Source organism: Dendrobates tinctorius, unplaced genomic scaffold (assembly GCF_039654945.1).
Source record: "Dendrobates tinctorius isolate UK_male_01 unplaced genomic scaffold, ASM3965494v1 ptg000065l, whole genome shotgun sequence".
Classification (NCBI taxonomy): Eukaryota; Metazoa; Chordata; class Amphibia; order Anura; family Dendrobatidae; genus Dendrobates; species Dendrobates tinctorius.
In genome coordinates, this window is record NW_027361733.1 from 13,430,917 (window position 1) to 13,575,095 (window position 144,179).

General features: G+C 43.6%; 1 protein-coding gene across 4 annotated transcripts; it reads right to left on the reverse strand.

The window, feature by feature from the left end:
- Positions 1-482: 482 nt before the first annotated feature.
- Positions 483-119,043, reverse strand: ZNF217 (zinc finger protein 217). 4 transcript variants are annotated; one of them, XM_073580626.1, is made up of 6 exons: positions 118,983-119,043; positions 7,218-8,801; positions 6,407-6,535; positions 3,698-5,134; positions 2,984-3,062; positions 483-2,355 (listed from the first exon to the last, which is right to left on the reverse strand). In XM_073580626.1, the coding sequence occupies exons 2-5, from the start codon at positions 8,563-8,565 to the stop codon at positions 2,998-3,000; spliced, it is 2,979 nt and encodes a 992-aa protein (XP_073436727.1). In that variant the 5' UTR covers positions 8,566-8,801; positions 118,983-119,043; the 3' UTR covers positions 483-2,355; positions 2,984-2,997. The 4 variants fall into 4 exon arrangements, with proteins under 4 accessions (XP_073436727.1, XP_073436724.1, XP_073436725.1 ...); XM_073580623.1 differs by lacking the exon at positions 118,983-119,043 and adding an exon at positions 11,092-11,230; XM_073580624.1 differs by lacking the exon at positions 118,983-119,043 and adding an exon at positions 10,698-10,849.
- Positions 119,044-144,179: the final 25,136 nt, after the last annotated feature.

Here is a 144,179-nt window from a genome sequence, read left to right on the forward strand (position 1 = left end):
TGCTATTGCTTTCCGATCAGTTGAGATCTGACTGCGGAACCTACAGTAAAATGAACCTTGAATTGACACAGACAGAAGAACAGTATATACGCACCATTCAACAGCTCATTATAACGCACAATTCCACCTGTTTTGGAGGTGGTAGTGGCCCCCTTACCTCTTGGGCTCCTGTGCAGCTGCCCAAGTTACAGCAATGGTATATCCGCCACTGCATTCAGTAAAGGGGATAGACCCCAGTAGTGCTCCCAGCTACCGGTTGTGAAGGGAACAGTTGCAGTGCTTGTGGCCAAGCCAAAGCTCTACGGATATGGATGAAAGTGATACTGTGAAGGTAAATGCTGGGAGTATTGCGCAGCCCTGCAACCCCTTTTGCATAAATAGCAGTGGGTGTCCTAACAAAGCAAAAAGTGATGAAAAATACCTCTGAAAACCCCTCTGCTCTGCAAATTTCTGATCGATCAATAACACCACAAACACTAAAATAAATGCAAATCACCGCAAACTATATTTACAAACCACAAAAAAATTCACATGGCAGAAAACATAACTTAAAAAATAAAATAATGGAAAATAAATAGAACGATCTGGAACAGAGTCATGAAATAAATACAATGTCAATATGAATAACAGGCATGTGAGGAACACAGTGGAGGGAGGGGGTCCCAAATATTAATACTGAGTGATCACGACTGATAAATACGGAAGGGGCAGAAGCCATGTAAACCTGCCCCCCTCTCCTCAGTGAATCGGCACGTGTCGCTATAGGGATGGAGAGAGATTCGACCTGTAGAAATGTACTTAAATATATCTCATTTTAAAAAGTCAAGGAAGAGCAATGGAGAGGTTACAGGAGGAATTATTTTTTTCTACCACGACGTTGATGTTAGTTCTGATCTTGGCTCAATTCGATGATATATAACAGTCTGTCCGAAATGAAGAAAGCGACATTGGGTATGTCCACACTTATCAGAAATGCTGCAATTTTCAGTGAAGAATGGGTACATTTTCTGCAACTTACAGGAGGATTCACAACGGGGTGTGTACCGACCCTTAAAAGTCCTGTATATTTAGCGACCAATTAAAGATGGGTAGGTAGCAAATGGCATCCATACGGCATTTGGAGTAGTGCAAGAAAGAAAAGTCACATAACCTTTCACAGTGTGTTCGTACATAGTGGGGAGAAGGAGTTCATTCCAGATCTTCAGCTTGCATTGATGTATAAAAAGGACATCTCAGTTCAGAGCATTGCAGTGTACCCCAACATACACCAGCCGTACATAACGGCGCAAACATCCAAGAATAGTCATTTCCACAGTATACCTGAGGCTTTAACAATTTGTGGGGAAGATCTTCCAGATACACATCCAGTGCAGACACATTTCCATTGCTAAATCATTAGCAGGTGTATAAAATCCATAGTTTTTTTTTTGTTTTTTGTTTTTTATAATAGTTGAAATAAAATTAAAAAAGAAAATACAAAGATATAAAAAAGTGACCATGTGAAACAAAACTGATGGGAATTCCATGGAAAACAAGTCTAGAACAAAGTCGGATTAAGGCAAGAATGTGCGTTGAGGAAGGGGCGATGCAGCACTTAGGGTATGTGCACACGTTGCAGATTTGGCTGCGGATTTTGCTGAATTCGCAGGTAAAATGACCTGCATTTTACCTGCGGATTTATTGCAGATTTCCTGCGGATTTTGCCTGCGTTTTTACACCTGCGGATTCCTATAATGGAAGAGGTGTAAAAACGCTGCGGATTCTGCACAAAGAATTGACATGCTGTGGGAAAATAAACCACAGCAAATCTGCGCAGAATTTTCTGCATCATGTGCACAGCGGATTTGGTACTGTACACCGCATGGAAAACTGCTGCAAATCCGCAGCTAATTCCGCAACGTGTGAACATACCCTTAGAGGTAACCTATGTACACAGGGGCTCAAGAGAAACAAAACCATCCGTCTGAGGTCTTCGCCATTAATTATGTGGCAAAAAAAACAGTACAGAGATGTGAAAAAAAAAAAAATTATAATAATCCCGGCCATTCACACACGGGAAAATAAAGAAGCCCTAATAATAAAAAAAATTAATTCCAAGGGCTTCTTAAGTAAATATCAGACTCTCGCTGTATTTGGTCCTTGAGGATAAATCAGTCAATGCCAAAAATATAAATCTGTATACAAAAGAACATTCCTGAAGTTTCAGCTACAGTATATTAAAAGGAGAGGAAAAAAAAAAAAAGTTATAGCGTCACTCGAAAATACATTCACAGTTTCTGTAGAGTTCACGGACACTTTTCAGACGATATGTAGCAGCTTGTGAGCATTTGGTGGATGCTTCAGGAACCTCCAGGGCTGAAACAAGAACAATTTTACACTTAGACAAAAACATAGGGTGGATATTTCATCAAAGTTAGACAAGGGCTACACCATGACATAAAAATGGCAATTTCACATGTTGTGACCCCACTGCTACAGTTAAAAACAAAAAAAAAGTCCACTAAATCTGTAGGCTATTTTGGTCAAAGGTCGCACACAGCAATACAAGTAGTAAAAGACTAACATGGCTGTTTCTTTACAGCCAATGGCAGCTCTAAGACATTCATGTGCCAAAAAGTCACAAACAAGTCAGATTAATGTATTTTGCGGTCAAATATTTACCCCATTATAAAATTGTAATTTTTTAATTACAGAAGAGTTATTAGGCCGGGGTCAGACTTGTGAGAAACTCGGACGAGTCTCACACATCAATATCCGGCTCTGCCGCCAGCACTCGGATCGGAACGTTCAGCTGCATGTATTTTTATGTAGCTTAACACTCCTCCGATCCAAGTGCCGGCAGCAGTTCTGGGTATTGACTTGCAAGACTCGTCCAAGTTTCTCACAAGTCTGATCCCGGCCTTACGCAAAGCCCCAATCTACTTCTATATCTCCCTTTACAACTCAGGGACCTTGTTCCTATTAAAGAGAAGTTTGCACTTACGAGTTGAAACTCTGTTAAGGTCTTTTCTCATTTGGTCCAACACCTCGCTTGGCTATCCGCCGATTTGCATTCGGTTTTCCTGCAGGTAAGGACATAGATATTACACAAAAATCCATTTGGTTTCAAGTATAAATCATTATCAATAATATAAACTGTCTATAGGATGGGTGATAACTTTCTGATTGTAGAACCCTTTGGACCCTGACTAAACCTAAAAAAGTAGCACAGAGATGTACTCTTTAATATCTGGCAGCCCTACAAAGAAAGGAGCGGCAATGAGATTCCTTTAGGCCACATTCACATGTTCAGTATTTTACATCAGTATTTGTAAGCCAAAAATCAGGATTAGGTGAAATATGCAGAAGTGGTGAAGTGTTTCTATTATACTTTTCTTTTGATTGTTCCTCTCCTGATTTTGGTTTACAAATACTAAATGGAACAATCTGTTTCTGGTTTTAGTGGCGGTCCCAATAGTAGGACCCCCAATGATCAGCAAGTTATCACCTATCCACAAAGATGGGAATACAACATTCATTTTAATAATATACACTAATTAATTTCATTATTATGTCTTCATTAAGTGAAATAATGGAGATATACCACAGTGAATACCTACATAATACTAGAACATTCTAAGACACTACAGGGCAGCAGAAGAATCTACGGCTGTGCCCATGAGTCCAAATGTAGGATTAATATGGGGTATAATATTACCTTCAGAAGACGAATCAGATCCCTGGTTGACTGGAGGACCCTGGTTGACTGGAGGATTGCTGACAGCGAGTGGTGCTCCAGCTGGTGTTGGTGGCTGCTCGTAAGGCTTAAAGAGGTTCCAAAGAGGATTTATCCCACATGGATACAGCACATTATTGGTCAGTTCTGATGGACCTGACTTGATAGAAGGCCTCTCCAGGTTTTGCATGTTGACATGACTAGGGTGAAGTCTCCTGAGTATGTCAGCATTGGTGTAATTGCTGCTAGAGGCAGGCAGTGACAAACCTTGTGCAATTCTCTTTGCGACGAGGCTGATTTCCCCCGGAGATCTGGTAAATGGGTTTCCACCAAACAATGATGGCATCATTTGAGAAGGGTGCTGGGAGCCATTCACGTTTCCACTGCTGGTCTGGGGGTTTGGTGGCCAGGGAAAACTCTTTTGTTCAGGTTGCGGCATCCTTTCTAATAAGTTGGAGATGCTCTGAAGATCGGCCTGCAGGTACCTATAGCTGCCAACCTGCTGGCCACTTTGAAATTTATTCTCTTGCCCAACGCTTTTACAGTCAGTTTCTGATTTAGTTACCTTGTTCGACTGTGCAGGCACCCGTTTGGGTTTCTCGTGGTTGGGGGTCTTTGTACTGGCCGATGCAGATGTTTTTATCCTAGCACCGTCCAGCGGCATAGGAGACACATCCTTCCCTTTTAAAGCTGAGGGACAACCGGTGCGCCTCATTTTTAGGACATGTCCTGGGTTTTTACTCCTGCTACCATTTATGTGAAGGAGATCAAGGTTTTGTTTGTGGGACAGTTTCTGGTGTAAGATCAACACCTCAGGGTATAAGGTCTTGTAAGTACAGTCCAGGCAGGTATGCACCGGGAATAAGGCACGGTTATAAAAAGTGGCAGGTGTGTTCTGTATTTTCACAGACAAGTCCAAAGGAACAGGTTCAAGATCCTCTCGTGTGTGAGGTGCAGAGACTGGACTTTCCTCAGAGATCTTCTTTTCATTTGAACACATTTCCGGGTCTAAGGTTTCCTCACAAGCTAGTGAAATCTCCCCCATATTACTGGGTGACCTTGGCTGCACTTCCTCTGGTTCTTTCTTGACGGTGTCAAACTGCTCCCATTTGGTTTGCTCCCAGAGTTGGTTTGCATTCACCAGTTTATTGCGCAAGGCCGACATCCTTCTGGGAGGTTTGGCAGACAGAATGTCCTCTTTGGTACCAGTGATGAGTTTCTTGGGCATCTTGCTTACTTGGACATTGGTCTGAGGAGGATCTGGGGACTTCTTATTTAATTGTAAACTCTTACTGATGCTTCTCACACGGGCATTAGATTCTCCAGGCTTAAATTTGTGATGTCTCTCCAAGTGATACCTCAGGGAAGTTTTCTGTGCAGCAGCATAATCACAAAAGTCACATTTGTACGGCTTTTCACCTGTCAAAGAATAAAATTGTTAGAAGGCAAACACTTGGCAAGTACAAATGACAAACATAAATCTTCAGCCAGCAAAAGACAAGCATTTATGAAGTGCTAGCATCTTACTTAGGGCAATCCTAAATTAACTGGTACTTTTGTGGCAAAAATTGGTTCTGAATTATTGGATTGCATACTGCAAACTATGCTACCATCAAACTGGAGAAAAACACATTATGCATGGTTTTTAATAGAAGAAATTTCTACTACTAAAAGTCAGCAACTGAAGCCGCTTTGTAGAAATAATAAGTGCTGATTGATAGCAGTCTGATGACTGGGACACCATTGATCACAAAAAGGGGGTCCCCTAATGTAGTGATGATGTGCTACTCCTCAGAGCCATCAATTCTTACACTTTGGCTGGTCCGAACTACAAAAGCAATTGTTACCATCCACCTTTCGTGTCTCCCCTTTTCCTCATAGATTGTAAGCTTGCAAGCAGGGCCCTCATTCCTCTTGGTATCTGTTATGATCTATGTGATTATTGGTATGCTGTAATGTCTATCATCTGTACAAGTCCCCTCTGAAATGTAAAGTGCTGCGGAATATGTCGGCAATATAGAAATAAAATTATTATTCATGCACTCATTGACCTAATTTCTTGTGATCAGTGGTTGTCTCCATTTTTGCACTCCAATAATCAGACACTAAGCACACGTCAACAGTAAACTTAAGGGTCTGATCACAAGAGCAAAGAGGAGTGGTAGAGCTCATGGTTGTCCACCAATCCTTTCACAATTTATGGGAGTGCCAAAGAGCTGAATAGCACACAGCTATTATTGACAAAACAGTGAGGCCGGGTGCACACTATCTGGAAGAGCGCTTTGAACGCCGTGCATTTTCAATGCTGCCGTCAATTGATTCTATTGGTGAAATTAACACGCTGTGGTCTGGAAAGACGCGCCGCATGTTAGATTCTGCAGGTGATCCACAGGTGTGTGTGTACGCATAGTGAACAAAGGATTTCTTGAAATCCACTACGCTGTAACAGCTGGCCGCTGCAGGTTTGACACTGCACAAGTATGCAGCGTCCAACCCACAGCAATTCCGGATGGTGTGCACATACGCTGAAGTGTGGTGGACTCATATGTTCACTAACACTCCACTCATGCAGTGGATTCTGGAACACCTATTTTCATGATCAATGCGCCTACAAGTTATCAGACACTCATCTTTCCTGTGGATAGGCGATAAGTTTTGAATATGGGGAAGCCACTTTACAAAGCCATTTACCTGTATGGGTCCTGAGATGAATGTTGAGGTAATAGTTTGAACGAAAGCTCTTTCCACAGAAACTGCATTCCCTAGAAGTCTGAAGGCCTTTGGTTTTCAGTATGGTTTGTCCATCGTCCATTTTCTCTTCTAATTTAGAAAAAAAAAACAAAAAAAAAAAAACAAAGACATAAGCGTATTAAAAGGGATTCCTAATTTTCACATGCCTCAAAAATAATAACAGAATAATAAAATAAAAATTATTGCCAGCCAATCCTAGAACAGAAGTACAGGAGCCAACAGAAAGATATAAAGTTAATACTAACAGGGGTGCAATGCTATTATTTGGCGATTCTGGTAAATATATATATATATATATATATATATAGCCTATGGATGAAGTATACCCACTCACACACTCTTTTTATTTAGTGGGCCACATATTAAGAAAAGAAAAAAAAAAAAAACCACCACTACTATAGTATATGAAGAATCCCATGAACTATAATGGCCATAGATAGCACTTGTACAAGAATCACAGGTGACTGAATGAGGCCTGATAATGCATTTTTGTTAAGTGCTTCAACAGGTATTACGTTTACCCACATGCACCACTAGGGGACGATCTAAGCATCTAAATGATTAACATGGAAAAGGTGACAAAGCAGAACGTGGATGCTTCATTGTTACGGAAATATCTGGGATTTCCTTCTTTAGTTTATAAAATCTAAATAAGACCTACACAGCTCACGTCCAGAGTGCATTAAGTATTTTGAGTGAGGAGTCATGTGAGAGACAGATGCCACAGTACTAGCATTGCATAGTTTCTTACCACTCATTAGGTCATCTCCTCCCACACCATTTGATTCAGACACTTCCTCCATCTTGGCAATCTCCCGGTCCTCCACACTGGCTGGAGTATCTGGAGAGCTTGTAGACAGCAATCCTTCAATGTGACCAATGGATGATGATTCAGAATCGCTCCTATCCTTTCTGTGGATACGAGAATGCACCACCGTCTGTTGGTAGGTCCTAAACACCTTCCCGCAGTCAGCGCAGTCCAGCCTTTTATCCTTCTCGCTTTTGACCTTCACTTCCTCTTGTCTTTTTGAGGTTTCAGGCTCTACCAGATCTTGTGAAGAAGATGCTTTAGCACAGTCCTCACTTTTGGCAGTGTCCAGATTACTGGGGGGAACAGACTGACTCATCTTTCCTTTATTGCAGTTATCAGTGATCTCATCCTTCTCAGAATCAGTTTCCATGTTGGCTTCAGCGGATGTCTCCTTCACACAACCAAAACTTATAGCCACTTTGCCTTTTGTTGCCAGCTGCCAAGCTTGGTAGGTGATGAAGGGGTCCAGTTCTTTGATCGATTTGTTGGATGACTCAGGCTTTTTGGCATTTGGCTTTAGATTTAGGAAATCCGCAAATTCTGCCTTCTGGACATTTTCTTGTTCTTTCTTGGTGGCAAACTCTGTACGACTCTCCATGTTCACTCCTTTACAGTGCATCTTATTATGCTCCAACAGGGATTTTTTATCATGGAAGTGGAAACCACACACCATGCAGATCTTATAGGATGAGGTGACATTTTTGACCACCTGATCTTGGACAACCTCGTTTATTGTAGTGGGAGTCTCCAGAACCGCTAGTTTATTTTTCCCTCCTGTTCGGGTGGAATGAGTGCGCTTATGATTTTTTAGAAACCATGGCTCTTTGAATCTCCTACTGCAAATATTGCATGAGAATAAGTAGGATTCTTTGTGCTTCTTCATGTGGGCTTTCAAGTCGGCTAAGTCAGTAAATGTCTCATCACACACCTTGCAGTTAAACACTTCACTGTCATCCTTTTTATCCTGCATTGTAGAACCCGTCACAATCTTTCTGCGCTTATCCTTGGGGCCAAGATACTCCTCGTCAACACAAAGGACAGTGGGTTCAATCAATGTTATTTTATGACAGGTCAGAATATGTGTTCCAAGTTCCTTGTGAGTCTTATAGGTCTCATTGCAAAACATACAATCAAAAGCCTCTTCTCCTTCGACTCGTATCAGAAAGCCCTCCTGGGAGAGGTGCCGCTTTTTAAATCGAATTGTACGGGCACTTTCCATATTGGAGCAGACAGCACTGGTGATGACTTCAGGACTGTCCGTAAATTCAGTCATAGACTGATTGGGCATTGTTGGTGCCAGTTTTAAAATGAAATATGGCAATTTTGCCCTTTTAGATCAATACAAAAGATATGGGCAACACATGGATCGAGAGGGACACAAGTGTCACTACTAAGGCACAAGTCAGAGATAGGTCATTCCTGGGCCACAAATGGATAAGAGAGAATGGTCCATAGTCAATAGAGACATTTCCAGCAAAGGCCAGGTGAAAAATCAATGAAAAAATAATCCATTAACAGCCAGACCTGTAAAGATAGAAATCAAAGAGGTTAGTACAGGAACCTCAGTTTGTCCAAAAACAAAAACAAATATTAAATATAAATATTTTTTTTGTGTGTTTTAACGCTGCTACCTTTTATTGGTATTTGTTGGGACACATATACAGATTTGTTAATGTAAAATCTACACACATGTATACCTACCTGTATATAACTTCTGAAACAGAAGTGTTCATATATGTATAGATCCATACATGAACACACTATAGATATATACAAACTTCTATTTCAGAAATGATCTGTCTGTATAAAATTTCTATTTTTTGTAATATATATATACATACACACATATCAGAAATTGTATATAGATAAATAATTTCTAAAACACAAGTGTGCGTGTTTTACAGAAAAAAAAATTATAAAATAAACATTTAAAAAAAAAATATTTTCGATAAATTTTCTGATATATGTGTGTAATCATACATATATATATATAATGGCCCACCCAGGTCTAACCTTATAAATGGCCCACCCTGTGTGTGAACAAGCTTGAGAAAGGTCCACATCTTGAGATATATATATAAATATATATCTCAAAAAGCAGTGCCAAAACAATAGGTGCAAAAATCCTTCCAGGTATGTACCGAACCTCATGCTATAGTCCAAAAAAATTGAAGTCAGCACTCCAATAGCAAAAATAAGTGTGATTTATTGGCCCATGTGTAACATTTCGGTCCAAAATGTGGACCTTTCTCAAGCTTGATCACACACAGGGTGGGCCATTTATAAGGTTAGACCCGGATATATATATATATATATATATATATATATATATTTTAGACATACACACTTTGTACCAGAAATTTTATAGACAGATAATTCCTAATACAGAAGTGTGTGTATATATATATATATACACACACACACACACACATACATGAACACTTCTGTTTCAAAAATTATTTATATATAAATAAAATATATAGTTTTTATAGATACATTAACAAAATCTGTATACTTGTCCCCACAGATATGCAAATACTCAATAAAAGGTAGCACAAGCACAAGGCAAGGGCTGGTGCACAAGAAGTAGCCACCATAACAACAATGTCCTTTTTCTGAAGATACTGTGTGAAGAGAATTTTCTTTGAAATGTCATGTTTGTTGCCACAGCTTCCATGGACCCCCTCTCCCCCTGCCAGAATTAACATATGCTTGGAGGCCTCTCCACTCCCCTCATAGGTTGCTGAATGAGACAATCTTTCCACCATTTCTATAGATACTATCAGTAGTAGCAGGCTGGAAGTATGTACGAACATAAATATTATATGTGCCATGCATTAGCTAGCTAAATATATTCTCAGACTATACCATAATGTCACATTATTGAGTTCTATCACATGTAAAAGCCAGAAGTGCGCACTTTCCCCAATTTCCTAATAAACACCAGGGCTACAATTGGGAAACACCAAAGAGAAACCACCCCACACACAGCTCACAGGAAAATGGCTTCCACCTCCAAGCTGCCACTAGCCAAGGCTCTACTCCAGCAAACTTTTCTTCCAGCTCAGGAGATAATGGAGTCCGATGTCAATGAAGGAGGTGTGAGGTGGTTTCCCTTTGTGAGTCACTAGATGGAAGGTAGAAGAACAGCAGAAAAAGGGAAGAAACAGAAACTAGTGCAAGCCACGTAGTAATGAGAGCCGAAATTACCAAAATGTATCAACCCCCGCTCCTTTCCCTTCCTCTCTCCGCACACTGCTGAGGGCAGAAGTGGCTCCAGGATTGGCAGACATATTGCAGAATAGTATGTGAAGGGACCGGGCTAATCAGTCACACTGACCCCAGTGGGGGCAGATCACTATTCTGCATGTGTGAAAGAAGAGCTGGAACAGCCAAATCCCCCCCCCACCAATTACTCACTTATTACTGGTCTCCTGGGTCAGCACCAACCCAGCTAAGAACTGCAACTCCCAGCAGCTCAGTGAGCGCAGAACTCCCCAATCCAAACCTGCCCAAATCAAGTGCTAATTACAGACGCCACTGAGGAGGAGGCTGCGCCGCTCGGGCTTCCTGTTGATCTCTTTCTTCCAGAGGACACTAGAAGAAGCCTTCACTTCCCAATGCCACCAACCTCCTCCATTGTGCTCTATACATACTGGGGAGGCAAAACTTTATCTGTTGGTCGCCTAATTACCGCCCCCACTGCGCCCTGATGGGGAGAAGCGCTATACACAGCGGTATAGCGAGCAGGCGGTATATGGCCGCCGCATACAAGTGGTGGGAGAAGTGCAGCCAGTGTGGATGCTGGGATTACCTGCTCGGTGCCGGCTACCTGCGGCAGCTGCGTCCTCCTCCTCCTCCTCCTGCTGTTCTTCTTCTCACATTGGGAGGCTGCTCGGTGTCTTCCTGGCTGTAGAGCTCTACTTGTACTTCTATGTCTCCACCCCCTCCTCATCATCATCTTCCTATTCTGTACCCCTTCCCTGCCAATCATGAAGGACCAGGTGTGTTGTGCATACTGTGTGTGCACCATGGGGGGCTACCTGCTGAAACTGGTAGAGAATTGCCACTATTTACATATGCATACTGTATATGTACAGATCGATCGATCATCTCTATATCGATCAATCGATCATCTTCTATTGGTGGGTAAAGCAAAAATAGCCCAATATGTGGAGTTGTTTTCTTTAAAAAAAACTTTTTTTTTTATAAAGATTTCTCTCTCCCAATATATTACACACAGCAATGTTTTATTATGGAGGGTTTTTTATTTTATTTTTATTTATTTTTTTTTGCTCAATCGTACATTTTTTCTATTTTTTTTTTCACTTTTTTTTTCTTTTAAATACAGGAAAAAAGTAATGGAAGCAGAACAGCTCCCAAGAACGCGAGGAAAATATTCGTGAAATTCATGTGGTTTTTTTTTTTTCCAAGAGCAAAAAAAAAAAAAAATGATGAAAGAAGAAGGTTCAGGCCAGAAATGTTGTAATTTTTTTTTTTTTTTTTTTAATGGCGGACGTGATTTCATCATGAACACTCGTTCCCACCAAAGCTTTTAAAGGCGTTGCAGAACTGCAGTTTTGGCGTTTTTTTCCCCCCTCCGTAAACTGATAATGGGAGCAATGCAGGAGGCTGGAGGGATATTAATAAGGGAGGAATGCTACATTGGAAAAATGCAATCATTCTTATTATTCAGATGACTGTTGGAGAGGAAATCTTCATACTGATCGGTTACACAATGCTTTACATGTGCTACATCCTGTACCTCGTTTTTGATCAATTATCTGATATCTAAAATGCTAATCTATCCCCAAGTGTGACTAACCCCTCTCTGACCCACAGCTAATAATCCTATTCCCAATTGTAGTGACATTCCTTTCATTCAGCATTGGATAAACCAACACTAGAAATGGTATTTTGCAAAACCAGAAGTGAGAAACCTCAGTCCCAGGTTTAAGAATTTATCTACATGTGTGAAATGACCTAAAGGAGCTTAAGCCATAAATAAATAATATCACTTCTAAGGAGGAGACATTGTCTGTCTTCTATAATCAACTCTGTGTAGACCACGTGCCACTAGCTGCAGACCCCCAAGAGACCTTGCGCTGTTAATAATAATAATAATAATCTTTATTTATATAGCGCCAACATATTCCGCAGCGCTTTACAGTTGAACAGTTTCAAACACAGCAGTCATAGGTAATAACGTTAACAATACAATAATTAAAGCGAAATAAGACAACCCTGCTCGTGGGAGCTTACAATCTACAATGAGGTGGGGGCGATACAAAGCACAGGTTTGTATTTACAATGATGTATTTACAATGATGGTCCAGCCGTCTTCAGGGGGTGGGGGATAGATGGAGATAGTGAATGGGCTACACACACACAAGCATAAAATGACTTTGAATACTGAATGAATCATAGAATCATAGAATTGTAGAGTTGGAAGGGACCTCCTGGGCCATCTGGTCCAACCCCTGCTCAAAGCAGGATTCGCTAAATCATCCCAGTCAGATGTCTTTCCAGCCTCTGTTTGAAGACTTCCATTGAAGGAGAACTCACCACTTCTCGTGGCAGCCTTTTCCACTCATTGATCACTCTAACTGTCAAAAAGTTTTTTCTAATATCTAATCTGTGTCTCCTCCCATTCAGTTTCATCCCATTGCTTCTAGTCTTTCCTTGTGCAAATGAGAATAAAGTTGATCCTTCTACAATGTGACAGCCCTTTAGATATTTGTAGACAGCTATTAAGTCTCCTCTCAGTCTTCTCTTTTGCAAACTAAACATTCCCGAATCCTGCAACCTTTCCTCATAAGACAGGGTTTGCAGACCAGTCACCATTCTGGTCGCTCTTTTCTGAACTTGCTCCAGTTTGTTGATGTCTTTTTTAAAATGTGGTGCCCAAAACTGGACACAATATTCCAGATGAGGTCTGACCAAAGAGGAGTAGAGGGAAATAATGACTTCATGTGATCTAGACTGTATGCTTCTGTTAATACATCCTAGAATGTGATAGGCCGCTCTGAACAAATGTGTTTTGAGCGAGCGCCTAAAACTATGCAAATTGTGGATGGTCCTAATATCTTGGGGTAGAGCATTCCAGAGGATTGGCACAGCACGGGAGAAGTCTTGGAGTCGGGAGTGGGAGGTACGGATTAGGGCAGAGGTTAGTCGAAAGTCATTTGCAGAGCGCAGTGGTCGGTTAGGCCGATAGACAGAAATGAGGGAGGAGATGTAAGGGGGTGCCGCACTGTGGATAGCTTTGTGGGTGAGAACAAGTTCTTTGAATTGTATCCTGTAATGAATGGACAGCCAGTGTAACGACTGGCGAAGAGCGGACACGTCCGAGAAACGATTAGCCAGATGGACAACCCTGGCTGCTGCATTAAGGATGGGCTGGAGAGGGGAGAGTCAAGTGAGGGGGAGGCCAATTAATAGAGCGTTACAGTAGTCCAGGCGGGAGTGGATCAGGGTGACAGTGAGGGTTTTTGTTGTTTCCATGGTGAGAAAAGGGCGGATTCTAGAGATGTTCTTTAGGTGTATGTGGCACGAGCGGGCAAGAGATTGTATATGGGAGGTGAAGGAGAGATCGGAGTCAAACATAACACCCAGACAGCGCGCCTGCTGTCGGGGTGTTATTATGGTGCCACCCACGGAGAGGGAAATGTCAGATTTAGGGAGGTTAGTAGATGGCGGGAGCAGAAGAAGTTCAGTTTTGGAGAGGTTGAGTTTCAGATAGAGAGCAGACATGATGTTGGAGACTGCAGACAGACAGTCAGTGGCGTTCTGTAATACAGCGGGGGTAAGGTCAGGGGATGATGTGTATAGTTGTGTGTCATCAGCAAAAAGATGGTACTGAAAGCCAAATCTGCGTAGAGAGCGAAGAGAAGGGGGCCAAGGACTGAGCCCTGAGGTACCCCGACAGTGAGAGGAAGAGGAGATGAAGTAAAGCCAGAGATCAGAACAATGAAGGAGCGGTCAGAAAGATAGGAGGAGAACCAGGAGAGAGCAGTGTCCTTAATGCCTAGTGACTGGAGCCTAGAGAGTAGGAGAGGGTGGTCAACAGTGTCAAAAGCTGCAGAAAGGTAGAGAAGAATGAGCAGAGAGTGGTCACCGTTACGTTTTGCTGTCAGAAGGTCATTGGTCACTTTGATGAGTGCAGTTTCTGTTGAATGTAGGGGGCGGTAACCGGACTGTGAAGGGTCTAGGAGGGAGTGAGTGGAGAGCTAATGGGTAAGGCGGGAGTATATCAGGCGCTCCAAGAGTTTAGAGATGATGGGGAGATTGGAGACTGGTCTGTAGTTGTTTGTGCAGGATGGGTCGTGGGTGGGTTTCTTTAGTAATGGAGTAATGATAGTGTTTGAAGGAGGAGGGGAAAATGCCAGAGGAGAGGGAGAGATTAAAGATTGTAGTTAGGTGAGTTGTGACGACTAGAGAGAGAGAATGGAGGAGATGTGAGGGAATGGGGTCGGTTGTGCATGTAGTCGGACGAGAAGAGGAGAGGAGCCTGGAGACTTCTTCTGTGATGGGATCGAATGTGGAGAGTGAGCCAGGGGAAATGCAGGGAGGGATGGGAGTCACTGAACTTGGTGATTTGGAGCGGATTTCCTGGTGGATATTGTCTATTTTCTCTATAAAGTGGGAGGCCAGGTCATCAGCACAAATGTCTGTGATAGGGGCTTGAGCTTTTGGCCTGAGGAGGGAGTGAAAGGTGTCAAAAAGTTTCTTGGGGTTGTTGGATAGTGAGGAGATCAGGGTGGTGAAGTAGGTCTGTTTGGCGAGGTGAAGGGCAGAGATATTTGTCCTTAACATAAATTTAAAGTGTATGAAGTCTTCTGGTGTGCGTGTTTTCCTCCATAAGCATTCAGCACACCTAGAGCATCGCTGGAGAAATCGGGTTTGTGATGTGAGCCAGGGCTGTTTCTCTCTGTGTTTGGAGGTTCTGAGGGTGAGGGGAGCTATTTTGTCAAGGGTGCTTCTAAGAGTGTCATTGAAGTGATGTACAGCCAGATCAGGACAGGACAAAGAAGAGATTGGGTACAATAATGAGTGTAGGGAGTCTGAAAGTGTATGAGGGTTAATGGCTTGTAGATTTCTGACAGAATGGTAGGTAGGAGGGTGCTGGGGTGAGAAAGGACTTGTGAGTGTAAAGGAGAGAATGTTGTGGTCAGAGAGGGGAAGCGGTGAGATATCTAGGTAGGAGATTGAGCAGAGCCGGGCGAAAACCAGGTCCAGGTTGTTACCGTCTTTGTGTGTTTCAGAGGTTGAGAGCTGTGAGAGGCCTAGAGATGCGGTTAGTGATAGAAGCTGGGATGCAGATGTGGAAGTGGGGCTGTTAATGGGGATGTTGAAGTCTCCCACCCAGGATAAGGGTTGGTAGTTCTGAGGACATGAAGTGCGGCAGCCAGGTAGAGAAATGGTCCAGGAAGTGGATGGGTGAGCTTGGGGGCCGGTATATGACCGCTACTCTTGCTCAGACAGCCCCCATTGTCTCCTTGTGAAGCTGATTATATTAGTCTGGTATCAGTCTGGATCATTGTTGTACATCACACACTGCCCACTGTCTGCTTAATTTTATCATCATTATTGCTGCCTGCCACTAATGGAGCAGTGGACTATCTAATTATGTGTATTAGGTGTTCAGCTGGGTCCAGGGGGGGTATATTTGACTGACTGGGGGGGTCTTAAAATTTATATATGCCTACAAGATAGTTTGGGTTAGGAGACCAGTAGTAAGTCGTGCCATTGAGGTGCACAATATGGACCATGAAATACGGCCACCTGAACGTGGCTTTTCCGTGGACATTCTAGCAGCAGAGAGAGAGAGAATGGATGGGATATGTTGAATTTGTTCTATCTTTTGTTCTCAGGGGAGATAAGCCAAAGCCACAAGATGTCTGCCTTCTTGCCATTCAAAATACATGTACCCTCGGATGAACTGAGCTTGCAGTGGTTACGGGGTCTTAAAATAAGAAGAATTTAGGCCACAGACACATATTATAATGATAAAACAACCTAGGATTTCAACTTGGCCCATAGTTTGTTTCTTGGACATGAGTGTAGCTACAGGGGGTGCAGAAGTAGCAGTCACACCCAAGCCTTGGTGCCTGAGGGGGGGTCTGGAATTCTCTCTGCTACATAACAAAACACCAGTACTATAAATGGTACACAGCAGGTGAGGACCCTGTGCTAGATTTTACATTACATTGGGGCCTAGGGGTTTCAAGTTTAACCCCTGAATATAAGCAGTACCAGAGGTGTCTGACGGCAACTTGGCCCTCTCTCCATGGCATTAAGCATGTTGCTGGTCATAGGGTATCATGTATAGAAGTAATACCACTCCTCTATGAAATATGTAACACATGTGATAAAAACATACCATGACATATACAGTACATGGTTTGTGCAGTGCTAGTATATTTATACACATGCACATACTAATAATAATATGCATTTATGGTGGAGTGCTGTATGCTAAATTTATGTACACTTAATAAAGATATATATATATATATTAATTATACATCAATTTAGCACACAGCACTCCACTGTAAATGCATAAATAAATAAATATATATACATATAGATATATCCATCTATGAATAGATAGATAGATAGATAGATAGATAGATAGATAGATAGATAGATAGATAGATAGATAGATAGATAGATAGATAAGTGTGCTACTGTGCTCTGTGCACTAAATCCACCAAATTCTGGTGGAAGCATCTTGATCTACTTGCTCCTAGAGACACTGCTCCTCCTTGTGATACAAAGAAGAACAAAGGATTTACTCCATACCCAGAACAAACAACCATTCAGCTCCAATAATGAGCCGAACGAGTCCAACAACTTTTCAGCTTGAAGAAGGCTCATTGGAGCCGAAACGTCATTTACCATATTTGTTAATTATTCTAATTTACTGGGATAATGACTTTTGGGTATTCATTGGTTGTAAGCCATAATCATTAACATTAACAGAAATAAACACGTGAAATAGATCACTCTGTTTGTAATGACTCTATATAATATATGAGTTTCACTTTTTATATCGAAGAACTGAAATAACTTCACTTTTTGATGATGTTCTAATTTTGTGAGAAGCACCTGTGTGTGTGTGTGTGTATATATACACACACACACACACACACACACACACGGTGGGCCATTTATATGGATACACCTGAGTGGGCCATTTATAAAGCGCGATCCAAAATGGCCAACTTCAAAATGGCCACCATGGTCACCACCCATCTTGAAAAGTTTTCCCCCTCCCATATACTAATGTGCCACAAACAGGAAGTTGATATCACCAACCATTCCCATTTTATTTAGGTGTATCCATATACATGGCCCACCCAGGTGTATCCATATAAATGGCCCACCCTGTATATATACACTCATATATTTGCGCACATATATGTATACATATATATACAAATATCCCCATGATGTGTATGTCTGTGATATATATATATATATATATATATATATATATATATATATGTGTGTGTGTGTGTCTTGCCAACATCTAGATTCGGTATGTCAAATTTTCGATGACAGATTTATTTTTTTCTCAACAAGATAAGGAGTTACCTGGAAGAGGTTCTCTCATAGAGAACACAGGAGCATTCGGGAGGGCAAGCACCTTTGTATAAGGAGGAGTCAGGAAAGATTGCTGCCAGCCAAACCATTAGTTGCAGGAAGATTGGAGGGCACTTGGTCAAAGTGTCGAGGTGCAGGTGGAATGGGGCCTTAGACCCCACGAAGAAAGCTAGAGAGATTCACAGCTCACTCTGTTTTTTGGTGATGTAAGTTTCTTTATTTTGTGCAAACAAACAAAATTAATTGTGACTTTGAAGTATGCAACAAAGTAAGGACGTTTCGACCCCACTGGGGACTTTATCACAATGTCGTTCGGTACTTGAAATGGAAGGGATGTATTTGAACGGGAAAAGTTGCAGTTGTTGCTGTGTTGTCTTAGTTTCCTTGGTGCTCCTGCGCCTATGCTTGCTGGTGTGGTCCAAATCGTTAAGTCATCAGTAGGGAATCGGGATGAGCGGACCCATGGAAGTTTGGATTTTTGTACCAGACCAGAACTTTAGTCCAAAGTTTGGTTTGGGTACCATTACTGTATCCTCCCCAGAACTCAAAACATTTTCCGGAACTCAAAACATTACCTGAGACTCCAAACATTGCCTGAGACTCCGAACACTGCAATTGAGCAGAGACCCTTTTTACGAGTCAAGAAGAACAATCTCTCCCGATCATGGGCCTGTTTAAACATGGTGCTGGAAGGAGCAAAATGGTAATATCTTGAGTGATTGGTTTATGCTGGCCAAAAAATTGTTGTCAGCAGCACAATGACGGAAACATCTGCTGTATGGGGGGACAGAAAGATCACCTTAATAATTTTGTGACGGCAAGCAATAATCAACTTGTTTAAAATAGGTGTTAATAACAGGAGAAACAAAAGAGCATGCAAGTCAATTTTATATATAAAAAATACAAAAGTTTTTTTATTAGGTTACAACAATCCAAGACAAATAATAAAGAAGTGCTCAATAAGTGTGGACAATATGTCCCATGGAACAACCCCTCACATTCCCCTAGATGGAAAACCCAATAAGCAACACACATGGGAAAAATATCTAAATCAAGATGCCATATCAGCATCTAAGGGGTAAATCGCTGCAACAGCGGTCACAGAATAGGAAACAAGAACTGCCTACTAGCAATAGTGGTAAAAATGTGCCCAATGCTAGTTAAATACTGAAGCTGGAGACAGATACCCATAGAGCGACTTACCCGGGAGGGGAAGGAGAGGAAGTTCAGCAGTGAGGCCTCTGACGCGCGTTTCGTGACGTCCCCTGCCGCTTTATCAAGGAGGAAAGTAGTTATAAGAGTCCCAGTAGGGCCTTCAAATAGCCCTTGACCCCGGTCACATGACCAGCGTCCACCAATAATAATGGCACTTGCGGCGCATGCGCCATGGTGTCTGCAGGTCCAACACTGTAGCACGGTGTCACACACACTGCGCATGCGCCGGGGGACCCAGAGCAGAGCGCAGCATGCTGAAAGACGCCGGCCAGAGCATGGAGCCACACAATGTGGCGATGCGCACAGCCATAAATAAACAGTGGATCATGGGAACAGATGTATATAACCTAAAATCAGAAATCTATGAGGGGCCAAAATGGTATATAGATTAACCCAGTGTCACAGTGCTATACTGCATACAACATAGGTAAAGGCCACCGCACTCTTACACATAGAATGACTTTGATTAGGGAACGTGATAGGCTGCTCTGAACAAATGTGCACCTGAAACCATGCAAATTGTGGATAGTCCTAATTTCTTGGGGTAGAGCATTCCAGAGGATTGGCGCAGCATGGGAGAAGTCGGGAGTGGGAGGTACGGATTACTGTACTGTCACACTTAGCGATGTACCAGCGATCCCGACCACCGATATGACACGGTCAGGATCGCTGGTACATCGCTAAGTGGTCGTTAGTGAGCTGCCACACAGGCAGATCTCACCAGCGACATCGCTGGGGACAGGGGTCGCTACTTACCTGTCACACTAGGCGATCCTGCGTCCTCCCGCCCGGCTCCACGCTCGTCTCTCCACAGGAAGCGCCGCAGGAAGCTGATGACGAGAAACAGTCCTGGACGTTCTCGCGCGATCAGCGATAACCAGCGGGGGAGCGGTCGGTGGTAAGTAACACACACAGCGATATCGCTAGCAATATCGCTATAACGTCACAAGTTATAGCGATATCGCTTAGTGTGACAGGCCCTTTAGTGCAGAGGGTAGTTGAAAGTCGTTTGCATAGCGCAGCGGTCGGTTAGGCCGATAGACAGAGATGAGGGAGGAGATGTAGGGGGGTGCTGCACTGTGGAGAGCTTTGTGGGTGAGATCAAGTACTTTGAATTGGATCCTATAATGAATGGGCAGCCAATGTAAGGGACTGGCGAAGAGTGGACATGTCCGAGTACCGATTAGCCAGATAGATGACCCTGGCTGCTGCATTAAGTATGGACTGGAGAGGGGCTAGTCGAGTAACGGGGAGGCCAATTAATAGAGTGTTGCAGTAATCCAGGCGGGAGTGGATCAATGCTACAGTGAGGGTTTTTGTTGTTTTCATGGTGAGAAAAGGGCAGATTTTAGAGATGTTCTTTAGGTGTAAGCGGCAAGAGTGGGTAAGAGATTGTATATGGGATGTGAAGGAGAGATTGGTGTCAAACACAACACTCAGACAGCGTGCCTGCTGCCGGGGTGTTATTGTGGTGCCACCCACGGAGAGGGAAATGGCAGATTTAAGGAGGTTAGTAGACGGTGGGAGCAGAAGAAGTTCACCTTTAGAGTGTGTGCACACATTGTGGATTCTGCTGCGGATCCACAGTGGATTTGGTCCTGCGGGGTGTACAGTACCATTAAAACAATGGAAAATGAAAACCACAGAGCACACGGTGCAGATTTTTCCACGCGGATTTGCTGCGGTTTCAACACCTCAGCATGTCAATTCTTTGTGCGGATTCCGCAGCGGTTTAGCACCTGCTCCATGACAGGTGTCAAACCACAGGGGAAAACTGCAGGCTAAACCGCAGAAAATCTGCAGATAAACCGCAGGTCTTTTGACCTGCGGATTTAACTGCGGATTTAGACAAATCCGCGCGAAAAATTCCGCAGCAGAATCCGCAACGTGTGCACACACCCTAAGGGTATGTTTATTATTGGAGGGGATTTTATGAAATCCCATCTCCACTATGCATGCAAACGCAGGCGACAGACCTGCGTAAGGCCTCTTTCACTCTTCAGTTTTTTGTGTCAGTTAAAATCCGCCAAAAAGGCGGAGAAGCAGATCCGTTCCTAACTGATGTGAACGGATGCCACAGGATCCGTTTTTTGATGGATCCGCAAAACGAGGAAATTTAAAGGAACCGTTGGCCGGGAAAGAGAGAGAGAGAGAATGAGAGAGAGAGAGAGAATTTTTATTTTGGTCCGGCACCCAGACAGAATTTTGGGTTAAATCAGTGTCTGGAGGATCCGCCGCCCAAAAAAACGTTGCAAGCTCCGTTTGGAAATCTTTGAGGATGTTGACGGACACCAACATTGTGGTGGATCCTCACAAAAACGGATGCAACGGATGGCAATCCGTCAAGATCCGCCAATAATGAAAGTCAATGGGGAAAAAAACGGATCCGCAAAGAAAAATGGCGGATCCGTTTTTTTTCAAAATTGGCGGATCTTGACTGATTGTCAAAAACGGAAGTGTGAGGCCTAACCGGACATGCGGCGTGTCTTTATAGACTGCTGCATGTCTATTTATCTTGCGGAGACGCTCTGTCTCTGCAAGATAAATAACAGTCTATGAATAGGATCCGGTGATTCCGCATGTGTTCAATGAACACATGCGGTATCACCGCACGTACAACGGGGCGGCGCTTTGGTCGGAGCGGGGTATCCGCTGCGTCCAAAGCGCAGGGATTCCGGATCGTGGACACATACCCTTACATGCATATTCTTATATTTCCCTTTATGAACCCATTACAGAATTGTGTGATCCGTCATCAGCATCTGTGAATTTTCCCTCAGCTATACGGCAGTCACATGGCATAATTTCTGCTCTCTCTATGCTGCTATATGCGTCCATCTTTAGTCTCACACCTATAGTAAATTACATAATGGCTGATACTTATCAGTAATAGCACCTCAAGCTGTGTATCTAATAGGAAAATCCCTTTAATTTGATCTAATAATACAGCACCAGTTTCCAGAAAAAAAATAAGTGCATGATGGCAGCATAATCTGTGGTAGCTGTTTTTTTTATTTGTGTGTCTTTCTATCCTTATTATCTTTATATTAATTTCTATGGTAGTCCATAATTTAGCGCACGATGATGGACTATAGGAAATTTACTCTAATGTCTATCTCTGTACTAATAGGTCACCTTGACAAGGGGCGATAATGGAGTAAATAAGGCATGATAATAGCGCGAGTTGCAAGACACATTGTTCACTTTCTGTATTTATTTAGCTATGACAGGAGCAGAACTATACACAGTCCAATACCCAAAAGGGAACAAAATGGCTGCCGCTCTCCATGGTCAAACTGAGGATAACTAGATAAAGCCAGTCATAGAAGTCGTCTAATTTTTTGTTTTTATTTAGATGATACTCGGGTTATAAAATAACCATATATTATAATATTCCAGCTAAAAATAAAAGCCAAAATGGGCTTGCAAACAGAATAAAGATATTCTGACAGAAAAACAAAATAAATACATATATTGGCACTTTTGTGAGGAGAAATTATCTCATTTTATGGCCGGAGTCACACTAGACAGAAATACAGACGAGTGCTATGCGAGAAAAAAAATCGCATAGCACTCGGACCAATGTAACTCTATGGGGCAGCTCCCATCATTCGTTTTTTTCTCACCCGTATTATACGTGCGAGAGAAATCGCAGCATGCCGCGATTTCCACCGTATCTCGGCCGAGACTCGCCAAAGCAAGTCTCTGGGGGCAAGAAAAATACGGATTACACACGGATCATGCGTGTGACTTGCGAGAAATAGAGAAATACGCACCAGGGCCATTCCATGGTAACTTACGTTACATTCACAAGCCAAAAACTGAGTTAATAATGGCTACAGACTGTTCTTTGAAGGCAGGCACAAAAATGAGTGAATGTATATTGTACATTACACTATTCTCAATAGATTTCAACAATACAAATTAAATGCAAAATACAGTGTTATTACTTGGCAACTTACGTTACACAAAAAGGAAAGGCAATTGTAAATATCATGAGACTGACAAATTTTCTGTTCTGGTGAACACGGGAGAAGCACTATTTTTATTGTATTAAAACACTATAGTCCAAGCAACCTTAACAAATTTATTTTAACCTCTCAAGTTAAATGCAACAGTTTTTATTACAAGAAATGTAGCTAACTAACGTTACAACACAATATAGTAACTTGCGTGAGAAAACAAAGAATGTGTTCAACTTTGTCAGTGTTCATATTTGAGAAGGCAATTCAATGGTGTGAACTACATATGTAGACTAAAATTTTTTATTATTATTATTTATTTATATAGCTCCATTAATTCCATGGTGCTGTACATGAGAAGGGGTTACATACAAAGTTATAGATATCGTTAACAGTAAACAAGTTTCCACAACAAATGATAGACTGGTACAGAGGGGAGAGGACCCTGTCCTTGCAGACTTACATTCTATTATAAAAATGAAATCAATGAATGGTAGAGTTGGAAGGGACCTCCTGGGCCATCTGGTCCAACCCCCTGCTCAAAGCAGGACTGACTAAATCATCCCAGACAGATGCCTGTCCAGCCTCTGTTTGAAGACTTCTATTGAAGGAGAACTCACCACCTTTCGTGGCAGCCTGTTCCACTCATTGATCACTCTAACTGTCAAAAAGTTTTTTCTAATATCTAATCTGTGTCTCCTCCCATTCAGTTTCATCCCATTGCTTCTAGTCTTTCCTTGTGCAAATGAGAATAAAGATGATCCTTCTACAATGTGACAGCCCTTGAGATATTTGTAGACAGCTATTAAGTCTCCTCTCAGTCTTCTCTTCTGCAAGCTAAACATTCCCAAATCCTGCAACCTTTCCACGTAAGACAGGGTTTGCAGACTGGTCACCATTCTGGTCGCTCTTTTCTGAACTTGCTCCAGTTTGTTGTTGTCTTTTTTAAAATGTGGCGCCCAAAACTGGACACAATATTCCAGATGAGGTCTGACCAAAGAGGAGTAGAGGACAATAATGACTTCACGTGATCTAGACTGTATGCTTCTGTTAATACATCCTAGAATGGCATTTGCCTTTTTTGCTGCTGCATCACACTGTTGACTCATATTCAGTCTGTGATCTATTAGTATATCCAAGTTTTTTTCACATGTGCTGTTGCTTAGCCCTATTCCTCCCATTCTGTATATGCTTTTTTCATTTTTATTGCCCAGATCTAGTACTTTGCATTTTTCCCTGTCAAAAACCATTCTGTTAGTTGCTGCCAACTGCTCCAGTTTATTTATATCTTTTTGAATCCTCTCTCTCTCTTTAGTATTAGCTATCCCTCCAAGATTTGTGTCATCAGCAAATTTAATCAGTTTACCCTCAATTCATTCATCTAAATCATTAATAAAGATGTTGAACAATACAGGGCACAGGACAGAGCAATATTCATTCTTCATACTTCAGTTGTCAACATTTTTGCAGAGAGGAAATTTTGATTACAAAATATGAACGTTGATCAATTACATAATGTAGACTAAATTTTAATCTAGGCCTACATATGTGGTCCAGTCCAATGAATTCAGACACAGTCTGATCACTGGTCACTACTGAACATGTACATAAAGTGCAGCACAGATTCATCTCAACTACAACTCCACAGCACGTCACCACTGAGCATGTGCATAAAGTGCAGCATAGATTCATCTAATCTCAGACTCCACAGCACTGGTCACTACTGAGCATGTACATAAAGTGCAGCACAGATTCATCTCATCTATGACCCCACAGCACTGGTCACTACTGAGCATGTGAATAAAGTGCAGCACAGATTCATCTCATCTACGACCCCACAGCACTGGTCATTACTGAGCATGTACATAAAGTGCAGCACAGATTCATCTCAACTGACCCCACAGCGCTGGTCACTACTGAGCATGTACATAAAGTGCAGCACAGATTCATTTCAAAACTGACCCCACAGCACTGGTCACTACTGAGCATGTGAATAAAGTGCAGCACAGATTCATCTCATCTACGACCCCACAGCACTGGTCACTACTGAGCATGTACATAAAGTGCAGCACAGATTTATCTCCACTATGACTCCTCAGCACTGGTCACTACTGAGCATGTACATAAAGTGCAGCACAGATTCATCTCATCTCTAACTACACAGCACTGGTTGCTACTGAGCATGTACATAAAGTGCAGCACAGATTTATCTCACCTCTGACCCCACAGCACTGGTCACTACTGAGCATGTACATAAAGTGCAGCACAAATTAATCTCAACTATGACACCACAGCACTGGTCACTACTGAGCATGTACATAAAGTGCAGTACAGATTCATCTCAACTACAACCCCGCAGCACTGGTCACTATTGAGCATGTACATAAAATGCAGCACAGATTCAGCTCACCTCTGACCCCACAGCACTGGTCACCAATGAGCATGTTCATAAAGTGCAGCACAGATTCATCTTATCTACGACTCCCAAGCACTGGTCAATACTGTGCATGTACATAAAGTGCAGCACAAATTCATCTCAACTAGGACCTCACAGCCCTGGTCACTACTGAGCATGTTCATAAAGTGCAGCACAAATTCATCTAATCTACAACTCCCCAGCACTAGTTACTACTGTGCATGTACATAAAGTGCAGGACAGATTCATCTAATCTACAACTCCACAGCACTGGTCACTACTGAGCATGTACATAAAGTGAAGGACAGATTAATCTCAGATCAACTCCACAGCACTGGTCACTACTGAGCATGTGCATAAAATGAAGCACAGATTCATCTCCACTAAAAACCAAGATCCTGAGATTAGGAACAGAACAGACATTTATAGGACATTTCATAACTTTCCCAAATTCTTATGAAAATATTTACAGCACATTCTGCATTGTATACTGTTGTCTCTTCATCTTTTCAGCTGGTGTTAATATCATTGTGACTCTAAAAATACAAAGAATGGCCTTATAATATAAAGTAAAATGAACATCAAAATTATGATAGTATTTAATTATTTCAAAAGATGACTGTAAGTGTTGTCCAAAAATTGAAATTCAGGTAACTTACATTGAAAAGCTGAAGTAACTTACTTTACAAAGCTGATGGTAACTATGTTACAATAAGTTTAATTCATACAGAAACTGTGAAACTTTTAGCAGCAACATGAAACTTAGTGAATAGTTAATACATTATGCAATATAAGACTCTCCAAGTTACAACTTAATTTATGCTTAGTTCTCAATTCTACAAAAACTTTTTATCTTTTTGGTAACTTACGTTACTGAGAAAATATGTGCAAAATTTCTGGTAGACAATAATCTTACAGAACCAAAGATATTATAGTATTTTTGTTTCCTAACAGTACATCTTTTATATTTACTGAACTTATGCATGCTGCTAGTTAATAGTAATCCACTTACCAATATAGCCTGTTACTGTATGATTCCAGTAAGAACAGTAGGTGTTCACATGCAACCCTCTGCCATCTTGGAAATATATGGAATTTGAAAGAAACAGTGTTGCCACCTTATGCCATGTGAAATGAAGTACCAACTTTCAAAAAATTAACTATTTCCAAAATATTTGAAAATTTTGAAAATATTCCTTCTCAGCATGGAACTGCCCACCAGTGTCCTTTAGAAAAGCTGGCAATTCAGTGCGCTATACTGTAAAATCACACTGACAGGTTAAAATAGAAAAGAAAGAATACATGTATACACATAGTATAGATATATGTCAGTGATATATATATATATATTTCATAGAAATACAGACAGCAGAATAGGTTAAAATTCAATTGTCAGCATCTGTAAAATCATTACAGAACCCGACAGGATATGAAACATGGTTTACATATAGTAAACCATTGCATATCCGTTATTTTCTTATACAGTCATGGCCAAAAGTATTGACACCCCTGCAATTCTGTCAGATAATATTCAGTTTCTTCCTGAAAATGATTGCAAACACAAATTCTTTGTTATTATTATCTTCATTTAATTTGACTTAAATGAAAAAACACAAAAGAGAATGAAGCAAAAAGCAAAACATTGATCATTTCACACAAAACTCCAAAAATGGGCCGGACAAAAGTATTGGCACCCTCAGCCTAATACTTGATTGCACAACCTTTAGCCAAAATAACTGCGACCAACCGCTTCCGGTAACCATCAATGAGTTTCTTACAATGCTCTGCTGGAATTTTAGACCATTCTTCTTTGGCAAACTACTCCAGGTCCCTGATATTTGAAGGGTGCCTTCTCCAAACTGCCATTTTTAGATCTCTCCACAGGTGTTCTATAGGATTCAGGTCTGGACTCATTGCTGGCCACCTTAGAAGTCTCCAGTGCTTTCTCTCAAACCATCTTCTAGTGCTTTTTGAAGTGTGTTTTGGGTTATTGTCCTGCTGGAAGACCCATGACCTCTGAGGGAGACCCAGCTTTCTCACACTGGGCTCTAAATTATGCCGCAAAATTTGTTGGTAGTCTTCTGACTTCATAATGCCATGCACACGGTCAAGCAGTCCAGTGCCAGAGGCAGCAAAGCAACCCCAAAACATCAGGGAACCTCCGCCATGTTTGACTGTAGGGACCGTGTACTTTTCTTTGAATGCCTCTTTTTTCTCCTGTAAACTCTGTGTTGATGCTTTTGCCCTAAAAGCTCTACTTTTGTCTCATCTGACCAGAGAACATTCTTCCAAAATGTTTTAGGCTTTTTCAGGTAAGTTTTGGCAAACTCCAGCCTGGCTTTTTTATGTCTCGGGGTAAGAAGTGGAGTCTTCCTGGGTCTCCTACCATACAGTCCCTTTTCATTCAGATGCTGACGGATAGTACGGGTTGACACCGTTGTACCCTCGGACTGCAGGGCAGCTTGAACTTGTTTGGATGTTAGTGGAGGTTCTTTATCCAACATCCGCACAATCTTGCGTTGAAATCTCTTGTCAATTTTTCTTTTCCGGCCACATCTAGGGAGGTTAGCCACAGTGCCATGGGCTTTAAACTTCTTGATGACACTGCGCACGGTAGACACAGGAACATTCAGGTCTTTGGAGATGGACTTGTAGCCTTGAGATTGCTCATGCGTCCTCACAATTTGGTTTCTCAAGTCCTCAGACAGTTCTTTGGTCTTCTTTCTTTTCTCCATGCTCAATGTGGTACACACAAGGACACAGCACAGAGGTTGAGTCAACTTTAATCCATGTTAACTGGCTGCAAGTGTGATTTAGTTATTGCCAACACCTGTTAGGTGCCACAGGTAAGTTACAGGTGCTGTTAATTACACAAATTAGAGAAGCATCACATGATTTTTCGAACGGTGCCAATACTTTTGTCCACCCTCTTTGTTATGTTTGGTGTGGAATTATATCCAATTTGGCTTTAGGACAATTCTTTTTGTGTTTTTTCATTTAAGACAAATTAAATGAAGATAATAATACCAAAGAATTTGTGTTTGCAATCATTTTCAGGAAGAAACCGAGTATTATCTGACAGAATTGCAGGGGTGTCAATACTTTTGGCCATGACTGTATGTCCCCCACTAATAATGTTAGTAGTGTATGTGTGTTAAAATTTGGAGCTGTAGGTGTTAAATTAAAGGATTAATTAACGGAAAAAATCTGGCGTGGGCTCACGCGCAATTTTCTCCGCCAGAGAGGGCAAGGCAGTGACTGAGGGCAGAAATTATTAGCCTATAGAGGGACCATTGTTTTTGGCCCCACGGGCTAAAAAAATTTGCTCCCAGCCACCCCAGAAAAGGCGCTTACCCGCTCTCTTCCCATTGTCCTGTAGTGGTGGCATGTGGGGTAATAAGGAGTTAATGTCACCTTGCTATTGTAAGGTGACATTAAGCCTGGTTAATAATGGAGAAGTGTCAATAAGACACCTATCCATTATTAATCCACTAGCCTGAAAGGGTTAAAAAAAACACACACACATTAAGAAAAAAGACTTTTAATGAAACAAAATAAACACATTTTTTTCAATCTTTATTTCACTCCTAATCCATTTGAAGCCATCGCTCTGTAAAAAATCCAAAATAATAAAGCAACAATATCCCATACCTGTCCGGCGTACAGTCAAGTCCCACGCCGCAATCCATCTGAAGGGGTTTAATAGTTTACACCGGGAGAGGTGCTAATATGACCGGCCCAGCTAAAAACCACGGAGGAATGAAGGAAAAGCTACCTGCGCAGCCTCCCCGCCTGACTGGAGATGATCTCATTAGCGTGGGAAAGTTTCTGAATACTTTCCCACACTATCAGTTCACCTTGGGTCAGGAGGGTGTCTGTGCAGCCTAAGTGACGTCAGCGGTAGTTACCGATTGGATTAATTATTGTCATATTTTGATAGATTGGGCGTTTTGAACTTTCATTTTTTTATTTTGTTAATATTTTTAAAAACTTTTTTTTACTTTTTACATGCTTCAATAGTCATCATAGGAAATTTGAAGCTGCGATCTTCTGATTGCTTGTGTTACACAGATCAGGGCTTCACTCCTGCTATGTATAGCAGAAATGATCATCTGCTGTCAACGCCTGCCATGGGCCAGCGCTCATAGCAGATCGGCAATGATAAGCACAGGGGTATCCTGCAGACCCCCGGTTGTCGTGCTAACCATTATTTGACAGGGGTGCAGATAGGCAGGATTAGTGCCGCCCACAGAGACTGATTTCATATTAAACAATTGATACCTACATTTTGCTAAAATAAAATGTGTGAATTATTTTGCCTTCATCTCTTAGATGTATGGCCAGTACATTCATGGGTGGATTTTATGCTTGAGTGAAACATTTTGACTCATTTCTCATAACCATAACATCAATTTCTATGCTGGAAAAGTCAGCAAGTGGTTGAGATGTCTAAAAGTTTATCCATTTGTCTTATACAATGTGTATTTTACCTGCACTAAGGCTGGCTTTACTTGTCCTGATATTTCCGGTACTGGAAAAAACGATACCGAAGATATCAGTGTCTGTGTGTGTACTACGTGCGGCACACGTATGGCAACCGTGTGCCACCCATGTGCCGCATCAGGATCACACGGACGGCCGCAGGGGAGGAAGCGCTACTGTAAGCCGCCGCTGTCCCCTGGTGGCTGGTGCTGAAGCCAGCTGTCATTCTCCCCATCTCTGCCGCAATCAGTGCGAGCATAGGAGAATGAATGAATGAATGAATGAAAAACTGATCTGCTGTGACCTCAGGACTGTTGGAGAATGCAAGTGATGAGGTCACTGTGTCAGAGCTTGAACTGCCATGACCTCATCACTTGCATTCTTCCACGGTCCTGAGGTCACAGCAGGTCAGTTTTTCATTTATTCATTCTCCTCTGCTTGCCGGCAGAGTAGGGAGAATGGATGAAAGCCGCGTTCAGCATCTGTCGCCGGGGAAAAGCTTCTTACAGTAGCGCTACTTCCCTGGCGGCAGTCCGTGTACACGGAGGACTTTGTGCACGTGTGTGGGACGTTTTGTGGCCCTTGCGTTCGGGAGGAAATGGACATGTCAGCGTGTTTTGCACACAGACACACGGTCCGTGAAAACACGCTAACATCTGCATAAACCCACTCATTTGAATGGGTCTACATGTGTCAGTGTCTCTGGTACGTGAGAAAACTGTCACCACACGTACCGGAGACACTGACATGTGAAGCTGGCCTAAAACGGGAAAAGTTTGCCACAGCTTCATACTGTGTGGGCTTGCACTAGAATGTGTTTAAACCCAGGATTTTTAAGCGGATCATACCTTAAGAGCTCATACCCATTTGCGAGGAAAATTCGGTCCGATTTCCAGACCCAAAAAAACGGACGATTGCTATGCGAGTGTCATGTGATTTCTGTGTGATTTTTAAACGCATGAACCATATGACATCCGCATGACATGCGTATGCAATCCGTATGCAATGCGATTTTAACATGAGCTTTTACACACAGCAGTTCTCTATGTCATTTACACATCGTCTTCAAAGGAAATATTCCTCAAAACTATATAACTATATATATATATATATATATGTATATATATATAGTTTTGACCGGATAGGATCGTCCATCTATAGTTGAACTAGTTTCTATGATAAGGGCATAAGCTATTGCTGGATGCCGGTTTTTGGTGCAATGTGTCAGGATGGGGTGAGTCATGATGTATGACTATGCACAGCTGGTCTTAATGATCAATTACTTTATATACATGTTTTGTATGTTATATTATATATTTTTGCACGATATTTTGCACTGTGTCACTTTATATCACTGAGCTATATTGCACTTTTGTATAAATTATGTGAAATTATCACAATGTTACACATTGTATAAATTGCTACTAAGTACTTGTTATTTGGGTTGCCTTAAATACTGAGCATATGCACTATTGTAACTGCTTGAGAAAGGTCTGCACTTGAGACCGAAACGTCGCCACATGGGCAATTAAAAAGCACTTTTTTTTATATCATATGGTGTGCTGCCTCTTTCTTTTCTGATTGTCTATTTACAAGGACTGGTATGTACCTGAGAGGCTTTGCACCCTACTTTTTCCTGTGCTGTTGTTTCTATTATATACACTCACTGGCCACTTTATTAGGTACACCATGCTAGTAAGGGGTTGGACCCCCTTTTGCCTTCAGAACTGCCTCAATTCTTCGTGGCAGAGATTCAACAAGGTGCTGGAAGCATTCCTCAGAGATTTTGGACCATATTGACATGATGGCATCACACAGTTGGCGCAGATTTGTCGGCTGCACATCCCTGATGCGAATCTCCCGTTCCACCACATCCCAAAGATGCTCTATTGGATTGAGATCTGGTGACTGAGGAGGCCATTTGAGTACAGTAAACTCATTGTCATGTTCAAGAAACCAATCTGAGATGATTCGAGCTTTATGACATGGCGCATTATCCTGCTGAAAGTAGCCATCAGATGTTGGGTACATTGTGGTCATAAAGGGATGGACATGGTCAGCAACAATACTCAGGTAGGCTGTGGCGTTGCAACGATGCTCAATTGGTACCAAGGGGCCCAAAGAGTGCCCAGAAAAAATTCCCCACACCATGACACCACCACCACCAGCCTGAACCGTTGATACAAGGCAGGATGGATCCATGCTTTCATGTTGTTTACGCCAAATTCTGACCCTACCATCCGAATGTCGCAGCAGAAATCGAGACTCATCAGACCAGGCAACGTTTTTCCAATCTTCTACTGTCCAATTTCGATGAGCTTGTGCAAATTGTAGCCTCAGTTTCCTGTTCTTAGCTGAGAGGAGTGGTACCCAGTGTGGTCTTCTGCTGCTGTAGCCCATCTGCCTCAAAGTTCGACGCACTGTGCGTTCAGAGATGCTCTTCTGCCTACCTTGGTTGTAACGGGTGGCAATTTGAGTCACTGTTGCCTTTCTATCAGCTCGAACCAGTCTGCCCATTCTCCTCTGACCTCTGGCATCAACATGGCATTTCCGGCCACAGAACTGCCGCTCACTGGATTTTTTTTCTTTTTCGGACCATTCTCTGTAAACCCTAGAGATGGTTGTGCGTGAAAATCCCAGTAGATCAGCAGTTTCTGAAATTCTCAGACCAGCCCTTCTGGCACCAACAATCATGCCACGTTCAAAGGCACTCAAATCACCTTTCTTCCCCATACTGATGCTCGGTTTGAACTGCAGGAGATTGTCTTGACCATGTCTACATGCCTAAATGCACTGAGTTGCCGCCATGTGATTGGCTGATTAGAAATTAAGTCTTAACACACAGTTGGACAGGTGTACCTAATAAAGTGGCCAGTGAGTGTATATATATCTACAGTATATAAAATTGAAAGCCGGCAAATAATCTGCCGCATACAGTAAAATCACACTGACAGGTTGGAATAGAATAGATAGGATAGATATATACAGATAGAATGGATGTATATATATATATATATATATATATTTGCCTTAAATTGTCCATCATCCACTTCCGTCTGGATGTCCCAGAATCCCACAATCCACTGCGCAGACCGGAAGTACGCCGACCGCCATATTGAAATACCCCAGTGATGGGTGTTCCAATATGGCGCCTGCTGGTGGTACCAGGACCACCAGCGGGACACTGACGGGACCCCCCGCTGATGCCGGAACCCCCCGCCGCCGATGGACCCTCCCGCCACTGCCTGCCCACCCACCTCCGTCACAGCCGCCAGGAAAGTCTTTCCTGTCAGCTGGCTGCCGCCAGGACCCCCCCACCGGGCCCGCCGATGCCCTCCCACCCACCTCCGTCATAGCCAGCAGGAAAGACCGCGGCTTTCCTGCCGGCTGGCCGCTGCCAGCACCCCCCCACCGCTGGACCTGCCGCCGCTGAACCCCCCCACCGCCGCCTGTACTCACATACATATACACACGTATTCACATACATACACACACGTATTCACATACACACACATGTACTCACATATACACACACACATACTCACACACATATTCACATACACACACGTACTCACATACACACACACGTATTCACATGCACACACACATATTCACATGCACACACACATATTCACATACACACACTTCCATCCCAATGCGATAGCATCGGCACACCTCTAGTATATATAATATATATATACTGCTCAAAAATATAAAGGGAACACTTGAACAACAGAATATAACTCCAAGTAAATCAAACTTCTGTGAAATCAAACTGTCCACTTAGGAAGCAACACTGATTAACAATCAATTTCACATGCTGTTGTGCAAATGGAATAGACAACAGATGGAAATTATTGTCAATTATCAAGACACCCTCAATAAAGGAGTGGTTCTGCAGGTGGGGACCACAGACCACATCTCTGTACCAATGGTTTCTGGCTGATGTTTTGGTCACTTTTGAATGTTGGTTGTGCTTTCACACTTGTGGTAGCATGAGACAGACTCTACAACCCACACAAGTGGCTCAGGTAGTGCAGCTCATCCAGGATGGGACATCAATGCGAGCTGTGACAAGAAAGTTTGCTGTGTCTGTCAGCATAGTGTCCAGTGGCTGGAGGCGCTATCAGGACAGGCCAGTACACCAGGAGACGTGGAGGGGGCCGTAGTAGAGCAACAACCCAGCAAAAGGACAGCTACTTCCACCTTTGTGCAAGGAGGAACAGGTGGAGCACTGCCAGAGCCCTGCAAAATGACCTCCAGCAGGCCAAAAATGTGCATGTGTCTGCACAAACGGTTAGAAACCGACTCGATGAGGATGGTCTGAGGGCCCAACATCCACAGATGGGGGTTGTGCTCACAGCCCAACACCGTGCAGGACGCTTGGCATTTGTCACAGAACACCAGGATTGGCAAATTCACCACTGGCACCCTGTGCTCTTCACAGATAAAAGAAGGTTCACACTGCGCACATGTATCAGACGTGACAGAGTCTGGAGACGCCGTGGAGAGCGATCTGCTGCCTGCAACATCCTTCAGCATGACCGGTTTAGCAGTAAGTCAGTAATGGTGTGGGGTGACATTTCTTTAGAGGGCCACACAGCCCTCCATGTGCTCTCCAGAGGTAGCCTGACTGCCATTACGTACTGAGATGAGATCCTCAGACCCCTTGTGAGACCATATGCTGGTGTGGTTGGCCCTGGGTTCCTCCTAATGCAGGACAATGCTGGACCTCATTTGGCTGGAGTGTGTCAGCAGTTCCTGCAAGATGAAGGCACTGAAGCTATGGACTGGCCCGCCCGTTCCCCAGAACTGAATCCGATTGAGCACATCTGGGACATCATGTCTCGCTCCATCCACCAATGTCACGTTGCACCACAGACTGTCCAGGAATTGGCAGATGCTTTAGTCCAGATCTGGGAGGAGATCCCTCAGGAGACCATCCGCCACCTCATCAGGAGCATGCCCAGGCATTGTACAGTAGGGAGGCCATATAGGCACGTGGAGGCCACACACAATACTGAGCCTCATTTTGACTTGTTTTAAGGACATTACATTCCACTTTAATTTTGTGTGTTACTCAAAATCCAGGCCTCCATTGGTTTATTAATTTGATTTCCATTGATGATTTTTGTGTGATTTTGTTGTCAGGACATTCAACTTTGTACAGAACAAAGTATTCAATGAGAATATTTAATTCATTCAGATCTAGAATGTGTTATTTGAGTGTTCCCTTTATTTTTTGAGCAGTGTATATATCTTTATATTTCATAGAGAGATAGATAGAAGAATAGCCAGTAATTCATTTGTTGGCTTCTGTAAAAGGAGCCAATAGGATAGAAGACATGGTTTACATACAATAAATAGATGCAGAATAGGTAGATATATAGAAATTAGTGACCAATACAATTAGTAGTGTGTGTGCAAATTAGGGGACATTTATGTAATTAATAAAACAAAATGGCGTGGGCTCCTGCGCAATTTTCAGAATCAGCAGAGGGAAAGCTAGCGCCTAGGGGCTGATAATAATAGCCTAGGAAGGGACCATGGCTATTGCCCTCCCCCCTGCTCTCAGCTGCCCCAGAAAAGGAGCATCTTTGTAGTGGTGGCAAGTGGGGTAATAGTTGTGGGGTTGATGTCACCTTTGTTTTGTAAGGTGACATCAAGCCCATGGCTTAGTAATGGTGAGGTGTCAATAAGACACTTAAGGGGGTTTTACACTAAGCAATATCGCTAGCAATATCGCTAAAACGTCACTGGTTTTGTGACGTTATAGCGATATTGCTAGCGATATCGCTATGTGTGATACTTACCAACGACCGGCTCCCCCGCTGCTCATCGCTGATCGCGCGAGAATTTCCGGCTCCATTTCTCGTCGGGCGCTTCCTGCTGAGACTTCCTGCTGTGACGTCCAGCGATGCGTGGAGGCGGGCGGGAGGACGCAGGATCGCTGTGTGTGAAAGGTAAGTATCGTGCGCTGCGTCGCTGCTGCATCGCTGTGAGATCTTTCTGTATGAAAGCTCACTAGCGATCATTTAGCGATGCACCAGCGATCCTGACCGGGTCGGATCGCTGGTTGGATCGCTGGTGCATCGCTAAATGTAAAAGGGCCTTTATTCATTACTAATCTTATAGTTGTTACATGTTAAATAAAGACACAGCTAGAATAAAGTCTTTTAATGAAATAAACCTGTTGGAGTCTGCAAAAGACCTAAGACTGGGACGGAGATTTGTCTTCCAACAAGAAAATAATCCCAAACATAAAGCAAAATCTACAATGGAATGGTTCACAAATAAACGTATCCAGGTGTTAGAATGGCCAAGTCAAAGTCCAGACCTGAATCTAATCGAGAATCTGTGGAAAGAGCTAAAAACTGCTGTTCACAAACGATCTCCATCAAACCTCACTGAGCTCGAGCTGTTTGCCAAGGAAGAATGGGCAAGAATTTCAGTCTCTCGATGTACAAAACTGATAGAGACATACCCCAAGCTACTTGCAGCTGTAATCGCAGAAAAAGGTGGCGCAACAAAGTATTAAGTTAAAGGGGCCAAATAATATTGCACGCCCCACTTTTCGACTTTCCACCAAAATTTTAAATAACCAATAAATTTCGTTCAACTTCACAATTGTGTCCCACTTGCTGATTCTTCATCAAAAACTTACATTTGGTATCTTTATGTCTGAAGCATGATATGTGGGAAAACGTTGAAAAGTTCCAGGGAGCCAAATACTTTCGCAATGCACTAATATATATACACACACACACAGACACTCTATATATATATATATATATATATATATATATATATATATATATATACACACACACACACATACACACAGTACAGACCAAAAGTTTGGACACACCTCATTCAAAGAGTTTTCTTTATTTTCATGACTATGAAAATTGTAGATTCACTCTGAAGGCATTAAAACTATGAATTAACACATGTAGAATTATGTAATTAACAAAAAAGTGTGAAACTACTGAAAATATGTCTTATATTCTAGGTTCTTCAAAGTAGCCACCTTTTGCTTTGATTACTGCTTTGCACACTCTTGGCATTCTCTTGATGCGCTTCAAGAGGTGTTCACCGGAAATCGTTTTCACTTCACAGATGTGCCCTGTCAGGTTTAATAAGTGGGATTTCTTGCCTTCTAAATGGGGTTGGGACCATCAGTTGTGTTGTGCAGAGGTCTGGTGGATACACAGCTGATAGTCCTACTGAATAGACTGGCAAGAAAAAAGCAGCTAAGTAAAGAAAAACGAGCAGCCATCATTACTTTAAGAAATGTTTCACACAAAGTAGTTTCACACTTTTTTGTTAATTATATAATTCCACATGTGTTAATTCATAGTTTTGATGCCTTCAGAGTGAATCTACAATTTTCATAGTCATGAAAATAAAGAAAACTCTTTGAATGAGAAGGTGTATCCAAACTTTTGGTCTGTACTGTGTGTGTATTTATATATATATATATATATATATATACACACACACACACACACACACACACACACACACACACACACACACACACACACACTACCGTTCCAAAGTTTAGGGTCACTTAGAAATGTCCTTATTTTTGAAAGAAAAGCACAGTTTTTTCCAATAGAGCTGACATTGAATGATTGAGAAATACATTCTATACTTTGCTAATGTGGTAAATGACTATTCTAGCTGCAAATGTCTGGTTTGTAATGCAATATCTTAATAGGTGAATAGAGGCCCATTTCCAACAACCTTCTCTCCAGTGTTCTTATGGTACTTTGTGTTTGCTAACTGTGTAAGAAGGCTAATGGTTGGTTAGGATACCCTTGACTTGAAAACCCTTGTGCAAATATGTTAGCACAGCTGAAAACAGTTTGGCTGATTAGAAAAGCTGTAAACTCAGGGCAGAGTGGCAAAGAAAAAGCCTTATCTGAGACTGGCTAATAAAAGGAAAAGATTAATATGGGCAAAAGAATACAGACATTGGACAGAAGAAGATTGGAAAAAAGTGTTATGGACAGACGAATCCAAGTTTGTGGTGTTTGGATCACACAGAAGAACATTTGTGAGAAACAGAACAACTGAAAAGATGCTGGAAGAGTGCCTGACGCCATTTGTCAAACATGGTGGAGGTAATGTGATGGTTTGGGGTTGCTTTGGTGCTGGTAAAGTGGGAGATTTGTACAAGGGAAATGGGATTTTGAATAAGGAAGGCTATCACTCCATTTTGCAATGCCATGCCATATTCTGTGGACAGCGCTTGATTGTAGGATGAAATTGGCTCCAACAGGATAATGACCCAAAGCACACCTCCTAATTATGCAAGAACTATTTAGGGAAGAAGCAGGCAGCTGGTATTCTATCTGTAATGGAGTGGCCAGCGCAGTCACCTGATCTCAACCCCATTGAGCTTTCACAGAAGCAGCTTGCCCATCAAGCCAAACCAACTTGTGGGAGGGGCTTCTGGAAGCATGGGGTGAAATTTCTCCAGATTATCTCAGCAAATTAACTGCTAGAATGCCAAAGGTCTGCAATGCTGTAATTGCTGCAAAGGAAGCATTCTTTGATGAAAGCAAAGTTTGAGGGAGAAAATTATTATATCAAATAAAAATCTTTTTTTATTTCAAACCCTGACAATGTCTGGACTAGATTTTAACCCCTTACCTACAAATGACGTAATATTCCGTCCATGTGACCATGGACCTAATTACCATGGACGGAATATTACGTCATCGCGATCAGCGGCGCCCACGTGGTGAGCGCCGCTGATCGCGGCCGAGTGTCAGCTAATTATCATAGCTGACACCCGGCACAATGTGTCAGGGGCAGTCACGGACCGCCCCGACACGTTAACCCCTTGTACACCGCGATCAAACACGATCGCGGTGTACCGGGGGTTAAAGGGAAGCATCGGCAGGGAGGGGGCTCCCTCCGTGCTTCCCTGAGCCCCCCACAGCAGCGCAATGTGCAGCGCTGCTGCGGGGGGCTCCTTTCCTGCAGGTCCCCGGATCCAAGATGGCGACGGGGACCTCCGGGGGCCTGCAGGAAGCTGGCTTCCTCAGTGCCTGCAAAGCGCAGGCATGAGGAAGCCTGTGCAGTGCCTGTGACAGATTGCTGATCTGTCACAGTGATCTGTGATGTGACAGATCAGCGATCTGTCACAGGACAGTGATGTCCCCCCTGGGACATTGTAATAAAGTAAAAAAAAAATAAAAAAAAGTGTAAAAATGATTAAAAAAAATCGCCAAATAAATTAAAAAAAAAATAAATATTCCCCAATAAATTCATTTTTTGGAAATAAAAAACAAACAAACAATAAAAGTACACATATTTGGTATCGCTGCGTCCGTAACGACCGGCCCTATAAAACTGTCCCAATAGTTAACCCCTTAAGCGAACCCCTTAAAAAATAAAAATAAAAAACGAAGCAAAAAATAATGATTTATTATCATACCTCCGAACAAAAAGTGCAATAACACGCGATCAAAAAGACGCATATAAATATACATGGTACCGCTGAAAACGTCATCTTGTCCCGCAAAAAACGAGCCACCATACAGCATCATCAGTGAAAAAATAAAAAAGTTATAGCTCGCAGAATAACGTGATGCAAAAATAATTATTTTTTATATAAAATTGTTTTCATTGCATAAAAGCGCAAAACATAAAAAAACGACCTAAATGAGGTATCGCTGTAACCATACTGACCCGAAGAATAAAATCGCATTATAAATTTTACCGCACCCCGAACGGCGTAAACGCACCACCCAAAAGAAATTCATGAAACACTGTTTTTTGTAAATTCTGCGTCCCAAAAAACGAAATAAAAAGCGATCAAAAAATGTCACATGCCCGAACATGATACCAATAAAAGCGTCAACTCGTCCCGCAAAAAATAAGGCCTCACATGACTCGGTGGGTCAAAATATGGAAAAATTATAGCTCTCAATATGTGGTGATGCAAAAACTATTTTTACAATAAAAAGCGTCTTTTAGCATGCGACAGCTGCCAAACATAAAAACCGCCATAAATAGTAAATCAAACCCCCCGTTATCACCCCCTTAGTTAGGGAAAAATAATAAAATTAAAAAAATGTATTTATTTCCATTTTCCCATTAGGGTTAGGGCTAGGGTTAGGGCTAGGGTTAGGGCTAGGGTTAGGGCTAGGGCTAGGGTTAGGGTTAGGGTTAGGGCTAGGGTTAGGGTTAGAATTGGGGGTTTCCACTATTTGCGCACATCAGGTGCTCTCCAAACGCAACATGGCATCTGATCTCAATTCCAGCCAATTCTGCGTTGAAAAAGTCAAATGGTGCTCCTTCCCTTCCAAGCTCTGCCATGCACCCAAACAGTGTTTTACCCCCTCATATGGGGTATCAGCCTACTCAGGACAATTTGCAAAACAACTTTTGGGGTCCTATTTCTCCTGTTGCCCTTAGGAAAATAAAAATTTTGGGGCAAAAATATCATTTTCGCGGAAAAAAAAATGTTTGTTATTTTCACGCCTGGGCGTTATAAACTTCTGTGAAGCACTTGGGGGTTCAAAGTTCTCGCCACACATCTAGATAAGTTCCTTGAGGGGTCTAGTTTCCAAAATGGGGTCATTTGTGGGGGGTTTCCACTGTTTTGGTACATCAGGGGCTTTCCAAACGCGACATGGTGTCTGATCTCAATTCCAGCCAAAAAAGTCAAATGGCGCTGCTTGCCTTCCGAGCTCTGCCATGTGCCCAAATAGTCATTTACACCCACATATGGGGTATCAGCGTACTCAGGACAAATTGCACAATAACTTTTAGGGTCCTGTTACCCTTGGGAAAATAAAAATTGGGGGTGAAAAGATCATTTTGTGGAAAAAATATGATTTTTTAATTGTACCACTGTACATTATAAACTTCTGTGAAGCCCTTGTGGGTTCAAAGTTCTCACCACATATCTAGATAAGTTCCTTAGGGGGTCTAGTTTCAAAAATGGGGTCACTTGTGGGGGGTTTCCACTGTTTAGGTACATCAGGGGCTCTCCAAACGCGACATGGCGTCCGATCAGAATTCCAGCCAATTTTGCATTGAAAAAGTCAAACGGCGCTCCTTCCCTTCTGAGCTCTGCCATGCGCAGAAACAGTGGTTCCCCCCCACATATCAGGTATCAGCGTGCTCAGGACAAATTGCACAATAATTTTTGCAGTCCAATTTCTCCTGTTACACTTGGTAAAATAAAAAAAATTGAACCTGAAGTAATTTTTTTTGTGAAAAAAAGTTAAATGTTAATTTTTTTTAAATATTCAAAAAATTCCTGTGACGCACCTGAAGGGTTAATAAACTCCTTGAATGTGGTTTTAAGCACCTTAAGGGGTGCAGTTTTTAGAATGGTGTCACTTTTGGGTATTTTCTATCATATAGACCCCTCAAAGTGGCTTCAAATGTGATGTGGTCCGTAAAAATAAAATGGTGTTGCAAAAATGAGAGATCGCTGGTCAACTTTTAACCCTTATATCTTACTAACAAATAAAAATTTTGGTTCCAAAATTGTGCTGATGTAAAGTAAACATGTGACAAATGTTACTTATTAACATTTTTTTGTGCCATATCTCTGTGATTTAAGGGCATAAAAATTCAAAGTTGGAAAATTGCGGAATTTTCAAAATTTTCGCCAAATTTCCATTTTTCTCATAAATAAACGCAAGTTATATGAATGAAATTTTACCACTAACATGAAGTAGAATATGTCACGAGAAAACAATGTCAGAATCTCTGGGATCCACGGAAGCGTTTCAGAGTTATGACCTCATAAAGGGACAGTGGTCAGAATTGTAAAAATTGGCCCGGTAGTTAACGTGCAAACCACCCTTGGTAGTGAAGGGGTTAAATTAATTTGGCAACTCATTTGATTAATAAAGGAATAAGTTTTCATGGAAAGCACAAAATTGTCTGGGTGACCCCAAACTTTTGAACAGCAGTATATATATATTATATTTTAATTTTATGTGTATATATCTATTTTTTTTAAGCTGTCAGTGTGATTTTACTGTACACCACACTGAATTGCCGGCTTTTCAAAGCACACCGATGCATAAAAATCAGACAGCACTAACATTTCAGCTGAAAAAAAAAAAATCACAAATGAGATGTCACCCATTGAATAACATTGGTCCGAGTGCAATCCGATTTTTTATCGTATTGCACTTGTCCATTTTTCTCGCAAGTGAGTATGAGTCCTAAGGCTGTGTGCCCACAATGAGTTCTTTGCGACTTTTTGATGTTGCAGATTTTCCGAAGCATTTCTGCACCAATTAGGTTATTTGCGAGTTTTTTTACACAAGTTTTTATCACGATTTTCGGTCTTCGGTACAACATGTATTAAATAAAGATTTTTTTTATCCTTCCTGGTATTTACATTTGACAACATTCTATGTGCGGATTGCATGTGTTTTTTGTGAATTTTTTACCTACAGATTTTTGTCATCTAATGAAGGACTATAGGGAAAACTCAGCACATCCGCAAGAGAAATTGCAGACTTGAAGCATGCACCGCAGGTCAGTTTACACTGCGTAAAGAAAGAAGTGGGCAAGAAATTTCTATAAATTTCACAGTCGGCAGGGATTTTCTATAAATCCTGTATGCTTTGCTAGAACTGTAAGGATGTGTTCGCACGTTGCGTTTTTTTCATGCAAATTTTCAGCTGTAGCATGTCATATGTTCAGTCTTTTGATCGCTTTTCTTCTGCCATAGGTTTTGTAAGATAGAACAACACAACCCCAGGATACAATGTCTCAGGACAGGAAGACAAATATGCTAGGAATATATTAAAATATATGATTTTTATTATAAACCTGCATCATTAAAATAAATTGAAAACAAAGTCATTTCTCAAGTGTAGCAACCAGTATCAAACTGAACTTCATATTATAATATGCATACTAGAAATGACAAAAATATTGCAAGAATTTAAATAAGGAATGGGAAAAATATAAGGGTGTGTGCACACGCTGCGGAATGCTCTGCGGATTTGTCCGCGCAGATTTAGTAAAATCCGCAGGTCAGAAGACCTGCGGTTTACCTGCGGATTACCCTGCAGTTTTGCCCTGCGATTTATCATCTCTTCAATGGAGCAGATGGCAAACAGCAGCGGAATCCGCAGAAAGAATTGACATGTCATTTCTTTCCGCGGATTCAAAACCTCAGCAAAACCGCGCGGAAAAATCTGCACTGTCCACACTGCGGTTTTTGTTTTCCATAGGTTATAATGCTACTGTACACCGCAGCAGAAACTGCTGTGGTTCCGCAGGGCCAAAACCACTGCGGGTCCGCAGCAGAATCCGCAGCGTGTGCACACAGCCTAAATGTCAATACCGATGAGAGAATAAGATGCACAGGTGCATGACTAAGTAAATAGGCAAGCCCGGACGCCTGCCCCAAAGGGGCTACAGGGAGGGCACACATGACTAAGGAGGGATGCTAGGCCTGAGGGTTAGTGAAGGGTAAGGTGTAGTGCTTTTGTGTTTGTGGGGAAGGTGTGGGTTGGAGCTATGGGGCTTATGGTGCAATGTGAGTTGGCAGGGAGTGGTCAGTAGTAGAGTTGAGCAAAACGGGTCGAAAAAATTCAAAAGTCGCCGACTTTTGGCAAAGTCGGGTTTCATGAAACGAAACCCGACCCTAGGATGAGGTCGGCCACGAGGTCGGCGACTTACGCGCCAAAGTCGCGTTTCAAAAGTTTGTTTTGCGCTCTTTATCAGCCAATCAGGATCCACGGACACTGTGGGCAACGTGATGACATAGGCACGGGTCACCACCATCTTTCAGAAGGGCATGCAAGTGATTGGCTTGCTTTGGTGGGCGTCACAGGGGGTATAAAAGGGCGTGCACGCCGACCGCCATCTTACTTCTGCCGATCTTAGTATAGGGAGAGGTTGCTGCTGATTCTGTAGGGAGAGCGTTAGGCAGGGAAGAAGACAAAAAAACTGCTTCTGCTGCTAGCGATTTGGCCTGCACAACACACCAGTCACTGTGTGTGCAGTGCAAGGGGAGGCTATATAGTGGTGTATCAGTGGTGTTGGTTGTTGGGCTGCCTTTTAAGGCTTCCTGACAGGCTGGCATTGCTGTTTACCCACTGCTCCGCAAACTGCTTTTTTAAAAGCAATCCCAATTTTTTTTTTTTGTCCTGCTGAGAAGAAAAAAAAACTGCTTCTGCTGCTAGCAATTTGGCCTGCACAACACACCAGTCACTGTGTGTGCAGTGCAAGGGGAGGCTATATAGTGGTGTATCAGTGGTGTTGGTTGTTGGGCTGCCTTCTAAGGCTTCCTGACAGGCTGGCATTGCTGTTTACCCACTGCTCCGCAAACTGCTTTTTTAAAAGCAATCCAATCTCCCTTATCCTCTAGTCACTTTTGTCACAGCTGTGCCATCGAGACTGTCACATAGCGCTCAGATATTCATTGGGCCTCACACAATCCAAAAGTGTCCAGTGTCCAAAAGTGTGTGCAGAGATTCAAAATCTCCCTTATCCTCTAGTCACTTTTGTCACAGCTGTGCCATCGAGCCTGTCACATAGCGCTCAGATATCAGTGGGCCTCACACAATCCAAGAGTGTCCACTGTCCACAAGTGTGTGCAGAAATTCAAAATCTCCCTTATCCTCTAGTCACTTTTGTCACAGCAGTGCCATCGAGCCTGTCACATAGCGCTCAGATATCAGTGGGCCTCACACAATCCAAAAGTGTCCAGTGTCCAAAAGTGTGTGCAGATATTCAAATCTCCCTTATCTTCTAGTCACTTTTGTCACAGCAGTGCCATCGAGCCTGTCACATAGCGCTCAGATATCAGTGGGCCTCACACAATCCAAAAGTGTCCACTGTCCACAAGTGTGTGCAGAAATTCAAAATCTCCCTTATTCTCTAGTCACTTTTGTCACAGCAGTGCCATCGAGCCAGTCACATAGCGCTCAGATATCAGTGGGCCTCACACAATCCAAAAGTATCCAGTGTCCAAAAGTGTGTGCAGATATTCAAAATCTCCCTTATCCTCTAGTCACTTTTGTCACAGCAGTGCCATCGAGCCTGTCACATAGCGCTCAGATATCAGTGGGCCTCACACAATCCAAAAGTGTCCAGTGTCCAAAAGTGTGTGCAGATATTCAAAATCTCCCTTATCCTCTAGTCACTTTTGTCACAGCAGTGCCATCGAGCCTGTCACATAGCGCTCAGATATCAGTGGGCCTCACACAATCCAAAAGTGTCCACTGTCCACAAGTGTGTGCAGAAATTCAAAATCTCCCTTATCCTCTAGTCACTTTTGCCACAGCAGTGCCATCGAGCCTGTCACATAGCGCTCAGATATCAGTGGGCCTCACACAATCCAAAAGTGTCCAGTGTCCAAAAGTGTGTGCAGATATTCAAAATCTCCCTTATCCTCTAGTCACTTTTGTCACAGCAGTGCCATCGAGCCTGTCACATAGCGCTCAGATATCAGTGGGCCTCACACAATCCAAAAGTGTCCAGTGTCCAAAAGTGTGTGCAGATATTCAAAATCTCCCTTATCCTCTAGTCACTTTTGTCACAGCAGTGCCATCGAGCCTGTCACATAGCGCTCAGATATCAGTGGGCCTCACACAATCCAAAAGTGTCCAGTGTCCAAAAGTGTGTGCAGATATTCAAAATCTCCCTTATCCTCTAGTCACTTTTGTCACAGCAGTGCCATCGAGCCTGTCACATAGCGCTCAGATATCAGTGGGCCTCACACAATCCAAAAGTGTCCAGTGTCCAAAAGTGTGTGCAGATATTCAAAATCTCCCTTATCCTCTAGTCACTTTTGTCACAGCAGTGCCATCGAGCCTGTCACATAGCGCTCAGATATCAGTGGGCCTCACACAATCCAAAAGTGTCCACTGTCCACAAGTGTGTGCAGAAATTCAAAATCTCCCTTATCCTCTAGTCACTTTTGTCACAGCAGTGCCATCGAGCCTGTCACATAGCGCTCAGATATCAGTGGGCCTCACACAATCCAAAAGTGTCCAGTGTCCAAAAGAGTGTGCAGATATTCAAAATCTCCCTTATCCTCTAGTCACTTTTGTCACAGCAGTGCCATCGAGCCTGTCACATAGCGCTCAGATATCAGTTGGCCTCACACAATCCAAAAGTGTCCAGTGTCCAAAAGTGTGTGCAGATATTCAAAATCTCCCTTATCCTCTAGTCACTTTTGTCACAGCAGTGCCATCGAGCCTGTCACATAGCGCTCAGATATCAGTGGGCCTCACACAATCCAAAAGTGTCCACTGTCCACAAGTGTGTGCAGAAATTCAAAATCTCCCTTATCCTCTAGTCACTTTTGTCACAGCAGTGCCATCGAGCCTGTCACATAGCGCTCAGATATCAGTGGGCCTCACACAATCCAAAAGTGTCCAGTGTCCAAAAGTGTGTGCAGATATTCAAAATCTCCCTTATCCTCTAGTCACTTTTGTCACAGCAGTGCCATCGAGCCTGTCACATAGCGCTCAGATATCAGTGGGCCTCACACAATCCAAAAGTGTCCAGTGTCCAAAAGTGTGTGCAGATATTCAAAATCTCCCTTATCCTCTAGTCACTTTTGTCACAGCAGTGCCATCGAGCCGGTCACATAGCGCTCAGATATCAGTGGGCCTCACACAATCCAAAAGTGTCCACTGTCCACAAGTGTGTGCAGAAATTCAAAATCTCCCTTATCCTCTAGTCACTTTTGTCACAGCAGTGCCATCGAGCCTGTCACATAGCGCTCAGATATCAGTGGGCCTCACACAATCCAAAAGTGTCCAGTGTCCAAAAGTGTGTGCAGATATTCAAAATCTCCCTTATCCTCTAGTCACTTTTGTCACAGCAGTGCCATCGAGCCTGTCACATAGCGCTCAGATATCAGTGGGCCTCACACAATCCAAAAGTGTCCAGTGTCCAAAAGTGTGTGCAGATATTCAAAATCTCCCTTATCCTCTAGTCACTTTTGTCACAGCAGTGCCATCGAGCCTGTCACATAGCGCTCAGATATCAGTGGGCCTCACACAATCCAAAAGTGTCCAGTGTCCAAAAGTGTGTGCAGAGATTCAAAATCTCCCTTATCCTCTAGTCACTTTTGTCACAGCAGTGCCATCGAGCCTGTCACATAGCGCTCAGATATCAGTGGGCCTCACACAATCCAAAAGTGTCCACTGTCCACAAGTGTGTGCAGAAATTCAAAATCTCCCTTATCCTCTAGTCACTTTTGTCACAGCTGTGCCATCGAGCCTGTCACATAGCGCTCAGATATCAGTGGGCCTCACACAATCCAAAAGTGTCCACTGTCCACAAGTGTGTGCAGATATTCAAAATCTCCCTTATCCTCTAGTCACTTTTGTCACAGCAGTGCCATCGAGCCTGTCACATAGCGCTCAGATATCAGTGGGCCTCACACAATCCAAAAGTGTCCAGTGTCCAAAAGTGTGTGCAGATATTCAAAATCTCCCTTATCCTCTAGTCACTTTTGTCACAGCAGTGCCATCGAGCCTGTCACATAGCGCTCAGATATCAGTGGGCCTCACACAATCCAAAAGTGTCCACTGTCCACAAGTGTGTGCAGAAATTCAAAATCTCCCCTGTCCTATAGACACCTTGTACCTTGTTTTACATTACTATATAGTTTGTTGGATTTTGTCTACATTTCTACCAAAAATGAGGAAGGCTGGTGGAAGAGGCCGTGGAATTGGGCGGTGGTTGGCAGCTGGTAATGATGGTGTTGGTGGTGGATCTGATGGTAGTGGCAAGAGCAAAATAGGACCGAATGCAGGAGGTGCTGACCCTGCGTCATCGTCTGGCTACATAAGGCCTCGAACGCTTAGTTTTCTAGGAGTTGGCAAACCGCTTTTAAAGCCAGAGCATCAGGAAAAAGTTTTGTCTTACATTGCTGACTCAGCCTCCAGCTCTATCGCCTCCTCTTCTTCAGTGGTAAAAAGTAAAAGCACTGAGTCGTCATTGGAGGCTCATGTTCACGAACCACACCTTTCCTTGTGTCCTTCACCCCAACCAAGATTGAAGGATGACGCAGGCCATACTACTGATTACTCCATGGAGCTGTTTTCACATACCATGCCTGGATTATCAAGTGAAATGGTGAATTACCCAGGCCAAGATGAATCTGACATGGAGTGCACTGATGCACAGCCGCTGATGGATGATTCTGCTGGTACATTCACTCAGAGCACTACATTGTCCTCGCAGTGTACAGAGCCAGATTCTGACCCTGATGAGACTCAGGTGCCCCTTCCCGCACACTATACCACCATACACGGTGACACAGAGGAAGATGCACATGACATAGAAGAGGAGGTGATGGATGACCCAGTTGTTGACCCAGATTGGCATCCATTGGGGGAAGAGGGTGCTGCTTCCAATAGCTCAGATGAGGAGCATCCACAGCAGACATCGACATCACAACAGCTGTTATCTGGCAGGCCCGGAGCACTCCAAAGACAGGTTCCAAACATCAAAAGAGTTGCTGGACAGCTTGTCCAGAGGGTCAAAAGATCACAGCGTGCTAGGCCGCAAAATGTCTGCCAAAGTAGGAAGAGTGCAGTGTGGCACTTTTTTGAACAAAATCCTCATGATCAGGCCAAGGTTATCTGTAAGAAGTGCGCAAAGACCTTTAGCCGAGGGAAAAATCTGAAAAATTTGAATACTAGTTGCATGCTTAGACATTTAACCAGCATGCACTTGCAAGCGTGGACACAACACCAAACCTCAAGTGCCACATGTGCAACTGATCACAACGAAGGTAGTCAGCAACGCTACATTGTTTCCCCCACTGTAAGCCCACCGGTTAGCACAGCAGCAAATGTTGAGGTGTCGTTGCAAGACCACAGCAGTCAGGGAATCCCACTGTTATATCAACGAAAGACTGATTCTAGGCCATCAGAAAGAACACCAACTCCATCACCATCATCAACCCTCTCTCAGTCCGCCCTGTCCACCGCTACTTCCACCATATGCAGCTCTCAAGTCCAGCTCACCCTCCCAGACACTATGAGTAGGTCAAGAAAGTACTCAGTCTCTCATCCGCGTACACTGGGTTTGAACGCCCACATTGCCAAACTAATCTCGTTTGAGATGATGCCCTTTCGGTTGGTGGAAAGCACAGCTTTCCGCGAACTCATGGCCTATGCAGTACCACGCTATGACCTACCCAGTCGCCACTTCTTCTCTCGCAAAGCCATCCCAGCCCTCCACCATCATGTGAAAGACCGCATTGTCCATGCACTCAAGCAGTCAGTGAGCGGAAAGGTGCACCTCACAACTGATGCATGGTCCAGTCGGCATGGCCAGGGCCGTTACGTGTCCATCACTGCGCACTGGGTTAATGTGGTGGATGCAGGGTCCACAGGGGACAGCGGTGGTGGGACAGTGCTGCCTAGCCCACGGTATAGGAAACAGTTGGCTGTAGGCGTTCGACCCTCCTCCTCCTCCACCTCCTCCAGAAGCGAAAGCTCGTCCACAGAGCGCAGTCGTACGAGCACTCCATCTGCAGCTGCCACTGTTGCACACGATGTGTCCCCCTATCGAGCAGCTAGTGGAAAGCGTCAGCAGGCTGTGTTGCAGATGATGTGTTTGGGCGACAGACACACCGCTGAGGTGCTGGCCGAGTACTTGAAGCGACAAACTGAGTCATGGCTGGGCAGTGTACATCTTGAGGCAGGCAAGGTAGTTAGTGATAACGGCCGTAATTTTGTGGCAGCCATAGCCCTTTCAAAACTCAGCCACATACCTTGCTTGGCTCACACCTTGAACCTGGTGGTGCAGTGCTTCCTCAAAAATTATCCGGAGTTAACAGCCCTGCTCCAGAAGGTGCGAAGACTGTGCGCGCACATCCGCCGGTCGCCTGTACACTCCGTTCGTATGCAGAAGCTGCAGCGATTGCTCCACCTTCCCAACCACCGCCTCATTATCGACATTGCAACAAGGTGGAACTCCACCCTGCACATGGTGGAGCGGCTGTGCGAGCAGAGGCAGGCCATAATGCATTTGTGGGAGGATACACGGCCAGGCGCTTTGAGAGCAGACATGGAGTTGACAGGTGTGCAGTGGTCGAAGCTGAAAGACCTTTGTAAAGTCCTTCAGTGTTTTGAGGAATGCACACGGCTGGTAAGCGCAGACGACGCCATCCTAAGCATGAGCATCCCACTTATGCGTCTGCTCATGCAAACTTAGACGCACCTTAAGGAGCAGGCGTCTGCAGCCAATGTTGATGAGGAGGAAGAGGAGGAGGGAATCCTTGATGACATTCAGCCATTGTCTGCTCAGGGACCTCTCCTGGACGAGGTGGAGGAAGAAGAGGAGGAGGAGGAGGATGATGGGGATGATTACTTAGGGGAGGAGGATGCATCTCGTGGGGCAAGTGAAAATGTTGGCGTGGCAAGGTCTGGTACAGGGTTTGTGCGTGACTGGAGGGATGTGGATTTGCCAGAAAGTGCTCCTCCACCCAGCACTCGCAGTGCATCATTGACACCGGGAACATTGGCCCACATGTCAGATTATGCCTTGCGGATCCTAAAAAGGGACCCCCGCATTGCCAAAATGATGAACGATGACGACTACTGGTTGGCCAGCATCCTGGATCCACGCTATAAAGGCAAATTACGAAACATCATGCCACAGGAGAACCTTGACCTAATATTGGCTAATAAACAAGCAACTCTGGTAAATCGGTTGTTTGAGGCATTCCCAGCACACAGCAGCGGTGATGGTTCTCACACGAGCCGTACGGGCCGGGGGCAGCTTGGCAGAGGTGTTCGTGGTGCACACAGCAGAAGTGGCGTTGGAGACAGGGGTTTCATGACAATGTTGTGGACTGATTTTTCAAATACCGCTCACACAACTGGTAATACTGCATCGATGGAAAGTGACAGGAGACAGCAGTTGTCAACTATGGTAACAAACTACTTTTCCTCCCATATCGATGTTCTCCCACACAGGTCATTCCCCTTTGACTATTGGGCCGCTAAACTGGACACCTGGCCTGAATTGGCCCAATATGCCTTACAGGAGCTCACTTGCCCAGCTGCAAGTGTGCTATCGGAAAGAGTCTTCAGTGCAGCTGGATCAATCCTGAAAGAAAAAAGGACCCGTCTGTCAACCCAAAATGTGGATGATCTAACCTTCATTAAAATGAACCACGCATGGGTTTCCAAGGATTTTGTCCCACCTTCCCCTGATGACACATAGGGTGACAGAAAAATGGCTTGCTTTGGTCCACCTCTTCCTGGTACTTCACCTATTTCGCCTTTTGCATCAGCTGAATGTCCAACATCAACATATGCCACTTTCTAAAACTCCCTAACTGTGCTGCCTCCCCCCCCATGGCCGGGGTCACCACCTACCGCACGACACCGTGCGAGTGCCGTTGCCCTGGACAGGTGGGTAGGCCGACTCTTGGGCGCGGGCACTGGCACAGGGTCCCTCATAGTGCAATCAAGTGTCTCTGACGGTGGTGGTGCACACCCGCCGTCAGACACACCGCTGTACTATGAGGGGCCCAGTGCCAGTACCGACGCCCACGAGTGGGCCCCCCTTGCTTGGGCAGGGCCACAGCATTTGCAATCTTTACCTCTCCCTGCTCCTCTGCTGTGTAATCTGGGCCGTCAAATCCATACTGTGCCTGACACCGTCTGAGCCTGCCTCCTGAGACATATATTTTGAATGTGTGCGCTATCCATACATGTTATCCAGGGATACAGTACCCTTTCTAACCTTTGTGCAATCACGTGCAATCCATACTGGGCCTAACACCGTCTGAGCCTGCCTCATGCTGTATAGACATATATTTTGAATGTGTACGCTATCCATACATGTTATCCGGGGACACGGTACCCTTTCTAACCTTTGTGCAATCACGTGCAATCCATACTGGGCCTAACACCGTCTGAGCCTGCCTCCTGAGACATATATTTTGAATGTGTACGCTATCCATACATGTTATCCAGGGATACAGTACCCTTTCTAACCTTTGTGCAATCACGTGCAATCCATACTGGGCCTAACACCGTCTGAGCCTGCCTCATGCTGTATAGACATATATTTTGAATGTGTACGCTATCCATACATGTTATCCAGGGATACGGTACCCTTTCTAACCTTTGTGCAATCACGTGCAATCCATACTGGGCCTAACACCGTCTGAGCCTGCCTCCTGAGACATATATTTTGAATGTGTACGCTATCCATACATGTTATCCGGGGATACGGTACCCTTTCTAACCTTTGTGCAATCACGTGCAATCCATACTGGGCCTAACACCGTCTGAGCCTGCCTCCTGAGACATATATTTTGAATGTGTACGCTATCCATACATGTTATCCAGGGATACGGTACCCTTTCTAACCTTTGTGCAATCACGTGCAATCCATACTGGGCCTAACACCGTCTGAGCCTGCCTCATGCTGTATAGACATATATTTTGAATGTGTACGCTATCCATACATGTTATCCGGGGATACGGTACCCTTTCTAACCTTTGTGCAATCACGTGCAATCCATACTGGGCCTAACACCGTCTGAGCCTGCCTCCTGAGACATATATTTTGAATGTGTACGCTATCCATACATGTTATCCAGGGATACGGTACCCTTTCTAACCTTTGTGCAATCACGTGCAATCCATACTGGGCCTAACACCGTCTGAGCCTGCCTCATGCTGTATAGACATATATTTTGAATGTGTACGCTATCCATACATGTTATCCAGGGATACGGTACCCTTTCTAACCTTTGTGCAATCACGTGCAATCCATACTGGGCCTAACACCGTCTGAGACTGCCTCATGCTGTAAAGACATATATTTTGAATGTGTACGCTATCCATACATGTTATCCAGGGATACGGTACCCTTTCTAACCTTTGTGCAATCACGTGCAATCCATACTGGGCCTAACACCGTCTGAGACTGCCTCATGCTGTATAGACATATATTTTGAATGTGTACGCTATCCATACATGTTATCCAGGGATACGGTACCCTTTCTAACCTTTGTGCAATCACGTGCAATCCATACTGGGCCTAACACCGTCTGAGCCTGCCTCATGCTGTATAGACATATATTTTGAATGTGTACGCTATCCATACATGTTATCCGGGGATACGGTACCCTTTCTAACCTTTGTGCAATCACGTGCAATCCATACTGGGCCTAACACCGTCTGAGCCTGCCTCCTGAGACATATATTTTGAATGTGTACGCTATCCATACATGTTATCCAGGGATACGGTACCCTTTCTAACCTTTGTGCAATCACGTGCAATCCATACTGGGCCTAACACCGTCTGAGCCTGCCTCATGCTGTATAGACATATATTTTGAATGTGTACGCTATCCATACATGTTATCCAGGGATACGGTACCCTTTCTAACCTTTGTGCAATCACGTGCAATCCATACTGGGCCTAACACCGTCTGAGACTGCCTCATGCTGTATAGACATATATTTTGAATGTGTACGCTATCCATACATGTTATCCAGGGATACGGTACCCTTTCTAACCTTTGTGCAATCACGTGCAATCCATACTGGGCCTAACACCGTCTGAGCCTGCCTCATGCTGTATAGACATATATTTTGAATGTGTACGCTATCCATACATGTTATCCGGGGATACGGTACCCTTTCTAACCTTTGTGCAATCACGTGCAATCCATACTGGGCCTAACACCGTCTGAGCCTGCCTCCTGAGACATATATTTTGAATGTGTATGCTATCCATACATGTTATCCAGGGATACGGTACCCTTTCTAACCTTTGTGCAATCACGTGCAATCCATACTGGGCCTAACACCATCTGAGCCTGCCTCATGCTGTATAGACATATATTTTGAATGTGTACGCTATCCATACATGTTATCCAGGGATACGGTACCCTTTCTAACCTTTGTGCAATCACGTGCAATCCATACTGGGCCTAACACCGTCTGAGCCTGCCTCATGCTGTATAGACATATATTTTGAATGTGTACGCTATCCATACATGTTATCCGGGGATACGGTACCCTTTCTAACCTTTGTGCAATCACGTGCAATCCATACTGGGCCTAACACCGTCTGAGCCTGCCTCCTGAGACATATATTTTGAATGTGTACGCTATCCATACATGTTATCCGGGGATACGGTACCCTTTCTAACCTTTGTGCAATCACGTGCAATCCATACTGGGCCTAACACCGTCTGAGCCTGCCTCCTGAGACATATATTTTGAATGTGTACGCTATCCATACATGTTATCCAGGGATACGGTACCCTTTCTAACCTTTGTGCAATCACGTGCAATCCATACTGGGCCTAACACCGTCTGAGCCTGCCTCATGCTGTATAGACATATATTTTGAATGTGTACGCTATCCATACATGTTATCCGGGGATACGGTACCCTTTCTAACCTTTGTGCAATCACGTGCAATCCATACTGGGCCTAACACCGTCTGAGCCTGCCTCCTGAGACATATATTTTGAATGTGTACGCTATCCATACATGTTATCCAGGGATACGGTACCCTTTCTAACCTTTGTGCAATCACGTGCAATCCATACTGGGCCTAACACCGTCTGAGCCTGCCTCATGCTGTATAGACATATATTTTGAATGTGTACGCTATCCATACATGTTATCCGGGGATACGGTACCCTTTCTAACCTTTGTGCAATCACGTGCAATCCATACTGGGCCTAACACCGTCTGAGCCTGCCTCCTGAGACATATATTTTGAATGTGTACGCTATCCATACATGTTATCCAGGGATACGGTACCCTTTCTAACCTTTGTGCAATCACGTGCAATCCATACTGGGCCTAACACCATCTGAGCCTGCCTCATGCTGTATAGACATATATTTTGAATGTGTACGCTATCCATACATGTTATCCAGGGATACGGTACCCTTTCTAACCTTTGTGCAATCACGTGCAATCCATACTGGGCCTAACACCGTCTGAGCCTGCCTCATGCTGTATAGACATATATTTTGAATGTGTACGCTATCCATACATGTTATTCGGGGATACGGTACCCTTTCTAACCTTTGTGCAATCACGTGCAATCCATACTGGGCCTAACACCGTCTGAGCCTGCCTCCTGAGACATATATTTTGAATGTGTACGCTATCCATACATGTTATCCAGGGATACGGTACCCTTTCTAACCTTTGTGCAATCACGTGCAATCCATACTGGGCCTAACACCGTCTGAGCCTGCCTCATGCTGTATAGACATATATTTTGAATGTGTACGCTATCCATACATGTTATCTGGGGATACGGTACCCTTTCTCACCTTTGTGCAATCATGTGTAATCCATACTGGGCGTGAGAACGGCTGGCGAGCTGTTAAGCAAGCTACAGCACCTGTCCAGACAAGTACAGGGATTCCCTAGCGAGGAGACTTATTTGATTGTTTTCAATGTTGGGACAGCAATTTTCGGGGAGCACTATACTCTGGAGAATGATAGATGGGGCCCACCATACACTGGAACATTCCAAAGGTGGACATCAGACACTGGAGCAGCATTTACAGGGCCCATTATACACTAGAGCATTAGAAATGGGGCCCATTATGTTTGGAGCATTATTTGGGCCCATAAGACAGTGGAGCTTCATCCATGGGGACCAACATATACTGTAGTATTATGTGGAGCTCATCATATACTGTTTCAAACATTATATGGGACCAATGATTCTGTATGGAGAAATAGATGGGCCTCGTCATGAGATGTAAAAAGTGAGGTATTTTTCATTGTACTATACCGCTATTTCTCTGCCGTATCGGAGCATGATGAGCTGTGGTATGTGTTAAAGGGGCGCTCTTTCGCCCAGGGCACATGAAAACCTGGAGCCAGCCCTCCCCACCACAGTTTGTAGCCAAATAACCCCCATTTTTCAGTGCGTAACTTGTATTATGAAGTTTATTAAGGTTGACAAGCTTAAGAAAGAAGAATTGATGCTTTTGGCATTCAAATGGGCACTGTAGGTGTGTTTCCTGTCCTCCTCTCACTGCCGACTTTTATTCCCCATTGACTTACATTGGGTTTCGTGTTTCGGGACGACCCCGACTTTTCCCTATAATCGGACGATCTTGCTCGACCCGACTTTTGGAAAAGTCGGGTTTCACGAAACGAAACGCGACCCTAAAAAACCAAAAGTCACTCAACTCTAGTCAGTAGTGCTTTGTGCTTGTGGGGAAGGTGTGGGTTGGAGCTATGGGGCCTATTGTGCAATGTGAGTTGGCAGGGAGTGGTCAGTAGTGGGATGGAGATATAGGGCAGAACTGTGGGGGGATGGTCATTCCTTACCTTGCAGACGTCGGGTTACCCCTGGTGGTGCAATGGTATACTTGGTTAAGGTGGGTCCCAGCTGTGCTGGGTCACAGCGGGACATGTTAACGTGGGACCCTGCTGTGCTCGGTCACAGCAGGGCATGTTAACGTGGGTCCCTGCTGGGCTGGGTCCCAGCAGGACATTGGTTGGGCAACACTCGGCTGGGTGTCCTCGAGCCGGTGTGGTGCGGCTGAGGGCACGTGGTGGAGCTGGTGTTGCAATCATGTACAATGGGTTTTGCAACACTCGGCTGGGTGTCCTCGAGCCGGTGTGGTGCGGCTGAGGGCACGTGGTGGAGCTGGTGTTGCAATCATGTACAATGGACTCTTCATTTACCCCCCCTCCTTTTGCTGGTGGTTATGTTTATGGAATATTTCTACGTTTATGGATAAAATGTTATTGCTTGTTTGGTGTTAATAAACGGGGCTGCTGTGGCCTTTTACATCCAATGTCACGCAGTCGTGTCTTATTTAAGTTAAGAAGGGGTAAGTGTGGGTTTTGGGAGGGGTCATTACAGTGAAGCCGTCAGTCAGACTTTCCTAAGTCAAGGCAAGCCCGGACGCCTGCCCCAAAGGGGCTACAGGGAGGGCGCGCATGACTAAGGAGGGATGCTAGGCCTGAGGGTTAGTGAAGGGTAAGGTGTAGTGCTTTTGTGTTTGTGGGGAAGGTGTGGGTTGGAGCTATGGGGCTTATTGTGCAATGTGAGTTGGCAGGGAGTGGTCAGTAGTGCTTTGTGCTTGTGGGGAAGGTGTGGGTTGGAGCTATGGGGCTTATTGTGCAATGTGAGTTGGCAGGGAGTGGTCAGTAGTGGGATGGAGATATAGGGCAGAACTGTGGGGGGATGGTCATTCCTTACCTTGCAGACGTCCGGAATCGTCCCGCCCTCCCGCCCTAATTTTAGGATCTTCTGGAGATCGACATGGTGAAGAGAAGAAGAGGTTTGACGTTGTCGCAGCAGTCGGCGGAAAGGAGGGGGGTATTTGAAGTCGGTGGATTGCACAAAGAGCGGGGGGGTGAACCCAGTGCAGGAGCGGGTTACCCCTGGTGGTGCAATGGTATACTTGAATAAGGTGGGTCCCAGCTGTGCTGGGTCACAGCAGGACATGTTAACGTGGGACCCTGCTGTGCTCGGTCACAGTGGGGCATGTTAACGTTGGTCCCTGCTGGGCTGGGTCCCAGCAGGACATTGGTTGGGCAACACTCGGCTGGGTGTCCTCGAGCCGGTGTGGTGCGGCTGAGGGCACGTGGTGGAGCTGGTGTTGCAATCATGTACAATGGGTTTTGCAACACTCGGCTGGGTGTCCTCGAGCCGGTGTGGTGCGGCTGAGGGCACGTGGTGGAGATGGTGTTGCAATCATGTGCAATGGACTCTTCATTTACCCCCCCTCCTTTTGCTGGTGGTTATGTTTATGGAATATTTCTACGTTTATGGATAAAATGTTATTGCTTGTTTGGTGTTAATAAACGGGGCTGCTGTGGCCTTTTACATCCAATGTCACGCAGTCGTGTCTTATTTAAGTTAAGAAGGGGTAAGTGTGGGTTTTGGGAGGGGTCATTACAGTGAAGCCGTCAGTCAGACTTTCCTAAGTCAAGGTGAAGTAAAGTGCAAGTGCTTCTACAGTATATTAAAAAAAAGGGCCCACCATCTGAAAGTGTATGCCTTCTTGGGTTTAAACAAGTGTTAATTAGGTTTTGAAAAATGCTTTATGGGTTAGGCTGTGTGTGCACGTTGCGGATTTGCTTGTGGATATTTCTGTGCAGATTCTGCATCTCTTAGGAGAAAATGCAGTGGAAATTCTGTGCTTTTTTTGTGCGTATTTCATGCGGTTTTGATGCGGATTTGTATGTGGCTTTGTTTGCTCATTAAAGATATATGACTGTAAAAACAAAAAGTCATTTTCAAGTCCAACCTCCATTGTTGACGTGCTTCTGCTAGAATAGGCTCAAATCTTGAATCTTTGCCCACACACACTCTTCCTCCTTCTATCATTTCCTTTTTAAAATCCACAGCGTTTGAGTCAAATCCGCATCAAATCCGTACCAAATCCTCAGTAAATCCGCAAACCTTTCTACACCAGCTTTTTTGCTGCAGACTTACATGACTCAAATGGAAGTCAATGGGTGAAAACCACTGCAGATCCACAAAAAGAATTGACATGCTGCGGAAAAAACCCGCTGCGGAATCAGGATGGAATTTTCCGCATCATGTGCACAGCAATTCTGGATTTTCATTGATTAACAATGCTTTAGGAATCCTTTGTGGATTTGGCGCAATTCCAGGGAGAAAAAAACGCTGCGTATCAACAAGAAATCTGCATTGTGTGCACATTTTGTTAAAAAGAAAGTGCATGTAACTTGTTGGAAGCAACTCCTGATGATAAGTGCTCCAAACTAGGCACTGTCCAAGAAAAAGGATGCAAAAAGTCGAGTCGAACGAAATCGGCCGACTATAGGGAACAATCGGGAAAAGTCGTGAAACACGAAACCCAATGCAAGTCAATGGGGAAAAAAAAAGTCCGCAGTGAGTGGAGGACTGTAAACACACCGGGCATGAATTTTAACACTAGAGGCGGCGAAATCTCTCTCTCTTCCCTCTCCCGCTCTCTCTCCCTCTCCAGCTCCGCTTCTCTCATTGGCTGAAAAAAGTCACGTGCAAGCATTTCGCGAAACCCGACTTTGGAGCTTGGGTCGCCGACCGCATGGCCAACTTCACACTGTGGTCGGGTTTCGTTTCATGAAACCCGACTTTGGCGAAAGTCGGCGACTTTTGAGTCTGACCGACCTGTTTCGCTCAACTCTATATGGGAGGTTTCAAATTTATTTATTTATATGACAAAATCACCAATGAAACCTTGATATTAATGCCTTCATGACCTATGTGTATGTACATCATAGGTCGTGTCTTGGCATTTGATGCGGGCTCCAGCTCTGAGCTTGCATCTATTCCAGCACGTAACAGCTGTCCTGATGAGTTGCTATGTGCCCTTAACAGACTTGTGTGGAATTGCGATCTACCCGCGGCTGTTAACATGTCTGACAGCTGCATTTAACTTGCGCATAAGCGCATCACTATCTCCGTCCACCAGCTCCCCTGTCACGTGATGGTGGGGCACAGATGAGTTGCTATGACAGCCGGGGGTCTGCAGAAGACCTCCATGCTTGGCACTGCAGATCTCCTATGGATGCTGGTCCATAGGAGATGATGATTTTTGCTATACATAGCAGGGTTGAAGCCCTGCTATGTTTAGTACAAGCGATCGGCTGATCGCAGCTTCAAGTCAAATGTTTTTTAAGAAATATAAAAGTTCAAATCATCCCCCTTTTGCCCTATTCAAAATAAAATCATTTAAAAAATGCACATTTGGTATCTCCATGTTCAGAAACACCCGATCTATCAAAATATAAAATAAATTAAATCGGTAAACAGAGTAACGAGAAAAAAATAGAAAAACCAGAATTACATTTTTTCGTCCACCGCAACATTACAATAAAATGCAATAACAGATGATCAAAACATCCTATCTGCACCAAAATGGTATCGATAAAAACGTCAGCTTGGCTACTGGTCTTAGAAAATAATAATTTTTTTTTTTTTTTTACAAACTTTGGATTAATTTTTCAACCCCTAAATAAAAAAGAACTTAAACATGCCTGCTATCTGTGAACTGATGACAGGTCAGTTTTAGCTTATAGTTAACATGGTAGAAAAAACTGTTTTGGAATTGCCCTTTCTTTTGCAATTTCACCGCACTTGGATTATTTTTTTCAGTTTTCTAATACACTAACTGGCAAAATCAATAGTGTCGTTCAAAAGTACAACTCGTCCTTCAAAAAAAAAAACAAAAAAAAAAAAACAAGCCTTCATATGGCTAGATTGACGGAAAAATAAAGAAAAGTTATGGCTCTGGGAAGAAGGGATGCAAAAAACGAAAACTGAAAATCCCAAGGTCGTGAAGGGGTTAAAAACTGAAACACTGACCAAACACAGATGAAACGGGGATCTAAAACACTGATAAACAACTCTTGTGTTTTTATGAACTGATAAACAACTCTTGTGTTTTTATGAACAATGAAAGTGCGTTATACAGACTAGTGCGGTGTAGTTCTTTTAGTTCTTGTTCTAAAACAATCTTGGTTATCAGTGTCTGAACTCTGTGATCATATAAAGGAAAGGATAGATTCCTTCTTCTTGTCCTGTCCTGCATTGTGTTTTTCTTATAGTTTTGATTCTTAAAAGAAAAAGCATTGAATATACATTCTGCTATATTTGGGAAAAGTGCTGTTTGTGTGTACAGAATGCTTTTTATATCTCGCACCCTAGAAGAAAATACACATGTAGTGACGGCGCTACTAGTCTCCGCAACAGAAATTTCCACAATAGAATGTGTTAGGGTACCGTTACACCTAGCGATGCACCAGCGATCCCGACCAGCGATATGACGCGGTCAGGATCGCTGGTGCATCGCTAGGTGGTCGCTAGTGAGCTGCCACACAGGCCGATCTCACCAGCGACATCGCAGGGGTCGGGGGTTGCTACTTACCTGTCAGACGCGGCGATCCTGCGTCCTCCCGCCCGGCTCCACGCGTCGCTCGTTGGCGCCACAGGAAGCCCAGCAGGAAGTGGCCGACAAGGAATGGTCCAGGACCTTCTCGCGCGATCAGCGATAACCAGCGGGGAAGTCGGTCGGAGGTAAGTATCACATGCAGCGATATCGCTGCAACGTCACAAAATCGGTGACTTTACAGCGATATTGCTAGCGATATCGCAGTGTGTAACGGGGGCTTTAGTGTTAAATGATCACACGCGGATTTAAGTGTGTGATTGAATACGTTGCATCCAAAGCACTGCTATTTCCTGATCGTGGGCACGTACTGTAATTCATTGCAGACTACATTTCAGTGTCTGTCTCGTTAGCAATCAACATCTTAGTAATTGAAAATATATAGGATTGAGGGATCATTGAGCGGTGTATGCTGCCTGCTTTACAACCTAGCTGCCTAGGATTATCAAATTCAGGTTAACAACACTCTCCTAATTTAATTATCTACAAATCACGTCTTCATAGAGTATGCAAATTGCCTCTTCAGAAAGAAAGAGGACTTTTACTCTACAGCGCCACCTATTGGTAGTAGCGATCCTACAAGTCACAATCAACCCTTTAACGAGTCTTGTAGTATGACTAAAGGCCCTTTTACATTTAGCGATGCACCAGCGATCCAACCAGCGATCCCACCCGGTCAGGATCGCTGGTGCATCGCTAAATGATCGCTAGTGAGCTTTCATACAGAAAGACCTCACAGCGATGCAGCAGCGACGCAGCGCACGATACTTACCACTCACACACAGCGATCCTGCGTCCTCCCGCCCGCCTCCACGCGTCGCTGGACGTCACAGCAGGAAGTCTCAGCAGGAAGCGCCCGACGAGAAATGGAGCCGGACATTCTCACGCGATCAGCGATGGACAGCGGGGGAGCCGGTCGCTGGTAAGTATCACACATAGCGATATCGCTAGCAATATCGCTATAACGTCACAAAACCAGTGACGTTTTAGCGATATTGCTAGCGATATCGCTTCGTGTAAAACCCCCTTTATAAGAAATGGGACTTGGAGTCGTCCTACCTTGTTTTGTGCACTGGCATTGGGAAGAAAATAGGTCTCACTAATAATAATGCCCAGTGTAGGTATTCCCTCTGTATTCTGGATATAGCTATAAGATTTTAAGCTATATATCTTTATAGTAGATTTTTATTTCTACTCTGCACATACATAAGTCCTGCCACTCACTGCAAGGGTCAAGCAGCAGCGTAAAGGTCACGTTTACACAGGCTGCCTTCTGTCTTTTTTTCTCTTGTGAAGAGACCTGTTAGGCCATGTGCACACATTGAGTATTTGGTGAGTTTTTTACCCCAGTATTTGTAAGGCAAAACCAGGAGTAGGACAGTCAGAGGAAAAGTATAATAGAAACATTTGCACCCCTTCTGCATTTTTCACCCACACCTGGTTTTGGCTTACAAATACTGGGGTAAAAAACTCAGCAAATACTGGATGTGTGCATGTTGCCTTACCTGTGAGTGCTTGGGAAAATCAGTCTGATATTGGACTGCAATGCACAGATTGACCGTGGGTTTCTTGACCCAAGCATCACTAGCTTCATACTTTTCTATGAGGCTGTCACGCCTTAATGGGAAAGGCCTCCCCCCCGACGGTCTGGCTGTTTTTTTAAATTGACCTTAGCCAATCACGGGAAAAAAAACTTGCGTTGTGTATTTAGTCCGCACAGAAACTCTAACTCATAACACAGTACCAGCTAAGTAGACAAGATTACAAGAAATCTCATCTCGACCTTGTGGATTTTTTGTAAGCATAATTTTTAATCCTCAGCCTATTAATGTGCACATATTCAGTGGGAATTTCATTCTTTGCAATGGATAGATAGGGTGAAATCTACCAAAAATCACCAGCAAAATCCGCTTACTGCTCACTCAGACTTTGCACAGAAGGGTGTGTAATATTCTTTTTTTTTAGTGGTCTGGGGACTTTAGGCTACGCTCAAAATGGAAATCAAATATGCAGATTTTTTTTTTTTTTTAACGTAAGCCAGAAGTGGATTCAGCAGGAAGAGTCATTAGTGTATTTGGAATATAATATGTATATGAACTTACCTGTATACTTACCCTAAGGCTGTGTGCACACACTGAGGAATCTGCTGCGGATCCGGCCCCGCGGATCCGCAGCAGTTTCTGCTGCGGTGTACAGTACCATTATTCCCTATGGGAAATGGAAGCCACAGTGCAGATGCTGCAGAATTTTCCACGCGGATTTTCTGCAGTTTCTAAACCGCAGAAAGAATTGACATGTCAATTCTTTCTGCTGATTCCGCAGCGGTTTACCATCTCCTCCATTGTGGAGATGGTAAAACCGCAGGATAATCCGCAGATAATCCGCAGGTCTTTTGACCTGCAGATTTTGAAAATCCGCAGCATGTGCACACAGCCTAACTATTCCCCTCCCTTCACATACCGCTGATCTTCTGGTTCCACAGCTGCTTCTCATTGACAGTGCTGGATGATTTGTTATCCATTGTGATTAGCTGCAATATTTGCATGGCATCAAGTCATTATGGATAGCACATCCTCGCACACTATAGTCGGGCACTTTGGATAGATTAGATAGAAACTAAGATGATCTCGAGAAAATCTGAATCCCGGAGATGCTGAATACAGATATATCTACGTTTCCTCCTGACTCAGCGGACTTCTCAGGGCAGTATTAGTAATTTGATCTTCCTGGATTAGTCAGCATCATTAGACGCAGTAGAGAACACAGACACATATATAACCTTGCGGTTTAGGATGGTTACTCTGATTCGGGGCTCAATGTATCTCTATGAACCTTAAAAGATTCCTGGTATCATTATTGAGTTTCTACGACATCTGTTTTTATCCTTGTGTCCTCGTCCTCTTTCCCAATGACGTTCCTTGTACTGCTTCTACAGAAATGAACTAAGAAAACTCGTTGCTTATTATTTTCATTACTTCGTCCTGCTATTTAATAATCTATAACAGGACAGATATCTTCTCTAGAAATTAATTCTCCTGTCTTCCTCTATTTTTTTTTCATGTTATCTGCTTCTTGGAAAGCTGAGCCCGCCCCGTTATAAGATAGTCATCCGATTTCTCATACTTTTTGGATGCCAAATTTGATCCAGAGGCCCTTATTTTTTTTCTGATGAAGGAAATTTCTCAACCAGGTGAAGGCAAAGTGATAACCCATTGTGAGCTGTATTTGCGGCCATGTTGATATTCAGAAAGATTCCCCAATACTTGAAATAAATATGAAATACAAGTCTAAAATATCAATAGATAAGGATGACAATGTTTTTTTTCTTAATTTCTATAGCAAATGTAAGAAAAAAAATCTTCATCCTCCGCTGGAATACCTTTCAGCATTACCGGAGTTTAGGGTTCTGTCTGGTATATAAGTAACCTTTTCGTTGATAATGAATAGCTAGATTATAAAAGTTTGTAATAAATAAAGGGTCCTCTGAAAAATGCAGAATGTCTATTTTCTGCAAACTAACAGGGCAGACAAGGCAGCTTACCCAGAAAAGAATGGGATTCTTGCTCCTCCCTGTACTCAGGACCATGGGACATAACATGGAGTCAGAAGATTTTCAGATAATAGACATGAGAAAGCTGTCTGCATGGATCCTGCACTTCTAAATTTGTCACACTCAGACATACAGTGTAGTTGTTTAATTAAAAAAAATCAGTTAATCTACATTTTTGGACTGCCATAGGAAATCAGAGAACACAGGGAGCCCATGTAGATGTGGCTCCTGATCATAATAACACTAGAGGCAGGGCCGGCTCCAGGTTTTCACGGGCCCAGGGCGAAAGAGTCTCAGTGGGCCCCTTTAATATATACCACAATTCATGATGCACAGATACAGCAGAAACATATAGTTATAAGTACAATGCCAAAGATTTTACTTCTTACATTACATGAAGTGCTCCATACAGAAAAATGAGCCCCATATATAACTCCATACAGTATTATGGGCACCACATAGTGCTCCATAAAAAAATGATGGACTCCATATATTTCTCCATACAGAATAATGAGCCCCATTAATTGCTCCATACGGTATAATGAGCCCCATATAATGCTCCATATGGTATAATGAGCCCCATAGAATGCTCCATACAGTATATGATGGGCCCCATATATTGCTCCATACAGAATGGGGCCCATATAATGCTCCATACAGAATAGGCCCCATATAATGCTCCGAACAGTATATGATGGGCACCTTATAATGCTGTAGCATATTATGGGCCCCATATATTGCTCCAAACAGAATGGACCCCATATAATGCTTCAAACAGTACAGACCAAAAGTTTGGACACACCTTCTCATTCAAAGAGTTTTCTTTATTTTCATGACTATGAAAATTGTAGATTCATTCTGAAGCCATCAAAACTATGAATTAACACATGTGGAATTATATAATTAACAAAAAAGTGTGAAACAACTGAAAATATGTCTCATATTCTAGGTTCTTCAAAGTAGCCACCTTTTGCTTTGATTACTGCTTTGCACACTCTTGGCATTCTCTTGATGAGCTTCAATAGGTAGTCAACGGAAATGGTTTTCACTTCACAGGTGTGCCCTGTCAGGTTTAATAAGTGGGATTTCTTGCCTTCTAAATGGGGTTGGGACCATCAGTTGTGTTGTGCAGAAGTCTGGTGGATACACAGCTGATAGTCCTACTAAATAGACTGTTAGAATTTGTATTATGGCAAGAAAAAAGCAGCTAAGTAAAGCAAAACGAGTGGCCATCATTACTTTAAGAAATGAAGGTCGGTCAGTCTGAAAAGTTGTTTCACACTTTTTTGTTAATTATATAATTCCACATGTGTTAATTCATAGTTTTGATGCCTTCAGAGTGAATCTACAATTTTCATAGTCATGAAAATAAAGAAAACTCTTTGAATGAGAAGGTGTGTCCAAACTTTTGGTCTGTTCTGTATATAATTGGACCCATTATATGCTCCATATGTAATTGGCCCCATATAATGCTCCATATGTACTTGTCCCCATATACCTTCCATATGTAATTGGCCCAATATACTGCTCCATATGTAATTGGCCCCATATAATGCTCCATATGTAATTAGCCCCTTATACTGCTCCATATGTAATTGGCCCTATATAATGCTCCATATGTAACTGGCCCCAATAAGATGCTCCAAACATTACAAAAAATTAAAAAAAGAAACACTCCCCTCTCCTCGCTGGGGAGCCGGAGCAAGCAGGGGAGCCCACTTGCATGTGCACTGGCACAGGCACCGGGCCCCATAGCGCGCTGGTTTCCCCAAAGACTAGTGGGCCCCTCGCCTGCTCAGGGCACCGGCACTTGCCTGGGTGAGCCTAGTGCTGACACCGGCTCTGAAATGAGGTACCGCATTGACCTTAGACTTGCTTGATGAAAATGAAGGATTTCAAGCATAACAATTGCACCTCTGGTTAAACTTTGCATACTTTTTCACAATGATAAATTACTGAGTTTTTGATGTTGCAAATTTTCTGCAGCATTTCTGCACTTATTACATAAATGAGGTTACGTGCGCAATTTTTTTCATTGCATTTTTGAGTGCTGTTTTTACCGCTTTTTTGACTCTGCAGTTTTTTGTCTCTTTTTGGTATGTCATGATTCAAACTAAGCTGCTTGGCTTTTCATACTTCTTGGTATTTGGCTTTGATAAAACTTTATATAGTCATGTATGGATTACATGGATTTTTATTGCATGTCTGCAGTTGCATATTCATTTTTTAGCTGCAGGTATCTTCATATTTAATGCAATTTTATGGGTAAAATCAGCACAGTAAATTTGTTGTACTTGCAAGAGATATTGACATGTTGAATTTTCATACACACACCCCAGGTCAGTTAATGCAACTTAAAAAAGCATTGTTGGAATGAGATTTCTATAAACCACATCTTCTTTGCTGTAACCGTAAGATCAGCTATACACATTAGATGGCTGTCGGACGAACATTTGGCCAGAAGCTGACAATCCCATACACAGGAGCGCTCACTTGACCAAGCGAGAAAGCCACCGACTGACGTGTCGGCCGGCAGATTATCTCAGGAGGAACAACGTGATTGGCAGTCCAAAATCGGACATGCATGATGAACATCTCTCCCAGCCATAAATCGACCGATTCACCCATACACATTAGACCATCATCTGAACCTGTCAATATAAGCAGGTTCAGTTGACATTAGTATGTGTATGGTGGCCTTAAAACGCTGTGCTTTTTGTTTGTGCAGTGAAAATATACAGCATCAAAAGCTTACCAAATGCTCAGTGTGGGAGCGTAACCTTAGGGCCCCGTCACATATAGCGACTCACCAGCGATCCTGACAACAATATGAACTTGTCAGGATCGCTGGTGTGTCGTTACATGATCACTGGTGAGCTGCCAAACAGGCAGATCTCAGCAGCGATCAGGACAGTGACACGCGGGTAACAAGCGACGCACGTCGCTTAGTTACCCGCAGTGTACATTAAGATACCAGCTGGTAACCAAGGTACACATCAGGTTTCTAAGCACCGCGCGGCGCTTAGAAACCCGATGTGTACTTTGGTTACCAGCTACCTGCACCAGCGCGCTGGTATCTAACGTACACATTGGGTTTCTAAGCGCCACGCGGTGCTTAGAAACCCGATGTTTACCTTGGTTACCAGCTCCAGCTCGCTGGTCTCCCGCCTGCCACACGCAGCGATGCGTGCTGGCCAGCGGGAGACCAGCGATCAAAAAAATGTCCTGGCCATTCGAGGACGATCAGCGCTACCCGGCAGGGGGGCCGATCGCTGATAAGTGTCACACACAGCGATCTCGCTGGTGAGATCGCTGTTGCATCACAAAACTTGTGACTCAGCAGTGATCTCGCTAGCGAGATCGCTGTGTGTGACGGGGGCTTTAGAATGAATGAGCATTTTAGCAGAACGATCACAAACAGTAACGAAAACTATAAAGATCGTTTCTTTGTTCATTCATTGCTCAATGTCATCTAGCAAGTATGGCCAAGGTAAGCTAATGTAATAGTCACTAATGACTAAAAAGTGTATGACTGTTTGTGTGACTGATCATGTAACTGTAAAAGCATTACAGGGTTGTGATATGAAATATATTTATTGCCTATTCAAGGAATGCTCTTTTCTGGTAAGTCCTGTACTGTACGAAGAGGACTTCAGATAATTGTCATGCAAATGAAAGTTGTACTCTGTACTCTATACTGCCTTGTAGGATGGGGGAGGGGGAGGGTCAGTGGAACAGAGTGGCTGGAGGTGTAATAGAATTGGATGAGTAGAGAGCTTGTGACCCTGCCTTCCTTCCTTCCCTTCATAAAATCTCTGCTGTATCCAATGAATTACCATGGGGCTTACAATGTTTATTATCTATTTATTTATGTGTTACTAAATTATCAAACACTATAAAACAATATTGATAAAATAACAGACACCAAAATTTGATAACTGTCAAAAACACCCCTTTAGGGTGTGTGCACACGCTGCGGATTTTGCTGCGGTTCCGCAGCAGATTTGGCCGCTGAGGACCCGCAGCAGTTTTTGCTGCGGTGTACAGTACCATGATTCCCTATGGGAATCAAAAACCACAGTGCAGACGATGCGGAATTTTCCGTGCGGATTATCTGCGGTTTTCAATCCGCAGAAAGAATTGACATGTCAGTTCTTTCTGCGGATTCCGCTGCGGTTTACCATCTGCTCCATTGAGCAGGTCTTTTGACCTGCGGTTTCACCTGCGGATTTTACAAAATCTGCACGAATGAATCCGCACCCCAATCCGCTGCGTGTGCACACACCCTTAGTGTAGTCATACTATGTGGTCTTAAAGAAGCATAATACAACATCTTTCATAATATAACAATCAAATAAGTGGGTATAAATCATTTATACACAAAGTGGTAATGCATCAACCAGTTTAACCAGTATAGCCAACCAGTCAAACAATACAATTGTGAAACCAGGACTAAAAAAGGGGACCTTAGATATGACATCAACCGATCCAGTGTAGATAGACCTCGTGACACAAACTTCCAAGTACACCAAGGCATGTTTGTGTCACACAGCCTATTTACACCGGTTCTGTGGGTATCATACCTAAGGTGATATCATGAACAAACTGGTGCACAAGTGAAGTGTGAAATGTTTCTTTATTAACGATGAGTGAACTTGCACTGTGAAATTCGGTTATCACTTTAGTATCACGGTGCTTGGATGTACTCATAACTCGGCGAGCAATCAAACTTGAATCCTTGCCCAGCATCTTTGGCGTATGTTACACAGCCAATAAGCATGCGGGGATTGCCGGGGAGTCACTGTAATGCCATAACTATCTTGGTTGTAGCATTACTGTGATTGGCTGGCCGTCTGAAAAAAAGCATTGAAACGTTTTTCTGTATTGAATTTGATTGTTATCGATACACATTTGCATTTGCATTCTTTCTGTTACATTACGGTAGAGTAAACTCCCCAAAACCGCTTTGATTGCTGCAGGTGACCATTTTTTTGCTTTTATTAAAAATAAACTTGGTTTCAAGAAACCTAGCAATTATAAAATGCATAAGGCGTGCTTTAACAAATGGTAAATTGGAAGTGCTGATGATGGTGCACACAAATTCTGAGAAGTGGGGAAGGTGCGACTATGCCTGTTGCGGGAACACAATGAACATGCCCATCCACGACACATAGGTTCCTGTCCCACTTTGCAGCGGGCACAACACACCACTTCTGAAGCCAGTGTAGTGTGAACAGGTGGTCGGTTGGATAGCAGATAATGCTTCCAGCAGGCTTGGCAGCACCACCCAGCCTTCAACACAATCTAGTCTCACCAGCCTAAAGTCTGAATTACTTAATCCTCACCCTGATGCTCCTTCCTCCCAACATGTTGAGTCCTAGCAGACTAGTGATCCCACACTAGGACACTTCGAGGAGCTCTTTACAACATAATTTCTTGATTATGACCTCTCAACTTGCATGCTCCAAGAGGGATACAAGAACATGACGGTGGGAAATTTGGGATAAGGAGGAAGATGAGGTGGTGGAATACGAAGTCACCAACCAACCTGGAAATCTGCCATGCAGAGTGAGGCCAGCAGCGTTGAGGGTGAGAGATTAGTAGCACTGAAACAGACAGGAAGAGGCAGTGGGGTGACTAGGGGAACAAGGCGTAAACTGTTCCGCAGAGCACCGACACTCATGCATTTCTCCATCAAAGAGTTAGGTGTTCCCCAGCCTGGGACTTTTTTAAAGAGAATACTAACAAAATGGCCATTTGCAATCTGTGCCAAGCCAAGATCAACAGGGGCATGACCAATATGAACCTAACCACTACAAACATGATCAGGCACATGTCATCTACGCACATGACAAGGTTGGTCAAACACCTGGGTTCACGATTGATGCCATAGGGCGACACCACAGCCTCTTCCCCTGTGCTAGGTTCTTCACACACGAACCATGTTTGGTACATATGTTCAACTTGGTAGTTCAGCGGTTTGTGAAAACATACATTTGCCAGTGCTTCTTGTTAAGGTACTCCACATCAGCGCCCATTTCTGCAAGTCGGCTACAGCTACAGCTGCCGCTGCTCTGGCAGTGATGCATTAGCGCATGCAAGTGCCTGCTCACCAACTGGTGAGTGATATCACCATGCACAAGAACTCCCCACTGCACATGCTGGCAAGGCTTTGTGAGCAGGTCATTGGTTGAGTAGCAGCTACAACACACCCATCGGTATTCTGATCAGCCTTCGCACATAACTGAAAAGTAGGCATACATTTCTGACATTTGTGCAGTTCTCCAAGACTTTGAGGACTCCACAAAGATGGTGACCGGTGATGATGCCATAGTGAGCGCAACCATACTCCTTCTGTGTCTAATTAAACAGTTGTTGCTCACAATTAAACATGAAGCTTTGTATGCAGACCAGGTGGGAATGGAGGAAATGGTGCTATACCAGAAGGCCATTTTGGAAAATATGCTGAAAAAATTCCCATCAGACAACGCTAGCAGCAGGGTGTAAGCTTCCTTGTCCAACCAAGGAGGTGAGGCCAGGGAGACACAAAGCAGAGGCAGGGTATACTGTCAAAGGTGTGAGCCAATTTAATGACACCAGTGCAGGGCCTGATGACCGGATATTTTTTGTCAAGGACTGAAAAGTTTTTAAAGATGGTCAAAGATACCTGGCTGACCAAACCAGCGTACTCCCTAATTCATCTGCATCTTTCAGCTATTGGGTCTCAAAGCTGGAATGCTGGCATGAGCTGTCCCTCTATGCCTTGGAGGTGTTGTGCTGCCCTGCCACTAGCATCTTGTCTAAGCAGGTTTTTAGTGCTGTCGGGGGGGGGGTCATAACAAGAAGGCACTTTCACCTGGCAATTCAGAATGCAGACAGGCTCACTCTCACAAAAATTATTAAAGCCTAGATTAGTCCACACTTTTAATAAGTGCTATACGAACATATATTTATTTGTTTTTAAGCAGTAGATAAATGTAACCACCATTTCAATGTTACAAAAAGCATAATAGTCTAACAAAGAGTTGTTACCTTAGTCGTTGGGAGTAGGTTGCTCGCTGTTTGAGAAAGCTGGGTAGCAGTCACTATTTAGATAGGTTGTGTGCATATGCTTATTGAAGGAAGTAGTACGCAAACTCTGTCAGAAGAACTGGGTGCCACGGCTCCGTCAAAGGGAAAGCTGTATGTAGCTATGGCAATCCGATCCTGCAGCGATAGTATTGCCTGGGTGTCCTGTGCTCTCCTGTTGCTAGATGCCTTGCCGCTATCTGTCCCCCAGTCATTAGGGGATGTGCTGTATTAAATATGGCAGGATAAGGAGGAAATGGGGGAACCCCCCTCCTCTTAGTTGGCTACTGGCAGTCGGGTTGACAGGCTGAATGGATTGCGGTACAGCCCCAATAGATGATATCAGATGCTGCTGTGCTGTCATGCCACCCTCCAACCATCTCATGTTCCCAGATGCACCCCCTAACTGCTGGGGAGCCAAGGGATTAACCCCTTGTAAAATCGGTTCCCCCAATACTGCAGCTCCTGCTTCTTGTGAAGAAAAGGATGAGCCATGTGCTCCCCCATCCCATATGGTCCTCTCTGACGAGCCCCTTGTGTTTTTTTCAGGTGGTGATTGTTGAAATACAGTTCCCCTGTAGGCTGGGGCCGGAGAATGTGATGAACTAAAGTGCCCCAAGCCTGGCGAAGTGCTTCCCCCCCATGAGGCTGACCGTCTCCCGCAACCGAGGTAAGATGGGCAGCTTCATCCTGTCTCGGAGCGTGTGCAGTTGATCTGTGCATGCTCCACTTTGAATTTATTGGTGGGATCAAATGCGTTGGAGGCCGGGTTGCTCTGTGAGGTCGCCGATTACCGGGTGCTGATGTTTGAGTCTCAGCAGGGAAGGAGCACCTTCCAGCTAAATGCGATGTTAGCCAAGCGCAACCTTCCCTACTGATTCTGTCTATCACCGCAGCTTGGAGCGGGTCCATGGAGCCGGCTGCCCAAAAGGTCCGGGTGTCTTGGAGGGACCGATGTGCTGCCAGTCACGGGGTTAAGCATCACAGCGGGGCGGGGACATCCCCTTGAGGTGGGATAATTCCTCCATTGGCATCACTGCATGGGAGATCCTATTACAGCCTGAAAAGGGGCCCAGCAGTCAGAGGACAGCATCCAAATATGCCACAATGTCCCTTAATATGATCCTGGGGCTGGCAGTACAGTCGGGGCAGTGCGTGCGGTTGAAATACACGTGGCGCCGGTAAGCGTGTCTTGTGTGTCAACGCGTGGGCACAGTCAGCCGGGCACAGAGGAGACAGGTGACAGAAGTTGGAAGATCACTCGCTACAGACATAAAGGAGGCACGGTCTGTAATGTGAATGTCTGAGTATCTAACGATAGGCAGCACTCGTTATAGAAGAAACCTGCCACTGACCTGCTAGTGTCTGTCCGTGATGGCAGGTATAGAGGGAGTTCAGAGATGTCGAGCAGGACTGAAGTGAGCAGTGACAGTGAGAGGAAAAAAATCAAACGCTGCCTTGGGCGGTGGCAAGCGTAAAAGGTCACTGCCAGTAAACCTAAGCGGTGATACCATCTCTGAATTAGGGTAGTGACATCACTCCCGTACTAATAGTTGGGTCTATGAGAGGGATAGTAGAATTCTAATCCCTAATTTCCACTCAAGTACTTGCTCTATATGTCAAGTACAGCTCTAATCTCTGTCATTGGCTTTAATTATCTTATTCATTAACCCTCTTATTGTGTGCAGTCATTTAATTTTGACACTGGTCACGTGACCGTCCTGACTTATTGTCCATGGTATTTAAGCGTTCACCTTAGTAGAATCACAATATCCCTGATGAAGGAAGCCGTTATAGCTCCTGAAACGCGTTGGTTTAGGATTCTACTATCCCTCTCATAGACCCGACTATTAGTACAGGAGTGACGTCACTACCCTAATTCAGAGGCGGTATTACCGCTTAGGTTTACCGGCAGTGACCTTTTATGCTTGCCACCGGCCGGGGCAGTGTTTGATTTTTTTCATCTCACTGTCACTGCCCAATTCAGTCTCTGAACTCCCTCCGTACCTGTCATCACGGACAGACACTAGCAGCGCGTGATCTTCCAACCTCCATCACATGCCTCCTCCGTGCCCGGCGGCCTGTGCCCACGCATTGACACACGAGACACGCTTACCGGCACCACGTACATTCCAACCATGCGCACTGCCCCGACTGTACCGCCAGCCGCAGGATTGGATTGCCATCGCTACGTCCAGCTTTCAGGGATCTATGGATGACCCTCCTCATAATTTCTGTCGAGGTTTGCACTTTCTGCAAAGCCTTAATGACTTTATAAGTACATCAACTACACTGTCAAAATATTTTTGTTAAAATTATTTTTATTGATTCAATGACTCATCCATACAGTTTAACACGATTATTGTTGCATGATGGTGATATGTAAAACTTACAAAAAGTGTAGAAAAATATTTCAGGATTAGATTGCTCATCCATAGAGTATAACATGCTTTCTGTTACATTTTGATGGTATATAACAGTGCAAAAAAGTGCTTGAAAATTTAGCTTGATTGTTCACATTTCTTACCCAATCACTATTCCTGTGTACTGGGGTATATTCTTGTGATATATAACACTAAAAGAAACGTTTAAAAATTTTACAGGGCTGCGTTTCTCAGCCATGCAGTATTATGTATTTCTGGGTACATTTAGTTTGTATATAACCCTCTAAAAACTTTATCGATATTATATTGCTTACCTGTAGACTATTTTGTTGATATATAGCCCTCAAAAAAGTGTTCAAAATTAATTGGTATTATATTGCTCATCCGTGGTCTGGAGTACATTTTGTTGCTATATAAGCTTTAAAAAACTTGTTAAAAATTTTATTACAATGGGGAAAATAAGTATTTCATACACTGCCGATCTTGAAAGTTTTCCCACCTACAAAGAATGGAGAGGTCTGTAATTTTTATCGTAGGTATACTTCAACTGTGAGAGACAGAATCAAAAAATAAAAAAACAAAAAATCACATTGTATGATTTTGAAATAATTAAATTGCATTTTATTGCATGAAATAAGTATTTAATCACCTACCAACCAGCAAGAACTCTGGGTCTCACAGACCTGTTAGGCTACTTTCACACATCAGTTTTTTGCCGTCAGGCAGGATCCGGCTATTTTTAGAAAAAACGGATCCGGCATCAATTTTGGAGAACTGTAGAAACGGATCCGTTTTTCTGCTGGATCCGTCTAGCAGGTTATATCTGTTTCCTGGGGTTTGGCCAATTGGATCTGAGCATGCGCAGACTTAAAAAAACGGATCCGGTGGCTGGATCCGTCTTTTTCTGGATCCGGCGCATTCCGGCGCCCATAGACTTTCATTGTGGCAAAAAGCCGGAAGCATCGGATCCGGCGCTTCCGGCTTTTTCGCCGGAGACAAAAAACGTTACAGTAGCCGTTTTTTCCAGACGCCGGAATGAGACAAGTAGCCGGATCTGGCAAAAAATGGATGAAACACAATGCCATCAGGCGCGATCCGGCGCTAATGCAAGTCAATGGGAAAAAACTGGATCCGGCATTGCATTTCGCCAGATCCGGTTTTACAAAAAAAAGCCGGATCGCGCCTGACGGCAAAAAACTGATGTGTGAAAGAGGCCTTAGTTTTTCTTTAAGAAGCCCTCCTACTCTGCAATCATTACCTGTATTAGTTGCACCTTTTTGAACTTGACCAAGATCAAAGAGCTGCAAAAAACAAAAGTGTAGGCTAGATCTCGTGCATATATCTTTGTCCTTGCAGAGTGCTGCTGTACTTCTTTTTTTGTATGTTATGCAGTCATTTCAGCTTGCACCTGTTCACGCTATATTGAGGTACTCGTCAGGTTTTTTGTTTTATTTTTTTTGCAGTATGTCATTGGAGGTTGTGACTGCCGCCTTTATGACTCTGCACTGCTCGCATCAGCCCAAGGGTGCTTTTAATTAGTGCTGGTTCCTACCTGTCCATTTAAAATTGTAGATTTATATCCAGAGAGAGGCATGTTTGTCCATTTAAATTGTAGGCTTATAGATCAAGAGAGGCATGTTTAGGATGAAAGGACCCATCAGAGAAGTGTCACCTTGCCGTGGTTGATGGGCACACATGAATTGGCCAATTTCTGTGCAAAGAACCTTCATTTTTGTAAGTACTTCATTTTGTTAATACATTTAATTCAGCAGCAGTGTAGTCTAGATCTCGTGTTTGCATATATCTTGGTCCTTACAGACTGCTGCTGTGCTCCTGTTTCTGCCAGATCAAAGAGCTGTCTAAGGACACCAGGGACAAAATTGTAGACCTGCACAAGGCTGGGATGGGCTATAGGACAATAGCAAGCAGCTTAGTGAGAAGACAACTGTTGGCACAATTATTAGAAAATGAAAGAAGCACAAGATGACTGTCAATCTTCCTCAGTCTGGGTCTCCATGCAAGGTCTCGCCTCATGGGGTAAGAATGATTCAGAGAAAGGTCAGGAATCAACCCAGAATTACATGAGAGGACCGGGTCATTGACCTAAAGAGAGCTGGGTCCACAGCTTAAAACATTATCGTTAATAACACATTAAATAGTCATGGATTAAAATCCTGCAGGGCATGCAAGGCCCCCCTGATCATGCCAGCACATGACCAGGCCCATTTGAAGTTCACCAATAACCATCTGAATGATCCAGAAGAGGCATGGGAGAAGGTCATGTGGTCAGATGTGACCAGAATAGAACTTTTTGGTATCAACTCCACTCGCCATGTTTGGAGGAAGAAGAAGGATGAATACCACCCTAAGAACGCCATCATCAATCATAAAGCATGGTGGGGGAAACATCATATTTTGGGGGTGCTTTTCTGCAAAGGGGACAGGACAATTGCTCTTTATTGAAGGAAGATGGATGGGGTCATGTATCGTGAGATTTTGGCCAACAACCTCCTTCCCTTGGTAGGAGCATTGAAGATAGGTCATGGCTGGATTTTTCAGTATGACAATGACCCAAAACACACAGAGCAACTAAGAAGTGGCTCTTTAAGAAGTATTTCAAGGTCTTGGAGTGACCTAGCTTCTCTCCAGACCTGAACCCAATAGAAAACCTTTGGAGGGAGCTGAAACTCAATGTTGCCTAGCAACAGCCACGACACCTGAAAGATCTGGAGAAGATCTGTAAGGAGGAGTGAGCCAAAATCCCTGCTGCAGTGTGTGCAAACTTGCTCAAGAACTACAGGAAACATCTGACCTCTGTAATTGCAAACAAAGATTTTTCTACCAAATATTAAGTTCTGTTTTTCTAACGTATCACATACTTATTTCATGCAGTAAAATGCAAATTAATTCTGCAAAAATCATACAATGTGTTTTTTTTTTTTTTAAAGATTTTGTCTCTCACAGTTATAGCGTGTCTACAATAAAAATGACAGACCTCTTCATTCTTTGTAGGTGGGAAAACATGCAAAATCAGCAGTGTATCAAATACTTATTTTCCCCACTGTATAGTGCTCCTCCATCGACTATTCTTTGATATGGAGTACATTTTGTTGTTATATAACCCTCAAAAAACTTGCTTAAAAATGTGTCCGTCTTATATTACTCATCTATAGAGTATTACTTTGGTCAGACCTCATCTGGAATACTGTGTCCAGTTTTTGGCGCCACATTTTAAAAAAGACATCAACAAACTGGAGCAAGTTCAGAAAAGAGTGACCAGAATGGTGACTGGTCTGCAAACCCTGTCTTATGAGGAAAGGTTGCAGGATTTGGGAATGTTTAGCTTGCAGAAGAGAAGACTGAGAGGAGACTTAATAGCTGTCTACAAATATCTCAAGGGCTGTCACATTGTAGAAGGATCAACTTTATTCTCATTTGCACAAGGAAAGACTAGAAGCAATGAGATGAAACTGAATGGGAGGAGACACAGATTAGATATTAGAAAAAACTTTTTGACAGAGTGATCAATGAGTGGAACAGGCTGCCACGAGAAGTGGTGAGTTCTCCTTCAATGGAAGTCTTCAAACAGAGGCTGGACAGACATCTGTCTGTGATGATTTAGCGAATCCTGCTTTGAGCAGGGGGTTGGACCAGATGGCCCAGGAGGGCCCTTCCAACTCTACGATTCTATGAAAATTATACACATATTCTTGGATACATGTCGTTGGTATAGAGCCCTTCAAAAACCATGCTAAAAAAATTAGGCTATGTGCACATGTTGCAGATTTGGTGCATTTTTGTCGCGTTTTTTTTTTCTGTGCGGATTTGTGATAAAACTTTATGAAAAATGAGAAACCTGACTTGCAGATTTGGAACAGAAAATAATCAGCGGCATGTCAATTCTCTGTGCATTTTTACCCTGCGTTTTTTTTACCATTTACTTCACTCAAATCAATCAAAAACACACAAAAAATGAATGTTTTTGCAGCTGTGTTTTTTCTACCAAGAAATGGTGCAGAAATCTTACTCAACGTGTGCACATATCCGTATCGGTATTATATTGCTTGCCCATAGACTATTCCGTGATCTGGGGAACATTTCCTTGGTATATAACCCTCAGAAATGCATAGCCTTTATGAGTCTAGGAGACCAATACATGACATGGCCCTCCTTTATGTCTAATACAGCGTGTATCTGAGTCCCTAATTTTTTGCAGTTCTTGCTTCCTTCATAAATTAAACTGAAATTTCGAATAAAAGAGAAGGTACCGTGCTTATATAAGGACGCTAAAAATGTGGCTGGGTCAGGTTGAAGTAGAATCACAAAAAAATTAATAAATCACAATAACAGTGATGGTGTACTTTAGCTAGGCTAAGTATGTACACAGAACAATTAGTGAACTGCAGAACTGGCACCCATCCCAAATACTAACAGTTGCTGAAATGAGTGGTTGCCTATAGTGGAAACGGGTGGTATAAGTGGTGGCGGCCTGATCGTGCAAAAGGTGCGGGCTTACCTCGACTGTGACTGATCAACAAGTCCCCGTCCTGGTGAGAGGTCAAATGCACGGAGTTGGCAGGTGGATGCTATTCAAGAGTAAGCGGTGATGGTTGTGCACACAGGTGTCGGGATAATGGAGTCAGAGAAAGCCGGGCAGAGCCAGAGACGTTCCGACCGGTGGCAACCTGGGTGCGCGGCAGGAAAAAGGCCGATACTGTGTAACAGCGTGTGACGTGACGTCACTAAGGCAGGCTACGGAGCCTGGCTGGGCCCAAAAACAACCAACGCTTTTCAAAGGCAAGTAACTCCTATTGTACACTGGAATTTCCTAATTTTTAATAAAAAAAAAAAAATCTATTTTGGCATACTTAAATGATATATTTTTTAAATTCATTTTAAATTTTGCCTTCTTTGCATGTCAATATACAGGAAAAAAATGTTTCTTAACTTTTCTTTTCCCCATAAAATGCAATTTCTCGTCGGCTTGGAATGTTTTATTGTCAGTCCTTAGAGTGGAGCAAAAGTGAGACAACATTGTTCTCAGCAACGATCTGGGAGTCAGAGATGCATCCAGAGGTCTTCCCCATGCTGTTCTCCTTCCATTCAGAACTTTTCCCATCCATTTCAATATTTTCACTGCCCCAGACCTCTTTGTAGGGTTTGCCGTAAAAACGCTCGGCTTTCTCATTGCCTCCCATTACATTCAATACGAGCATGCGAGTATTAGGAATTGTTCGGTTCCAGCAACGAACACCCGAGCATTTTTGTGCTCGTTCATCTCTATTCCTTATATATACAGGGTGGGCCGTTTATATGGATACACCTAAATAAAACGGGAATGGTTGGTGATATCAACTTCCTGTTTGTGACACATTAGTATATGGGAGGGGGAAAACTTTTCAAGATGGGTGGTGACCATGGCGGCCATTTTGAAGTCGGCCATTTTAGATCCAACTTTATTTTTTCCAATGGGAAGAGGGTCATGTGACACATCAAACTTATTGAGAATTTCACAAGAAAAACAAATGGTGTGCTTGGCTTCAACGTATCTTTATTTTTTCATGAGTTATCTACAAGTTTCTCTTTGTTTACAGCCATTGACATGTTGCTGAGCGGCTAGAAATTGTGTTGATGTCTGATGAACACAGTACCCGGGTCATTGCAGAAGATTTCAAGGCAAGACACCCTACGCAAGAAAACTGTCACCATTCCCATTTTATTTAGGTGTATCCATATAAATTGCCCACCCAAAAAGTTTGCCTCATCACTGAACATAATGTTCTGTGTAAACTGAGGGTCCTGTTCCAATTTTTGTTTTGCCCATTCTGCAAATTCAGTACGTCGATCTGGGTCACCAACCATCCCCATACAGAGGAGGCTCATGGAGAAAGCCTATTGGTAACACCTCTTCTCCATAGAGAAATAATTTTGTAATTATGTTATCTAAGGTCCCCTTTGTTTGGTCCTGGTTTCACACTGATATTGTCTGACTGGTTGGCTACAGTGATTATAATGGCTGATTCAATTATATACTATTAATCTTATTATCACTGTGTGTGTAAATGATTTGTACCCATCTATTTGATTGTTATATTTACTATGACAGATATTGTATTTTTCTTCTGTAAAACCACACTACCCTCTTTGGGATTTTTTGGGCTATTTTTAAAGTTTTTTTTAAAAAACAGCTGGCTATTTTTCACATGAACCCCTATAGAAAACCAGTCAGACAATAAGGGCGATATCAAGACCAAACAAAAGGAGACCTTAGTGTGATACCAACCGCCCCCCCCACCCTCCACCATGTAGATAGATCCTCATCACACAAACTGCCCAGCACCATGACGTGTGTTTGGGTTTGTTATCTTACCTTAGGTCATATCATGTACAAACTGATGCCCACGTGAAGTCTTAAATGCTTCTTTATATATCTAATCATGTCCAATATATATCCCATGGTGTGTTAATAAAGTCTCTTATTTTGTGATCGCTGTCTGGTCCAAGGGTAATTTATGGGTTATTGTTATTTACTATTGGTGACCTGTACTAGTCGATAAAGTTGTAATTTTGTTTGGGGATTATGGCCTATGATAAGAAACTGCTATATCACTGAATTAGATTTGCTCTGCAGATTCAATTCCATTCCAATGTATGGAAGAGATTTTTTTTAACAGATCTGCCATTTATGATCATACCTAATTGCTCTATAAATTGTTTGTTTACAGCCAGGCACGGATCAGATTGGGTCCTGTAAAGGGGTCTTTACACATAGCGATATCGCTAGCAATATCGCTAAAGCGTCACCGATTTTGTGACGCAGCAGCGATATTGCTAGCGATATCGCTACATGTGATACTTACCTCCGACCGGCTCCCCCGCTGGCTATTGCTGATCACCCGAGAACGGCCTGGGCCGTTTCTCGACGGCGGCTTCCTGCTGGCTCCGACGAGCGACGCGTGGCCGCGGGCTGAGGACTTTATCATCGCCGCGTCTGACAGGTAAGTAACGACCGCTGCTGCGTCGCTGGTGAGATCTGCCTGTTTGGCAGCTCACTAGTGACCATTTAGAGATGCACCAGCGATCCTTACCAGGTCGTATCGTGTTCGGGATCGCTGGTGCATCGCTAAATGTAACGGAGCCCTAAGACTTGGGAAGCCTTTGGACAACTTTACTGATTACACATAATGGGATCCAGATAAATATACAGTTCTTGCATAAAGACTTATAGGAGGCCATACTCCTTAACTTGCTGAGCCTGAGCGTTTCATCAACAACTATTCTTCACCCAATTGTGATCATCAGCAGTCCGAAATCAGACATGCGCTATCTACATCTCTCCTGACTATCAACTAGCTGGTGACCCCATACACATTAGACTGTCAGCTCAACTTGTCAACATCAATTAGTCTTATGTGTATGGGACCTTTAAAAAGTAAATGTTGTTTTAGTTTTTACTTCATAAATCAATAGTACACATGAAAAGACTAAACTTTCTAGTATATATTATCATATAAATCTACTTCTTTCTCCTCCTGGACTAATTTTTCATTTTCAAAATTCTCAATTCACAGGTAAAATCTGCATTCAATGAAAAATGATTTTTACATTACTGATATAGGAGATGAGAGCTACTGCTGATAAGATTTTATACAAATGGGAGGGGGAATAAAGCGACAAGATGTGTGCTTCTTATCCCTCCTCCTCACCCTCCCCTCTACATAGAAGATTACAGTTACTACTAATAAGAGTTTATCCTAGTAATTTAACAATATGTTTGACTCTTCACTGAATACAGATTTTCTCCAGAAATTGAGAATTTTGAAAATAAATGATCAGTCCTGCCAGAGAACCAATCAGATTTCTGTGATAAAATATATTTAAAAAGTTTCTTATTTTCACATGTACTATTAATTTATGCAATAAAAAATTAAAATGAAGGTTACTTTTTAAGCATATAACTGCAGCTTATTTCACCTAAGAACAAAAGGATTGAGCAAAGAAATTCAACCTGCCTGATCCTTCTTTTGCCTGACATAATCTGTCAATGGAAAATTTAGATGATCCCCATAAATCATAGAATCATAGAATGTTAGAGTTGGGAGGGACATCAAAGGTCATCGTGTCCAACCCCCTGCTCAATGCAGGATTCACTAAACCATCTCCGACAGATGTCTGGTCCAGCCTCTGTTTGAAGAATTCCATTGACGGAGAACTCACCACCTCTCACGGCAGCCTGTTCCACTCATTGATCGCCCTCACTATCAAAAAGTTTTTTCTAATATCTTATCTGTATCTTTTCCTTTTCAATTTCATTCCATTGCTTCTCGTGTTTCCATGTGCCAATGAGAATAAGGATGATCCCTCTACACTCTGACATCCCTTCAGATATTTGTAGACAAGTATTAAGTCTCTTCTTAGCCTTCTTTTTTGTAAGCTAAATATTCCCAGATCCTTTAATTGTTCCTTGTAGGACATACTCTGCAGTCCGCTCACCATTCTGGTAGCTCTTCTCTGAATTTTCTCCAGTTTTTCAATGTCTTTTTTAAAATATGGTGCCCAGAACTGGACACAGTATTCCAGATGAGGCCTGACCAATAAGGAGTAGAGGAGGATAATTACGTCATGTGATCTAGACTCTATGCTTCTCTTAATACATCCTAGAAGTGTGCTTGCCTATTTTGCTGCTGCGTCACACTGATGACTCTTGTGTAGTCTGTGATCTATTAGTATACCTAAGTCTTTTTCACATGTGTTGTTGCTTAGTTCTAATCCTCCTATTCTGTAGATGTAACTTTCATTTTTCTTGCCCAGATGTAGAATTTTGCATTTCTCTCTGTTAAATACCATTCTATTTGTTGCTGTTCATTGTTCAACCTTATTTAGATTCTTCAGAATCCTTCCTCTGTCTTCTCTAGTGTTAGCATATCTAAATCCCTTATCTAGATCATTTATTAAATGTTGGCCAACACTGGGGCCAGAACAGAACCTTGTGGTATTCCACTTAAAACATTCTTCCAACTGAATGTGCAACCATTTATTACCACTCTTTGAGTACGATCACTGAGCCAGTTATGAATCCACCTAATCGTAGCCTTGTCAATCTCATACTTGGTCATTTTTCAATAAGGATAGTATGAGATGCTTTCGCAAATGCTTTGAAGAAGTCGAAATATTCTATATCTACCGCATTTCCCTGATCCACCCAGTCAGTGATTCCATCATAGAAGGAAATTAGATTAGTCTGGTATGACTTTTTTGCTACAAACCCATGCTGACACTGGGTTTGTATAGGATAGTTTGCGGATGTGGCCAACTTTTACCTAATATGTAAGGACACCTTAAGACATTCACAGCTCAAATCCTCTCGATGTTTTGGACTTCAGGTATATAGCTCTTGCTTATGTTGAATACACACCAGGACTTTGTCAGGATAACATAGTAACATAACATAATTAGCAAAGCCGAATAAAGACATTTGTCCATCCAGTTCAGCCTATGTTCAGTCAGAATAAATCCCCAGATAGTTTTTAGCTTCTCAACATTAGCAACAAGCAATCATGAAAATATGAAGGATCAGAAAGGTAAATTAGACATTTTCAGTACTTTTTATTTTACAATGGTTACATTATATGACTGGACTGTTCCTTGAATTGTAGCACAATATATTAGGTCAAAAATGTACTGATTTTACTAGGAGACCTGCTTTTCTTGCCACCTTGAATGCAAATTTAGTTTTCCTTTTACAGCTTTCTTACAGATGTATATGACCTATTCTTCTGTAGTTATTATAATCAGTAGTTCTTTCATTCTCATATGAGGCCTTTTCTGCTTCTAAAAGTTTCACTGTTTAGACAACACAGAAAACAAAGCCAGGCAGAGGCCAGAGCTCAAGGTGCAGACCCGAACACTTGTCTGCATATTGCACTTTCTCTTTTATATGTAAATGTTCTTTAGCAGAACCAGATAGTGGGGATCAGCATGGTAATAACACAGCTTATACATCCACCCTCTTTTTAATCATTCAAGGAATCTGACAGGGCTCAGAAATTCAAGAAGGGAAAAATACTATCATCCTGTCTTACAAGATGTTTCATAATGAGTGCAATATCCTGTCCCAGCACAGGAAACTTTCCATTCAGTAAGACTCCAGAAGTCGTGTAACCCGGATCGGCATTGACAGAGTCAGGGGGCTCAATCAGTCATAGCACAGGAGCCTTGTACATTGGTTATTTTTACTGAATACAGACTTCAGGATATAACATTGTTAATGACGGTACAATTATATTAACTTTTTTGTGTTGGAAGTATCGTTATCGTGGTCTTTACTTTAAAAACAAATCCACTTTTTAGTTATTCTTTCCCCCGAGGAATAGCTGATTGCTGACGCCCCACCAATGGACCACATTTAACTCACTGACCTATTTGCTAATTTTTAGAATCCTAAAAATTGCCTCACTCTAAGCATCCATTTCAATATTCATAACGCGGACAGGTTACGTAAACTTTTATCGCACGGTAGTCATTTTAAAATAAAGTTTACAAGGACAGATAAAAAGGAAATGATGAGGACTGAGCTCAGTGTGCATAGACTGCTGTAATTCTTGGCAGTGCGAGTCCTATCTACACAGAAAGATACTCTGCCAAGAACGATGATCTTTTGAGCTGCGCAAAAGATCATTTCTCCTGATGAATGAGTGGCAGCATGTTTATATGGTGAAAAAAATCATGAAACGAGTGTTTTTAACAACACTCGTTCATTATCTTGCAGCATAAATGCAGCTGAACAGTCCATGTCAGACTTGCTTTAAGGACTTAACTACACGTCTAAATTTGAACTATTTTTTCTCTGTTGCTTTGACAGAACATGTACTTATTTTAGTTTATGTTGCTGTTCACATTCCGAAGTACCCAAATAAACCAGTGCAAATAATAAAACTCCCCTGACGAGTCCCTCGCTACAGATGGATGAAAAATTAGAGCCATTTATAGTGGGGCAGGCCCATACTTGGGTACTGTCCTTGTTAGCACGGGTGACCACACATGGGGCATGACAGGGAATCTAAGAATACCTGTATGGCCATTGTCCCCTCCTGAATCCATGGATGTTCTCCTCTGATATCATTAAGGGTGATATCGAACCATTTTATTATTTGAACCAGATTATTTGGGCACTTGATGAGTGTCTTTTCTCAACCCTATTTATTATACTTAAGGGGGTTTTACACTAAGCGATATCGCTAGCAATATCGCTAAAACGTCACTGGTTTTGTGACGTTATAGCGATATTGCTAGCGATATCGCTATGTGTGATACTTACCAACGACCGGCTCCCCCGCTGTCCATCACTGATCGCGCGAGAATGTCCGGCTCCATTTCTCGTCGGGCGCTTCCTGCTGAGACTTCCTGCTGTGACGACGAGCGATGCGTGGACGCGGGCGGGAGGACGTCAGGATCGCTGTGTGTGAAAGGTGAGTATCGTGCGCTGCGTCGCTGCTGCATCGCTGTGAGATCTTTCTGTATGAAAGCTCACTAGCGATCATTTAGCGATGCACCAGCGATCCTGACCGGGTCGGATCGCTGGTCGGATCGCTGGTGCATCGCTAAATGTAAAAGGGCCTTTACTTATATAGTGCTATCATATTTCACAGCACTTTACTGATATTGTCATCGCTGTCCACATTGGGGCTCACAATTTAAATTTACAGTGCTAACCACTGAGCAACCCTACAAACTATGTAACTAGGTAGCATAGGTGCAAATCGAAAATCCTCTTTGTCTATATCAAGTGTCAGAGATATTGGGAAATGCTGTTGGGGAGAGTGTAAAAAGAAATATCTAAAGTAGACTTCGGCTAAGTGCGGCCTGTGGGCTTCATGCAGCCCATTGGCTATTCCAATGTGGCCCGCGGATCGGGACAACCACAGGGCTTTATACAGTGGTGTCCCGCACCTTGCAGCCACCCTCCTCTCAGTGTCTCATTTTCACCTTTTCATCCTTGGGACACAATCAATGATGGAACAGGGAGCCGTTAGCTACTTCTTCGATCATTGCGCCAGTGTGTCTGAGAGTTCAACAGGCATGGTGATGTCACTACCTCGTGCCAACTGTGTTTCAGTACATAGTGCAGAGTGGAGCAGTGGGGGAACGGAGTTAGGTCAGTATTTTTTATTATCACCACTCTATGGTGGGTAAGGTTCTGCGTTGGGACATAATACTGTGAAAGGTGGTTGTATGGGGACGTAATAATGTGTAAGGAGACTGTGTGTAGATATTATTCTGCATTGGTGGCTGTGGGGATATACCACAATGCTATGTAGTGAGGCTGTTTGGGGACATTATGCTTCATGAGGTGTTTTATGGTGACATCATACTGTTTGGAGGACTTTGTAGTGATATACTGTGTGAAGGAACATTGTGGCTACATCATACTGTGTGTAGGGACTATAGGGCCATCATGTTATATATGGAGCTGTTGATCAAGAACAAGGGCTAAATAACATGAGCAGTATGATTTACGTCTTTGTATAAACTTTATAGAAAGCAGTAAATTATATGGTTTTGATTTACTGCTACTGGAAAGAATACACATTACAATAAGCTCTATCATAATATGTATAAGCAGTAATAACTAGTCAACAGACTCAATTCTGTTCAATATCAAGTGATAAAAATGAATAAAAACAAAATAATACGCAGAATTAAGTTGGGGGAATGGTTTGGTCTGCCACAACACAGTATTTCATTTGGCCCCTTGGGAAAATTCATTGCCCACCCCTGATATAAAGGGTAATTTAACGTGTAGTTTTTCTGTTGCAGATTTTTCAGTTGATCTGGGACATCCTTACCATAATCTGTAACAAAATCTGCATGAGTTACATTCAGAGATACTGTGAATTTTGTCATAAATTTAATTTTATGCGTTGCAAGGAGTGAGATCCATGGTGGAAATCCACACCATAATTTGACTTGCTGTCGATTGTTTAATTACAGATTTGACAAAACCTCGTCCACTTTGTTCCTTTTGTAACCTATAACACCTGCGGGTTCCCATGGAAATTCTGCTGTGTATCTGTCAGATGTGAACACATCCTGAAAGTTTCTCTACTCCAAACTACATAGCGTGAATGAGGTTACTATGTGGAATATTTCTGCAACAGACTAAACATGCTGAATATCTGCACATTTCAGCTGCAGACCTGTAAATAGGAAGCATTGTTTTTTTACTCCTCAAGACCCATGCACACAGTTAGATTCTAACATTAACGACCTATTGTTCGCAATAATTGTGTAACTGAACAATGTGTCCATTCATCTTGCATGAAATTGTTTAGCTGAATGAAAAATTTCTTGTTAAATTTCTGAAAAATTAGGTAAATGGAGATCGTTCGCTCGTTGAGTGATTTCACTGACAAAAAGGAGGACTGAAGATTCAAGTCCTAAGGCCCCCGTCACACACAGCGATCGCAAGTTTTGTGACGCAACAGCGATCTCACCAGCGAGATCACTGTGTGTGACACTTACCAGCGACCGGCCCCCCTGCCGGGTATCGCTGATCGCCCTGGAATAGCCAGGATATTTTTTTGATCGCTGGTCTCCCACTGGCCGGCACGCATCACTGCATGTGGCAGGCGGGACACCAGCTATCTGCGAGCTGGCGCTGGTAACTAAGGTACACATCGGGTTTCTAAGCGCGCATTAGAAACCCAATGTGTACCTTAGTTACCAGCGCGCTGGTGCAGGGAGCTGGTAACCAAGGTAGACGTCGGGTTTCTATGTGCCGCTTAGAAACCCGATGTGTACCTTGGTTACCAGCTCCATGCACCAGTGCGCTGGTAACTAAGGTACACAGTGGGTAACTAAGCGACGTGTGTCGCTGGTGCTAATCGCTGGTGAAGCTGTCTGTTTGGCAGCTCACCAGCGATCATGTAGCGACATGCCAGTGAACCTGACAAGGTCATATCGTTGTCGGGATCACTGGTGCGTCGCTATATGTGACGGGGCCCTAAATTGGTTTCACCGTGTTCTAAAACAATAGGTAAGTATCAGTTAAAGCATTGAAACAATTACATATTTGCAGATGACGCGAGTACATATTCATAATTAGCGAAAACCTTTTTGCTTCATTAAATAATCTTTTTTTACAATATCAACGGAGATGTTTATACAAAAGTTTATGATTTCTTGTATTCAAAACATTTTTCATGTTATGATATAATGATCACTTTTCAATAGTGATGATGAGTGAACGGGCATTATCCGAGTATCTTGGGCGTGCTCAGATAATATGTTTGAGCCCTCTCGCCTACATGTCTCGCAGCTGTTAGACAACTACAACACATGGAGCCACAGAGACTCTAAAGGGCCTTTTACACATAGAGAGATCGCTAGCGATGTCGCTAAAGTGTCACTGATTTTGTGACGCAACAGCGAAATTGCTAGCGATCTCACTACATGTGACACGTACCTGCGACCGGCCCGCACGCTGGATATCGCTGATCGCGCTGGAACGTCCGGGGCCATTTTCTTCTCGTTGGCGTCCCGCTGGCGCCGACTATCGACGCATGGACGCAGGCGGAAGTCGGCATCATCCCTGCCGTGTGACAGGGAATAGCGACCGCCGAGCATCGCTGGATCGTTGCTGCATCACTGGTGAGATCTGCCTGTTTGGCAACTCACTGGCAACCATTTAGTGATGCCCCAGCGATCCTGACCAGGTCGTATCGTTGTCGGGATCGCTGGTACATTGCTAAATGTAACGGGACCCTTACATATTATCCGAGCATGCCCAAGGTACTCTAATAACACCAGAGCATGCTTGGATAACACATCATCTGAGTGCGTTCGCTCATCACTATTATTCAACCATTTCATTCACAACTGTTGTCCCGTGTGTACACTTGTCTTACTTCTTGTGCACACTTCTCTTACATCGTCAGCATTGCAAACTTTATTTTTTTGGGGGACAGCTTATCAAAATTTAATGGACACGCAATTTTTACAGACACATTGAAAAACAATAATAAATCATTATGATTATAAGTGATACACATGTACAGCCCATAATTCTGGTATTAAGACATTGCCTGCATTCACTCTGAACCATAAAATTATAATTACGGTCATAATAATCTGTATGAGTTTCATCAGCTTAATAAAAAAAAACATGCACACCTTTACTTTTTTTTTTTTTTTTCGGGCAGGGCAAAAAAGTTTGCTAGTGTATTGTTCATCATTTAAAAGATTAATTGCTTTTTTTTTAAATGAACCTTTGGGATCCGTTTATACAGACTGATCGGCGGCTTCATATGACCGCCGATCGCTAATCTTTTGAATGCCTTTTTACACAGGTAGACCAAAGTAGATAATGTGCACTGGTCGATAAATACTAGATCGCTCAGTGCACATAGGCTGAAATAGTTCTCAGTAATCCAAGTTCTGTCTACACAGGATGATGCGCCGTTGAGAACGATGATCCTTCATGCTGTGCAAAAGATCATTTCACCTGAAGAATGAGCGCTTTGCTCCTTCATCTTGTGATCAGCGGCCTGTTTACATGGCAAGATAATTGTGTTAACAACACTCATTCATCCTTATCTTGCAATGTAAATGCCTCTTTAGGATGATTTAATTAAAAAGCTAAATTTGCGTCCTCCAGTATATTTCGTCTTCTCAGCTTTGTTGTACTTGCTTCAGGAGAGTTTCCAGCCAGGACACTGGCAGTTCATAAAGTCGTGAGTCAGCACACAAGTTCGCTCAGTAAACAAGCAGAAGTGGCTGAATGCATGCTCAGCCGACCACATGCATAAGTATAGAGACTAGACGCTACACGGCGAACATCACAGCAGAGACACTCTTGGGGTGTATGTACGCGCTGCGGATTCTGCTGCGGTTCCGCAGCGGATTTGGCCGCTGCGGATCTGCAGCAGTTTTTGCTGCGGTGTACAGTACCATAATATCCTATGGGAATACAAAACCGCAGTGCAGACGGTGCAGATTTTTCCACGCGGTTTTTCTGCGGTTTTGAAACCGCAGAAAGAATTGACATGTCAATTCTTTCTGCGGATTCCGCTGCGGTTTGCCATCTCCTCCATTGAGGAGATGAAAAACCACAGGGCAAAACCGCAGAGCAATCCGCAGGTAAAACCACAGGTCTTTTGACCTGCAGATTTACCTGCGGATTTTACAAAATCCACACGGCCAAATCCGCACCCTCATCCGCAGCGTGTGCAGAAGCCTTATACTTTATCTGCTTGCTTCCAGAACTGGAAACATTACTTGCAATGCCTGCTGATTTTCTATAACATCTACTGTATGTGATTGTGTATACTTTGATAATAATACCCTTTGCTACGCATAATCTATCCATCAGATGACGGGATGGGCCTGTATCTCCTGGTTACTAGCTGCTCACTCATTGTTTGCAAGGGAAAAGGAAAATTTAAACACAACGCATAATTCTGACTCACAAGGCAAACAACAATGGCACATATTTATCAAAACTATCCGACTTTTAGACATGCATCACTAGACGACTGCCACCCTATCCTCAGATGCGCGCCCCACAATCTGTAATAGATCTTTCAGTGCACATGGTCTGCTGTTGCTCCACCGGCACGACAGGTCCTGGCTACAGAGGGCGATGTTCTGCGGAGAACCATGATGTTTTGTCCAGACCAAAAGACCATTTCACCCGACGAACAAGCTTTTTCCTAAATTCATCGGGTGATCAGTGCTTAGACGGCACAATTCTCCTGATTTGGGATTTGCTGGAAACACTCGTTTATGATATTCATGCAGTGTAAATGATAGTGTTAAAATGTGTCAGATTTATGATAGTGGCTCACTCAGTAAATCTGGTGCCTCTTTAGATTACGCCACCTGATACTTGGTTTACCTGATGCCAAAAATTTGGTGAAAATTTTGACAAATTATTTGGCACTCTGTGTTCCATTTTAAGTAATGACCCTTCTTTAAAAACCACATCCCTTTTCATCAAAGCATTTTGGATATGTCGCAGAAAACGTCTGAGCAGAAGACAGATAATCGCTAAAGAATTGTGTGAAAATATAGAACTTTGCTAATTATATTGAATCCCAAGAAATAATATTTGATGACAAGTAGATTAGGGCGACACGGTGACATCTGTCTCGTTGCATTGCAAAATCCCATCTAATGTCATATTGCGATTTCCAACCTTGCCTGTGAAACGGTCACAAATGTGTCCAAATGTGTTACATTTATACGCACGACTCACTTGTTGACTCCACTGCAAGTCGCATGTGACTTATCTGTGATTCGACTGTTTTTTTTGTCTTTTATATACAGCAAAATCGCAGCTCTAAAACAAGACAAGGTGCAAAAGCCTTATTCCCCAGGTGCAATGAGGAAAAAATCCCCCAAAAGATGGGAGGCTCAATGTTGTTACCCTAAACAACTTGACATTGATATTTACAAGTGATGCAACATAAAAAATCAAAAAACCTTTTATTGGTGTAAATAGCGATGCATAGTGCTACAATTCAGTTATTCCCATTGATTTATGCAGTATTTGTAATCGTGACATTTACAGGTCCAAAGAAATAAAGACCGTAGATTAAGTGAATACACAAAATACCAGATGTAGACAGCACAGGATAATATGGGGTGGTAATAATCCCTTTAGCGTCTAGACTTCTACAGAGTACTAGGCTATGTTCACACGTGTCATTTTTGCAATGTTTTTCTCTGCAGAAAAGGAGCTGCATTTTACAGTAGAAGCAAAAATTGCGCAATTTCAGAAATCTAAAAACTTTTTTTTCCCCTGCCTGAATTTGAGCACTTTTGAGATTTCTGAAAATCTGCAACAAACCAATTCTTTTTTTTATTGCAGCATTTTTTCACAATTAGAAATAAATGATAAAATGCAAAAAAAAAAATGCAGCATAATTCTGCTGAGCTTTAGGTGAATAAAACTAACTTTATTACTATGTACTGAAGACAAAATCACACATGTAATCCACCTGAAAACACAACTGAAAAAGCTACATGTTGAAGTACCCTTTAAGAGGATTAAAAAACTGCTGAATGCTTGTTTTCTAGGGAACTGAACTGCATCCTAGTCCTACGTGTGTAAGTGGGATGTCCATTTATTGGTTATTCCTGATATCTTTATGTCTCTACAGCAGCATGTAAAAGTTTGTGCATCCCTGGTCAAAATTACTGTTATTGTGAACAGGTGAGTTTAAGATGAAATGATCTCTAAAAGGATTAAAGTTAAAGATGACAAATGTAATTTGTATTTTAGGCAAAAAAGATATACTGTGTGTGTGTGTGTGTGTGTGTGTGTGTGTGTGTGTGTGTGTGTATATATATATATATATATATATATATACCGTATATATTTTGCCATCTTTTTCATTTTTAAAAATTACCAAAAGGAAAATGGGCTGATGCATAAGTTTGGACACAGTGCATTTTTAGTACCTTGCAGCACCACCTTTTGAAAGTATCACAGCTTGTAAGTAGTGTTGAGCGATTCGGTTCCAAATACGATCGGCAGCGAATATTGCTTTTGCAATATTCGTCGAACACAGCCGAACCTCATTAGAGTCAATGGGAATAGAAATTTCAGAATATGAACCGATCATCAAACATACATTTGGTACAAATAGACTACCAAAAAGAGCAAAAATGAAGGACAAAGATCCAATTTGTAAAAATGTAGAAATTCAAATTTTATTATCTCATAAAAACTACATGTAACAATACAATTAGATAGAGTACCAAATAGTAGGGACCTAATATCAAAGAAGCACACAGGAGGTATAGCCCAAGAAGGATATTAAATGCAAAGGTATGTGCCAAAAGATAAGATGCATAAATACCCAAGCTGCCCAATAAGCATACAAAAAAAATTGTATGCTTATTGGACAGCTTGGGTATTTATGTATCTTATCTTTTGGCACATACCTTTGCATTTAATATCCTTGTTGGGCTATACCTCCTGTTTGCTTCTTTGATATTAGAGTACCAAATAGTAGGGACCTATCTAATTGTATTGTTACATGTAGTTTTTATGAGATATAATAAAATTTGAATTTCTACATTTTTACAAATTTGATCTTTGTCCTTCATTTTTGCTCTTTTTGGTAGTTGAATTATGTGAAGGGATCCTAGCAATTTGTGAGGACTTTTTTCTGTGATTTGGTACAAATAGGGTAACTTCAAATTCGGTGACTGAATCCAAACAAATTCACTCAACTCTATTTGTAAGTGCTTTTTGTAGCCAGCCAAAAGTCTTTTAATTCTTAAGCCCCCGTTACACACTGCGATATCGCTAGCAATATCGCTGTAAAGTCAACGATTTTGTGACGTTGCAGCGATATTGCTAGCGATATCGCTGCATGTGCTACTTACCTCCGACCGGCTCCCCCGCTGGTTATCGCTGATCGCGCGAGAAGCTCCTGGATCATTCCTCGTCGGTCACTTCCTGCTGGGCTTCCTGTGGCGCTGACGAGCGAGGCGTGGAGCCGGGCGGGAGGACGCAGCATCGCCGCATCTGACAGGTAAGTAGCGATCCCCGACCCCAGCGATGTCGCTAGTGAGATCTGCCTGTGTGGCAGCTCACTAGCGACCACCTAGCGATGCACCAGCGATCCTGACTGCGTCATATCGCTGGTCGGGATCGCTGGTGAGTCGCTAGGTGTAACGGTACCCTTATTTGAGGGATTTTCATCCATTCTTCCTTGGAAAATTCTTCCAGTTCTATGAGATTCCTGGGTCGTCTTGCATGCACTGCTATTTTGAGGTCTAACCACAGATTTTCAATAATGTCAAGATTAGCGGACTATGAGGGCCATTGTAAACCTTCAGCTTGCAAGCTGTTGAGGTAGTCTGTTGTGGACTTTGACATGTGTTTAGGATCATTATCCATTTGTAGTAGCCATCCGCTTTTCAACTTCAGTTTTATTTTATAGATGGTGTTATATTTATGTAAAATTTTTAAATTTCATTGAATCCATTCTTCACTCTAGTCATGAAATGTTCCCTATGCCATTAACCACAAAGCATGATTGATCCACCCCCATTCTTATTGGTAGGCGAGGTGCGCTTTTCCTGAAATTATGTGCCCTTTATTTCTCCACATATACCTTTGATCATTGTGGCCAAAGTGTTCTATTTTACTTGTTTCCAAAGTGCATAAAAAGCTTGTTTAGATGTTATTTTGCATACTTTTGCCAATTAATTTTATGGTGAGGACGCAGGAGAGGTTTTCTTCTATTGACTCTTCTATGGAGGCCATATTTGTGCATATCTCTGTACAGTAGAACAATGTATCACAACTCTAGTGTCTGCTAAATCTTTCTGAATGCCTTTTGCAGTCAAGTGGGGGTTCTGATTTGCCTCTCTAGAAATCCTACCAGCATCTTTTGCTGAAATTTTGCTTTGTCTTCCAGACCTTATCTTGACCTCCACTGTTCCTGTTAACTGCCATTTCTTAACTACATTTTGAACTGAGGAAAGGGCAACTTAAAAACTATTTGCTATATTTGCTTATAGCCTTCTTGTGCTTTGTGAGCCTCCACCATTTTCATTTTCAGATTGCTAGTTAGCTGCTTAGAAGACCCATGGCTCCTGTAAAATATGCCTTTCCTAAAGATGATAGTGAACATGCCATAACCCTAACAGAGTAATTAAGGTCTGAAACCTTGGTCAAACTTATCTGAGCACAAATCTTCAGGGGTGCCCAAACTTTTGCATCATCTCATTTTTCTTGTGGACATTTTTAAAATGTAAAAAAATGACAATATTTTTTGTTGCCTAAAGTACAAAGGAAATGTGTCATCTTTAACTTTAGCGCTTTTACAGATTATTTCATCTTCAACTTGCTTAACTGTTCACAATAACAGTAATATTACCTAGGGGTGACCAAACATTTACATGTCACTATTAGTGTTGAGCATTCCGATACCGCAAGTATCGGGTATCGGCCGATACTTGCTGTATCGGAATTCCGATACCGACTTCCGATATTTTTTCAATATCGGAATTCGGCATCGGAATCGGAAGTTCAGTTGATTGACGGCCTGACGTCATCATGATGCGCGGTGTGTGCGCATCATGATGCGCCGTCATTTCGGGCCTTCCGGGGGTCTCTGCCGGCCTGCCGGGGGGCTGTGCCGGCCTGCCGGGGGGCTGTGTGGACTGCCCGGGGTCTGTACCGGCCTGCCGGGGGGCTGTGCCGGCCTGCCGGTGGTCTGTGCACCCTGTGGGGGTCTGTACCGGCCTGCCGGGGGGCTGTGCCGGCCTGCCGGGGGGCTGTGCTGATGTCCGGGGGTCTGTGCAAGCATCGTCCGATGGGACTACAAGTCCCATCGGGCGATGCCTGCTACCATGACAGTGATTGACACATTAGCCAATGATGGGACAGTAGTAGTCCCATCATCCGGCTAATGTGTTAAATGTTAAAAAAAAAAAAAAAAAAAAAAAATACTACATACATACTACATGCTACATACATACTACATGCTACATACATACTACATGCTACATACATACTACATACATGCTACATACATACTACATGCATGCTACATACATACTACATGCTACATACATACTACATGCATGCTACATACATACTACATATATACTACATACATACTACATACATGCTACATACATACTGCATGCTACATACATACTACATACATACTACATGCATGCTACATGCATGCTACATACATACTCCATATATACTACATGCATGCTACATACATACTACATGCTACATACATACTACATATATACTACATACATACTACATACATGCTACATACTGCATGCTACATACATACTACATACATACTACATACATACTACATGCATGCTACATGCATGCTACATGCATGCTACATACATACTACATACATACTACATGCATGCTACATGCATGCTACATACATACTACATGCATGCTACATACATACTACATGCTACATACATACCACATACATACCACATACATACTACATACATACTACATACATACTACATGCTACATACATACTACATATATACTACATGCATGCTACATACATACTACATGCTACATACATACCACATACATACTACATACATACTACATACATACTACATACATACTACATATATACTACATGCATGCTACATACATACTACATGCTACATACATACCACATACATACTACATACATGCTACATATATACTACATGCATGCTACATACATACTACATATATACTACATGCATGCTACATACATACTACATGCTACATGCATGCTACATACATACTACATACATACTACATGCTACATACATACCACATATATACTACATACATACAATACATTCATACAATACATACATAGACATACAGTACATATAACATAGAGTAACATACTTACCAATACTTGTCACATTGTTCCCCGAAGCCATTGTCTTTTCCGGAATAAATATTAACATAACAAACCACAAAAATACTCACCCACGATCCGAAGCAGTCCACGAGTGTGTCCCACGACGATCTTGGGTAGAGAACTGCAGCATCAGATGATGCTGCCGTTCTCTACGGGCTGCAGGAATCCAATGACGGAAGGTAGGTATCCTTCCGCACTGTATTCCTCCGCCACTTAAAAAAAAAAAAGTCCCTAGTCTCACTTTATGCCATTTCCCACACAGCAATGGCATAAAGTGAGACTAGGGACTTTTTTTTTTTTAAGTGGCGGAGGAATACAGTGCGGAAGGATACCTACCTTCCGTCATTGGATTCCTGCAGCCCGTAGAGAACGGCAGCAACAGCTGATGCTGCAGTTCTCTACCCAAGATCGTCGTGGGACACACTCGTGGACTGCTTCGGATCGTGGGTGAGTATTTTTGTGGTTTGTTATGTTAATATTTATTCCGGAAAAGACAATGGCTTCGGGGAACAATGTGACAAGTATTGGTAAGTATGTTACTCTATGTTATATGTACTGTATGTCTATGTATGTATTGTATGAATGTATTGTATGTATGTAGTATATATGTGGTATGTATGTAGCATGTAGTATGTATGTAGTATGTATGTAGCATGCATGTAGCATGCAGTATGTATGTAGCATGCATGTAGTATATATGTAGTATGTATGTGGTATGTATGTAGCATGTAGTATGTATGTAGCATGCATGTAGTATGTATGTAGCATGCATGTAGTATATATGTAGTATGTATGTAGCATGTAGTATGTAGCATGCATGTAGTATATATGTAGTATGTATGTAGCATGTAGTATGTATGTAGCATGCATGTAGTATATATGTAGTATGTATGTAGCATGTAGTATGTATGTAGCATGCATGTAGTATGTATGTAGCATGCATGTATGTAGCATGTAGTATGTATGTAGCATGCATGTAGTATATATGTGTTATGTATGTGGTATGTATGTAGCATGCATGTAGCATGCATGTAGTATGTATGTAGTATATATGTAGTATGTATGTAGCATGTAGTATGTATGTAGTATGTATGTAGCATGCATGTAGCATGCAGTATGTATGTAGCATGCATGTAGTATATATGTAGCATGTAGTATGTAGCATGCATGTAGTATATATGTAGTATGTAGCATGTAGTATGTATGTAGCATGCATGTAGTATATATGTGTTATGTATGTAGCATGTAGCATGCATGTAGCATGCATGTAGTATGTATGTAGTATATATGTGGTATGTATGTAGCATGCAGTATGTATGTAGCATGCATGTAGTATATATGTAGTATGTATGTTGCATGTAGTATTTATGTAGTATGAATGTAGCATGTATGTAGTATGTAGTATGAATGTAGCATGTATGTAGTATGCATGTTGTATGTATGTAGCATGTAATTTTTTTTTTTTTTTTTACATTTAACACATTAGCCGGATGATGGGACTACTACTGTCCCATCATTGGCTAATGTGTCAATCACTGTCATGGTAGCAGGCATCGCCCGATGGGACTTGTAGTCCCATCGGACGATGCCTGCACAGACCCCCGGAGCCTGCACAGCCCCCCGGCAGGCCGGCACAGCCCCCCGGCAGGCCGGCACAGCCCCCCGGAGCCTGCACAGCCCCCCGGCAGGCCGGCACAGCCCCCCGGCAGGCCGGCACAGCCCCCCGGAGCCTGCACAGACCACCGGCAGGCCGGCACAGACCACCGGAGCCTGCACAGACCCCCTGGCAGGCCGGCACAGCCCCCCGAAAGGCCCGTACAGACCCCAGAGAGGCTGTACAAGGGCAGGAAAGGGTTTTTCTTATTCCGATACCGGAAGTCCCACAGACTTGAATGGGACTTCCGGTATCGGAATCGGCGATACCGATACTTTTTTTAAAGATCGTCCGATACCATCCGATACGATACTTTGAAGTATCGGACGGTATCGCTCAACTCTAGTCACTATATATACAGGGTATATGGGATGAAAGTTGGCTTGAGCTGATCATCTGAAGTGTATGAGACCTTTTGACTATCCTCAGACAGATGTTGTTGGGGAAGAGAGGGATCAGGCTTTTGGAATTTCAATGGCCATTATGTTTACTTTCAGGGGAGATCTCTCCTCTCTCATGTTGAAAACGCATGAATGCTTGGCCGAGAAGAGTCAGGAGAAATAACGCTGCTAAACCAATGTTGCTCAACAGTTATCTTAAGGGTGTGGGCAGCGTTAGTATGGCAGGAATTGCATCTGCAGGTGTCGTATGTGGCACATATTTTCCCCTACAACCAACAATTCTGTGGGAGAAGAGCATGCTGAGAAATATTTTTTTCTGTCTAGCTATGAGTGCTTTTTATTCTCAGAGTTTTTAGAAAAAATGTTTGTTTTTTCAAGAAATAGCACTGTGGCAAGGTATTGACTTTAAGTTAATAGGGCGTTATTAGATGGAACTTGCCACTTGACTCATGCTGTCCAAACCACGTGCAACATAGATCAGATATTGGCTGCACGATTGCAGCCAGGTAGGTTTTTCTCTTAAACGTTCTGGTCTGGTGTTTCAGAGAAGGCATAATTAGAAGATCCAGGGCAAGAGAGCTATCAGTCAACCTCTAGTGGTGCTGGGAAAAGCCTGCCGGGGGTTGGGGATGGGGAGACACCATACCAGTCTCAGACAAAAGGGGGCATTTATGCACATTTAATCGAAGTACATTTGATCAAAGTATGAGGCAGTTATAACATGGATCAATGTGACACGCATCTCTATTCTCTTCATACAGGTAACCAGCTTTTTCAGTCTCTGCTGTGAATCAACTCCTGTGTGTCTCCACTCCATTCAATGTCAGCAAGCAGTTAATCCTGAATACTACATATGTGTTTTCAACTATGCAAGCTTATATCTGGTAACCAGCTTTTTCAATCTCTGCTCTGAATCAACTCTGTGTGTCTCCACTCCATTCAATGTCAGCAAGCAGTTAATCCTGAATGCTACAAATGTGTTTTTAACTACGCAAGCTTATATCTGATATATAGTTTTTTCAACTTACTCTGCTTGTCCCCTTATGTTGTGAGGTCAAGAAACTTTTCAAAGTGCTTTATGATCCATGTAGTGCTGGACATCTGTTTATCAGACCACATTTATTGGGTCCTGCTGTCTCAATTTAGTTTGATTGATTAGCGAGAAGAGATAGAGCAAAACAAAAGGAGATCTAAGCCTTAGTCTCCTATATATTCAGACATAGCTTTGGGAAGGCATTTATGCAGGGGGCATTTATGCACATTTAATCGAAGTACATTTGATCAAAGTATGAGACAGTTATATCATGGCAGTTAGACAGGGCAGGAGACAGGTAAGACAATTATATACATCTACTCCCTGTACATTTGGATTACAACAAATATATACCATATGCATCTGTCTAATTTATACCCTACCCGCTGCATTCACACACATCCACCACTCTGGCATTAACTCTCTACACTCCATCCATATCGGCCCTCACGCCTTTCCTCTCCTATGTATAGCACTCACGCTCTTTTCACATTGCTAAATTGCACAGATCAAGTCAGTCCCACAATTCAACATCAGAGACGCTCTCACAAATCACTTAACCATCTGCTCACTCTTTCGATCCTCCTTCTCCTAGTTGCAGGAGCCATTGTTCCCAACCCTGGTCCCCCATGTTATAGAAAGTCAAACCCCCAACTGCTACACTCAGAAACCCCTCTAATCTTATAAATATTCCCTGCATGCCATCTGTCTCTCTTAATTGTGCCCTTTGGAATTCTCGCTCAGTGTGTAACAAACTCTCCTTCATTCATTACTTCTTCCTTTCTAATTCTCCTAACCTTCTGGCTCTTACTGAAATCTGGATCCAGCAGTCAGACACTACCGCTGCTGCTGCCCTTTCATATGGTGGACTACACTTCTCTCACACCCCAAGATCAGACAATAGAGCAGGTGGAGGCGTTGGTCTGCTCCTATCACCAAAATGTACCTTTCAGGTTATCCCTCAAGTACCCTCACTTGTCATCCCTTCTTTTGAGGTCCATGCTGTCAGACTCTACACCCCCTTCTCCATGCGAGTGGCGGTGGTATATCGTCCTCCTGGCTCCTCCCATCAGTTCCTGGATAATTTTGCCACTTGGCTTCCACATTTTCTCTCCTGTGACATCCCTACCCTCATCATGAGCGATTTCAACATCCCCATTGCTCTTCCCCTCTCCCCATCTGCAACTTACCTTTTATCTCTAACCTCCTCGTTTGGCCTTTCGCAGCTTACTAATTCTCCAACGCATGAAGACAGAAACTCCCTCGACTTGGTCTTCTCTCGGCTTTGTGCAGTGGATGATTTTGCAAACTCCCCTCTCCCGCTCTCTGACCACAACCTTCTTTCATTCTCTATCAAGAACTGCCAGGCCGCTCAGGTCACCTCCACTATCAATACTTATAGAAACATACAGGCCATTAACACCCAGAAACTTATGAAGAACTTGCAGTCTTCATTGGCCCTTATCTCCTCCCTCTCATGTCCTGATTCTGCATTGAAGCATTACAATGAAACACTTCAAAGTGCCCTGGATGAATTTGCACCTCCTATACATAGAACACCACAACACAGACAGCGACAACCCTGGCACACCCTGCAAACACGTTTCCTGCAGTGGTGCTCCAGGTGTGCCGAACGTCTATGGAGAAAATCCAATCTACACGAATATTTCATCCATTATAAGTTTATGCTTAGAGCATACAACACTGCAGTTCACCTCTCAAAACAAACCGATTTCAACATCCTCATCACCTCACTGTCCAATAACCCTAAACGTCTCTTTGACACTTTTCATTCTCTACTCAACCCAAGAGTACAGGCCCCAACCACGGAGCTTTGAGCTGACGATCTGGCCAGTTACTTCAAAGAAAAAATTGACCAGATCCGACAGGAAATTATCTCCCAATCACCTCATACCATGCACTGTCCTCCCTCCCCCACTGTATCTAGCTCACTCTCTGATCTTTAACCAGTCACAGAAGAAGAAGTAAGCAGGCTCCTTGCATATTCTCACCCAACCACTTGCACCAGTGACCCATTTCCATCACATCTCCTCCAGTCCCTTTCCCCTGCTGTCATCCCTCACCTAACTAAAATATTTTAACCTCTCTCTCTCTTCTGGTATCTTCCCCTCCTTATTTAAGCATGCCATCATACATCCACTACTTTAAAAAACCATCCCTCGACCAAAACCGTGCCACTAACTATAGACCTGTCTCTAATCTTCCCTTCATCTCTAAACTCCTGGAACGCCTGGTCCATTCCTGTCTTATCCGCTGTTTCTTTGATGACTCTCTTCTCGACCCTCTCCTTTCCAGTTTCTGCTCTTTACACTCTACTGAAACTGCCCTCACTGAAGTCTCTAATGATCTACTAACAGCTAAATCAAATGGTAATTACTCCATGCTAATTCTCTTGGATCTCTCTGCAGCATTCGACACTGTGGATCAACAGCTCCTCCTCAGTATGCTCCGTTCCATTGGCCTCAAGGACACTGTTCTCTCCTGGTTCTCCTTCTAACTCTCTGACCACTCCTTTACTGTATTTTTTGCTGGTTCCTCCTCCAATCATCTTCCCCTTACTGTTGGGGTTCCTCAAGGATCAGTCCTAGGCCCCCTCCTCTTCTCTTTGTACACTGCCCCTATTGGTCAAACAATCAGTAGATTTGGTTTCCAGTACCATCTCTATGCTGATGACACCCAAATAGGCTAGTTTCACACTAGCGTTTAAACGACGCGCGCATGGCGCCGCTAAGCCACGCCCCCTGCCGGCTCCCTGCTCGCCCCTTCCTGTTATCGCCTCCTCCGAGCGCAGAGGGCTGCATGCGTTATGCGCACCCTATCTTTAGCATAGGGTGCGCAAGCCGTGGGCAACTATGAATATAGCGTGCGCTGCGCATTTTTGGAGGTGCGCCGTGCGCGCCGAACGCAGCATGTTGCATTTTGGCGCGCACGGCGCACATTCAAAAATGCGCAGCGCACGCTATATTCATAGTTGCGCACGGCCTGCGCACCCTATGCTAAAGATAGGGTGCGCATAACGCATGCAGCCCTCTGCGCTCGGAGGAGGCGATAACAGGAAGGGGCGGCCAGGGAGTCGGCAGGGGGCGTGGCTTAGCGGCGCCGTGCGCGCGTCATTTAAACGCTAGTGTGAAACTAGCCTTATACGCTTCCTCTCCTGACATCACGCCTGCCTTTCTAGAAAACACCAGCGATTGTCTAAACGCTGTATCTAACATCATGTCCTCACTGTATCTGAAACTGAACCTGTCAAAGACTGAACTCCTTTTGTTTCCTCCCGCTACTAATGTACCTATACCCGACATTGCCATTTTCGTGTGTGGTTCCACTATTACTCCCCAGCAACATGCCCGCTGTCTTGGGGTCATACTTGACTCTGAGCTTTCCTTTGCCCCCCACATCCGATCACTGTCTCGCTCTTGTTATCTGCACCTCAAAAACATTTCTAGAATTTGACCTTTTCTTACTTTTGACTCCGGAAAAACTCTTACTGTTTCTCTTATTCATTCTTGTCTTGACTATTGTAACTCTCTTCTAATTGGTCTCCCTCTTGCCAAACTCTCCCCCCTCCAATCTGTCTTGAATGCTGCAGCCAGGATCATATTCCTTGCCAATCGTTACACCGATGCCTCTACCTTGTGCCAGTCATTACACTGGTTACCCATCCACTCTAGAATCCAGTACAAACTTATTACCCTTACCCACAAAGCCCTCCATGGCTCAGCACCACCCTACAGCTCCTCCCTTGTTTCAGTATACCACCCTACCCGCGCCCTCCGTTCTGCTGATGACCTGAGGTTAGCATCCTCAATAATCAGAACCTCCCACTCCCGTCTCCAAGACTATACACGTGCTGCACCAATTCTTTGGAATGCACTTCCCAGGTCAATATTATTAGTCCCCAATCCTCACAATTATAAGCGTGCCCAAAAAACGCATTTATTCAGACTGGCCTACCGCCTCAACACTTTAACCTAATCTATCCCTGTGTGGCACAGCCAAAAGTTTTACCATAACCAGGTTCCCCGCATCATGTTCCCACATGCTTTATGCATCCACTAGCCCTCTGTGTCTGTACTGTTACACACTTAACATTATGGCTGGTCCATACAATCAGGGCAATTGTTACCACCCACCTTTCGTGTCTACCTTTTTCCTCATAGATTGTAAGCTTGCGTATCTGTTGTAAGCTTGGTATCTGTTATGATCTATGTGATTATTGTTATGCTGTAATGTCTATTGTCTGTACATGTCCCCTCTGAAATGTAAAGTGCTGCAGAAAATGTTGGCGCTATAGAAATAAAATTTATTATTATTACCTGGCTTCAATCATGCAGCCAGGGTCTGATCTATGCTGCCCTTGGTTTGGGCAACATGAATCAGGTGCCAAGTTCTTTTTAAAGGCACAACAAGCTCGGAATATTTTCACGCAGTGTTATACTTGTCTTTTTTTGTTCCCGTTTTTTTTTTCTTTTTTTCAAAAAAACCCAGCATGCTGTAATTTAGCATTTATTTAATCACTTTAGGGCATTTGTTTCCCATATTCCTCAATTGTTTTTTTGTCTATAGTTGATACATGTTTTTTGTTTTTTAGTGACAGTTTTTTTTGTTCCATTTTACATTAGACTAATTTCATCTGAACCCACCCAGATATCAATGGGTTTGCCCAACAGTATAATATGTATTGGGGCTCCTAGACTCTCCGCCCAGTAGATGATGTCGGGGGAAATAAGAATCTGGCATGTTTGATTTAGTACTGATGATTATTTTATTCTCTATCAGATAAACCACCATTACAGGAGTCTCTCTTGCAGGATACACCGCATATTGGAGAGTTGGGCGAGAGCATTACTGGATGAGTGATTGTTTGGCCAATAACTATTCTAAAGTGTATGGGGAGAGGAAAGCCAGGGGGCTTATCATTTCCATGAGACTCAGTTCTTGGGCCTCAACTGATGCCATAACTGATGTAGAACTTTTTAATACAGAATACTAATAAAAACTTTGATGAAAAGGGCCCAAAGTGTTGCAGTTTCATCAGATACTAGATGAAAATGCCTCTATAATGTTCCTTTTTGCGTCTCTGTACATAAAGCTCGAAACACACGAGATAACTGAATATTCAGGGAGAAAGCCACTGCTAGAGTCGTCTGACAGCATTGTATCTCCCCTAAAAAAACAAACGAGGAGCGAACATTAATACTGACATAAACTACCCAGTCCCATTTTTGAAGAACATCATCTATCAGGAGCATCGAATATCTAGTCGGACCTGCCGAAATTTGTGATTCTAACCGACTTACATTTAAGTTCTCTATGGCCTGGAAAAAAAATAGATTTTTAGGGGAAAACAATTACAGGTCTACAATTTTTTAAGTCCAGTATATACAGTATACTATAAAAAAAACACAAAAAAGCATACGGTAATCAAAACTTCTTCGGTTGAGCATCATAATAAGGGTAAGTTCACCCAAGCATATAAAAAAATTGATTAGAGTTTCATCCAGAAAATTGGGACAGTTTCTCACTTGTCATCCGTGCACAATCCATTTTTTTACAGCAGCTATTAATCATGTAAACGAAAATTTACAGTTTACAGAATTGTAATGTATCAGTAATAATTCAATGCTATTCAGTGGCTCTGTACGGCATCAGATTTTTTTTTTACGCACCCATCGGATGAGTAATCTGATTTACGAAAGAAACGAGTGCGTGGTGAGATTTTCTTCACATGCAGATTCAGTCAGTGTAAAAAATAAAGGTAATCTGCACTGCCCCAATGAATATCATTGGTTCGAGTGTGGTCCGTTTTTCTCACAGACAGCACCCAAACCAAAAATACGGTTGTGTGATCGAGCCCTATGTGAGGAATGGGGCACCTTTTTGAAACACTTAAAATGTCATGATAGGAATTGGCTTGTCTAAACCAGACATTACTTAAGTTTATTGCACAACTGAGTAATCCCATTTTCCTATGTTATTGTTTATTTCTCCAATACATTTACATATTAATATCTCATGGCGAGTTTTTCATGTTTCCATACATTCCTAATCAGTGACATTACAGCGTCTTTCTGTGACACGTGAGGCAAACATTAAATGGAATTGTTCATATTTATTAGTAATGTATGTGAGACACCCAGCATACAGATGACATCAATGTCACATGGTGTGGCAGGAATGCAGTCCTGGCAGTGTTTTTCTTGGCTCCTGAGTTATTAATTCCCAACACGGTACTATGGAATAAGTCTATAGGTTGTGTGACACGGGAGAGGTTGTAATTATAGAGCATCACAGAGCTGCTGCCTCAGAGAAAAGAACAGCCCAGTGTTCCAAGAAAGAGAATATCTATCTATCTCATATCGAAAAACCTACAAAAGACAAAATGAAAAACACCCTGCTATAACTAAATAAGTAAAAAGCAAAAGTGCATTTAAATCATACAGAGTTCTTAGTAATACTGTATTTGATCAAACATAGCATAAAAGCCGTCCCACCATCGACAAGGTGACTCTGTGGTCGGGGCGGTCCTACACTGTCTAGTATTAGTAACCTTATCATGTGTCAAAGTTGACGTCTGTGTGAATAAGGGCAGATAAGGACCGGGTCCCAACCACCGTACACCAGTCACGGGAAGCCTTTAAATACAATTTTCCCTTCACCCATGACAGCACCACATGAGAGAGGGATCCGCCCCGCCAGGACAGGAACCTACTGAGACATAAGGGGCGGCACCTCTCCCCCGCTTCAGTTGGGTTCCTGTCCTGGAAGGAATCCCACTGTGGCGGTGCCTGTCATGGGCGAAGAGAAAGAAGACCCAGGCCCGTCCCGGCGCGGGAAGAACAGGTAGCTTACCTGTAGCGCCGGCCGTCGGGTCCTGGAAGCGCAGTCCCCGGGGTCCCTGGGGCTCCGGGTTCGTGCGGGCGTGGATGGGATCCCGGTGGCTCCGGGAAGCCCCCACCGCGCCGCCCTCCCCTCGCGCACGCCGCATCTCGATCCCCGTGGCAGGGGAGAGACGCTGGCGTCTTCCGGCCGCTGACGTCAGCGGCGCTTGGAATGCTGGGTGCGCCGGCTGACGTCAGCAGAAGGCGACGGTGTAATGGCGCCGGGTGCGACGCCGGCCGGCTTTCTGAAGCGCTGGGCCGGCGGTCGCAGGGGGGAGGGGAGGAAGACGCTCACCAGGCGGAGGCATGCAGATTTAAAGGGGAAGACAGCGGTAGATCGGCGGTGCAAGATGGAGTCCGAGCAGGAACGTTCAGCGTCCCTGCCTCCCTCACAGCCCTCTGGCAGAAAGCATGGAAGCCATTCAAGCAGCAGTCGCCCCAGCCGCAGGTCGGGGCACTCCTCAAGGTCCAAAGAGCGCGGGTCAGGTGCTCCGACGCAGCCTCCAAATCCGGTACCCTTGATTACGGGTGGTGAGTGATCTTCGTGAATGTCAGCAGTATGTTAATAGGGGGTTTTTCTATTGTATGCTTCACCCTGTAGGAAAGGCCCAGAAAAGCAGGAAGCAAGAAGAACAATAGGGATTGTGCTATATGTAAATCTCCCCTAGCAAGAGACTGGCAAAAAGATCTCTGTGCTTCGTGCATTCAGCGAACTATGGCGGAGGAAGCACCTAGTTTCGCAGCCAATCTAATATCTGCCCTCAGGTCAGAAATGGAAGGCTCAATTAAGTCCTTATTGAAAAAAGGGAAAAAAAGCAGGAAGGATTTCCCTAGTTCCCCCTCAGATTCCGCATCAGTATCATCTCAGGCGGAAAAATCATCCTCCTCAGACTCCTCAGATAGTGACACAGGGGGTAAGCCATGTTTCCCTGTAGAAGATACAGATGCCCTCCTAAAGGCCATTAGAACCACAATGGGCCTACAGGAAGAAAGGGCGGCCAAAACCCTAGAGGACGTCATGTTTGGGGGGCTTCAGGAGAGGAAAAAACGAACCTTCCCAGTAAACGCGAAAATCCAGGCGCTTATTGAGAAGGAGTGGAAAAAGCCTGAAAAATCGGGGGCCCTTCCATCCGCTTCTAAGAGGCGATACCCCTTTGAATACAAGGATACGGAAATATGGGACAAAGTCCCAAAAATAGATGCAGCGGTGTCCAGGTCTTCCAAAAGGTCGGCCCTGCCCTTGGAAGACGCAGGGGTTCTTAGAGACCCGCTAGACAAAAAAGCGGACTCATATTTGAGGCACGCATGGGAAGCAACAGCAGGAGGTCTTAAGCCGGCGATAGCGGGCACCTGCACGGCACGCTCCCTCATGATCTGGCTGCAGCAGTTAGAAGAGAAGCTGGCGTCAAGGGTCCCAAGAGAGAAGATCTTATCAGACATGTATCTCTTGCACGGGGCAGCGGCTTTTCTGGCAGATACCTCGGCGGACTCTATGCGATTAACAGCCAGAGCAGCGTCACTATCAAATGCTGCTAGACGCGCGTTATGGCTTAAAGGCTGTCCGGGTGACCTTCAGTCCAAGACCAAATTGTGCTCTCTCCCCTGCGATGGCCGATTCCTGTTCGGCAAAAACTTGGATGATATTCTGGAGAAAGCAGGCGATAAGAAAAAAGGCTTCCCCAGATTCCCTATGGATCAGAGGAGACAGCCCTTTCGGAGGGGAAGATTCAATAGAGGACGTCCTCCCGCTGACAGGAGAAGATGGGAGGATAAAAAGAAGAAAGAATCAGGGTTTATGTTTGGTGGAGGCACCTCCACCTCCAAAAAGTCACCACAGTGACGCCAGTATTCCAGTAGGAGCGAGATTGGCACTCTTTTTCCAGGCCTGGGAAAAGATCTCCTCCAACACCTGGATTCTGAGCATCCTAAAAGAAGGCCTGAAAATCCCCTTTATTCGTCAGCCAAAATCCGTGGTCGTCATCACACCTATCAGGAAGATGACCGAAGAACAACTGGCCTTAGAAACAGAAATCCTGAGCCTGATAGACAAGCGGGTACTGTCCGAGGTGCCACGCTTACAGGAAGGAAAGGGGTTTTATTCACCCCTTTTCCTAATAAAAAAACCGGATCAGTCGTTCAGGACAATCATAAATCTCAGACGCCTCAATCTATGGATAAAGAACCCGACCTTCAAGATGGAATCAGTAACTACGGCAGTGAAGCTGCTACATCAAGATTGCTTCATGGCCGTAGTCGATTTAAAGGATGCGTATTACCACATCCCTATCCATCCAGATTACCAGAAATACCTGAGGGTAGCGCTTTATATTCAGGGCACACTAAGGCACTTTCAGTTCAGGGCTCTTCCGTTTGGCATATCCATAGCCCCGAGGGTCTTCACCAAGGTCATAGCGGAAGTGACAGCCTTTCTCCGGATTCACGATACGGTCATAATACCATACCTGGACGATTTTCTTATAGTGGGCAGTTCAGAGGACCACTGTACAGCACAGCTGACTCAGGTGATCAACACCTTGCAAGAGTTAGGGTGGATAGTCAATTTCAAAAAATCAAAATTACAACCCCTAAAGAAACAGACCTTCCTAGGATTTATACTGGACTCAGAAAGGCAAGAGTGTCTGCTCCCAGAGTCCAAGATAGAGAAGGTGCAAAATCTGGCCTTGGCAGGCCGAAACCAACCATGTATGACATTAAGAAAAGCAATGTCCCTGCTAGGTACCCTAACATCCTGTATTCCGGCGGTCAGGTGGGCTCAGTTTCACACCCGGCAACTCCAGTGGGAGATACTAAGAGCACAAAGATCGCTAAGAGGGCGTTTGGAAGGAAAGCTGGAGCTTTCCTTAAAAACCAGAGACTCTCTCAACTGGTGGTTGAACGAGACAAATCTGACCTTAGGAATACCATGGGACAGACAGGCGACAGATATAATTTTAACAGATGCAAGCTCCTCGGGGTGGGGGGCACACCTAAGGGGCCTCATAGGTCAGGGTTCCTGGACACCTCAAGAAAGGAAGGCATCCTCCAACCTGAGAGAACTGTGTGCAGTGGGCAAGGCCCTAAACCACTTCATTCCGCTACTCCAGGGTCAAGATGTACGCATCATGTCAGACAACAAGGTAGCAGTGGCATACATCAACCACCAAGGAGGGACAAGATCACACTCCTTAATGGAAGCAGCAACAAACATTCTGAGCAGGGCAGAGGATCACCTACACTCCGTGACAGCCCTACACATAAAAGGGGCAGAAAACATAGAGGCAGATTTCCTGAGTCGCAATACCCTGAGGCAAGGAGAATGGGCACTAAACCGATCCATTTTTCAAAAGTTAATTCAGCTTTGGGGGGAACCGGTGATAGACCTCTTTGCAAACAAGCACAACAGGCAAACAGAAAGGTTCTGCTCTCTAAACCCAAGGGAAAACCCATGGGCAGTGGACTCATTGCACATCCAGTGGAACTTCAGACTGGCTTACGCGTTCCCCCCAGTAGCTCTGATCCCGACTGTGGTAAGAAAAATCAGAAACGATCAAGCCAGGGTGATTCTAATAGCTCCATTTTGGCCAAAAAGGCCCTGGTTCGCTCTGCTACGGAAGATGTCCCTCTCCGATCCTTGGGTTCTGCCAGAAATCCCGGACCTACTAGCTCAGGGTCCAATATTACACGCTCAGGTCAAAGGATTCCATCTGACGGCGTGGAATTTGAAAGGTCGCTTTTAATAGATAGGGGGTTCTCCCCTGGGCTGGTGGCCACTCTGCAAAAAAGCAGGAAACCGGTGACTACTAACATCTACGGCAGAACATGGGATAAGTTCCTACAGTTCTTGGGTAAGCCGTTAGGGAAAGAACCTCCGATTAGTGACATCCTAGAGTTCTTACAATCTGGGTTGCAGATGGGGTTAGCAGTAAACACACTTAAGGTTCAGGTGTCGGCACTAGGGGCGCTCTACAATTGCAAACTGGCATCAGATAGGTGGATAGCCAGATTTATTAAATCCTGCCATAGAGCTAGACCTATTCCAATACCTAGAATAGCCCCCTGGGATTTAAACCTGGTGTTAGAAGCCCTTACAAAAGAACCGTATGAGCCATTACATCAGCTACCCCTAAAGTTTTTGACCCTAAAAACGATCCTGTTAGTAGCCCTCACATCAGCCCGCAGGATAAGCGACTTACAGGCTCTCTCAGTAAATCCTCCTTATACGCAAGTCTTTCAGGATAGGGTAGTGTTAAGAACAGACCCCAGTTATCTGCCCAAGGTAGTGTCAGATTTCCATCGGGGTCAGGAAATTGTTCTTCCATCCTTTTGCGAAAATCCAAAAAATCTGGGGGAGGAAAAATTCCATAGTCTGGATGTTAAAAGAGCTCTTGTAGAATATATATCTGCCACTAGCCAGTGGAGGAGGTCACAGTCCCTATTCGTAGCTTTTCAGGGTGCCAGGAAAGGCTATGGGGTTTCAAAAGGGACTATTGCTAGATGGATCAGGGAAGCCATTAGTGTAGCCTATTCAGCTAGTGGTATCCCGATTCCTGACGGCATCAAAGCTCATTCCACCAGAGCCGTGGCGACCTCCTGGGCTGAAAAGGCAGAGGTATCAATCGAACAAATTTGTAAGGCCGCTACCTGGGCCTCACCTTCAACCTTCTTTAAGCACTATAGATTAAATCTATCCTCCTCTGCTGACTTAACCTTTGGTAGAAGGGTGCTGCAAGCGGTGGTCCCTCCCTAAGGTGTTTTGAAGTCTCCAAAAATCTCTCATGTGGTGCTGTCATGGGTGAAGGGAAAACCACCATGGTTACTTACCGGTAGCCGGTTTTTCCGGAACCCATGACAGCACCCGTACATTCCCCCCCTTTTTCACTGTATGGTGTGCACAATTAGTAGGGTGTTTTGAGTGTTGTGGTGTTGGATAAACATGTAACTAACCGGGAAGTCCTCTCAATGCTCTGTAACCCAACTGAAGCGGGGGAGAGGTGCCGCCCCTTATGTCTCAGTAGGTTCCTGTCCTGGCGGGGCAGATCCCTCTCTCATGTGGTGCTGTCATGGGTTCCGGAAAAACCGGCTACCGGTAAGTAACCATGGTGGTTTCCAGCTCAGGAGAGGGAGGCCACACATTACTAAGAACTCTGTATGATTTAAATGCACTTTTGCTTTTTACTTATTTAATTATAGCAGGGTTTTTTTTATTTTGTCTTTTGTAGGTTTTGTATGCTTTTTGGTCATGTGAACATGCATTTATATGCTGCATGTGTACCAACTCAAACCAAGCTCAATTTTTCTGCTTTTTCTTTGTATTTTTGCATTCTGTGCAAGCTGAGGTGTGGCCTCCCTCTCCTGAGCTGGAAATTGTATTTAAAGACTTCCCCTGACTGTTGTCCTAGTGGTTGGGACCCGGTCCTTGTCTGCCCTTATTCACACAGATGTCAACTTTGACACATGATAAGGTTATTAATACTAGACAGTGTAGGACCGCCCCGACCACAGAGTCACCTTGTGGATGGTGGGACGGCTTTTATGCTATGTTTGATCAAATACAGTATTACTAAGAACTCTGTTTGATTTAAATGCACTTTTGCTTTTTACTTATTTAATTATAGCAGGGTTTTTTTCATTTTGTCTTTTGTAGGTTTTGTATGCTTTTTGGCCATGTGAACATGCATTTATATGCTGCATGTGTACCAGCTCAAACCAAGCTCAATTTTTCTGCTTTTTCTTTGTATTTTTGCATTCTGTGCAAGCTGGGGTGTGGCCTCCCTCTCCTGAGCTGGAAATTGTATTTAAAGGTTTCCCCTGTTCCCATGTTCCCACATGCTTTATGCATCCATTAGCCCTCTGTGTCTGTACTGTTACACACTTAACATTATGGCTGGTCCATACAATCAGGGCAACTGTTACCACCCACCTTTCGTGTCTACCTCTTTCCTCATAGACTGTAAGCTTGCGAGCAGGGCCCTCACTCCTCTTGGTATTTGTTATAATCTACTGTATGTGATTATTGTTATGCTGTAATGTCTATTGTCTGTACAAATCCCCTCTGAAATGTAAAGTGCTGCGGAATATGTCGGCGCTATAAAAATAAAATTTATTATTATTATTATTATTCCCGTGACTGGTGTCTGGTGGTTGGGACCCGGTCCTTGTCTGCCCTTATTCACACAGACGTCAACTTTGACACATGATAAGGTTACTAATACTAAACAGTGTAGGACCGCCCCGACCACAGAGTCACCTTGTCGATGGTGGGACGGCTTTTATGCTATGTTTGACCAAATACAGTATTACTATGAACTCTGTATGATTTAAATGCACTTTTGCTTTTTACTTATTTAATTATAGCAGGGTTTTTTTTTCATTTTGTCTTTTGTATGCTTTTTGGCCATGTGAACATGCATTTATATGCTGCATGTGCACCAACTCAAACCAAGCTCAATTATTGTGTTCTATCTCATATCTATTATCTAATATCTATCTCATATCTATTATCTATCTATCTCATATCTATCTCTCAAATCTATTATCTAATATCTATTATCTATCTATCTCATATCTATTATCTATCTCTCATATCTATCTCTTATATCTATCCTTCTATCTCATATCTAGAAAAAGAAAACACAGCAGCATTCTGTATGAGCCAAAATATATGCAAACACTGAAAACATTGAATCTAAACTGTGTTATTACTCAGTAAGATGAACTTTCAAAAATGAAGGTTCTTAGCACATACCATAAATTGGAAAATCTATGTGTGCCCATCAACCACGGCAAGGAGACCTCACTCTGATATCTCCTATCTATGAAGCTATTTATCTATAATAACAATTTTTTTTCTATAGGTCTGTCAACATATCTACAGCACTTTACAATTTGTAGGAGACATGTACAAACAATATATGATAAAATATAGATTATCCATGAATAAGCACTGTGTTACAGTCTGAAAAGCATAGGAAAAAGGTAAAGACACGTTTGAAATTAAATGAATGAAAATACCCAATTTTGTGGGGTAAAGTATATAATAAATCCATCCCCTGTGTATATAATGTTTTATATATTTCACTTTAGACTTTATTGTATCATCAGGAGCCGAAAAAATACCAAGGAAAATGCTCAGTATGTGAGTATTAAGGGATTTGGGAAAAATGGGGGCCAGCTCTGTGGCATGAACGTTTCTCAGAGCCCTGATTTTTCCAGTTGTCAACCATTTTTCAGTGGTAATGTTTCCAGGAGATGAATGATAAGCAGTGGTAACAGTGAGATGACGCTTATCGGCCAATCTTTTTTATTAGAGTATGATCTAATTTCTCATTTGTACTATGATAACAGTGTGACTTCCTATCCGCAGCCGCCTAATAATAAAATGTTGGTATGTGGAGGTTACAAATATGTGATGAATATGGATCCTATTCCGGCTGTGCTGTGATGGATGAGCCTCTGGGTTTTCGGTGTGCAGGTGCTGCTCTTGTCTAGCAGGAATACTGTGTTGGCTCTCATGTTCTCAGCAATTCTGTCTCTTCCCCCTGGAGTTTTGTCCCCCCCTCCCCCATCCTGGTGTCTTCTCTCTCCTCAGTTCTATCTTTCTACATTCTTGCCCACACACACATTTATGTCAAAGTAGCAATGGTGCAGATACAAGAACGAGATGCCGCACCCTGCCAAACCTGCTGCTGATGTCATCAACGATCACAAGTGACACATCAAAAATGAAACCCAGATACAATAACCCGGGCTTGATAGCCGACCTTATTACACGAACCTCTGAGACTTTGTCATTGCTGATTATGAAATGAACTTTTCTAAATACAATATATACTGTATATTATTAGATTCGGCTCGTTTTACTTCTAAATGAGGATTAAGAATATAACAATTTAAGCTCTCGGCTCAGATTTCATTCTCCACCCTTATTGAAAGCGAAGAGTTTTATTATAGAAACCATTTATATAGTAATTGTTACAAACTAACAGCCTGAACCTTTACATCAAAGGCACAGCGTCACTTTCGTGGTAGACGGGCTCATTTACCTCAAGGAGCTGGAAGTAATAACAGGGCTTGGCAGAAAATCTTTTCTCCCATCTCTGTGTTTACTAAAAAGGAAAATGGATTCCGGGGCCGAGACCCATTCCCATTTTAGATAATGATGGATGGGAAATAAGATCTTGCCGATGCCAGCGCCAAGGATGTTAAAGGGGACGCATAGAACTACGTTAGAATGGCTGCTTTTCTCTAGAAACAGTCACATCTGCCTATTGAAGTCAAAATAGCGAAACAGCAGTACTACGTAATGTGTGAGAAACCATGGGACCGATTCATCATTTGCATTTTTTAAGTCGCTTTTCTTTTTTTCATCATAGAATCATAGAATCGTAGAGTTGGAAGGGACCTCCTGGGCCATCTGGTCCAACCCCCTGCTCAAAGCAGGATTCGCTAAATCATCCCAGTCAGATATCTGTCCAGCCTCTGTTTGAAGACTTCCATTGAAGGAGAACTCACCACTTCTCGTGGCAGCCTGTTCCACTCATTGATCACTCTAACTGTCAAAAAGTTTTTTCTAATATCTAATCTGTGTCTCCTCCCATTCAGTTTCATCCCATTGCTTCTAGTCTTTCCTTGTGCAAATGAGAATAAAGTTGATCCTTCTACAATGTGACAGCCCTTTAGATATTTGTAGACAGCTATTAAGTCTCCTCTAAGTCTTCTCTTTTGCAAACTAAACATTCCCAAATCCTGCAACCTTTCCTCATAAGACAGGGTTTGCAGACCGGTCACCATTCTGGTCGCTCTTTTCTGAACTTGCTCCAGTTTGTTGATGTCTTTTTTAAAATGTGGTGCCCAAAACTGGACACAATATTCCAGATGAGGTCTGACCAAAGAGGAGTAGAGGGAAATAATGACTTCACGTGATCTAGACTGTATGCTTCTGTTAATACATCCTAGAATTGCATTTGCCTTTTTTGCTGCTGCATCACACTGTTGACTCATATTCAGTCTGTGATCTATTAGTATACCCAAGTCTTTTTCACATGTGCTGTCACTTAGCCCTATTCCTCCCATTCTATATATGCTTTTTCCATTTTTATTGCCCAGATGTAGTACTTTGCATTTCTCCCTGTTAAAAACCATTCTGTTAGTTGCTGCCCACTTCTCCAGTTTATTTAAATCTTTTTGAATCCTCTCTCTCTCTTCTCTAGTATTAGCTATCCCTCCTAGCTTTGTGTCATCAGCAAATTTAATCAGTTTACCCTCAATTCCTTCATCTAAATCGTTGATAAAGATGTTGAACAATACAGGGCCCAGGACAGAGCCCTGTGGTACCCCACTTGAGACATTCTTCCAACTGGATGTGCAGCCATTTACGACCACTCTTTGGGTCCGATCACTAAGCCAGTTATGAATCCACCTAACAGTTGCCTTGTCCATTCCATACTTAATCATTTTTTCAATAAGGATTGTATGAGAGACTTTGTCAAATGCTTTGCTGAAGTCAAGATATACTATATCTACAGCATTTCCTTGATCCAACCAATCAGTGATACCGTCATAGAAGGAAATTAAGTTAGTCTGACATGACTTATCATAGAATCATAGAATCATCATCATCATGTGATGTTTGTTGATGTTTCTTTTGAACCACAGGTGGTTATGCGCATTTTGTTACATTGTGCCTGTATTTCATCTGTGCTTTATTGTTCTTTTGCTTTGTACCATTTTTAACCCCGTACTGACATCCGATGTACATAGGACAAAAAGACTGTCTGGCACTTCTAAACTAATGTGAACAGGTGAATACTAGGAGCCGCCACATCCATATACAATAAACCAAAAGAGATGCACTCTGTAGTGCTAAAGCATGTCAATATGGAATATATGAAATATGAATAGCAATACTGCTTCTGGATACTAGGAAAAAGTGAGACGCTTAGCACATAATTTTTCCAATTCATACATGCACAGCAACCAATGACAAGGCAGTCTCAAAACGAATGGATCCTAATGTGTCTAATGTGAATACCTCTCTAAGGGCTCATACTCCCTTGCAAGAGACTCGCATGAGTCTCTCGCATGACAACCTGGCACTGCCACCGGCACTTGGACCGAAGCGTGCGGCTTCTTAGAAATACATGCAGCCGCACACTTCGGTCTCGAGTGCCGGGTATTGAGATGCGAAACTCGTGCGAGTTTCTCACAAGTGTGACCCCAGCCATACACTGAGATAATGACTGACACACAGTCAGGATCTGCTTCTGACCACAGCTATTAACCTGTGAAATGCCAGTCAATTTTTGACAGCAGCATTAACAACGTGCCAGCATTGGGGCACAACATTTCATTTCCCTAAATCCCCCCTCCTCCCGTAGCACGATTTTGGGGTGCCGGTGCGTTACCATGTCAGCCAAGAGTCTACTGAAGACCCCCATATTTGTTATCACAGCACTCTGCTGACACGCAGAAGGTGGCTGGACTTTAATGGAGATGGTGATTTTTAGGCTTTGTACCCACGTAAGTGGTTTTTTTTTTGTGTTTTTAAGCGTTTTTACTGGCAAAAATGCTTACAAGAAGCATCCCATTCATTTTAATGAATTCCTCACTTTTTGTGCACATTGATGCGTTTTTACCGCGAAAAAAAAATGCATCGCGGTAAAAAACGCAGCATGCTCATTAATTTTGCGGAAAAATCCGCATTTCTAACTATATTCTATGAGCAGGAGGATACTCCTGTAAAATACACACAAAAAAACACGCAAAAAACTTGCAAAAAATGCGCGTTTTTCCTGGGAAGGAGTTCGTTTTTTTTCTGCATACGTGGGTACATAGCCTTACTGAATACAGCAATACTGAAAGCCTCGGCGTCAGCGATCAGCTTTTGATAGTTTTAAGTCCTCCAGGGGAACTAACAAATACAGTGAAAAGTAAAAAAGAAGATTTAAAAAATATGAAAAAATAAAAAAGCATAAAAATAAAAAAAAACACATTTGGTATCACTGCAACCAAAAAAGTTTCATCAAACTAATTTTGTCCGATCGATAAATACCATAAAACATTTAAAACACCCAAACTGCAGATTTTTTTTCTTGCCACAAACCCAAAAAATTAAATAGCAATTGATAAGTCATATTTAAAAATGGTTACAATAACATCGTCCGTAAAAAAAACAAGAATTTACACTGTTCCATCAGCCGAAAAATAAAAATGTTGTAGGTGTTGGAAAATGGCAACAAAAGAAAAACGTGGTTGGAAAAAAAAACCTCATGTCCCTTGAAAGGAGGAACATAATGTGTTCACCTGTGGGTTTTTTTTTTCTAAGGCCGGGATCACACGCAGCGAGATACGGCCGAGTCTCGCAGGTTAAAACCAAGCTCTGGCACCGGCACTCCGGAGCGGACCGTGCAGCTCCATGTATTGCTGTGCGGCTGCACGCTCCACTCCGGAGTGCCGGCGCTAGAGCTTGGTTTTAACCTGCGAGACTTGGCCGTATCTCGCTGCGTGTGATCTTGGCCTTATGGTTGCAACTGTGGGCGTGATATAGGGTTTCCTTATGTGTTAGCTTGATTAATCATTTTCAACTTTTCAAAAATTTAGCACAGGTGTATTCCAATTCTCCAATAAAGTGGTTTTAAGTACGTCTGTAATTTTTTTCACAAATTTTGGGACATGCAACTTTTGCATTAAGCAGTTGCTAAAAAGGTTGAAGACAAAAGTAAAGGCCAAAAATTAGATTAAAAAACGCAAATCTAATATGAATTGGGCCCCAAGGTTTCCTAATTCTGGACAACACTTTGAAATGTTATGGTGACCACACCATACTAAGGCTATGTGCACACGGTGCGGATTCTGATGCGGATCCGCATGGTTTCTGGTCCTGCAGGTCCGCAGCAGTTTCTGCTGCGTTGTACAGTACCATTGTTTTCAATGGTCAAACCAGAAACGCTGTGCATATGCTGCGGATTTGCTGCGGGTTACAATCCGCAGTATGTCAATTCTTTGTGCGGCATCCGCTGCAGTTTCACACCTTATCCATTGTGAGGTGTGAAACCGCAGGATAATTCGCAGGTAAACCGCAGGACTTTTGACCTGGGGATTTTTCCAAATCCGCACGGAAAAATCCGCAGCTCTCCAAACTACGTGTGCACATAGCCTTAGGATTCACAGCATATTACTCCAGAGGGTTTTTGATCATATGAAATGCTAGTCTTGGTGAAAAGCCCTCTGGAGTAAGGCCATGTGCACACGTACTGGATGGTGCTGCGGATTTTTCAGCGCGGATTTGGAAAAATCTGCAGGTAAATCCACAGGTCAAAAGACCTGCGTTTTACCTGCGGATTAGCCTGCGGTTTGACACCTGTACAATGGAGCAGGTGTAAAACCGCTGCAGATTCCGTACAAAGAATTGACATGCTGTGGATTTGAAACCGCAGCAAATCCGCGTGGAAAAATCCACAGCATGTGGACTGCATTTTGTAGCTACAGAGGTGTACAGCTCCAGTAGCCTCAAACTGTAAAACCAGCATAAAGCAGGCGGCCAGCTGTCCATTATCTAACCATCTGGGATCCTATTTTGCAATATCTAATGACGTTTCACCCTTACAGGCTTCTTCAGGGGAATGAGGCAAATGCAAACTAAAAATGGCCTAACAGACAATTTATAACCTCCCCATCTGACATCAGACCTACCTCATCATTGTGATTCCCAATCTAAGCCTCCACAATGCTGAGCCAATGTGCATCAATCAGAAAAGGGTCAAAGCTATGCATCCATGTCACATGTATGTGTTCTAGCCTATCAGCATGGTGTATTGTATGCAGCCAGTACAGAGCAGGTCGCCATGTGATTACATCATCAGGGCACAGGAAAACATAAAATCATAAGGGTCTCCAAGAAAGTGGTGTCCGCACCATACTATGGGCTTAAAAAGATGGCCGCGACACTCGCACAGAGGAGAGAATGTCACTCAAACCAAATCTTCAAGAAAATGGTGCTGGTCTTATACTTTGGACTTCTTCAAAATGGCCACGAATCTTATGCAATGTGAAAAGACATCAAAATGGTTATATTATACTAAGTGGTCGCTGTCTTTCTAAATGATTCTTCAGGCCATTATCCAAAACAGGTGTATTTTAGTTTATTATTCTCTACTATGCAGGCATTACAGCCATTTTGGAGATGCTCGAAGTGTTATGGTCCCGTTTCTCTTAGCGACGCACCAGCGATCGTGACAATGATACGACCTGGTAAGGATCGCTGGTGCGTCGCTAAATGGTCGCTAGTAAGCTGTCAAACAGCAGATCTGTGCAGCAACCATCCAGTGATCCTCGGCGGTCGTTGGTACTTTGTCACAAAAAGGGTGATTTAATCTTTTTATTTTTATATAGACTTTATTTTTTTTACTTACCCTAGGACACATGACCTTTGTATATGCTGGAAAATTGTGATATATAATAAATTAACATTGTCCTTTGAATTCCAGATGATTGCGTTGCAGGAAACCAATGCGAGCCAGTGCACAAGCACGCTAGCAACCAAGCCATCTAAATACTGCTATCAGTGATTGACAGCAGCAGATATCAGAACTGGCTCAGCTCCTGAGCTCACTACATACATATGCAAGGAGAAGTGCCAGAGCCGGGGTGCCTTTTACATGCTAGTACCGGAACTGCCGGGACTGTCACCCGTGTTACGGGGGGGGGGGGGAGACTACAAGCACAGGACAGACCGGGTCATGTGACTGACTTCAGGAAGCTGGGCAGATATAGCGTGCTGCACGGGAAAGCAGACAGCCCGCGCGGGAAAGCTGTGTAGCGGATCGAGTGCTGCTACTGCTGAGAAGACAGAGCACCCTGACAGACCCCCTGCAGCTGTACTCTCGGCTGATAGGCGATCCACAGACAGATCTCCGCCCTCCTCTCTGACAGCTTCCGAACTGAAGTCACTGACTGGACCGTTAACTAAACGCCAGGAGAGATGCCAGGCGGGGCCAGGTCTTAATAGACCAGAACTGTTATGTGCCGCAAAGCAATGGCTCGTTCTAGTGGCATTTCACATTGGACTAAGTACCGTACCAGATATCGTAAGGCACAGGAAAACTGCCCGTTACACAGAGACTGTGACGAGACAACCTGCGCCGCTGTTGCCGGTGCCACCGTTGGAACCCTGAACCTTCTCACATCTGAAGACTACAGTCTGATAAGTTTAAACTCTTTATTACTGAACTCTTGTTCGTCCCCTACCTACCGTGTAATACTCCCAATTCTGCCCCATACTTTTTCCACCCCCTATCATCCTTTACTCCCTGGAGGAGTATCGTTCTCTTTTCAAATAAATACTTTAACTGTTGATCTGCCTCCTGTCTGTGGTGACATCCCGCGTTCCTGCAATTTCTACACATACGCACCCTGACAGTGACATACAGTTACTACAGGGTGCACCATAGGGGTCATAGTAATTTCTAGTATAAAATATGATGGATGTGTCTTTTTTTTTTTTTTTTTTTTTTAGAAAACTTCTTGGAAAGGTGTACAAATTCTAAAACTGTCGAAAATTTGCAACTTTTATGCACAACAAAACTGACTTAAAGACCTTGATGGAGTTCCCTTTTACATGTTTCAGTTCGTTACCATTTTCCAGATCTATCCTTATTATCACCGATTGGGTTCGTTCACACGGCCATATTTTTGGCCCGAGTACTCTCCGTGAAAAAAAAAAAGAATGCCCTTAGATAAATGTTATTCAATGAGACAGTGCAGATCAGCGATTTTATTCACTGACCAAATCTGCACTAGAGTCTTCCGTAACTGGGATGAGACTCACCCATTCCAGTCTACGGGTGCGTAAAATAAATCTGACGCCGTATGGAGCCGTAGTATGGCATCCGATTATTACGGATACATTGCACTTCTGTAACATAGAAACTGTAAATGATCAGTAGCTGCTGCTATAAAAAAATGGATTGGACACGGACAGCAAGTGAGGAAAAAAATCATCTGAGTTTTCTGGATGAAACACTGAACGATTTTTTCTATACGCTCATGTGAACCTACTCATTGAATGATTGAAAACACTAAGTGCCCAACTGATTAAGTCTTAATTTTTTTGAACATGTTGTCGAATCATGGATCAACCTCTTTCTTCTTCCACATGGACTGATGCCGTGGATCTCGAGCTTCTCCAGGAGAGTGAGCTGGTTCTTTTTGTCTTCGCACCATAATATCGTAAAAATCTTCTGAGGTTTTTGTTATGGATTTTCCCCTTTTTATGATGCATTTTTAGTTTCAAAGATTCCTAATAACTATATGATGCATTTTTTATCTAGATTTGAAGCAACTTTTTTGATCCATTTTTTTAGTACAAAAAACTCAACTGCGTTTTTTACATGCTTTATTTTCACAGGCTTCCCATTGAATCCTATAGAGAAAGACAAGCACCATAAAGTGCACACTTCAACAGTGTCTTTAGACGTACGGTGTGCATGAGTTTCCATGATAACCACGTCCACTCTGTTTGGACAGTTATATGCAGCAGATGTTCTGCAAGAAACAACGCAGTGGAGAAATCGCAGTGTTTACGCTATGTGGGAACACGGCCTTATAATTACTTTTAAACAGCTGCCTTTGTTCTAAATTAATAAAAGCAACATTACTCATCTAATCCTTCCACCACAAAAGCGCTGCAGGAAAGTCCAACACCGGCTTTCATACAGCGCTCTCGATCTTTGTATACGTGCGAAAAGCACAAACCCGCTACAGCTAATCAGTGGCCAGTACATAAACCCTCCACAATTAAGGGAGGGGGAGGAATGTGTATGACAATCAATATTTTAATTTACATTTATATATTCATACATCAAAATAAACAGAAGTAAAAGGATGCCTCATGTCAGAGAGCTGGCAAAGTTTGCTAACCACTCATTGTAAATTGTAAAACTTACCCAAAGCTAAGTGGTTCCATAACTTGCAGGTTTTACTGGATAATAGCAGTTACTATAATAATAATCTTTATTCTTATATAGCGCTAACATATTCCGCAGCGCTTTACAGTTTGCACACATCATCATCACTGTCCCCGATGGGGCTCACAATCTAAATTCCCTATCAGTATGTCTTTGGAGTGTGGGAGGAAACCGGAGTGCCCGGAGGAAACCCACGCAAACACGGGGAGAACATACAAACTCCTTGCAGATGTTGTCCTTGGTGGGATTCGAACCCAGGACCCCAGTGCTGCAACGCTAACCACTGAGCCACCGTGCCGCCCTATGGAGTATACATTGAAAAGACCACCCATACATATCTTGTAACAGTAAATGAATATATACCGTAAATAATTAATAATTCATATAAATAAAGTGCTCTAGTGCAATGAACAAGTATGTATCAGGTAGATACTTAAAGGATGTAAACACTAACCACTATGAAGTAATCCAAGAAAGTGCCACAGTGAATATAAACTGAATTCAACCCAGATTTAGCAGCACGCCCCCAGAAGAAGAAACATCGAAACGCGTGTTGGGGTGGGAGACACGGCGATTTTAGGTTTTCCACCAAGGTTAAAACTTACTTGCACTTACTTTATTTTCATCTGGTTGCCTATGCTGCCTAATCTAGGCTGTAATTCAGGGGGGTCCTGCGCTGTAGATATGAAAATTTTACATTTTCCTAAAAGCTGAAGCCCCCATATAAAACTGCAAAGAGCAAGTATATGCCACATAACGTCTATTGAACTGGAAGAACTATGATTGGGGAAATGTCGCATTTCAGTCTCATTTTCCCAAAAGAAAAAAGTTAACACATTTTAGGGAGTTGGAAACGTTTTATTGCTGTCCATAATATTAACAAGCTAATGGCTTTAATAACAGCAACTTTTCAGGATGCCGCGGGTCTTTTCATCAAGCATTGTATTCTTGCATGATACGTGTACAAAGAGGAGAAGAACCTGGGCTGGATGACTGTCACCCTACACTTATGTACTTATAGGCAGGACATGAAGCAAGGTTTGCATCCTTTACAGCAGCACCCATGTCCTTAGCAACTATATGTGACCTGAAATAATCCCTACCCAACTCGATATGCGCATGTATTTTTCTAGTTTAATCGTGTAGTCAAGATCTCTGCATTTCTCTGTTATCAGCCATTGTGTGGATAAATGCTGACTGCAGTGGATGATATTATTGACAGGAAATAATCTTTACTTCCTCTGCTGTGAGATATCTTCAGCTCCGATACATCTACATGTTTATGATTCTATATTAATAGGAAAAGTACAGAAACTAGCGAAACTCCTATGTTTTACCTTGGTCCGTTTTGTGAGTATACCGTACATTGTATATATGCCACATATAAGTTACATCTGATAGTTTAACGCCTTGTAAAAAAAAAAAAGTTAAATGTGCAAAATAATATTTATTTTACTCCCTTATATAGCCCCATTAATTTCAGACATTATCACTGTCCCCATTGGGGCTCATGATCTAGACTCCCTATCTGGATGTCTTTGTAGTATGAGAGAAAACCCACACAAACAACATACAAACTCCTTGCAGATGTGGCCCTTGATGGGATTTGAACCCAGGACCCCATGCATAGCAGAACAACATTGCTAACCACTGAGCCACTATGCTGTCACATTCAGTGTCAGGCTGAGTGCAGATGGACTTTTTAGCCCTGCGGATTTTTCCGCGCAGAATGGAAGAAATCCGCAGGTCAAATGACCTGCTTTTTTCCTGCAGATTTCTTCCATTTTTCCTGCGGTTTTATTGCGGTTTTTGTGCGGTTTTCCCCCTGTGGATTTGGTGACAGCGGAGGTGGAAAACCGCACAAAAGTAACATGCTGCGGATTTTGTACCGCAGGAAAACCGCGCTGAAAAATCTGCAGCGTCTGCACAGCGGGTTTTTTTTTTTCATTTATTTTAAGGCTACTGTACATCACAATGCGGATATGCAACGTTTCTGCACGGTAAAATCCGCTGCGGATCCGCTGCAAATCTGCATCGTGTGCACACAGCCTCAGACGCTTTCCACCACAATTACATTTATAAAAATTCAACTGATGCCATCATTGGCGATGGGGAATAACATGGAGTAACTACTGTTTTCTGGCTTCAGATAACACCAATCCATTTCTGAGCTAACTGCTTCGTAGAGGCAGTTGCTGTACCCCTTAAATATGGCACTACCCGTGTTGTCCTCCCTGTATTCCATCCTCTTGCTCATCCTTGGGTGTTCTACCTGTGTCTGCACCATGTCTTGACATGATGACAGAGGAAAGTCCATTGTGCTAAGGGAGGTACAACAGTCCTCTCCCTTTCAAAGCTCAGTGACACTATGGTGAGGGGCTCAGTGGTTAACACTGTTGCTTTGGCGTCCTGAGTTCAAATTCCACCAAGAACAACATCTGCAAGGAGTTTGTGTGGGGTTTCTCGTCTGATTTTGAGCCCCAATGGAGACGACGATGATCATGTCTGTAAAGCGCTGTGGAATATGATGGTGATATATAAGCAAACCATAATGAATAACAACAGGGACAGCGTAAGAGTTTTTTTACCATACAAAAATACCAGTCAGAATAGCTCAGCATCTGATAAAATACCACCACCTATGGCAGAAACCAGACGGTCTCCATTATAGTCAGTGGGAACCATTGGACACTCCTTTGTTCTGACATGTGAATGGTCTGTTCCCCCAGATAATTTAGTTGTTCTGTCCCATAACAAGACGGCAAATTTTAAAAATGCCGACATGAACAACTAGACGCTGCATTGAGACTGTGGGCAGAGAGGACTTCCTTCCAAAGTAGAGAAGACAGACTCTAAGGCTGTGTGCAAACGATGCAGAATTACTGCGGATCCGCAGCGGATTTTACCGCTCAGAAATGCTGCGGATCCGCAGTGTGATTTACAGTAGCATGTAAATCAATGAAAAAAAAAACGCTGTGCAGATGCTGCTGATTTTTCCGCGGTACAAAATCCGCAGCTTGTCACTTCTTTTGTGCGGTTTTCCACCTCCCCTGTCTCCAAATCCGCAGGGGGAAAACCGCATAAAAACCGCAAGAAAACCGCATTAAAAATAGAAGAAATCCGCAGGAAAAATGCAGGTCATTTGACCTGCGGATTTCTTCAATTCTGCGTGGAAAAATCCGCAGGGCAAAAAAGTACGTGTGCACTTAGCCTAAGGCTGTGTGCACACGCTGCGGATTCTGCTGCGGTTCCGCAGCGGATTTGGCCGCTGCGGGTCCGCAGCAGTTTTTGCTGCAGTGTACAGTACCATTATTCCCTATGGGAATAAAATACCGCAGTGTAGACGGTGCGGTTTTTTCCATGAGGTTTTTCTGCGGTTTTGAAACCACAGAAAGAACTGACATGCCAATTCTTTCTGCGGATTCCGCTGCGGTTTGCCATCTCCTCCATCGCAGCAATCCGCAGGTAAAACCGCAGGTCTTTTGACCTGCAGACTTACCTGAGGATTTTACAAAATCCACGCGGCCAAATCCGCACCCAATTCCGCAGCGTGTGCACGTAGCCTAATTCTTGGAACTATTAGTAAGGAAATCCCTTCTGTGAAAACTCTCATAATGAATGGATGGTGGGTTACTGTAATAAAAAATTCCTACTTCTCCCAAATGGTGAGAAACAAGTTTTGTGAAAGAGTCATGCAGGGGAAATAACTGAAAGTTCTCCCTTACTGGATAAAGCTCTGACGTTCAGGTTGTCTTAAGCTATATTCACACATTACGTTTTTGCAGCTTATTTTTTGCTGCTTTTTTATGCAAATTAAAAGATGCTTTTTACAGCTATGAGATTTTAGAAAGCTTCAGGCACACACTTAAATTTTTTTCTTGAATGAATTGGAAATCTACCATTTTTGAAAACCGCAGAATATCAATATTGTCAGAGTTTTTGCAGCATTTTTCTCACCATGGAAAAGAATGAAAAACTACTAAAACACTGCTAAAAACACAACAAAGAATTTTTGCTGCATTTTTGGTGAATAAAACTAACTTTGCTAAGCATACAATGCAGGCAAATTATATATATAATTTGTAACAAAAATGCAGCCAAAAAAGCAGCAAAACCTTCTCTTTGTGAGAAGCTTCTTTTCTGCCAAGAGAGCAGGTTTTTCCTGCAGAAAAAAAAACACAACAAAAAGGCCACATGTGATCAAAGCCTTACGGTTTTAGGAAGTGCCATAAATAGACACTCACCATAATACTGGAACCCAGACTAAAATGTCAGTTTTGCCTGGGACTGTGCTCCATTTTGCTATCCAGATAGTGTTGTGCAAGTTGCATGTACACGAGGGTATTGAGATTCTGTCTGCGACATCATCATCGTCTTCCCTTATTTGATGTTGTCAGTCAGCCTGTTACATAGAAACTAGTCTGTCTCTGACTTCTCAGGTCTTCAGCTTTAGGGCATCTACATTATTCAGAGTACTTGTTTATCTGGTTATTGGATGACATAATTAAAATGAGCGTTTTCGCCAGCACATCATCCTGTGTAAACATTTCATGCGCTGCCGATAGCATAATGCTTGATACGGATAGAATGATCATAATGACAATCTTTCTTTGCGCATATAATTCTTGTCGGTCTGTCGAGTCAGGCCATTAAATGATCGAGGATTGGCTAGTATATAGCCGATAGGTAGTCGTTGAACGCTGTGTTTGGCTGATGTAAATACCCCAGTGTCCCAGTGAAGTTTGCAGAACTCGACAACTTAGATACAGAACTACGGAAGAGTAACAACCAAAAGCAGTGTAATTTTCGTTGGGTCAACAATGCCAGGAATTCCCACAGCGCTGTTCGGAGACGATTTCTTCGCCCTGTGCTTTCCAGACACAATATCAAGGCCACCCACGGGTTATCAGAACCCAAAGAAACATAGAAACCTATGGGATAGGTAGTCGTTTAACGCCGTGTTTGGCTGATGTAAATACCCCAGTGTCCCAGTGAAGTTTGCAGAACTCGACAACTTAGATACAGAACTACGGAAGAGTAACAACCAAAAGCAGTGTTATTTTTGTTGGGTCAACAATGCCAGGAATTCCCACAGCGCTGTTCGGAGACGTTTTCTTCGCCCTGTGCTTTCCAGACACAATATCAAGGCCACCCACGGGTTATCAGAACCCAAAGAAACATAGAAACCTATGGGATAGGTAGTCGTTTAACGCCGTGTCTGGCTGATGTAAATACCCCAGTGTCCCAGTGAAGTTTGCAGAACTCGACAACTTAGATACAGAACTACGGAAGAGTAACAACCAAAAGCAGTGTAATTTTTGTTGGGTCAACAATGCCAGGAATTCCCACAGCGCTGTTCGGAGACGTTTTCTTCGCCCTGTGCTTTCCAGACACAATATCAAGGCCACCCACGGGTTATCAGAACCCAAAGAAACATAGAAACCTATGGGATAGGTAGTCGTTTAACGCCGTGTTTGGCTGATGTAAATACCCCAGTGTCCCAGTGAAGTTTGCAGAACTCGACAACTTAGATACAGAACTACGGAAGAGTAACAACCAAAAGCAGTGTTATTTTTGTTGGGTCAACAATGCCAGGAATTCCCACAGCGCTGTTCGGAGACGTTTTCTTCGCCCTGTGCTTTCCAGACACAATATCAAGACCACCCACGGGTTATCAGAACCCAAAGAAACATAGAAACCTATGGGACTGTAACTCTTTTTCTAGTGACCTGAGGGAGGTCTGTGTGTTGTGTCCCGGAGTTCCAAAATCCATGGTCCCCAATCACCATTGTTTGCTTCTTATCGACCATTATCAGTGACTATTATAAAACTAAGCAAAATGTATTATTTCTATTATTTTTTAACAATGTGATATTTTCAAAGATTTCTATATTGTGGATATAAAGCCTCAAGCTGAGTAGAAGACAGGAAGTGAGAGGTCACATCCTGCTAAACCTATAAGAGTAGTAAATTCAGGAACTGACATATAAGTTATCAGACCTTGTCCTGTACAGGCTCCCAGCTATAACTACAGTACGTATGAATATTCACAGTTCCCACCTCGTCTACATACAAAGTGCTGCAAGGAGCAGATGTCCCTGGGGGCTGTAATATAATCCGGAGAGTGATCTAAAGAAGCTCAGAGGGTGGAAACATCATTAGAGGGAAGGTGTTCTGTCTACATGAAGTCGTCAGCCTCAAACCGTAAACGACTATAGAAATCATAGAGATAATAATCATTATTGGACAAAAATAATCTGATCAGCGTTATCGCCAAGATTGCCCTGTGCACATTACAATTTCAGTATAGAGACCAGTAGGGATCCACATATACGTGTGTACAACTTGTGACCGCCAATAACTGGCCTCACTTTTTTATATTACCATCTTGATGTTTGTATTGTGCCAAAGACCGAAATTTACTGCAATGATTGTAATTGAGAAGTTTCAGATCTTCTTTCCCCACAGTTGGGCTTGGTCATAATAAACAGCAGAGAATTCCTTGTTAAAGGGTTTGCATGTGTCAATCATTGAAGTTAAATGTCCAGTGATCGGCTACTTGTATGCTGATTGGTGGATGTTTAATTGTCTGTTTATAGAGGACAGCCACAATTTTATGCGCACACACAATTTTATGCGCACACACAATTTTATGCACATAGAACAATTGCATTGTGAGCAGGATCCCACTCCTGTAACTGGTAACCTATGTGTTACTTTTGTAATGTTTTATCTGTACATGTCCTACATGGGGGAAAATTACTGTACATGAGATTCTTAATTGTAAAACAAATCCTGTACATTAGATTCCATGGGGATACATTACTATCATTGTTCCTAGTTGCCTCTTGTGTATCATGTCCACAGCGCAGCCTATTACTCGATAATTGGCCCCATCTTGACTTGTGTATATATGCCCTTAATGGCCATTTGGCATTGTTAGTTCATTTAGATAAATAGAAGGAAGTTTTTAGATCATCTCATTGAATTGTGGTATTTCTATATTTTTTCGGCCTTATTTTGTGATAATTTTATATGATAATTTTATATAATTATGGATTCTTTTCAGTTTTGTTAGGACTTTAATAATGGTCAGATGATGATCGAGCGGTAAATAACTTTTTAGACAAGCTGGTTATTGTTTAAAACCTGGTGAGAGCGAGTGTAAAAATTTTCACAGATTGCCTGATCTAGTGTTGAGCGATACCTTCCGATATCGGGAAATATCGGATCGGATTGGATTGGACCGATACCCCAAAAATATCGGATATCGCCGATTCCGATATCGGAAACCAATGCAAGTCAATGGGACACAAGTATCGGAATGAAACTAAACCCTTACTTTCCTTGTAGGTTAATTCTACATGAAGGAAAACAACTAAGAATAATGTAGAATGTATTGGGGGAGGTGGAGGAGACATTAAAGGCATAGAGGTTTAGCGCAATCAAATGGAATAGCAGGAATTAATTTTTTTTAAGACATTCGGAGTTACAAAGATATTGACTATGTTAAGCTTTTTTTATATTTTGTCAGATATTTATGTTTCACTACTTCCATGCTCTTCACCTTCTTTTTTACTTCTCCCATACTTTCTCCTTCATCATCCTCTTCAGGGTCATCTTCTTGGTCTTCTTCTGGGTGGTCTTCAGGGTCATCGTTTTCTGGGTTGTCGTCTTCTTCGGGGTGGTCTTCAGGGTCGTCGTTTCCAGGGTCGTCGTTTTCGGGGTCGTCGGCTTCTTCGGGGTGGTCTTCAGGGTCGTTGTCTCCAGGGTCGTCGTTTTCGGGGTTGTCGTCTTCTTCGGGGTGGTCTTCAGGGTCGTCGTCATTAGGGTCATCATCAGGGAGATCCAGAGTGATTACCAAAAACCATTTCCAAAAGCTTGAACTTGGAAATGTAGCAGAAGGTACAAGAAGGCTGAGGAAATGCTGAGAACCAGTTGACGGTACTGGAACCTGGATGGGTAGCCGAAGGTACAAGAGCCAATGGAACTACCGAGGACCAGCTGATGGTACTGGAACCCAGTTACTAAGCAGGAGGTACCTGTGCCAGAAAGCACTACCAAGGACCAGCAGACGTTGGTGGAACTCGGATACCGAGAAGGAGGCACCTAAGCCAAAGGCTCTGCCTGGAACCAGCTGACGTTACTGGAACCCAGGGGGACATATTCAAGATTGACTTCCAAAGAACCAGCTAATGGTACAGGAACTCAGATAGGCAGCAGAAGGTAGACATGAAAAAAAAAGTTGCAAGGCCGCGAGCCGGCCGGAGTTACTAAAATCCACAGTCCTACAGGTGGAGCTTGTCCTATTGGCACTACGGAACCAGCCTTCATTGCCAGATCCCGCAGCCCACATAGGAAGCAGACAGATAAGGGGGATAGTCATGCTGACTAGTGCATCATCTGCACTCGCCATCCGCGTGGAATCATCGAAGGCATGCAAAACATGGCAGATGTCCTTCATAGAGTCCCACTCAGTGGTGGTGAAGTGTGAACGATGCGCAGTGCGACTTGTTTGCGCCTGATGCAGCTGGTACTCCATTACTGCTGCCTGCTGCTCACACAACCTCTCCAACATATGTAACATTGAATTCCACCTGGTGGGTAGGTCACATATGATGCGATGTTCTGGAAGGCGGAATCGGCGCTGCAGAGCTGCAATGCGCGATCTTGCCATGCTGGAAGTGAGCGCACTCTATGCGGACCTTGTGCAGCAGTGCATCAAGATCCGGATAGTCCCTCAAAAAACTCTGCACGACCAAGTTGAGCACATGTGCCAGACATGGGATGTGAGTGAGGTTGCCTAGGCCCAGAGCTGCCACCAGATTTTGGCCATTGTCACACAATACCATGCCTGGCTGGGGATTCGCTGGCACAAACCACATGTCGCTCTCCTGCTTGATGGTATTCCAGAGCTCCTGCGCTGTGTGGCTTCGATTCCCCAAAGAAATTAATTTCAATACAGCCTGTTGACGTTTGGCCACGGCTGTGCTCATATCGGTCGTAACAGGTAAGCGTTCACGGGTCCATGTGGAGGTAGACTGTGACGGCTCCTGCAGCACTGATTCAGAGGAACTGGAGTATGAGGAGGAGTCAATGTGTACAGACTGGATTCCTGCAATCCTTGGAGTTGGAAGAACACGTACAGCGCCACTCTCAAGATCTGTACCCGGCTCCACAACATTTACCCAATGGGCAGTGAGGGAAAGATATCGTCCCTGTCCATGGTTACTGGTCCACGCATCGGTGGTCAGGTGGACCTTGCTACTGATGGTGTTTAGTAGCGCATGTTTAATTTTTCCCTCCACGTGCTTTTGCAGGGCAGGGACGGCGTGCCTGCTGAAATAAAAGCGGCTGGGCACATTGTATTGTGGGACTGCTAATGCCATGAAGTTAAGGAAGTTGTCAGTCTCCACCAGCCTGAATGAGAGCATTTCAAGGGACAGTAGTTTTGCAATGCCAGCATTCAGAGCCTGTGCTCAGGGGTGGTTTGCCGAGTATGGGAGCGCCTTTTCTCCCATGCCTGTGCTACCGATGGCTGTAGACTGGCCTGGGAGTGTGAGGATGACAGGGAACGTGGTGCTGTGGGTGGAATGACACTGTGTCTCTGTACAACAGTGCCAGAGGTTCTTCCATGGCGATCCTGTGAGAAAGCCGAACCAGCTGTGTGTGAGCTGGTGGAAGAGGCTACAACACGAGCTGAAGAGGTGGTAGGTGGCGCTGTAGGTTGGCCTAGGTCTTCAGTGTGTCTTTGTAACTCCACCACATGCTTGGTCCGCACATGTTTCCACATATTTGTGGTATTGAGGTTGCTGACACTTTCCCCTCTTTTCACTTTCTGATTACACAGCTTGCATTTGACAAAGCAAATGTCATCTGCAACTGTGTCAAAAAAGGACCAGGCACTGCAAGTCTTTGGAGCGCCCGTTTTGGGATTTGGAAGAGGCATGCTCCTAATGGGTGCCGAAGTGGAGGCTACAGGCAACCTAGTCTGCCCCCTCCCTTTCCCTCCTTTTTTGGCCATTCGGGGAATCTCTTCCTCAGAGCTGCTCCCCCCACCTTCCTGTACCTCACGCCATGATGGGTCCTCTTCAAATGACTGCTTCTCCTGGGTAGTCTCGACAGCACAGTACGCACCAGAAAGTGGCACCTGAGTCTCATCATCAGATGCGTACTGAGGTGTGCTGACCATAGGCACTGGTCCACCCGCCTCTTCAGATTCAGAGAGACAAAGCTGTTGCGCATCACTGCATACTACCTCTTCTTCAAATTCTCGAATGCTGCTTGGCTGGCCCCCTCTTTCCAAGCCAACAGATTCAGAGAACAGAAGTAGAGATGGCTCCCGTCCAGGGCTCTCTGACTGCCTGGGCAATTTAGCAGGTGGTGAAGAGACAGATGGGTGCTCTTCAGTGGTCTGGACCTGAGAGGATCTGGAACTAATTGAAGTCGATGCGTTAGCTGCCATCCATCCGACAACGGCTTCAATTTGTTCGTCCCGCAGCAGTGGGGTACGGCGAGCTCCTACAAAGCTGCGCATAAAGGACTGTTCCCTGGGAAAACTGGGGGATGCTGAGTCACTGGTGCCCGCAGCAGGCACAGAATCCCCACGTCCTCTCCCTGCAGAAACTCCACACCCACGACCAGGTGCCTTACTCCCTGCCTTCTTCATCTTGGTAGACTGATAAAGATAGGCAGAAAAGTACTAAGGGCTTAGTGTGCTTATTCCTGAACAGCTGCTAACAGGTATAAGAAACACTAATTTTATAAAGTGTGGACTAGACTTTAATATGAGCTAATGTGGCCTACACAACTGTAAAGTGGAGTGTTTGGTGAACTTTATTAACTTTTTTTTTCTCACAAAAAGACACTGGATGTGCCCAAAGAAGTTAAACCGATTATTATCCCAAATTTTTTGTAGCTATTACAATGCAGGAAGGTAACCTACAATGCAATAGATGAGGCTCCAAAAAATAGGCTAACACTAATCTGGCTGGGGCTGCAGGGGACAAGCCAGCAGAAAGGCTCCTCTATCTACTCCTATATAGTATTTTCAAATATTCTACCTGGATACGGATGGAACCACACTAATAGGAGAAATCTGGAAAGATGAGCAGCACTAATGCAAAAAAAGACAATGTATGAGGCTGTGACGCATGCTGAGTGGACTACAACAGGAGGTGGCTGGCTGCAGACAGCCGTGAACAACGCTGCAAGGCAAAAGAAAGCTACAGCAGTTGATAAAGTAGCCTGGGTAAAGCACAATATAGCAAATGGCTAGGTCACACTGTCCCTCAGAACAGCAGCGTCCTATCCCCAACTGAATTCACAGCAGAGTGAACCCAAAATGGCAGTGGCGGCATTTATAGTGCATCATGACATCATTTCAGCAGCCAATCACAGCCATGCCTGTAGTTACATGCCTAATATGCTCTAACAGGATGTGCCCACACTTCTTAGGATCCTCATTGGCTGAATAAAATCAAACTGGCTCATTGCATTATGGGAACTTCCGATTCCAGTATTCGATATACTAAAAGTATCGGAACTCAGTATCGGAATTCTGATACCGCGAATATCGGCCGATACCCGATATTGCAGTATCGGAATGCTCAACACTAGACTGATCAGCGACAAATAGCTTGCTCGCTTTTATAACAGCCTAAAGATTATTATCTGTTGGCTTTATATTCGTTCCTGTACACTAGTACACGCTTGTCAATAGTGGAGAGTAGAGGAAAGACAAGCAATGTCAAAACTAATAAAAATTACAAAACACAGTGTATTTTTCCATAAAATTATGAGTTGTTTGAACCTTAACAACTTACTATGTTGTGAATTTATGTGATTGGGCACATCTATTTTCCTCGATGGACATAGGTCACTTCTAGATGGTAAATGTCTGACCACAGGGTCCCCCACTATCACGGGTTCCCCACTATCACTAAAACGAGAGATCCCAAACTCTGTTCCGCGGAGGAGTTAGTGCTAAATGAGTTGGAGTCTGATTGGTGTGGTTGTCCAGTCCTACAGAGGGGGATAACATTCAGTTCTGGGCCCCTTCATAAATAGCTGATTACAGTACGTGTCCAAAGTTAGACTTCCATCAATCACATATCCGAAAGTTAGGCTATCAATTTTAAAAACACTAGATTACACCTTTAAGGAATTAAATCATGTTCTGTGGATTTCTTTTTGGCTGGGCATTGTGGCAGATGTGGTTGACATTTCTGTGTTTCGGGGAAGTCTTCTTGAGTTCCCAGTACTTTGTTCAATCATGAAGCAGAGTTCTGTCAGTGTTTCCAGCCTCCTCCTCCTCCCCCTTGATGATGATGGTGACCTGCAGCACAAAGAGCCGGCGAGGCAGACTCACAATACACAACACTTACATCCAGAATTGCAGGAAACATCTCGGATGACACAAAACTTGTCCGGCTGCAACATTATGAAATGCACAAGTTGATACATAAGAAATCTTGTCCCAAAAGCATGTCTATGAAATAATTCACTGTTTCTGCAGTAAACACTATACCACATGTCTACTGAACATCTACTGAGAATACCATTGTGCCTACCAGAATAAAATAATAATAATAATAATAATAATAATAATATAATAGTACAGTAAGCATGCGTATATCTGTACCATCAGTAGACAGTGTCAATAAAATACAAGGGACCTTGTAAGCCCCTTCACCTATCACCCACTTTATTCTCTGTAAATGATAACAAGGATAGATAACAGTGGTTGCAAATCTCTGCCATGGAGAATAGGCATAGTAGGGATTCTATATATATAATTGCCTTAAATTGTCCGTTATCCACTTCCATCTGGATGTCCCCGTATCCCACAATCCACTGTGCCGCACCGGAAGTACGCCAACCGCCATTTTGGAACACTCCAGTGATGCCGCTCGGATCCAGACCGCCACTGTGATCCCAACCACCACTGCGATCCTGACTGCCGCTGGGATTTCAGCCACTGCTTGGATCCCAGCCACCGCTCGGATCCCAGCTGCCACTCAGATCAAGGCCACCGCTGCGATCATAAGGCTGTGAAAGGGGTGTAATGAAGAGGGTATAATGAGAGGGTGTAATGAGGTGGGAGTAATGAGAGGAATGCCGCCGCCGGACCCCCGCCAGGACCCACCACCTGACTACACGCACCGGATGCCAGCAGCACGGTGGCTGAGTGGATAGCACTGCAGCCTTGCAGCACTGGAGTCCTGGGTTCGAATCCCACCAAGGACAACATCTGCAAGGAGTTTGTATGTTCTCCCCATGTTTGCGTGGGTTTCCTCTGGGTACTCCGGTTTCCTCCTGCATTCCAAAGACATACTGATAGGGAATTTAGATTGTGAGCCCCATTGAGGACAGTGATGATAATGTGTGCAAACTGTAAGGCGCTGCAGAATGTTAGCGCTATATAAAGATTATTATTATTATCCCGTCGCTGCCTGCCCACCCACCTCCGTGCAGTCACAGTCGGCAGGTAAGTCTGCGGTTTGAGGCCTGTGCTGGAGATTGGGTACGGCCACCCTCTGGTGGCGCGGCACACCATCTCCAGCACAGGCCGCAAAACACCGTCTTTCCTGCTGGTTGTGACTGCACAGAAGTGGGTGGGCTGCCACCCCCAGTGCGACGAAGCTGCCCCTATCGTGATGTTACTTCACACATCTAGTATATAAATATAAGCCACCACTGAAAGGGACAGCATCTGTGCAACTGGTTGGTCCTATAGGCTTCTAACTACTAACCAGTAGAGGGGCAAACCCGAAAAGAAATGTTCGGGGTTCGTACCGGATAGTGACTGGTCGAGCCTGAATGCCGAACACAAACTTTATGCTGAAGTCCGGTGCAGTGTTCGGGTAAGTCTGTGGTGGCGCAGGACAGAGATATTTTTTTTATCTTTTCTTACCAGTTCGGGTAATTACATTTTCAATGAGGTTTGGATTCTGGTGAAAGTTCAGCTACTGTTCTGGTAACCAAACTGAACTTTCTAAAAAATTCGGGTCAGGTACCAGAACCCTAACTTTCACCGGTCTTCCCATCTTGACTAACCAGTTAATGTGGCTTTAGGTATACGAGGAGTGAGTACGGTAAATAGTACAGAATTGGTGACATGTTTCTTTATTCTTTTCCTCTGATTGTTCCACTCCTGGTTTTGGCTTGCTGAAGTAAAATACTGACCAAATACTGAAAGTGTGAACATGGCCTAACCCAGTAACTTGTGTAGGTTGACAAACTCCACTCTGCTACAATATTTCATAATTTACATATTTGTTTGTTTTGTAAAACTGGGATCTTGAATTCAAATTCGACCAAAGAAAAAATCAGCATGGAGTTTGTATGTTCTCCCATAGATTTCCTCCCAGACCTTAATGCCCCGATCCTTTAAACATTTTTTTTCAGAATTCTGAAGTAAACCTGTTTGAAACGTCTCAATATTTTTTTGTGCAACTCATCTGGTGAATTTTTTAAAAATGTGCAGATTAGTGAGCAGCATGGTGGCTCAGTGGTTAGGCTAGGTTCACATTACGGTTAGGCAGTCCGTTAGACTGCGTTACACCGCGGTGTAACACAGTCCGTTAACGCTGCCATTCAGCCCCATTGTCGGGCTCATCGCGACACATGCACGCGTTCGTGATGTGCCGTCATTCACTGACGGAGCCTTGGACGCGGGCTGCAGCGTCTGAGGCTCCATCACCGCTAGCATAGATGAATCATCTGTGCTCACCGCTAGCGCAGATGAATCATCTGTGCTAGCGGGTATAGCATAACGCGATCGTGTTATGCTATACCGTTAACACAGCCCGTCAACACTATGCGTTGAACGGGCTGCTTAACGTAATGTGAACCTAGACTTAGCATTGTTGCCTTTCAGCTCTGGGGTCCTGGGTTGAAATCGCACCAAGGACAACATCTGCAAGTGTGGTGCCCCTGAGGCTTCAGTCGCCACAGTGGTACTGCACCTTCTCCTAAGGTGTAGTGCCCCACCATCCAGGTAAGGTGGGAACTCCTGACCACACTCCACACCTGCATTCCACACACAGGATAGTTCAGTGGGGCCACCTAACAGCTTCAGGCTGGGGGTTAGCAGAGCACCCCTCGTGGAAGCCTGCTTCGTAACACGAGATGTGCTGGGAGGCAGGTGGAGAGAGATGATACAAAAGAGTGGGAAGAGTGAGAGTTAGTTGGTTAGTTGGAGAGAGGGAGAGAAGATGGGTGTCTGAAGGACGTGCTGCAGCAGGTCCCAGTGATCTGGGCTGCTGGCACGAGAAAGACCAGAGAAAGAGACTGATAAGATTGACAACCTAAAGCCCCCGTTACACACTGCGATATCGCTAGCAATATCGCTGTAAAGTCACCGATTTTGTGACGTAGCAGCGATATTGCTAGCAATATCGCTGCATGTGATACTTACCTCCGACCGACTCCCCCGCTGGTTATCGCTGATGACGCGAGAAGCTCCTGGACCATTCCTCGTCAGTCACTTCCTGCGGCGCTTCCTGTGGCGCCGACGAGCGACGCGTGGAGCCGGGCGGGAGGACGCAGGATCGCCGCGTCTGACAGGTAAGTAGCGATCCCCGTCCCCAGCGATGTCGCTGTTGAGATCTGCCTGTGTGGCAGCTCACTAGCGACCACCTAGCGATGCACCAGCGATCCTGACAGCATCATATCGCTGGTGGGGATCACTGGTGCATCGTTAGGTGTAACGGTACCCTTAGTCCAGATCTAAATCACATTGAACACCTGTGGAGAGATCTTAAAATTGCTGTTGTGAGAAGGCACCCTTCAAATATTAAAGACCGCAAGCAGTTTGCAAAAGAAGAGTGGTCCAAAATTCCAGTTGAAAGGTGTAAGAAGGTTGTTGATGGTTATAGGAAGCCACTGATTGTAGTTATTTATTCATAAGGATGTGCAACCAAATATTAAGTTGAGGGTGGTAAGCTGGTTGAAGAAAGATGGAGAACCCTTCCAGTCCAGAGCGCAAAGGCCGGGGCCTGGTTCCCGAGGTTGATTGGATCTTTATGTCTGGCAACAGACACCGGAGAAGTAGTGAGCCGCTAACGCCTTGCTCCCATCATAGACTTGGGACACAACAGCAACTGAATAGAGAGCCGGGACGCAGTGAGGAGTCCCCGAAGCAGGCTACAGCTGTCTGTCATACAAGTAGAGACTAGGAACACCTAGAGAGAGGCATTCCAGGGTAACTAAATACTGGAGTGCTAAAGGCGCATTGGAGGAGTCGTTCAGTAAGGTACATATTGGCGGAGTGTGGAGGGGAGAATCCTATCTGGCCTGGAGGTTGGCTGGAGCCCTGGCCTGGAGAACACAGTACGAAGGCAGGCGTGTGTGTAAACTGCAAACAGTGAGTAAAGCCTTGGAACCGCACACCCTGGTGTCCTCCAGTTATTCCAGCACCGCTACACCTGGGTAACAACATCTATACCATTCTGCGCCTCTCCTCATCCATTGCACCTACACTGCCCTGGGACTACAGCTCCACCTGTGGGGAGCTACACCATCTTTGCTGCACCACATCATCAGTCCCAGCGAATCTGCACGCAGCGTTGGCTCAACATCTTACTTGCCAAATACCACGAGTGGCGTCACAAACTATCCATATAAACTATATTACAACATCACCGCCATTGATATTGGGCGCCCAGGGCCACGGACCGGGTCACAGCTGCCGTGAAACTTTCCCCCCTGACACCGGCCCGGTACCGAGTATCCCGCTGCCCTGGGCGAGTGAAGGCGACCCACAAGTTTATACATTCTCCCTAAGTTGGTGTGAGGTTCCTCCGGGTACTTCGGTTTCCTCCCGCACGCCAAAGACATACTGATGGGGAATTTAGATTGTGAGCCCCATCGGGGAAAGTGCCGATAATGTCTGTAAAGCGCTGTGGAATTAATGGCTCTATTTAGTCAAAGCATAATAACAATATTAAGCTTTGTCGGGAGAGGGCACGATCATAAAATCCAACATGACTACGATTGTACTCCACTACCTGATTGGAGAACACTTCTTTCGGTGGCGTATGGCAGCTAGAAGATGCACAAAATCCGTATACTCCTTATAATGAAATTGGCCCATCTTTCTCCATCGCACATTATGCAGAACTCCAATCTTAATGAATCGGGGCCTAAAGAAATATTGAAAGGGAATTTAGATTGTGAGCTGCAATGGGGACAGAGAATAATGATAATGTCTTTAAAACTCCATGGAATATGTTGTTGCCATATAAGCAACAGTAAGAAATAAATTAATATTTATAATGTTTTGAATATGATCATTCAAAGCCCAGACACATGTAATTTTACCGTTATCTCTTTTTTTCTACAGGAAGTGAAAGCACATGGGCCTCACATGCACCGACCCCTGAACCGGCCATACACACAGCAGAACTTCTCTGATTTTCACACTAAAACAATAATCTTGTTAAGGGCCGGCAGCGACCTTATAGCAGAAGATCATTTCTTAAATAGTCAAGTGGGACAATGGCTTCCTTTGTAGAGAAATAACCCAAGGAGGATCTTGTGCTTGAGGTTCTCTTTGATCAGTAAATAGGCATGAGAGATTACATTTACCATCCCCCAACTAGCAAGAATTTGCCTCACTCCTTGCTATCTAACCAGCACACATCCAACCGATCTTCTGCTGTCTACTACACAAACAAGTGTTCTTGGTTTATTCTGCACACAGAAGGAATCATATGATGAGGGCCAGACAAACATAGGCTTCAGGCCGTTAATGATAATTTTATGGATTGAAGCAGTAACCTGGTATATATACAAAATTTATCCAAATATCCCATGTTCCCCTGAAAGCTTCTGCTGCCTAGGGTTGGATTACGTCTGTTCACTATTTTTGTACTGTATACAAGAGAGTACTCCACACAGTAAGGCCACGTTCACACGTTCAGTATTTGGTGAGTTTTTTACCTCTGTATTTATAAGCCAAAACCAGGAGAGGAACAATCGGAGGGAAAGATACTAGAAACACATCACCACTTCTGTATTTATCACCCACTCCTGGTTTTGGCTTACAGATACTGAGGTAAAATACTGACCAAGTACTGATAGTGTGAACGTGGTCTAAAGGCCCCTTTACATTTAGCGATGCACCAGCGATCCCGACCACGATACGACCCGGTCAGGATCGCTGGTGCATCACTAAATGGTCGCTAGTGAGCTGCCACACAGGCAGATCTCACCAGCGATGTAGCGATGCTTGGCGGTCGTTACTTACCTTTCAGGCGAAGCGATGACCGCCGACTTCCGCCCGTGTCCATAGCTCGCTCGTCGGCGCCAGCAGAAAGCCGACGACGAGAAATGGACGTGGACGATCTCGCGCGATCAGCGATAGCCAGCGGGGGAGCTGGTCGGAGGTAAGTGTCACATGTAGCAAAATCGGTGACGCTTTAGCGAGATCGCTATGTGTAAAGCCCCCTTAAGAAAGCCATACTGCGTGTGTAACAGACAGTGGTGGATTATAATGAGGTCAATTTGGGCAGTTGCCCCGGGCCCAGTGGGGTTAAGGGGCCCACAGCCCAGGCCAGTAAATTGCCCCATTATAATCCGCCACCGCGCAGGGCCGGATTATAGGCAGGGCAGGCGGGGCTTCAGCCCCGGGGCCCCCACCACAAGAGCTTCTAAGGGGGCCCCCACCACATTCCTGCTGGCTGCTGCAATGGCACTCCATCTTCTCCCCACCTAAAAGTGAGTGACCGTGGGGGCGGCATTATGTGCTCTGCTACCAGCAGCATCTACAAGTAGCGTGAACGCTGGTGCTGCTGGTAGCGTGCAAAGGCTTGTGATGAGATCACAGGAGGGAAGGTGTCAGGGCCCCCGATCATGTGACCCCTGTCTCCTCCCCTCCTGTGACCTCATCACAGGTCCTGTGCGCACAGCACTGAGAGCAGCCATGTATGTGGAGTGCGGCTCTGCGGGTGGAGGTCGGTGCTGGAGGCCCCATTATTCTCTATGTGGAGTGCGGCTCTGCGGGTGGAGGTCGGTGCTGGAGGCCCCATTATTCTCTATGTGGAGTGTGGCTCTGCGGGTGGAGGTCGGTGCTGGAGGCTCCATTATTCTCTATGTGGAGTGCGGCTCTGCGGGTGGAGGTCGGTGCCGGAGGCCCCATTATTCTCTATGTGGAGTGCGGCTCTGCGGGTGGAGGTCGGTGCCGGAGGCTCCATTATTCTCTATGTGGAGTGCGGCTCTGCGGGTGGAGGTCGGTGCCGGAGGCTCCATTATTCTCTATGTGGAGTGCGGCTCTGCGGGTGGAGGTCGGTGCTGGTGGCTCCATTATTCTCTATGTAGAGTGTGGCTCTACGATTCGTGACCCCCGTCACGTGACGAGGGGTGCCCACAGAGTCTGAACTGCCCCGGGCCCTGGCTACCCTTAATCCACCCCTGGAACAGATGTCATTGTACGGCTATACAGAGGTGTGTCACAGACACATCAGCAAATCCTCCCTGTCCTATACGTCAGGCAGACACGGCAGACACAATGATGAATGCACTGTATTTCCATAGCACCATAAGCAATAACAAATGCACAAAATAAGGCAACATGCCATGCAGTCCTGAAATGCGCGGTTATAATATACGCTGCTATGTGAGAATTAATAAAGTCATCCCACAATAGTAGAATTACTGTAAAAAAAAAAGTAAAAAATTAACTTTTGCATGATTTTGGGAATTCAAGGTCAATTCTAAACTATTGCTCACACTGGGAAGCGACTGACTGTACTGCTACTTAATGTTATGCCATGAAATAAGAAAAAACTTAGACCCTCATAATAAATATTACCTCATGTTTCAAATCTAAGAACCTCCAGAGACATTTACAACTATATATGTGACTGATATCAGCAGTGTCGGACAGGGGTGCCAAAGGCCCATCAGTAACCAACTCCAGGGCCCCACTTTTCAGCTACATGCAAATGTAGATTGGTATATGAATAAGATGCCGCCTTTGTCTGTACTTGCTAATTCAAGTATAATGTGCCAGGTACTGCTCATGTAAGAGGATAGTGGCCCACTCCTGCACAGGGGCCCACCAGAGGATTCTCGTGTTCTGCTGTGGGCCAGTCCAAGCCTGAATGTCAGACATGTTTTTAAGAGTGCTACTGCAGTTTTATAAGACGCAACAGCGATCTCACCAGCGAGATCGCTGTGTGTGACACTTATGAGCGTTGGGAACGGATGCGTGGAGAGGCGGGAAGGCTGCGCGGGACGCCGGAGGGTGAGAATAACAATATTTTTTATTTTTAAATTCTATTTTTTACAGGGATATAGTACCCAAAGCCCGGAGGACAGTCTCCTCCTCTCCTCCGGACCGTGGGTACCATCCGCAATTGTTCTGCTTACTTTCCGCATGGTGTGCACAGCCACATGCAGGAAGTAAGCGGAACAATGCATTCCTAAAGAGTAAAAAAAATGGCAGCACAGGAATCGCTGCAATACTCACATCCCCATTCATTAACATTGGACTCGCTAGACTCGCAACGAATAGCGAGTTTCCGAGTCGGACTCGTTAGAGTCTAGCGATTCCGAGTATTTCAGGATTCGCCCATCCCTAGGTTCACAGCATCTCCCTCCAAAAGCAAATGCCACACCTGGAATCAACTGCAGACCTTTTACCTATTTAATTAATAACGGATTAATTAGGGAATATCCCATTATTGAGCTTTTGAGATAATTGTCCAATTATTTTTGGTCCCTTTAAAAAGAGGCAGCTAGATATTAAAGAGTTGTAATTTCTAACTGCCAACTCCAGATGTGATTACCCTCAAATTAAAGCTGAGCATCTGCACTTTATGCCCATATTGATTATATAACTATTTATTTAGATTGTGAGCCCCATCGGGGACAGTGATGATAATGTGTGCAAACTGTAAAGCGCTGCAGAATATGTTAGCGCTATATAAAAATAAAGATTATTATTATTATTGAATATGTAAGCAGCTAAAATTCCAAACTTTGTGGCATTGCCAAATGTTTCTGTACCTAATTGTAAACCGTCTACACACCCCTCTTAATGTGGCAGGTTTTTGCCATGTAAAAAAAATTATATCAAGAAGAACCAGTAAAATTTTTCCCAATTTTAATCACCCATAATCTGCACACATTAATTGTGAAATTATTTTGCGGGGGGGGGACAATAAAATTAACAAAACTAAAATAATGTTGTTGCAAAAGTGTCAACACGCTCTTATAATTGAGAATGTGGTTGTGTTCAGAATTAGCCAGTCACTAGAGTTGAGCGACTTTTGGTTTTTAGGGTCGCGTTTCGTTTCGTGAAACCCGACTTTTCCAAAAGTCGGGTCGAGCAAGATCGTCCGATTATAGGGAAAAGTCGGGGTCGTCCCGAAATACGAAACCCAATGTAAGTCAATGGGGAATAAAAGTCGGCAGTGAGAGGAGGACAGGAAACACACCTACAGTGCCCATTTGAATGCCAAAAGCATCAATTCTTCTTTCTTAAGCTTGTCAACCTTAATTAACTTCATAATACAAGTTACGCACTGAAAAATGGGGGTTATTTGGCTAAAGTTGTGGGGGGGAGGGCTGGCTGCAGGTTTTCATGTGCCCTGGGCGAAAGAGCGCCCCTTTAACACATACCACAACTCATCATACTCCGATACGGCAGAGAAATAGCGGTATAGTACAATGAAAAATACCTCACTTTTTACATCTCATGACGAGGCCCATCTATTTCTCCATACAGAATCATTGGTCCCATATAATGTTTGAAACAGTATATGATGAGCTCCACATAATGCTACAGTATATGTTGGTCCCCATGGATGAAGCTCCACTGTCTTATGGGCCCAAATAATGCTCCAAACATAATGGGCCCCATTTCTAATGCTCTAGTGTATAATGGGCCCTGTAAATGCTGCTCCAGTGTCTGATG

Coding starts and splice junctions, on each gene's coding strand:
- ZNF217 (XM_073580626.1), bottom strand. CDS start 8,565: ATGCCCAATCAGTCTATGACTGAATTTACGGACAGTCCTGAAGTCATC. Junction 5,135..6,406: donor TCATCTCAGGACCCATACAG/GTAAATGGCTTT, acceptor ATTCTTTGACAG/GTGAAAAGCCGTACAAATGT. Junction 3,063..3,697: donor ATCTGATTCGTCTTCTGAAG/GTAATATTATAC, acceptor CCTTACCTGCAG/GAAAACCGAATGCAAATCGG.